Source organism: Staurois parvus, unplaced genomic scaffold (genome assembly GCF_062004578.1).
Source record: "Staurois parvus isolate SC_StPar_1 unplaced genomic scaffold, SC_StPar_1.0 ptg002756l, whole genome shotgun sequence".
NCBI classification, from domain to species: Eukaryota; Metazoa; Chordata; class Amphibia; order Anura; family Ranidae; genus Staurois; species Staurois parvus.
The window spans coordinates 53,466-190,293 of record NW_028320552.1 but is presented as its reverse complement, the minus strand read 5'-3'; the positions used below and the strand labels follow the sequence as shown (position 1 = coordinate 190,293).

Here is a 136,828-nt window from a genome sequence, read left to right as displayed (position 1 = left end):
CCTACAATGGGATACTATACCTCCCACTAAAACAAATGATGGGGAACTATTCCTACAAGTGACATCAAGATAGGGCACTAGTCCTGCCACTGATACCAATGATGGGGCACTTTTTATCCAATTGACACCAACGATAGGGCACTAGTCCTGCCACTGACACCAATGATGGGACACTATTCCTCCCACTGACACCAATGATGGGACACTATTTCTCCCACTGACACCAATGATGGGGCACTATTCCTCCCACTGACACCAATGATAGGACACTATTCCTCCCACTGATACCAATGATGGGGCACTATTCCTCCCACTGATATCAAGATAGGGCACTAATCCTGCCACTGATACCAATGATGGGGCACTATTCCTCCCACTGACACCAATGATGGGGTACTATTCCTCCCAGTGACACCAATGATGGGGTACTATTCCTCGCACTAATACCAATGATAGGACACTATTCCGCCCACTAATACCAATGATGGGGTACTATTCCTCCCATTGACACCAATGATAGGGCACTATTCCTTCAACTAATACCAATAATGGGGAACTATTTTTCCCACTAATACAAATGAGGAGACGCTGTTTACTTCCACTGGCCCTTTGTTTGGAAAGTTTGGAGACCCCTTTTCATGTACGTGATAAAAGTCTGTATTGACGAGGTCAGCCTCTCTTGTATCTCCAACCCAGGCCCCACTGAAGGTGGAACAGATGGTGCTGAGGGATTGGAGAAACACGAGTTCCTGTGGGTATTGATTGTAGAACTTGCGGCTGGAGGTGTAACCTCGGTAAATCAAGCAAGGCATCCAGTCAGGAACAGAGGAGATGCTGGAACGGCCAGCAGAGGTTAAGGAAGCACTCCATTGGAACTGCAAGATCTGGGTATGTGGCTTGCCAGAACTTCTAATAAGCGTGAGGCCGGAACACACCGTGACAACCGGAGCTGATATAATGGATAGCCAGGACAAGCACTCAGCAGGATTGTAGAGACAAACTGGAGCCGGAAGCATAGTCAGAGTAATAGCCAGGGTCAGCAACGAGCAGGCAATGAGGTACCAGAACATCAGACAGGGACGAGGTCAGGAGGAAGCCAGAATCAGAAACCGACGAGCAGAAGCATAAACAGAATCCAAGAGCAAGTCATTGACAAGCCGGGTCAGTACCGGATACACACAGGATACAGCAGGACACAGGGAATTAGCTGAAGACCAGTCAGCACTGGTAGAGAGTAAGACCCTCCTTTAAATAGTCCATCTGGCGCCAGAAACTGTGTGCACACTCCCGCGTGTGTGAACCCCATGTGCGTGCATTCTTGCGTGCATGCGCAAGCCTATGCTCATTTTTATTAGCAATGTGCCCTTGCTCATTTCTATGCGCGATGTTGCACACATGCGCATGTCTGTACGCCAGTCGCCATACAAGAATTCCCTTACACCCCTGCTTTATAGTAAAGGAAGACAGTACAGTTACAATCAAATTTAATACATAGGGGTTAGGGGGACCCCGCTTATGACAGCTTACAATCTAATAGCCAGAGGAGAGGGGTAATAATGCCGGCTATATACTAGAAGATTTTCGAATGAATATTGTATGAACATTTGTACAAAAACTCCTATCAGTACCTTCGACATCTTGATGAATGGTGTTAGAAAGTACTTAAAAAAAGTTTGCTTTTAACATTTGATTTGGGAGTAAATGGACTTTGCCACATTCACTCTTACAAATTTGTCTGAGGATAATTTTCCATCCTGCTCCTTCAAATTTTCCTGTCACTATGGTGGAAATGGAATGTCAGTTTGACCCCAGTAACCATTAAAAAGTTGAACAATGTTCTTGAAATGAAAATTTTACAAAATTGTACTAGTATTTGGCAGCATAACTGTGTGGGAAAGAAAAGTTCAGCTGTTCGGTAGAGGTGGGGTAGGCTTCTCCAAAGAGATGAGTTTTCAGGGATTGCCTAAAAGTAGACAGAGTAGGAGATAGCTGGACAGATTGGGATAAGGAGTTCCAGAGCATGGAAGAGGCTCTGAAGAAGTCCTGGAGGTTGAGCATGGGAGAAGGTGATGAGGGAGCTAGAGAGCAGGAGGTCTTGGGTGGAGCATAGAAAATGGTTTGGGTGATGTTTTGTGATGAGGTTGGTGATTAAGTTGGGGCAGAGTTGTGGATGGCTTTGTAGGTTGTTTTTAGTATTTTGAATTTTATTTGTTGGGTGAGCGAAGCCAGTGCAGTGAGGGGTGTTGGACACTGAGCTGTTGGAAAGGAGGTTGAGTCTGGCAACAGCTTTCATGAGAGCTGGGAGAGGTGTTGAGGGAGCTGGAGAGCAGGTGGTCCTGAGGGGAGCAAAGAGAAGGGTATGGGTGATATTTTGAGATAAGATTGTTGATGTAGCTTGGGGCAGAGTTGTGGATGGTTTTGTAGATTGTTTTCAGTATATACAATTTTACTTGTTGAGTAAGCGGAAGCCAATGGAGGGATTAGGATATGAGTTCCAGAGGATGCAAGAGGCTCCGAAGAAGTCCTGAAGGTTGAGAATTGGAGGAAATGGCGAGGAAGTTAGAGAGCAGGAGTTCTTGGGAGGAGTGTGGAGGATAGTTTGGGTGACATCCTGCGATGAGGTTGATGATGTAGCTTGAAGCAAAATTTTGGATGCCTTTGAATGTTGTTGTTTGTATTTTGAGTTTTATTAGTTTAGTCACCTCCTGCCCACCATATAAGGAAATGGCGGATGGGCCATGATTCTCTCGTTCTGGGAGGGCGTCACATGACGTCCTCCCATTCTAACCGCGCGTGCGCGACCCCAGGGGCATGCAACGAGGCGATCGGCAGTGCTCTGTGTCAATGGGACACAGCGGATCACCGATCAGCGGAAAGAGCGATGACGTCGGCTCTGTCATGTGATCAGCTGTGTCCAATCACAGCTGATTGCATGTAAATAAGAAATGCCAGTTATTGGCATTTCTCTCCTCACGAGTCGTCACGCTGACAGAGGAGAGGCAAGCCGGTAATTGGCATTACTCAGAGGGGACATGTACACTGATCATCAGGGCACTGATGATCAATGCCCTGTTGATCAGTGTAGCCCCATCAGTGACACCTATCAGTGTCCATTAATGCCACAGCAATACCACATATCAGTGCCTACCAGTGCACATCAATGCCACATATCAGTGCCCATATGAGCTGCCTTTCAGTGCCACCTATCAGTGCCAGTCAGTGCTGCCTATCAGTGCTGCCAGTCAGTGCCACCTATCAGTACGCATCAGTGCTGCCTATCAGTGCCACCTAACAGTGCCAGTCAGTGCTGCCTATCAGTGCCACCTATCAGTGCCATATATGAGTGCTGCCTTTCAGTGCCCATCAGTGATGCATTTCAATGCCCATCAGTGCCACCTACCAGTGCCCATCAGTGCCACCTACCAGTGCCCATCAGTTCCACCTACCAGTTCCTCCTCATCAGTGCCCATCAGTGCTGCTTATGAGTGCCCATCAGTGCAGCCTATCAGTGCCCATGACTGCAGCCTCATTAGCGCATATCAGTGAAGGAGAAAAATCACTTATTTACAAAATTTTATAAGAGAAACTAAGAAAAAATTTTTTTTGGTTTGTTTAGCAAAAAAAAAAAAACCCCAGTGGTGATTAAATACCACCACAAGAAAGCTCTATCTGTCTCAAAAAAATGATAAAAATTTCATGTGAGTATAATATTGCATGACCGCGCAATTGTCATTCAAAGTGTGACAGCGCTGAAAGCTGAAAATTGGCTTGGCCAGGAAAGGGGTATAAGTGCCCGGTAGGCAAGTGGTTAATGAGTGGAAACCAGTGCAGGGAAGGATGGTGGACAATTAGCGGTCTGAAAGCAGCATTCATGATAGATTGGAGAGGTGTTGAGGGAGCTGGAGAACAGGTGATCTTGAGGGGAGCAAAGAGAATGATTTGGATGATATTTTGAGATTAGGTTGGTGATGTAGCTTAGGGCGGAGTTGTGGAAGCCCTTGTAGGTTGTTTTTAGTATATTCAATTTTATTTGTTGGGTGAGTGGAAGCCAGTGGAGCACATGAGTTCCAGATGAGTTCCAGAAAATAACAAAAAGGCTCTAAAGATGTTCTGAAGGTTGAGCATGGGAGGAGGTGATGAGGAAGCTAGACAGCAGGAGGTCTTGGGAAGAGTGGGGAAGATGGTTTTGGTGATATCCTGAGATATGAGGTTGATAATGCAGTTTGAGGCAGGATTTTGGATGCCTTTGTATGTTGTGTGTATTTTGAGTTTTATTAGTTTAATGAGTGGAAGCCACTGCAGAGAGGGACGGGGGACACTGAGCTGTTGGAAAGGAGGATGAGTCTGGCAGCAGCATTCATGATAGATTGGAGAGGTGTTGAGAGGGCTGGAGAGCAGGAGGTCTTGGGAAATGGGTCTTGAGAATGTTTTAGGTGATATTTTGGGAAGAGGTTGGTGATGTAGCTTTGGGAATTGTTGTGGGTGGCTTTGTAGGTTGTTTTTAGTATTCTATTTGTTGGGTGAGTGGAAGCCAGTGGAGCACATGAGTTCCAGAGAATAACAAAAAGGCTGTGTTGGGCAAGTGGAAACCAGTGGAGGAATTAATACATAAAGAATGGTTTGGGTGAAATTTTGTGATGAGGTTGGTGATGTAGTTCTGGGCAGAGTTGTAGGTGGCTTTGTAGGTTGTTGTTTTTATATTCAATTTTATTGGTTGGGTGAGTGGAAGCCAGTGGAGCACATGAGTTCCAGAGAATAACAAAAAGGCTCTGAAGATGTCCTGCAGGTTGAGCGTGGGAGGAGGTGCTGAGGAAGCTAGACAGCAGGAGGTCTTGGGAGGAGTGGGGAAGATGGTTTTGGTGATATCCTGAGATATGAGGTTGATAATGCAGCTTGAGGCAGGATTTTGGATGCCTTTGTATGTTGTGTGTATTTTGAGTTTTATTAGTTTAATGAGTGGAAGCCAATGCAGAGAGAGGTGGTGGACACTGAGCAGTTGGAAAGGAGTATGAGTCTGGCAGCAGCATTCATGATAGAGGTGTTGAGGGGGCTGGAGAGCAGGGGGTCTTGGGAAATGGGTCTTGAGAATGTTTTAAGTGATATTTTGGGAAGAGGTAGGTGATGTAGCTTGGGGAAGAGTTGTGGGTGGCTTTGTAGGTTGTTTTTTGTATATTCAATTTTATTTGTTTGGTGAGGGGAAGCCAGTGGAGCACATGAGTTCCAGAGAAGAACAAAAAGGCTGTGTTGGGTGAGGGGAAGCCAGTGGAGGGATAGCACATGGGGAAAATTATTTATCTCTAATATGAAATAGGCACTTGCACCAATTTCCTGGATTGAACTATTTCCGTTAGAGAAGGCCAAAATTGAAAGATTTTGCTTTACCCAAATTTTTCTAAAATTGATTACATTTCAGCAAAATTACTATTTCAGTTAATTGCTTTGATGTCAATGGGTAAGGCTAAAATAAACATGGTTTTTGATTTTCTTTGAGGGTTTTTTTTGTCCCTTAATAGGGCAGTTTGATATTTAAATGAAAGTTTAGCTTTTTACTGGTGCTCATCTGTCCGTTTTCCCAGGTGAGTGCGCTTGTTGAGGTGTCCACAGTCACTGCGCTGTGACAATTTCCCACATTTCTGGGATGGGACTCTACATGACACACCTGAGACGTCATAATTCCACATTGACAGCTGAGAGAATTTATGACTTGTTTGTTATTTCTCAGCTCTTAATTGGCTTCATAATAGGCTAATCTGCAGAGCTGCATTGTGAAAAGGCGAAGAATAAAGTGACGCCGTGTTCTGTGACACCATAGAGCCTGACACTTCTCATTCAAAGGTCAAACATAAATAGAAAAGGGAAAAATGGGATTTACAATGGATATGGAGAGCTGAAGTACAATTCTTGTGTCACACCGGAAGAGTCGTGTATTTTAGGGCTCAGCATGTGTTGTCATGCGCAACGCAATGCTTGCTTTTTTTCTTACACAATTTTTTGTTTTTGTTTACAAACTTTTTTATTGAAAGATAGACAACAAAAACAGCACAACTTTGTGAGGTATAAAATACATCAAGAAAAAGGCACATAACCAACAGAGATTCAATATAAATTGACCTATGAGAGATCATTAATCAAATAATAAGCGTCGATGTCAGGGGCGGACTGACAACTCTTGGGGCCCCTGTGTCCTTGCCCAAACTCAAAAAAGCCTATGAAAAGCTACTAGGGGCATCTCATGGGGCCCCCTACTGACCCCAGGCCCTCGGGCAGTGCCCGAGTTTCCAAATTCTCAGTCTGCCCCTGGTCGATGTGTTTTCCAACCATCCCATTTTCTGTTAAATAAGCGCATCCTGTCCATTATTGTATATTGAATACGTTTCAGGAGCATAACCATATCGACTCTCCGCAAAACAGAGGCCAAAGGGGCAACCGGTGATTTCCAATGAAGGGCAATGGCCCATAGGGTGGAGAAACAAATCTTATGGATTATCCTTGTTACGTTGACTGGGATCCCCAACATGGGAGCACCCAGTAAACAAATTTGTATAGACATAGTTACCGGAGTATCCGCCAAGGCAGAGGCCACCTGAGAAACTCTACGCCAGATCAAGGAGAGACCAGGACAAGCCCAGAATATATGCACTGGGCAGAGTTGTGGGTGGCTTTATAGGTTGTTTTTTGTATATTCAAATGTATTTGTTGGGTTAGTGGAAGCCAGTGGAGCAAATGAGTCCCAGAGAATAACAAAAAGGCTGTGTTGGTCGAGGGGAAGCCAATGGAAGGATAGCACATGTGGAAAATAATTTATCTCTAATCCCAAATAGGCACTTGAACCGATTTCCTGGATTGAACTATTTCCATTAGAGAAGGCCAAAATTGAAAGATTTTGCTTTACCTAAATTTTTCTGAAATTGATGAAATTTCAGCAAACTTACTATTTCAGTTAATTGCTTTGATGTCATAGGCAGTGAGCAGTATTATAAAATGCAATCATAGAAAAATAAAGTTCAAGTACGTGAGTGAGGTAGGCAGTAAGATATGCAAAACAACCACATAACCAACAGAGATTCAATATAAATTGACCTATGATCAGGGGCGGACTGACCATTTGGAAACTCGGGCACTGCCCATGGGCCCGGGGTCAGTAGGGGGCCCCATGAGATGCCCCTGGTACCTTTTTCATAGGCTTTTTTGAGTTTGTGCAAGGACACAGGGGCCCCATGATCCCCTATTGCCCGGGGGCCCCATGAGTTGTCAGTCCGCCCCTGCTCATGATAGATCATTAATAATAAGCGTCAATGTGTTTTCCAACCATCCCATTTTCTGTTAAATAAGTGCATCCTGTCCCATTATTGTATATTGAATACGTTCCATGAGCATAACCATATCGACTCTCCGCAAAACAGAGGCCAAAGGGGCAACCGGTGATTTCCAATGAAGGGCAATGGCCCATAGGGTGAAGATACAAATCGTATGGATTAGCCTCGTTATGTTGACTGGGATTGCTGAAATGGGAGCACCCAGTAAACAAATTTGTATAGACATATTTACCAGAGTATCCGCCAAGGCAGAAACTCTACGCCAGATCAAGGAGAGACCAGGCAAGCCCAGAATATATGCACAAGGGCACCAGCAAGGCCACAGAACCTAAAACAGAGGAGCGACGTTCCTAGAAACATGATATGTAGTCTAGAAGGGTTGTAATCAGGAGCATATCTACCGCAAGGCAAACAAGGCGTTTGCCTAGGGCGGCAATTTTTAGGGGAGCGGCACCGCCTCCCGGAAGAAGGGACCTTGTGAGCAGCGGCGGACAGAGCCATGCAGGGCCGCCATCAGAGGGGTACCTTCGGTACTCTTGTAGTGGCCCGGACAGGAGGAGGATCGATGTGGGGGAGGGCAGTTGCAGAGTGATGGTCCTGTACCTCTCCCTCCAGCAGCTGACGAGCCGGGGACAGCCTGGGGCAGGAAGAGAAGAGCCCGGAGGAGGTGAGCTGGCTTTGTTCTGTGGGATCTCCCTGCCTCCCTCCCTACACTGACAGATCTATGGGGCTGCACACACCTCCCCCCCCCCTCCTTCCTGCTGCCTGGAGATCAGCCCTTGGTGTGTGTGTGTGTGTGTGCAGCCCCATACGATCTGAGAAACAAAGAGAGGGAAGAGAGAGAGGGAGGAGAGAGAGAGAGAAGGAAGAGAGAGAGGGAGGAGAGAGAGAGAGAGAGAGAGAGAGAAGGAGAGAGAGAAGAGAGAGAGAGAAGGTGAGAGAAAGAGAGAGAGAGAGAGAAGGGAGAGGGGGGGCAGAGAGGGAAGAGAGAGGGAGAGGGGGGAGAGGGAGGGAGAGAGAGAGGGGGGGAATAGAGAGAGAGGGGGGAGGGAAGAGAGAGAGAAGAGAGAGAGAGAAGGAAGAGAGAGAGAGGAGAGAGAGAGAAGGAGAGAGAGAGGGGGAGGGGGGAGAATATAGAGAGAGGGAGGAGAGAGAGAGGGAGAGAGGAGAGAGGGAGGGAGAGAGGGGGAGAGAGGGGAGAGAGAGAGAGGGGGAGAGAGGGGGATAGAGGGGGTGGGGGATAGAGAGAGGGGGGAGAGGGGGGGGGGAGAGAGAGAGAGAGAGAGAGTAGAGAGAGGGGGGAGAGGGAAGAGAGAGAGAAGAGAGAGAGAAGGGGGTGTGAGATAGAGAATAGAGGGAGAGGGGGGGAGAGGGGGGATAGAGAGAGAGAATAGAGAGGGAAGAGAGACAGAATAGAGAGGGGGGGAGAGAGGGGGAGAGGAAGAGAGAGGGGGGGAGAGAGAGGGGGGGGAGAGGGAGAGTTGAGAGGGAAGAGAGAGAGGGGGAGGGAGGGAGAGAGAGAAGAGGAGAGAGGGGGAGAGAGAGGGGGAGGAGAGAGAGGGGAAAAGAGAGAGAGAGAGAGAGAGAGGGGAGGGGGAAGGAGGAGAGAGGGGAAGAGAGAGAGAGATAGAATAGAGAGAGAGGGGAGAGAGAGAGATGGGGAAGAGAGAGAGAGATAAAACAGAGAAGGAAGAGAGAGGGGGAAGAGAGAGGGAGGAGAGAGAGAGGGGGAAGAGAGGGGGGGAGAGAAAAAAGAGAAGGAGAGAGAGAGGGAAGGAGAGAGGAGGAGAGGGGGGGGAGAGAGAGAGAGGGGGAAGGGAGAGGGAGAGAAGAGATCATTTACAGATTTCAGACGTAGTAAGCAATGACTTCAGGAAGTGACATCTTGATTATTACTGTTCATGTGATCACTGATTGGCCAATCACTGCTACTACACGGATCTCCACTACCTTCCTAGCGTCTGCCCTGCTAAATTGTGAACACAGGAGGTGGTTCGCTTGGAGCAGACACCCTTCAGAGCACACAGCATTTTCTCAATTGATTCAAAGTGTTCTCTGAATGATTGAGGGGGAGATTGTGATGTCACTTCCTTGCCTCTCCACTTCATCTAATCATAGAAAGCTTTGCAGTCATTCAGAAAATGCAAAGTGTTCCCTGAATGTCGCCAGTGCTGGGTAGGTGACCTCCCGAGACTTTCTGGGCAGGGCAGTTAATGGGCACAGGACCTGGAAGCTGGTGGAGATCTATGTAGTAGCCGTGTAGTAGTGGTGACTACTTCAGTGATTTCCAGCTTCTAAAGCCCTGGTGCCCAACCTACAGCTCGAGGGTCAACCCTATACCCCAATATACTAAGCCATTACCGCATCTGAACCACATCTACCGCATCTGTGCCGAGACTATACCGTACCTTTACTGCATGCAGGTTAGCTGGGACTGTTAATTGCACCAACTCTCCTAAAGGGCTCCAACGATAGCCGGCAGAAAAACATCTCAAAGGATTGCCTGCCCTGGAGGAATCATTCTGCAAGCTCCCTTTGTTCCCCTGCCTCTCCTTTACCATTCTCCTTTTCTTTTGGAAAGTGAATACCCGGCCCATCTAGGACTAGCATTGCACTCTGGCAGAATAATTTTACATTTTATTACTTTTGACTGCTACCCTTGAGATGCTCCTGTTTATGCTGATCTGGATACCAAGGGCCACTCTATGCCTAGTCCTTACTATTAATCACTTTTTATGCTATATTGTGTTATTACCATTGTTGATCCATTTTATGTTGGTCTAGTTACCAACCATATTGGGTGACAATATATGAAATTTGCTTCAGAAAACGTCGAGGGGGTGTTTTTGGGGGGAGAGGGAATATTTAGGGCTTATTTTCTATTTAACCACTTCACCTCCGAACAGGGGCTGACTGACCATTTGGAAACTTGGGCACTGCCCGAGGGCCCGGGGTCAGTAGGGGGCCCCATGAGATGCCCCTGGTACCTTTTTCATAGGCATTTTTTAGTTTGGGCAAGGACACAGAGGCCCCATGATCCCCTATTGCCCGTGGGCCCCATGAGTTGTCAGTCCACCCCTGCCTCCGGAAGATTTTAAACCCTTCATGGCCTAGGCATTTTTTTGCTATTCAGCACTGTGCTACTTTAACTGGCAATTGCTCGGTCGTGCAACACTGTACCTAAAATAAATTTTTATCTTTTTTTTAGACAGAGCTTGCTTTTGGTGGTATTTCGTCACCTCTGTGGTTTTTTTTGTGCTATATAAACGAACAAATGCCAAAAATTAAAAAAAAAACACGTTTTTCTTAGTTTCTGTTGCCAAATAAATATTCTTTCTGCATAAATTTAGGCCAAAAAGTATTCTGTTACATTTATTTGGTAAAAATAACGCAAATCCGTGATTGTTATTTAGTCTGTGTAAAAGTTATAGAGTCCACAAACTATGAGATATCTATCTGTCCATTCAGTGGTATCCGACCCTTGGCGATTGCATGGACCGTCACTCGTAAGCAACTTTTCCCATGAATTCTCTTAGCAATTATTTTTACAGGGTAGGTTGCCAAGTCTTTCCCCAACCCCCACCATGCAGGAGATCCCACATGGCCAGGGATGAAACTAGGACAATTTAGACAGGAGCCAATTAACCTACCACCATGTCTTTGGAGTGTGGGAGGAAACCGGAGTACGAGGGGAAACCCACGCGAACACAGGGAGAACATGCAAACTCCATGCGGGAAACGCCATGGTTGGGAATTGAACCCATGACCCATTTACTGCAAGGCAGAAGTGCTAACCACTAAGCCCCTGTGCCGCCCCTATGAGATGTACAGTATATATTTGAAAATCAATCAATCCTGATGTACTGACGGCCAATCTCATTTCTTGAGACTCTAAAAATGCCAGGAATGTACAAATACCTCAAAAAGTATTCCTCTTTGGAAAGTTGACAATCAAAGGTATTCAGTAAGAGGCATGATGAATTTTTTGAAGTTGTAATTTTTTTTTTGTCACAATTTATGTAAAATAAAGAAATGCATTTTTTTTTCTAATTTTTTTTTTTTTTTTTTTTTTACATACTGTCACCAGTGCAGTACAATGTCGTCATATGACTGGTGTGGTGGTGAAAAGGATGACAGTATGTTAAAAAAAAAATATATATATATGTTTTTTTTTTTTGGTTTTTTTTTAACATACCATTATCAGAGTAGTTCCCTGTCGCCATAGTAACACAATGTTTTGTTTTGTTTTACACTGTAATTGCTTGCTACAGTGATGATCACTGGAACACCAATAGTTTGAACTGTCATGAGTAGCTTTCATTAATGACTCATTCTTTGCTATTGTGATGCTGTGATTGGCCCACAGCTATCACATGGTACAGGGTGATGTGATTAGCCCATGGTACCGTTTGACCAGCATCACAATAGTAAGCAATCTGTCATTCATGCTTACATGTCATGAAGGTCATGAATTTGTCATAGGGATCACATGGTACCCCGGCTGCTCACAGGATTGTACCCGGGGGGCACGCCAGTGCACATGAGCACTATTCTATATGGGCCTGTTGCGGGGCCTGGGGATGCTGCCGCTGCCAGCAGTATATTTACTGTTGGTGGGTGATAAGGGGTTAAAATTCTTTGTATTTGTTTTTTTTTTTCATTTTTTTATTTGTGTACTGACATTTTATTTTATTTTTTTTAAACTTAATTTTTTTGTTTTTATATTTCTTGATCATTATTTGTGTACTGACATTTTATGTTTTTTTTTTAATCTTTTTTTTTAATCTTAATTTTTTTTTTTCATTTTTGATCATTATTTGTGTACTGACATTTTATGTTTTTTTTTTTCAAGCTTAATTTTTTTTTTTCATTTTTGATCATTATTTGTGTACTGACATTTTATGGGTTTTTTTTTAAAACTTACTTTTTTTTTTCATTTTTGATCATTATTTGTGTACTGACATTTTATGTTTTTTTTTTTAAACTTAATATTTTTTTCATTTTTGATCATTATTTGTGTACTGACATTTTATGGTTTTTTTTTAAACTTCATTTTTTTTTCATTTTTGATCATTAATTGTGTACTGACATTTTATGTTATTTTTTTTTTAAACTTAATGTTTTTTTTATTTTTGATCATTATTTGTGTACGACATTTTATGTTTTTTTTTTTTAAACTTATTTTTTTTTTCATTTTTGATCATTATTTGTGTACTGACATTTTATGTTATTTTTTTTTTAAACTTTTTTTTTTTTTTCATTTTTGATCATTATTTGTGTACTGACATCTTATGTTTTTTTTTTTCAAGCTTAATTTTTTTTTTTTTTCATTTTTGATCATTATTTGTGTACTGACATTTTATGTTATTTTTTTTTTAAACTTACTTTTTTTTTTTTTTTGATCATTATTTGTGTACTGACATTTTATGTTATTTTTTTTTAAACTTACTTTTTTTTTTTTGATCATTATTTGTGTACTGACATTTTATGTTTTGTTTTTTTAAACCTAATTTTTTTTTTCATTTTTGATCATTATTTGTGTACTGACATTTTATGTAATTTTTTTTTTTAAACTTCATTTTTTTTTTCATTTTTGATCATTATTTGTGTACTGCCATTTTATGTTATTTTTTTTTAAACTTCATTTTTTTTTCATTTTTGATCATTATTTGTGTACTGACATTTTATGTTTTTTTTAAACTTCATTTTTTTTTTCATTTTTGATCATTATTTGTGTACTGACATTTTATGTTATTTTTTTTTTAATTACTTTTTTTTTTTTTTTGATCATTATTTGTGTACTGACATTTTATGTTTTTTTTTTAAACTTCATTTTTTTAAAATTTTTGATCATTAATTGTGTACTGACATTTTATGTTTTTTTTTTTAAACTTCATTTTTTTTTCATTTTTGATCATTATTTGTGTACTGACATTTTATGTTAATTTTTTAAACTTACTTTTTTTTTTCATTTTTGATCATTATTTGTGTACTGACATTTTATGTTATTTTTTTTTAAACTTAATTTTTTTTTCATTTTTGATCATTATTTGTGTACTGAAATTTTGTTATTTTTTTTTAAAACTTAATTTTTTTTTTCATTTTTGATCATTATTTGTGTACTGACTTTTTATGTTTTTTTTTTTTCAAGCTTAATTTTTTTTTTCATTTTTGATCATTATTTGTGTGCTGACATTTTATGTTTTTTTTTTCAAGCTTAATTTTTTTTTTCATTTTTGATCATTATTTGTATACTGACATTTTATGTTATTTTTTTTAAACTTACTTTTTTTTTTTATTTTTGATCATTATTTGTGTACTGACATTTTATGTTTTTTTTAAACTTAATTTTTTTTTTCATTTTTTATCATTATTTGTGTACTGACATTTTATGTTATTTTTTTTTTAATTACTTTTTTTTTTTTTGATCATTATTTGTGTACTGACATTTTATGTTTTTTTTTTAAACTTCATTTTTTTAAAATTTTTGATCATTAATTGTGTACTGACATTTTATGTTTTTTTTTTTAAACTTCATTTTTTTTTCATTTTTGATCATTATTTGTGTACTGACATTTTATGTTAATTTTTTAAACTTACTTTTTTTCATTTTTGATCATTATTTGTGTACTGACATTTTATGTTATTTTTTTTTCAAGCTTAATTTTTTTTTTTTCATTTTTGATCATTATTTGTGTACTGACATTTTATGGGGTTTTTTTTAAAACTTACTTTTTTTTTCATTTTTGATCATTATTTGTGTACTGACATTTTATGTTTTTTTTTTAATCTTTTTTTTTAATCTTAATTTTTTTTTTCATTTTTGATCATTATTTGTGTACTGACATTTTATGTTAATTTTTTAAACTTACTTTTTTTTTTCATTTTTGATCATTATTTGTGTACTGACATTTTATGTTATTTTTTTTTCAAGCTTAATTTTTTTTTTCATTTTTGATCATTATTTGTGTACTGACATTTTATGGGTTTTTTTTTAAAACTTACTTTTTTTTTCATTTTTGATCATTATTTGTGTACTGACATTTTATGTTTTTTTTTTTAAACTTAATATTTTTTTCATTTTTGATCATTATTTGTGTACTGACATTTTATGGTTTTTTTTTAAACTTCATTTTTTTTCATTTTTGATCATTAATTGTGTACTGACATTTTATGTTATTTTTTTTTTAAACTTAATGTTTTTTTTATTTTTGATCATTATTTGTGTACGACATTTTATGTTTTTTTTTTTTAAACTTATTTTTTTTTTTCATTTTTGATCATTATTTGTGTACTGACATTTTATGTTATTTTTTTTTAAACTTTTTTTTTTTTTCATTTTTGATCATTATTTGTGTACTGACATCTTATGTTTTTTTTTTTCAAGCTTAATTTTTTTTTTTTCATTTTTGATCATTATTTGTGTACTGACATTTTATGTTATTTTTTTTTAAACTTACTTTTTTTTTTTTTTTGATCATTATTTGTGTACTGACATTTTATGTTATTTTTTTTTTAAACTTACTTTTTTTTTTTTGATCATTATTTGTGTACTGACATTTTATGTTTTGTTTTTTTAAACCTAATTTTTTTTTTCATTTTTGATCATTATTTGTGTACTGACATTTTATGTAATTTTTTTTTTTAAACTTCATTTTTTTTTTCATTTTTGATCATTATTTGTGTACTGCCATTTTATGTTATTTTTTTTTAAACTTCATTTTTTTTTCATTTTTGATCATTATTTGTGTACTGACATTTTATGTAATTTTTTTTTTTTAAACTTCATTTTTTTTTTCATTTTTGATCATTATTTGTGTACTGCCATTTTATGTTATTTTTTTTTAAACTTCATTTTTTTTTCATTTTTGATCATTATTTGTGTACTGACATTTTATGTTTTTTTTAAACTTAATTTTTTTTTCATTTTTGATCATTATTTGTGTACTGACATTTTATGTTATTTTTTTTTTAATTACTTTTTTTTTTTTTGATCATTATTTGTGTACTGACATTTTATGTTTTTTTTTAAACTTCATTTTTTTAAAATTTTTGATCATTAATTGTGTACTGACATTTTATGTTTTTTTTTTAAACTTCATTTTTTTTTCATTTTTGATCATTATTTGTGTACTGACATTTTATGTTAATTTTTTAAACTTACTTTTTTTTTTCATTTTTGATCATTATTTGTGTACTGACATTTTATGTTATTTTTTTTTAAACTTAATTTTTTTTTCATTTTTGATCATTATTTGTGTACTGAAATTTTGTTATTTTTTTTTAAAACTTAATTTTTTTTTTCATTTTTGATCATTATTTGTGTACTGACTTTTTATGTTTTTTTTTTTTCAAGCTTAATTTTTTTTTTTCATTTTTGATCATTATTTGTGTGCTGACATTTTATGTTTTTTTTTTCAAGCTTAATTTTTTTTTTCATTTTTGATCATTATTTGTATACTGACATTTTATGTTATTTTTTTAAACTTACTTTTTTTTTTTATTTTTGATCATTATTTGTGTACTGACATTTTATGTTTTTTTTAAACTTAATTTTTTTTTTCATTTTTTATCATTATTTGTGTACTGACATTTTATGTTATTTTTTTTTTAATTACTTTTTTTTTTTTTGATCATTATTTGTGTACTGACATTTTATGTTTTTTTTTAAACTTCATTTTTTTTAAAATTTTTGATCATTAATTGTGTACTGACATTTTATGTTTTTTTTTTTAAACTTCATTTTTTTTTCATTTTTGATCATTATTTGTGTACTGACATTTTATGTTAATTTTTTAAACTTACTTTTTTTTTTCATTTTTGATCATTATTTGTGTACTGACATTTTATGTTATTTTTTTTTAAACTTCATTTTTTTTTAATTTTTGATCATTATTTGTGTACTGACATTTTATGTTATTTTTTAAAACGTTTTTAGTACTTTTGGTTATTCTCCTGTAAAAAAAAACCCATAAAATAATGAGGTAAATGAGAGGCACAAGACTAGGACAGATGAACGGAACTTCTCTAAAGCCGGCCATACTTGAACAGAAATTCGGTCAGTTCAGCAGGGACCGGACGAATTCCAATCCGTGTGTAGCCACTGTGGTTGAATAGAAGTTGGTCTTCAAATCCACTTCTGTACAAACACCTTGTCGGATTTTTTTGCCATTCGATCAGCTCTGCAGTCTGACCAGCGTATTGTGGCGGTGGGGGAGGACTACCTGCTGTCAGCATACAATGACACAGCGGGGAGGATTCCCCCATCCCAATCGAAAGAGTGGATGAGGAAATCGGGCCCTTTTTTTTTTTTTTTGTTCGACCTGGACTCATCTATGGGCTGCCTAATATAGGCCATAGACGGGTCGAAAACCGGCCATTTAAAAAAAAAAAAAAAATCGGTCGTTCAATAGGCCGACGTTACCACCAACGGTAAAAAAAATCAGCCAATTTTCGGCCCGTCTACGGCCGGCATTTAATTACTTCTGTCCCTTGCAGAGAGCTCCGCTATTATATTTGACATAAAAAAGTATTGCGGTTGCAACAATGTATCCATTTGTATCCATTTCGGATACAGATGTTTTTATTCGGATACAAATGGATACATTGTTGCAACGGAAAGACTTTCCTGTAAAATATAATAGCGGTCTGGAATTCTTCTTTTTTCTTCTTCTCCTTCTTCTCCTCCCATCATTGCCGGGAAAATTGGCCGATCGACAAAATCAGCCGATTCTTTTCCAACTTCACCGATAAAAAAATGTGTCAAAACCCCAAAAAACGGCCAACCAATTAACCCACTAACGGTGTGAAAATCGGCCGATTTTATTTTTTGGTTGATTTTCGACCCGTCCATGGCCTGCATTACCCTCAGGAGCCATCAAAAGCCACCAAAGTCACCTTCTCTGGTGACACAAATGCATGTTACCTGCTATAAATATTATGTTTGCTTTGTTTACATTTCCTCACCCTCATCAACATGCTAATAAACATTTTTTTAAATAAAGCCTTTCTGTTTCCATTACATACCTTATTTTATGGCCGGTGATGTCATCACTGGGTCTCTTTGCTTCTCTACGCAATGCAGGCAGATCAAAGCTTGTGGGAGGGGCCGACGGGGTACATAGCTTCCTGAACACATTCCAGCACCCCTCCTCAGTTTTACTCTCAAGAGTCCTGATCAGGGGCGGACTGACCATTTAGCCACTCGGGCACTGCCCGAGGGCCTGGGGTCAGTAGGGGGCCTCATGAGCTGCTCCTGGTACCTTTCATAGGCTTTTTTGGGTGTGGTTTGAGTGTGGGTGAGGACACGGGCCCCATGATTTCTATTGCCTGGGGGCCCCATGAGTTCTCAGTCTGTCCCTGGTCCTGATGCAAGCAGTGGGCTGGCTCTTGGGAGGAGTTATGCAAATATCAAAATGCCTTGATGAGTGGCTGTCCGTCTGGAGGAGTGGACCTTCCTAGACAGGCTGGATTTGCATCGACGCCCCCTTTAGGAAACAGCCTTCATGGTTGAAAGAACTGATATCCAATGACTGAATGGGGAGGGGTCAGGGACAGTCTGGCTGCGGAGGAAAGGGCTAAATGATGATGGAGGTCCTCCAGCCAGGAAAGGAGGTGGAGCTTTATCTGACTTGCTGCAGATTCTAAGGAGCTCCCAGTGTGTAGTGACATCAGAGGAAGCCGTTTCAGTCCAGGAGAGGAGCCGGTACACCTGTGCAAGACTGAAGGGGAGGAGCCGGTACACCTGTGCAAGACTGAAGGGGAGGAGCCGGTACACCTGTGCAAGACTGAAGGGGAGGGGTCGGTACACCTGTGCAAGATTGAAGGGGAGGGGCCGGTACACCTGTGCAAGACTGAAGGGGAGGGGCCGGTACACCTGTGCAAGACTGAAGGGGAGGGGCCGGTACACCTGTGCAAGACTGGAGGGGAGGAGCCGGTACACCTGTGCAAGACTGAAGAGGAGGGGTCGGTACACCTGTGCAAGACTGGAGGGGAGGGGCCGGTACACCTGTGCAAGAATGGAGGGGAGGAGCCGGTACACCTATACAAGACTGAAGGGGAGGAGCCAGTACATCTGTGCAAGACTTAAGGGGAGGAGTCGGTACACCTGTGCAAGACTGGAGGGGAGGAGCCGGTACACCTGTGCAAGACTGAGGGGGAGGAGCCGGTACACCTGTGGAAGACTGAAGGGGAGGAGCCGGTACACCTGTGCAAGACTGAAGGGGAGGAGCCAGAACACTTGTGCAAAACTGAAGGGGAGGAGCCGGAACACTTGTGCAAGACTGAAGGGGATGATGGAGGTCACTCTTTTAAAAGAGTGTGTTTTTGTTTTTATTTGTCTTTTCTCCATGTTTGTTTTGTTACAGATCCCCGCCTGATATTTCTGGAATAACCTGTATTTTATTGGGGAAATATCACACCTAATGATTAATCTGCCGCCCCCTCCCCAAATTCCTCTCTAGAGGCCCCGAGCTGTTTCCTATTGTCTGTACTGATTGTATGTGTCACAGAGAATTTCCTCTCTGCATCATCAACAGTCATAGCGCGTTATTTAGTTAGTCTGCCTGAAAAAAAGACAAAAGTCCATCCAGTTCAACCATAGAAAAAAAAGTTCTAATCCTACACCCACAGCTGATCCAGAGGAAGGCAGAAAGCACAGCAAAGCACGATCCAATTTGCTCCTGCAGGGAAACAATTCCTTCCTGATCCCCCGAGAGGCAATCAGATATTCCCTGGATCAACTTTCCCTATAAATGTTATATCCAGTTATATTCTGTGTATCTAAGAAAGAATCCAGGACTTTCCTACAGCAATCCACTGATTGGCCACACCCACCTCTGGAGGGAGTCTATTCCACATTCTCACAGCTCTCACTGTGAAGAAACCTTTCCGTGTTTGGAGATTACATTTCTTTTCCTCCAGACGTAAAGAGCGCCCCCTTGTCCTCTGTGATGACCTCAGGAGGAATAACTACACCGAGTTCACTATATGAACCACTGATGTATTTATACATGGAGATCATATCCCCCCCCTTATGTATTATACATGGAGATCATATCCCCCCTTATGTATTATACATGGAGATCATATCCCCCCTTATGTATTATACATGGAGATCATATCCCCCCCTTATGTATTATACATGGAGATCATATCCCCCCTTATGTATTATACATGGAGATCATATCCCCCCTTATGTATTATACATGGAGATCATATCCCCCTTATGTATTATACATGGAGATCATATCCCCCCTTATGTATTATACATGGAGATCATATCCCCCCCTTATGTATTATACATGGTGATCATATCCCCCCCTTATGTATTATACATGGAGATCATATCCCCCTTATGTATTATACATGGAGATCATATCCCCCTTATGTATTATACATGGAGATCATATCCCCCCTTATGCATTTATACATGGAGATCATATCCCCCCTTATGTATTATACATGGAGATCATATCCCCCTTATGTATTATACATGGAGATCATATCCCCCCTTCTGTATTATACATGGAGATCATATCCCCCTTATGTATTATACATGGAGATCATATCCCCCCATTATGTATTATACATGGAGATCATATCCCCCCTTATGTATTATACATGAAGATCATATCCCCCTTATGTATTATACATGGAGATCATATCCCCCTTATGTATTATACATGGAGATCATATCCCCCCTTATGTATTATACATGAAGATCATATCCCCCTTATGTATTATACATGGAGATCATATCCCCCTTATGTATTATACATGGAGATCATATCCCCCCTTATGTATTATACATGGAGATCATATCCCCCTTATGTATTATACATGGAGATCATATCCCCCCTTATGTATTATACATGGAGATCGTATCCCCCCCTTATGTATTATACATGGAGATCATATCCCCCCTTATGTATTATACATGGAGATCATATCCCCCCTTATGTATTATACATGGAGATCATATCCCCCCTTATGTATTATACATGGAGATCATATCCCCCCTTATGTATTATACATGGAGATCATATCCCCCCTTATGTATTATACATGGAGATCATATCCCCCCCTTATGTATTATACATGGTGATCATATCCCCCCTTATGTATTATACATGGAGATCATATCCCCCCTTATGTATTATACATGGAGATCATACCCCCCCCTTATGTATTATACATGGTGATCATATCCCCCCCTTATGTATTATACATGGAGATCATACCCCCCCTTATGTATTATACATGGTGATCATATCCCCCCTTATGTATTATACATGGAGATCATATCCCCCCTTATGTATTATACATGGAGATCATATCCCCCCCTTATGTATTATACATGGAGATCATATCCCCCCTTATGTATTATACATGGAGATCATATCCCCCCCTTATGTATTATACATGGAGATCATATCCCCCCTTATGTATTATACATGGAGATCATATCCCCCTTATGTATTATACATGGAGATCATATCCCGCCTTATGTATTATACATGGAGATCGTATCCCCCCTTATGTATTATACATGGAGATCATATCCCCCTTATGTATTATACATGGAGATCATATCCCCCCTTATGTATTATACATGGAGATCGTATCCCCCTTATGTATTATACATGGAGATCATATCCCCCCTTATGTATTATACATGGAGATCGTATCCCCCCTTATGTATTATACATGGAGATCATATCCCCCTTATGTATTATACATGGAGATCATATCCCCCTTATGTATTATACATGGAGATCATATCCCCCTTATGTATTATACATGGAGATCGTATCCCCCCTTATGTATTATACATGGAGATCGTATCCCCCCTTATGTATTATACATGGAGATCGTATCCCCCCTTATGTATTATACATGGAGATCGTATCCCCCTTATGTATTATACATGGAGATCGTATCCCCCCTTATGTATTATACATGGAGATCATATCCCCCTTATGTATTATACATGGAGATCATATCCCCCCTTATGTATTATACATGGAGATCATATCCCCCTTATGTATTATACATGGTGATCATATCCCCCCTTATGTATTATACATGGAGATCATATCCCCCCTAATGTATTATACATGGAGATCATATCCCCCTTATGTATTATACATGGAGATCATATCCCCCCTTATGTATTATACATGGAGATCATATCCCCCTTATGTATTATACATGGAGATCATATCCCCCTTATGTATTATACATGGAGATCATATCCCCCCCTTATGTATTATACATGGAGATCATATCCCCCCTTATGTATTATACATGGTGATCATATCCCCCCTTATGTATTATACATGGCATGGCTGCCATTATTAAGCTTGTGATCTACCAGAACCCCCAGATCCTTCTGCATCATTGACCCCCCCAGATCCTTCTCCACCATTGACCCCCCCAGATCCTTCTCCACCATTGACCGACCCAGATCCTTCACCACCATGACCCCCCCCCCCCCACCCTCGATCCTTCACCATGGACCCCCCCAGATCCTTCTGCACCATTGACCCCCCCCAGAGCCTTCTCCACCATTGACCCCCCCAGATCCTTCTCCCCCATTGACCCCCTTAGTTGTACCCCCCTAGTATGTATGATGCATGCATATTCTTAGCCCCCAAGTGCAGAACTTTACATTTATCAACAAGGAGCCGTCCCTCTTGGACCCTGATGCCCAACATGCAGCCCAGGCAGGGGCGGACTGACAACTCATGGGGCCCCCGGGCAATAGGGGATCATGGGGCCCCTGTGTCCTTGCCCAAACTCAAAAAAGCTTATGAAAAAGGTACCAGGGGCATCTCATGGGGCCCCCTACTGACCCTGGGCCCTCGGGCAGTGCCCGAGTTTCCAAATGGTCAGTCCGCCCCTGAGCCCAGGGGTGGCATGCAACCCTTTTTGACTTTTCTTGTGGCTCCACTGGCCCCTGTAGACACTAATCCTATTGCCATTTTATAGTAGTGTTTCTAGCGGTATCGTGTAACATGTCTCCTGAAACATGTTACCAGTCTGCAACAACCTCTGTAGTTCACAGTCTCTGAAAGTCTCCTGTAGTCTGTCTGCAGTCTCTGACCATCTCCTGTAGTATGTCTGCAGTCTCTGACCATCTCCTGTAGTATGTCTGCAGTCTCTGACCATCTCCTGTACTGTGTCTGCAGTCCCTGACCATCTCTTGTATCACATCTGCAGTCTCTGACCATCTCCTGTACTATGTCCGCAGACTCTGACCATCTCTTGTATCACATCTGCAGTCTCTGACCGTCTCCTGTACTATGTCCGCAGTCTCTGACAATCTCCTGTATCATGACTGCAGTCTCTGACCATCTCCTGTAGTATGTCTGCAGTCTCTGACCATCCCCTGTACTATGTCAGCAGTCTCTGACCACCTCCAGTATCACATATGCAGTCTCTGACCATTCTGGCCTAGACCTACTGGTGGGGGGCAGAGACAAAACAGTAGGCAAAAAAAAAAATACCAGCACAAAATGGCAAAGTGTAAGTAAAGGCTTTACAATTGGAAAAATGGCAACGCCAAAAGCACAAGTCCCTGTGCCGCTCCTCTCCTGCTAGAACAATGACCCTCCTGCTGAGGTTGTACCTTCCACCATATTGTGCCCCACTCAGTGCCAGAGGCCTCCACATAACATTCCCGGCTGTCATCCTCTATATCCCCAAGGAATGAATGTCCACACATAATTGGGGTTGCTGCACTCTGCTGGTGGTAAAACCGTCACACCCCATCGACATACTACCCGCGGTTACTTGGCAGTATATGGTCAATCACATTTAGTGGACGGTCCGCAGTAGTCACATGTGGAAGCATCATGCAGCATTTAAGGAAAGCCATCTCCCTCTGACAGTCTCTCTCTCCATCTGTGGTCATTGGTACTCACTGAAATGGGATCTCTGCAGTCACCTCCTACATAGGCACACCTAGGGTTGCCACCTCATCCCTTTAAAACCGAACACATATTAATTACACAGGTTCTGGGGCAAATTTAATGCAGATAAGGTGAGTTTAATGACCACCTTAATCAGCCGCAGAACCCGTGTAATTAATACGTGTTTGGTTTTACAGGGATGAGGTGGCAACCCTAGGTACACCTTTGATGGGACCCTCCAAGGGGATAGCCTCACTCAGGGAACTCTTGGCCTGGACTGAAAGGCCTTATGCAACCCGCCCTAGCCCCACCTCCATAAGGGTCAGGAAGTGCCCAGCCGGTTCTCCTGGCCGGGTCTAGCCCTCCCTGACCTCCAGCACTGTCCAGGGCCTCCGCTTGCCGGCTACATCTGCATAGGTGTGGGCTGTCTGGCTCCCCGGCCCCAACTGCAACTAGGGTCCTCATCATCTGGCTCATAACTGGGCACTGGCTCACCCATGACACCCCTGCAGGAGGGCTCCACCCAAAAGGGGCCCAACACCTAGCAGACTAGCTAGCTGCACCTGCCTACACGGGGATTCCATACCTGACCATCATCCTTGAAAAAAATTGGTGTTGGGGGGGGGTTCCACCATAATTCATATTGGTATGAATTTTAAGAGGGACCGAACACAAAAAATATTTAAAAAAAAATGGCATGATGGTCCGCAAATTCTATACCACAGCCACTGGGTCTGAAATATACATATATATATATATATATACATACACACACACACTATATTGCCCAAAGTATTGGCCCCGCCCTCCCAATCATGTGATTCAGGAGTTCCAATCCCCTCAATGGACACAGGTGTATACAATCAGGCCCCTAGGCATGCAGACGGCTTCTACAAACATTGGTGAAAGAATGGGTCGCTCTCAGGAGCTCAGTGACTCCAAGCGTGGTCCCATGATAGGTGGCCACCTGGGCAATAAGTCCATCCGTGACATTTCCTGGCTACTAAATATTCCACGCTCAACTGTTAGTGGGATTATAACAAAGTGGAAGCAACTGGGAACAACAGCCACTCAGCCACCAAGTGGTAGGCCACGTCACATGACAGGGCGGGGTCAGCGCATGCTGAAGCGCACAGTGCGCAGAAGTCGCCAACTGTCTGCAGAGTCAATAGCTAAAGACCTCCAAACTTGGTGTGGCCTTCAGTTGAGCCCAACAACAGTGCGTAGAGAGCTTCATGGAATGGGTTTCCATGGCTGAGCAGCTGCATCCAAGCCTTCCATCACCAAGTGCAATGCAAAGCGTCGGATGCCATGGTGTAAAGCACGCCGCCACTGGACTCTAGAGCAGTGGGGGCGTGTTCTCTGGAGTGACCAATCACGCTTCTCTGTCTGGCAATCTGATGGATGTGTCTGGGTTTGGCGGGTGCCAGGAGAACGGTACTTACCTGACTGCATTGTCCCAAGTGTAAAGTTTGGTGGAGGGGGGGATTATGGTGTGGGGTTGTTTTTCAGGGGTTGGGCTTGGCCCCCTAGTTCCAGTGAAGGGAACTCTTATGGCGACATTTTGGACAATTGCATGCTCCCAACTTTGTGGGAAGAGTTTGGGGATGGCCCCTTCCTGTTCCAACATGACTGCGCACCAGTGCACAAAGCAAGGTCCATAAAGACATGGAGGAGCCAGTTTGGGGTGGAGGAACTTGACTGTCCTGCACAGAGTCCTGACCTCAACCCCATAGAACACCTTTGGGATGAATTAGAGCGGAGACTGCGAGCCAGGCCTCCTCCCCCGACATCAGGGCCTGACCTGACAAATGTGCTTCTGGAAGAATGGTCCAACCTTCCCATAGACACCCTCCTAAACCTTGTGGACGGCCTTCCCAGAAGAGTTGAGGCTGTTATAGCTGCAAAGGGCGGGGCCAACTCAATATTGAACCCTACGGACTAAGACTGGGGGGCCATTACAGGTCATGTGCGTGGAAAGGGCGGGGCCAACTCAATATTGAACCCTACGGACTAAGACTGGGGGGCCATTACAGGTCATGTGCGTGGAAAGGGCGGGGCCAACTCAATACTGAACCCTACGGACTAAGACTGGGGGGCCATTACAGGTCATGTGCGTGGAAAGGGCGGGGCCAACTCAATATTGAACCCTACGGACTAAGACTGGGGGACCATTACAGGTCATGTGTGTGGAAAGACCAGCCGACCAATACTGAGGGCAATATAGTGTAGATGTACATACTGTATAAATATATATGCCCTCTGTAGAGAAGCTGGACCTATGCTGACCCCTCGGAGGGGGGAGATGGGAGCAGAGAAGGTCCTGGGAAACAATCTGTATTTCCTGATGCTTCTGGAGATAATCCGGATTTCGGAGTCCTCCTCTCTGATTGGTGAGCTGCTCATCCTCCAGACCCTGAGGGGACACATCTGCCACTTCTATCCGGATAGGACGAGAGAAGAACAAAGTGTAGTCACTGCGAGTCCAACATCACCGACATCCAACTGGACGGATCCCAACAGGGGGAGAGCAACTAAAAGTAAGTATAACACATGTATCTGTGTATTAGGAGAGGTCAGTGTCCTGATATCTGTGTATTGGGAGAGGTCAGTGTCCTGATATCTGTGCATTAGGAGAGGTCAGTGTCCTGATATCTGTGTATTGGGAGAGCTCAGTGTGTCCTAATATCTGTGTATTAGGAGAGGTCAGTGTCCTGATATCTGTGTATTGGGAGAGGTCAGTGCCCTGATATCTGTGTATTAGGAGAGGTCAGTGTGCCCTGATATCTGTGTATTAGGAGAGGTCAGTGTCCTGATATCTGTGTATTGGGAGAGCTCAGTGTGTCCTGATATCTGTGTATTAGGAGAGGTCAGTGTCCTGATATCTGTGTATTAGGAGAGGCCAGTGTGTCCTGATATCTGTGTATTAGGACAGGTCAGTGTCCTGATATCTGTGTATTAGGAGAGGCCAGTGTGTCCTGATATCTGTGTATTAGGAGAGGTCAGTGTCCTGATATCTGTGTATTAGGAGAGGTCAGTGTCCTGATATCTGTGCATTAGGAGAGGTCAGTGTCCTGATATCTGTGTATTAGGAGAGGTCAGTGTCCTAATATCTGTGTATTAGGAGAGGTCAGTGTCCTGATATCTGTGTATTGGGAGAGGTCAGTGCCCTGATATCTGTGTATTAGGAGAGGTCAGTGTGCCCTGATATCTGTGTATTAGGAGAGGTCAGTGTCCTGATATCTGTGTATTGGGAGAGCTCAGTGTGTCCTGATATCTGTGTATTAGGAGAGGTCAGTGTCCTGATATCTGTGTATTAGGAGAGGCCAGTGTGTCCTGATATCTGTGTATTAGGACAGGTCAGTGCCCTGATATCTGTGTATCAGGAGAGGTCAGTGCCCTGATATCTGTGTATTAGGAGAGGTCAATGTGTCCTGATATCTGTGTATTAGGAGAGGTCAGTGTCCTGATATCTGTGTATTAGGAGAGGTCGGTGTCCTGATATCTGTGTATTAGGAGAGGTCAGTGTCCTGATATCTGTGTATCCTGATATCTGTGTATTAGGAGAGGTCAGTGTCCTGATATCTGTGTATTAGGAGAGGTCAGTGTCCTGATATCTGTGTATTAGGAGAGGTCAGTGTCCTGATATCTGTGTATTAGGAGAGGTCAGTGTCCTGATATCTGTGTATTAGGAGAGGTCAGTGTCCTGATATCTGTGTATCCTGATATCTGTGTATTAGGAGAGGTCAGTGTCCTGATATCTGTGTATTAGGAGAGGTCAGTGTCCTGATATCTGTGTATTAGGAGAGGTCGGTGTCCTGATATCTGTGTATTAGGACTGTACAGTACATTGTATTGGGTGGGAGGTATCTGAGCCCCCCCAGCTCTCCCCTCACATTTTTCTCTCCTATAATTACATCCTGCTGTGTTCTGCTCTCCCGGGATGGTCGGGGGGGTGTTGAGTCTCAGAGGACAGGAAGTTGTACAGTACGGGGTCTGTGGCCCCCCTGGAATCGGGCCCTCCGCTGCCCCGTGATGTGACCTCACCTTTCTAGGTTGGTGAGATATCATTGGGTACATCGATTTCTATCACTTTCTTCTCCCATCTTTCCTTCTTCATGCCCCCTGTGCTATCCCTGCCCCCCACCTCATCGATTTCATAATGTAGAGCAGAGATGAGTTCCCCTTTTGTGGCCGACAATCATCGTTGCTCTCCCGTGATTGGCTGTAATGGGTCCAGGCCGCCGGGGAATCGTACAATTCTTGTGCTTCCTATTCACTTCCAGGAGCTGCATAGCCGGCGGTTGTGTGCTCGTCTTGCGGGTAATAGTGGGCCACATGGAAGAAAAATATATTTGAACTATATTTTAAAAATATTCTTCCCAAATATATTGGCATGTATTTGAAATACCACAATTTTGGCCGTATTCAATATATTTCAATATATATATATTTAAATTTATAAAATATATAAAAAAATATATATATTATATTAAAATATTTTTCATATATTTTGTATTAAAATACTGCATTTTAACATACAGTGTGTGTGTGTATATATATACTCTGCATGTTGAAATGCGTTTTTATTACAAAATATATAAAAAATATTTTTAAAAATACATTTCAAATATACTGTATGTCTTTAAAAATACAAATCTACATTTTGGAATTAATTTGCAAATATATATAAAAATATATTTTAAAATGACTTTTTTATGTGCTAAAAAAAGCTGAAGAATATATTTAAAATAATATATATTTTTAAAAATATATTATATTTACATATATTATATTTACATATACATATATTTTATTTTACATATATTTGTATTTACATATATTTAAAATAATATATATTTTTAAAAATACATTATATTTACATATATTATATTTACATATACATATATTTTATTTTACATATATTTGTATTTACATATATTTAAAATAATATATATTTTTTAAATATATTATATTTACATATTTTATATTTACATATACATATATTTTATTTTACATATATTTATATTTACATATATTTAAAATAATATATATTTTTTAAAATATATTATATTTACTTATATTATATTTTCATATACATATATTTTATTTTACATATATTTATATTTACATATATTTAAAATAATATATATATTTTAAAATATATTATATTTACATATACATATATTTTATTTTACATATATTTGTATTTACATATATTTAAAATAATATATATATATTTTTTAAATATTTTATATTTACATATTTTATATTTACATATACATATATTTTATTTTACATATATTTGTATTTACATATATTTAAAATAATATATATTTTTAAAAATATATTATATTTACATATATTATATTTACATATACATATATTTTATTTTACATATATTTGTATTCACATATATTTAAAATAATATATATTTTTAAAAATATATTTACATATATTATATTTACATATACATATATTTTATTTTACATATATTTATATTTAAATACATTTTTACATATATCTGTAAATGCATTCCAAAAATGTAGATTTGTATTTTTTAAAAACATACAGTATATTTGAAATGTATTTTTAAAAATATTTTTCATATATTTTTTAATAGAAACGCATTTCAACATGCATATTATATATATATATATATATATATATATATATATATATATATATATATATATATATATAAAAATATATTTAGAAATATATTGAATACGGTCAAAATTGTAGTATTTAAAATATATGGCAATATATTTGGGGAGAATATTTTAAAAATATATTTCAAATATATTTTTCCTCCATATGGGGGGGGGGGCCTCTGTGGGGGGACGCAAAGCTGGAGGAAGAGGAATAGGGACGGGGTTCGCATTTGCCGCTGCCTAGGATTGGTGCAAACCTTGGGCGTTTATCGGGCAAATTAAATAGGTTCATCCCCCCAATAAGGTCCAGAACAGAAAAAGGAGACACCCCACCCCCGGTCATTCTGATCACAAAGGGAAGTCGGCGAAATGTCATTTAGCAGCCAGGAATCTACATGAAATTTTTCCTTTCTACATGCCACTTCACAGGTAGGTTCAAAGTTGTTTTTTTTTTTAATCTTAATGCATTTCCTGCATTAGGGTAAAAAAACCTCCCCCCCAGGTCCCCCCCTATACTTACCTGAGCCCGATCTTGATCCAGCGCTGTGCCTGAGAACAGCGTCCCGCTCCTCTCCCTCTCCTCAAAGCAGCAGGAGCCCTTGGCAATCACAGCCTATGAAGAGAGAGCGGAGGGCAAGACGTGGCTCAGGAGCGAGCCTGCCTAAGTGACCTCATAACAAGTGGATTGCTATGGGGTCACTCGGGGTGGGGGAGGAGCCAGGAGCACTGGCAAGGGACCCCAGAAAAGGAGGATCAGGGTTGCTTTGTGAAAAAAATCATTGCACAGAGCCGGAAAGTAAAACGTATTTATTATTTTTTAAAAATTTCTTTAAGGCACCCCAATCAAGCTATTTAAAGGGATTGTGCATTTTTAATGTTTTGCTTTATTTATTTCAGGTACTTATATAGCGCCGTCAATTTATGCAGCACTTTACATATATATTGTACATTCACATCAGTCCCCGCCCCCGAGGAGCATACAATTTAAGGTCCCTAACTCACATTCATACATACACATACTAGGGACAATTTAGACAGGAGCCAATTCACTCCCAGCATGTCTTTGGAGTGTGGGGGGAAACCAGAGTGCCTGGAGGAAACCCACACAGGCACAGGGAGAACATGCAAGCTCCAGGCAGGTGGCGCCATGGCTGGAATTTGAACCTACAACTCTGGTACTAACAGGTGGAAGTGCTAACCAGTTAACTACGGTGCTGCCTGGCTTCAAACCTTAATATTAGAGCTGTTTCCTGCTGAATTATATTTTTAAAACATTTTTTGCATTGATTTATGTCCCTGCTGGTAGTTTCAAGCTCAATATAATCAAACAACTGATGGGCAGATCACATAGCTAAAGTCTACATCAGACAGTAGCCAGCTCCTTCCCTGGAACATACACATGTAAAGGGTGCCCAGGAATGTGTTCTTTCACTTTTGCAATTAGCAGGAAGTTTATATATAACCCCACCCCCTTTCTTTTCCTGCTGGCTATTATGAAGAACTAGAAATACTAAACTACTGCAGGGATGATCTGAGGATATACACATCTAAACAAGCAACTGATGGGCAGATCACATAGCTAAAGTCTACATCATACAGTAGCCAGCTCCTTCCCTGGAACATACACGTCTAAAGGGTGCCCAGGAATGTGTTCTTTCACTTTTGCAATTAGCAGGAAATTTATATATAACCCCACCCCCTTTCTTTTCCTGCTGGCTATGGAGAATCAGAAATACTAAACAACTGCAGGGATGATCTGAGGATATACACGCTTTTTCAAAGTAAAAAATATTTCAACAATAGCATTTGCTCTTCTGTTAATGATGAGGATTGTCCATTTCTCCACAGGGATCACATGAGGAATCTGTCCTGATCTCCCGCTCCATCAGTATTGAGGGATTTCTCTGATAACAACATGGGGAATCTCCGGAGACTTCCACAAGTTCTGTTGATTTTCTCCTTGGTGACTGTGGCCCAGAATGACCCCGCCCTAGAGGATGACAATAACATCCAATCACAATCCATAACAGGAAAGGTAATCCCCAGAGGATCCGAGAGATCCACAGAGCAGGAGGGGGATGTATCATTTGGGCGATCGACTGACAATGGAATTCAGCACTTGGCCCGGGATCCTGGAAATGAACTGCGCACCGTCCCTCTGACATCGGGGGCAGAAACTGGACATCACGACCAGGGGCCACTGGAAAGGGGTCAGGGAACTAGGGGCCCACTATATCCAACATCCAATCAGAAGGTGAGTCTCCAGGTGAACCAATAGTAGACTGACAGGATGCAGGTAGATGTTCAGATGGCCATACATCGATCATACATACAGATAATGGGAATTACAATTATAATGAATAATGATGGTTTATATAGATGTGACAATGAGATGACATCCCAGTGCTGACCACACTATACTTATTGCAGGTCGTCAGCATTCCCAGCATTCATCATCAGGAAGGTGAGTACTATCTCGTCCTATCCGGATAGAAGTGGCAGATGTGTCCCCTCAGGGTCTGGAGGATGAACAACTCACTAATCAGAGAGGAGGACTCCGAAATCCGGATTGTTATCTCCAGAAGCATCAGGAAATACAGATTGTATCCCAGGACCTTCTCTGCTTCCATCTCCCCGCTCCAAGGGGTCACCTCCGATGGCCACCTCCGAGGGGTCAACTCCGATGGTCACCTCTGAGGGGTCAACTCCGATGGTCACCTCCGAGGGGTCACCTCCGATGGTCACCTCCGGGGGGTCACCTCCGATGGTCACCTCCGAGGGGTCAACTCTGATGGTCACCTCCGAGGGGTCATCTCCGATGGTCACCTCCGAGGGGTCAACTCCGATGGTCACCTCCGAGGGGTCACCTCCGATGGTCACCTCCGAGGGGTCAACTCCGATGGTCAGCATAGGTCCAGCTTCTCTACAGTGGGTATACAGTGAGGAACAGAAGTATTTGAACCCCCTGCGATTTTGCAAGCTCTCCCACTTCTCCATCATGGAGGGTCTGACATTCACATTGCAGGGGATTCCCACTCTGAGAGACAGAATTCAGGAAATCACATTGTATGATTTGTAAAGAATGTATTTGTCTTGCACTGCTGAACAGAAGTATTTGAACCCCTGAGAAACGGCAAGCATTCTGGCTCTCAAAGACCTTTTACTGTGCCTTTAAAAAGTCCACCTCTACTCCACTCATTCATCTAACTTAGTAGCACCTGTCTGAGCTCTTTAAAGACACCTGTCCACCCCACAGTCAGTCAGACGCCAACTACTACCATGGGCAAGACCAAAGAGCTGTCAAAAGACACCAGAGACAAAATTGTGGACCTCCACAAGGCTGGAAAGGGCTACGGGGCAATTGCCAAGCAGCTTGGTGAAAATAGATCAACTGTTGGAGCAATTGTTAGAAAATGGAAGAGGCTAAAGACGACTGTCAGTCTCCCTCGGACTGGGGCTCCATGCAAGATGTCACCTCGTGGGGCATCACTGATGATACGAAAGGTGAGGAATCAGCCCAGAACTACAAGGGAGGAGCTGGTCAATGACATGAAGAGAGCTGGGACCACAGTTTCAAAGGTCACTGTCGGTAGAACACTACGCCGTCATGGTTTAAAATCATGCATTGCACGGAAGGTTCCCCTGCTCAAGTCATCACATGTCCAGGCCCGTCTGAAGGTTCCCAATGACCATCTGGATGGTCCAGAGGAGGTATGGGAGAAAGTCATGTTGTCAGATGAGACCAAAGTAGAACTTTTTGGTCTAAACTTCACTCGTCGTGTTTGGAGGAAAAAGAAGGATGAGTTGTATCCCAAGAACACCATCCCTACTGTGAAGCATGGGGGTGGTAACATCATGCTTTGGGGGTGCTTTTCTGTGAAGGGGACAGGACGACTGCACTGTATTAAGGAGAGGATGAATGGGGCCATTTATTGTGAGATTTTGAGCAACAACCTCCTTCCCTCAGTCAGAGCATTGAAGATGGGTCGTGGCTGGGTCTTCCAACATGACAACGACCCGAAGCACACAGCCAGGAGAACCAAGGAGTGGCTCCGTAAGAAGCATATCAAGGTTCTGGAGTGGCCTAGCCAGTCTCCAGACCTTAATCCAATAGAACATCTTTGGAGGGAGCTGAAACTCCGTGTTGCTCAGCGACAGCCCCGAAACCTGACAGATCTAGAGGAGATCGGTGTGGAGGAGTCGGCCAAAATCCCTGTTGCAGTGCAAACCTGGCCAAGGACTACAGGAAACGTCTGACCTCTGGAATTGCAGACAAAGGCTTCTGTACCAAATATTAAAACGGATCTTCTCAGGGGTTCAAATACTTCTGTTCAGCCGTGCGAGACAAATACATTCTTTACAAATCATACAATGTGATCTCCTGAATTCTGTCCTCAGAGTGGGAATCCCCTGCAATGTGAATGTCAGACCCTCCATGATGGAGAAGTGGGAGAACTTGCAGAATCGCAGGGGGTTCAAATAGTTCTGTTCAGCAGTGCAAGACAAATACATTCCCAGGGGTGGACTCACTTTTGTTGCCGGCGGTTTAGACATTAATGGCGGTGTGTTGAGTTATTTTGAGGGGACAGCAAATTTCCATGTTATACAAACTGTACACTGACTACGTCACATTGTAGCAAAGTGTCATTTCTTCAGTGTTGTCACATAAAAGAGAGAATCAAATATTTACACAAATGTGAGGGGGGGGGGGCTCACTTCTGGGAGATTCTGTATATATGTACATTGTATACAGTCCGGGGGAGAGGGGGACTCACTTCTGGGAGATTCTGTACTTTACACAGGCAGATATGTAAAAAGCTGAAAATAAAATAACGGCCATGTTGTGGATTGATAGAGAAATGTTTTTGTTTTCAGCTTTCTATGTTTCTATGTTTCATTTGGAGTGTTTGTTGTATTTGTACGTCTAATGAGTCCAGATGTTGTCTTTGGTGAGGAATGAAGGGAACTATTATGTGGCATTCCTACAGATGTTGATGAATGTGCAGCCGTGGAGCCACCTTGTGGATTATATGCTAACTGCACCAACACAATTGGTTCCTACATTTGCCGCTGTCTTCGGGGATTTCTAAAAGCGCCTCCAGGGTGTGAAGGTGAGGAGAATTTAACTATAAAATTCTATTGACTTTGAATTCTGATGCGACACTTACATATCCTGCATCTATACCTGAGATAATGTGGAGCTATGGACAAAATTAAAAAAGGACAATAAAGTGTTACTAAACCCCCAACAGTACAATCAGTCTGTAGATGCAGTAAAGCATGCTTGTTATACTCACTGTGGAACCTAAGGGGTTAATCCTCTGCATTGTGTAAAAAAGGCTGTTTGATCCTGTCTTCTCTGATTCTCCCCTTCTTCCAGAGTTCCCCTCTTATCTTCTGATAAGCCATATCGTGTGGAGTCGCTCTGCACATGCTCAATTTGGTGTGTATTGCTAGAAAGGTTTTTTTTTCTTGGGAGAATGCTTGTGATCAGCTCAGGGCCAATCAGTACTGTCCAGACAGAGGTCAGGGGTTCTGCATCCTCCAAGAGCAGAATGAAAACTCCTCCTACAGGCTTTAACCAGTTCTCTGTTGGACACTGATTGAAGTCACAAGACTGCTATATACTGCTGATGAGAAAAGGGATTTAGCAGTTTATATTTACTAACATAATTGCATTTCCATGTTCTGTGTACTGTGGGAGACCAGATATAGTGAATGCGGGGTCCGGGGAGAGCGGTATAGTGAATGCCGGGTCCGGGGAGAGCGGATATAGTGAATGCGGGGTCCGGGGGGAGCGGATATAGTGAATGCGGGGTCCGGGGAGAGTGGATATAGTGAATGCGGGGTCCGGGGAGAGTGGATATAGTGAATGCGGGGTCCGGGGAGAGCGGATATAGTGAATGCCTGGTCCGGGGAGAGCGGATATAGTGATTGCGGGGGCCGGGGAGAGCGGATATAGTGAATGCGGGGTCCGGGGAGGCCGGATATAGTGAATGCGGGGTCCGGGGAGAGGGGATATAGTGAATGCGGGGTCCGGGGAGAGCGGATATAGTGAATGCGGGGTCCGGGGAGACCGGATATAGTGAATGCGGGGTCCGGGGAGAGCGGATATAGTGAATGCCTGGTCCGGGGAGAGCGGATATAGTGAATGCGGGGTCCGGGGAGAGCGGATATAGTGAATGCGGGGTCCGGGGAGAGCGGATATAGTGAATGCGGGGTCCGGGGAGAGCGGATATAGTGAATGCGGGGTCCGGGGACAGCGGATATAGTGAATGCGGGGTCCGGGGAGAGCGGATATAGTGAATGCGGGGTCCGGGGAGACCGGATATAGTGAATGCGGGGTCCGGGGAGAGCGGATATAGTGAATGCGGGGTCCGGGGAGAGCGGATATAGTGAATGCGGGGTCCGGGGAGAGCGGATATAGTGAATGCGGGGTCCGAGGTTTAGTAACACTTTAATGATTCGGTCTTCCAGTAGAATAAACACAGCCTTTTCCCTCATGTAAAATAGGTTAACCACTTTACCTCCGGAACATTTTACCCTCTTCATAGCCAGGGAATTTTTTTCTACTCAGCACTCCGCTACTTTAACTGGCAATTGCGCAGTTATGCACCGCTGTACCCAAATGAAATTGATATAATTTTTTCACACAAATAGAGCATTCTTTTGGTAATATTTGCTCACCACAGGGTTTTTTTATTTTTATTATATCAATTTTCTACTTTCTGTTATAAAACATATTCAATTAAAAAAAAAAAAAATCAGAGTTCTTCACAAAATTAGGCCAAAATATAATATAAATAAAATAATAAATAAAAAAAATCCCAGTAAGTGTATATTGATTGATTTGTGTGAAAGTTATAGTGTCTACAAACTATAGGATATATACTGGAATTTACTGTAAAATAAAAATATTTTTCATATATTTTGTAGTAAAAACGCAGTTCAGCATGCAGTGTGTGTGTATATATATATATATATATTGAAATATATTGAATATGGCCAAAATTGTAGCATTTCAAATCTATGGCAATATATTTGGGCAGAATATTTTTAAAATATATTTCAAACATATTTTTCTTCCATATGGGTAATGTGGCCACATAATGGGTTTGATTTACTAAAGGCAAACAGACTGTGCACTTTGCAAAGTGCAGTTGCTCCAGAGCTTAGTAAATGAGCAGAAGCTCTGCTACCTTCCATCATCCAATCATGTGCAAGCAAAAAAAACGCATTTCAACACGCAGTATAGATTTTATTACAAAATAGATGAAAAATATTATTCAAAATGCATTTCAAATATACTGCATGTCTTTAAAAATACAAATCTACATTTTTGGAATTCATTTACAAATATATGTAAAAATAACTTTTTCATATGTTGAAAAAAATCTGTAGAATATATTTAAAAAAAATGTATTTTTAAAAATATTTTTCATCTATTTTGTAATAAAAACACATTTCAACATTCGGTATATATTTTATTACAAAATAGATGAAAGTTATTATTAAAAATACATTTCAAATATACTGTATGTCTTTAAAAATACAAATCTACAATTTTGGAATGCATTTACAAATATATGTAAAAAAAAAATCTGAAGAATATATTAAAAAAAAATATATTTTTAAAAATAATTTTCATATATTTTGTAATAAAAATTAATTTCAACATGCTATATATATATATATATGTATGTATATATATATATATATATATATGTATGTATATATCTATGTATGTGTGTGTATATATATATATATATATATATTTATTGAAATATATTGAATACGGCCAAAATTGTAGCATTTCAAATATATGGCAATATATTTGGGCAGAATATTTTTAAAATATTTTTCAGACATTTTTTCCTCCATATGGGTAATGGGGCAACATAATGGGGTTGATTTACTAAAGGCAAACAGACTGTGCACTTTGCAAAGTGCAGTTGCTCCAGAGCTTAGGAAATGAGCAGAAGCTCCGCTGCCTTCCATCATCCAATCATGTGCAAGCAAAAAAAAATTAAGTTTTTTTGCATTTCCTTGCATGTGATTGGGTATTCTTTGCAAAGTGAAGCTTCACCTCATTTACTAAGGTCTGGAGCAACGGCACTTTGCAAAGTGCCCAGTCTATTTGCCTGTAGTAAATCGACTCCAATGACAGCAACCTGGGGGATAATATGCCTTTGCTCTGAGTTGGGATGTAATACAAGTAGAAGGACCTCACTGTCCATTTCTTCCATCAGATGTGGATGAGTGTCAGCTGGCAGAGGTGACGGGGCTGCAGGCCTGTCCCCCCCACTCCACCTGCCACAACACCCTCGGCTCCTTCGCCTGCGCCTGCCATGATGGCTTCGTCTTCTCTCTGGGTGGTAAAAGATGTGTCGGTAAGTGCCGGGAGGAATTGTCAGTTGTACGGCAGAAGCCTCTGGGTTTTGGACTCGTAGATCCCACACAATAGTCACTGCTGAAGTAGACCTGTCAATAACAAGTCTGCATGAATACATCCTTCACATTTCCCAATTTCGGCACGCACACTGCACACCACAGTCTGATAAAAATTGGTAACTATTTATTGATAATAGTTTATACAAAAGACATATTTAGACATCTAATACAAACTTCAACCATTTCATAGGTGGAACGATGGAACAGGGGTGGACTGACAACTCATGGGGCCCCCGGGCAATAGGGGATCATGGGGTCCTTGTCCAAACTCAAAAAAACCTATGAAAAAGGTACCAGGGGCATCTCATGGGGCCCCGTACTGACCCTGGGCCCTCGGGCAGTGCCCAGTTTCCAAATGGTCAGTCCGCCCCTGCGATGGAATGTACCCCAGACGATTAGTTGAGGAGCTCGGTGTATACAATCTTGTCCATAAGCCAATGTTGGCTCAACCAGTATAGTTTCCCTTAGAAACAAAAAAACAATATTCCCGTAAAAATTAATATTTTTTGTTAGGTGAAACAACATATTGATTATTAATATTAGGTTGTTTTCTATTCATCCAGCAGGTGGCGCTCTGGTCTCGGTTCCCATCGTTAGCATGATTACTTTTCAGCTGTGCTATACAGAATTCAATTGGGGAAAGTCTTGGCATGTTGGTTGCTAATACTCTAGGTCACCATCTCACCAGAGGCGTCCCTAGGGTTGGTGTCACCCGGTGCGATAACACTTGGTGACACCCCCTCCCACGATCCCCTCCTAATGGATCGGATCTGCGGATGAGCATAATGGATCAGACTCCGATCCATTATGCTCCCCAATCCATAGATCCCATCCATCCTGCGGGGATCATTGGCATGTAACCTATACGGGGTGACACCGGACCCGCTCCACGAAAAGGTAAGTTGTAAACAAAGCTGATGATCCCCGCAGGATGGATTGGATCTGCGGATTGGGGAGCATAATGGATCGGAGTTCGATCCATTATGGTCAATCCGCAGATCCAAACCATCTTGCGGGGATCGTCGGCATGCAACCTATACAGGGTGACACCGGACCCACTCCACGAAAAGGTAAGTTGTAAAGGAAGCCGATGATCCCCGCAGGATGGACCGGATCCATTCTGCGGGGATCGTCAGCTTGCTTTACAACTTACCTTTTCGTGGAGCGGGTCTGGTGTCACCCAGTGCGGCGCTCAACCCCAGCCCCTGCCTCGGGACGCCACTGCATCTCACCATTCGTTATGATTGGCCACTAATTACTGTATTTGGTTTGTGAGATATCCGTTCTTTAGAATCAGACTGACTCGTTGTTATGTGTTGTGATATGGTCAGATGTTGACGAGTGCACATATGAGGAGAAATGCCGCCGGGAGTTGGGCAACCTGTGTGTGAACACCGAGGGCAGTTACCGCTGCAGCTGCCAGGCCGGATTTCGTGAACTGGGACTCTCTTGTGTCGGTGAGTGACTCCCCCCAGAACAGTGTTGGAAAATGTGCTATATACACTATAGGGCCAAAAGTATTGGGCCCGCCCTCCAAATCATGTGATTCAGGTGTTCCAATCTCCTCCATGGCCACAGGTGTAAGTGCTAGAGCAGAAACAAGGACCTCAACAACTTTATCAGGGATTAGCCCTGGATCCAACAACAAGGACCTTGAGATTCCTATCCGAAAGTGCTACAGCATAGACAAGGGTCTCAGGATCTATATCAGTAAATGCTAAAGTTAGGATCATATAATATACACTATATTGCCAGAAGTATTGGCCCCGCCCTCCAAATCATGTGATTCAGGTGTTCCAATCCCCTCCATGGACACAGGTGTATACAATCAAGCCCCTCGGCATGCAGACTGCTTCTACAAACATTGGTGAAAGAATGGATCGCTCTCAGGAGCTCAGTGACTCCAAGCGTGGTCCCGTGATAGGTGGCCACCTGGGCAATAAGTCCATCCGTGACATTTCCTGGCTACTAAATATTCCACGCTCAACTGTTAGTGGGATTATAACAAAGTGGAAGCAACTGGGAAAACAGCAACTCAACCACCAAGTGGTAGGCCACGTCACATGACAGGGCGGGGTCAGCGCATGCTGAAGCGCACAGTGCACAGAAGTCGCCAACTGTCTGCAGAGTCAATAGCTAAAGACCTCCAAACTTCATGTGGCCTTCAGATGAGCCCAACAAGAGTGCGTAGAGAGCTTCATGGAATGGGTTTCCATGGCCGAGCAGCTGCAACCAAGCCTTCCATCACCAAGTGCAATGCAAAGCGTCAGATGCCGTGGTGTAAAGCATGCCGCCACTGGACTCTAGAGCAGGGGAGACGTGTTCTCTGGAGTGGCCAATCATGCTTCTCTGTCTGGCAATCCGATGGACGTGTCTGGGTTTGGCAGTTGCTAGGAGACCGTTACTTGCCTGACTGCATTGTGCCAAGTGTAAAGTTTGGTGGAGGGGGATTATGGTGTGGGGTTGTTTTTCAGGGGTTGGGCTTGGCCCCCTAGTTCCAGTGAAGGGAACTCTTAAGGTGACATTTTGGACAATTTCATGCTCCCAACTTTGTGGGAAGAGTTTGGGGATGGCCCCTTCCTGTTCCAACATGACTGCCCACCAGTGCACAAAGCAAAGTCCATAAAGACATGGAGGAGCCAGTTTGGGGTGGAGGAACTTGACTGTCCTGCACAGAGTCCTGACCTCAACCCCATAGAACACCTTTGGGATGAATTAGAGTGGAGACTGCGAGCCAGGCCTCCTCCCCCGACATCAGTGCCTGACCTGACAAATGTGCTTCTGGAAGAATGGTCCAACCTTCCCATAGACACCCTCCTAAACCTTGTGGACGGCCTTCCCAGAAGAGTTGAAGCTGGTATAGCTGCAAAGGGCGGGGCCAACTCAATATTGAACCCTACAGACTAAGACTGGGGGCCCATTAAAGGTCATGTGTGTGGAAAGGGCGGGGCCAACTCAATATTGAACCCTACGGACTAAGACTGGGGGGCCATTAAAGGTCATGTGTGTGGAAAGGCCGACGGCCCAATACTTTTGGTAATATATTGTATTTGTCCAAGGGCCCTCTTGGTAATAGTTGACATCCTTCCATAGAAGCTGAACCTGTTATCTCCTTCTGTGTAAGGTGTGATGATGGTGAGCAGGTCCAGGACAAGGGGATTGGAAGAAGGGGCCCCGTTCCTTGGGTGCAGTGTTGATATGCGAATACGGGTACACTGGAAACTGTTGCTGTTCCAATCTCAGGAGTGACAGGGGGGCAGTTTTCCACCTTCTGCCTGGGCACTGGATGACCTTGTCCAGGCATCGATGGTGAAGCCTCCAACTATGTGTAGAGAATGGAGGAGTGGTACTGAGCACAACCCCCCCCCCCCCCCCATCCTCGAGTACAATTCAATGAATTATAATTGCATTATCTGGTGCAGTAAAAATTGTGGAAGAAAATGATACATTCTTATCAGCGGGTTCATACATGACACTGTCCACCTGCTGATTACTTGCAGATGTAGACGAGTGTGCTGACAATCCATCCATCTGTTCTGGGATTGAGGTCTGTGAGAACACGCTCGGGAGTCATCGCTGCGGTTGTCCTGCCGGCTTTCGTGGTAACGGGACTTTCTGTGAAGGTGAGGGTGTCATAGACATGATGGGGGGGAGGGGGGGGCTGTGTGGTCTTGTGGATAATATTCTATTATCATTCTAATATATATATAACAGATGAGAACGAGTGCTCTGCCGGGAGACACACCTGTGACACCAACGCTCGGTGTGGAAATGTCATCGGATCCTACTTCTGCCAATGTTATCAGGGCTTCAATGGAGATGGTCACACCTGCTATGGTGAGAATCAAAGACCTACTTGTCTCAACTGTCCTCACTCATCATCTTCATCCCGCACCTCACCTGTCCTCACTCATCTACATCCCACACCTCACCTGTCCTCACTCATCATCTACATCCCATCCCACACCTCACCTGTCCTCACTCATCCTCTACACCCCACACCTCACCTGTCCTCACTCATCCTCTACACCCCACACCTCGCCTGTCCTCACTCATCCTCTACATCCCACATCTCACCTGTCCTCACTCATCATCTACATCCCACACCTCACCTGTCCTCACTCATCATCTACATCCCACACCTCACCTGTCCTCACTCATCTACATCCCACACCTCACCTGTCCTCACTCATCATCTACATCCCATCCCACACCTCACCTGTCCTCACTCATCCTCTACACCCCACACCTCACCTGTCCTCACTCATCCTCTACATCCCACACCTCACCTGTCCTCACTCATCCTCTACATCCCACACCTCACCTGTCCTCACTCATTCTCTACATCCCACACCTCACCTGTCCTCACTCATCCTCTACACCCCACACCTCGCCTGTCCTCACTCATCCTCTACATCCCACACCTCACCTGTCCTCACTCATCATCTACATCCCACACCTCACCTGTCCTCACTCATCTACATCCCACATCTCACCTGTCCTCACTCATCATCTACATCCCACACCTCACCTGTCCTCACTCATCTACATCCCACACCTCACCTGTCCTCGCTCATCCTCTACAGCCCACACCTCACCTGTCCTCATTTATAATCATCTACATCCCACACCTCACCTGTCCTCACTCATCATCCTCTACATCCTACACCTCATCTGTCGTCACTCATGATCCTCTCTCCATATCTCACCTGTCCTCACTCATGATCCTCTCTCCATACCTCACCTGTCCTCACTCATCATCCTCTACACCCTACACCTCACCTGTCCTCACTCATCATCCTCCATCCATACCTCACCTGTCCTCACTCATCCTCTACTCCCTACACCTCACCTGTCCTCACTCATCCTCTACATCCAACACATTACCTGTCCTCACTCATCCTCTACATCCCACACCTCACCTGTCCTCACTCATCCTCTACATCCCACACCTCGCCTGTCCTCACTCATCCTCTACATCCCACACCTCACCTGTCCTCACTCATCATCCTCCATCCATACCTCACCTGTCCTCACTCATCATCCTCCATCCATACCTCACCTGTCCTCACTCATCATCCTCCATCCATACCTCACCTGTCCTCACTCATCATCAGTCCACTTTCCATCCCACAACTATCCTTCTTTCTTGCTCAGCTTCTACTCTCCATCTTTGCCAGCTGCTCATTCCTTCCATTTCTAATATTTCAGATATTGATGAGTGTTCTGTAAGTAACGGTGACTGTGAGCATCTGTGTGTGAACCAGGCTGGCAGCTTCCAGTGCCAGTGTCCCCCGGGGTACCAGCTGGAGGAAAATGGCAGGAACTGTACAGGTATGAGAAGATCTTGGTGGAAACTAATAAATGGCACTATGTGGGGTTTTTTATCGAAACTGTGTAGAGGAATACCTGTATACAGTGAGGAACAGAAGTATTTGAACCCCCTGCGATTTTGCAAGTTCTCCCACTTCTGCATCATGGAGGGTCTGACATTCACATTGCAGGGGATTCCCACTCTGAGGACAGAATTCAGGAGATCCCATTGTATGATTTGTAAAGAATGTATTTGTCTTGCACTGCTGAACAGAAGTATTTGAACCCCTGAGAAGATCCATGTTAATATTTGGTACAGAAGCCTTTGTTTGCAATTACAGAGGTCAGATGTTTCCTGTAGTCCTTGGCCAGGTTTGCACTGCAACAGGGATTTTGGCCGACTCCTCCACACCGATCTCCTCTAGATCTGTCAGGTTTCGGGGCTGTCGCTGAGCAACACGGAGTTTCAGCTCCCTCCAAAGATGTTCTATTGGATTTAGGTCTGGAGACTGGCTAGGCCACTCCAGAACCTTGATATGCTTCTTACGGAGCCACTCCTTGGTTCTCCTGGCTGTGTGCTTCGGGTCGTTGTCATGTTGGAAGACCCAGCCACGACCCATGTTCAATGCTCTGACTAAGGGAAGGAGGTTGTTGCTCAAAATCTCACAATAAATGGCCCCATTCATCCTCTCCCTAATACAGTGCAGTTGTTCTGTCCCCTTCCCAGAAAAGCACCCCCAAAGCATGATGTTACCACCCCCATGCTTCACAGTAGGGATGGTGTTCTTGGGATGCAACTCATCCTTCTTTTTCCTCCAAACACGACGAGTGAAGTTCTACTTTGGTCTCATCTGACCACATGACTTTCTCCCATGCCTCCTCTGGATCATCCAGATGGTCATTGGCAAACTTCAGACGGGCCTGGACATGTGATGACTGGAGCAGGGGAACCTTCTGTGCAATGCATGATTGGAAACCATGACGGCGTAGTGTTCTACCGACAGTGACCTTTGAAACTGTGGCCCCAGCTCTCTTCATGTCATTGACCAGCTCCTCCCTTGTAGTTCTGGGCTGATTCCTCACCTTTCTTATCATCAGTGATACCCCACGAGGTGACATCTTGCATGGAGCCCCAGTCCGAGGGAGACTGACAGTCGTCTTTAGCCTCTTCCATTTTCTAACAATTGCTCCAACAGTTGATCTATTTCCACCACGCCGCTTGGCAATTGCCCCGTAGCCCTTTCCAGCCTTGTGGAGGTCCACAATTTTGTCTCTGGTGTCTTTTGACAGCTATTTGGTCTTGCCCATGGTAGTAGTTGGCGTCTGACTGACTGTGGGGTGGACAGGTGTCTTTAAAGAGCTCAGACAGGTGCTACTAAGTTAGATGAATGAGTGGAGTAGAGGTGGACTTTATAAAGGCGCAGTAACAGGTCTTTGAGAGCCAGAATTCTTGCTGTTTCTCAGGTGTTCAAATACTTCTGTTCAGCAATGCGAGACAAATATATTCTTTACAAATCATACAATGGGATTTCCTGAAATTTTTTTTTAATTCTGCCTCCTGCACCTACAATGTGAATTTCAGACCCCTCCATGATTTCTAAGTGGGAGAACTTGCAATATCGCAGGGTGTTCAAATACTTCTGTTCCTCACTGTAAACTTCTCTATCTCCTTTAATTTACAGACCAATGCAATACAATTATGGCCATCTAGTGGCCATAATGTGCTTTATTCCTTACATACACAAATCAGGAAAATACCGCACTCTGGCCACTAGATGGCGCTGAAGATTATTGGAAATAAACCTATTAGGCACAATATGGCGATTATTTGGGATGGCTGTGAGACATTTCTACATTGAACATTTTTGTAAATAGACCCCTATGATACCGCGCATTTAAAAAAAAAATGTTTTTTTTGTCTGGCTACTCTGTGATCGCTTCTTGTTTTTTTTCTCTCAGACATTGATGAATGTCGGAGTAAAAATGGCGGCTGTCAGCAGGTCTGCAGGAACACAGATGGCTCCTATGAATGTGCGTGTCGGATAGGCTTTCAGCTCCACGTCGACCGCCGTCTGTGTGTAGGTAGGGAATTGGGCCCTCTATTCACCAGAATACCTGAACTGCAAGTTATTGATCTCGTGGCCGATCAGTGTTTGATATTGACTGTGTGACTTTGTTCCTCACAGATATCGATGAGTGTAAGATCGATAATGGGGGCTGTTCACACACCTGCAACAACACAGAAGGAGCGTTCCAGTGTCTCTGCCCTCTTCACCAGGCCCTGGGCAAAGACCTCAAGTCCTGCATCAGTGAGTACTGCAACCTGGGAAGGAGACAGAAATCTCAGAACCCTTGTCCATAGGGCTAGAACAGGGCCAAGAAACTCTGAGAGAAAAAGAAGTATTTGAAAGCCGTGTGCAAAAAAATGACTTGCCTAGTAAGTGTTGGAGCAGAAACAAGGTCTTCATAGTCTGCGTCAAACAAATAGAAAGGACCTTGACATCTATATCAGTAAGTCCTAGGGCACAGACAAGGACCTCAGAATCTACAGTGCATTCCTAAAGTATTCAGACCCCCTTTACTTAATGAAAATCACCCCCCACAGCACCGCCATGCTTCACTGTTGGGATGGTATTGGGCAGATGATGAGTGGTCCCTGGTTTCCTCCAGATATAACATTTAGAAGTGAGTTGAATCTTGGTTTCATAAGACCAGAGAATCTTGCTCCTCACAGTCTGAGAGTCCTTCAGGTGCCTTTTTGCAAACTCCAAGTGGGGTCTCATATGATTTACACAGAGGAGAGGCTTCCGTGTAGCCACTCTGCCATGAAGCCCAGATTGGTGGAGGGCTGCAGTGATGGTTGTCTTTCTGGAACTTTGTCCCATCTCCACACGGGATCTCTGGAGCTTAGTCAGTGACCCTTGGGTTCTTGGTCACCTCTCTTACTAAGGCCCTTCTCCCCCTGTTGTTCAGTTTGGCCAGGCGACCAGCTCTTGGAAGAATTGTTGTGCTTAGCGTCTTCCATAGGAGATTTATGGAGGCCACTGTCATCTTGGGAACCTTTAGTGCAGCAGAATCTCTTTTGAAGCCTTCCCCAGATCTGTGCCTTGCATTGATCCTGTCTCTGAGCTCTGCAGGCAGTTCCTTTGACCCCATTGCATTTGCTCTGATACAGTATGCATTGTCAACTATGAGGCCTTTTATAGAGAGGTGTGTGCCTTTCCAAATCATGTCCAATCGATTGAATTTACCACATGTGGGCTCCAATCAAGGTGTAGAGACATCTCAGCAACGATCCAGAGAAATGGGAGGCACCTGAGCTAAATTCCAAGTGTTGTTGCAAAAGGGTCTGAATACTTATGCCAATGTGATATTTCAGTTTTTCCTTTTTCATACATTTGATAACATTTCTAAAATTCTGTTTTCACTTTGTCAAGATGGGGTAACGAATGTAGATTAATGAGGAAAATAAATGAATTTAAACAACTAGTATCAGGCTGCAACATAACATTAAAAAAGTTAAGGGGGTCTGAATACTTTATGAATGTACTACATATTGGATATTCCTATAGCCAACCATAAGGACCTTGCAATGGACCTTGGGAAATGGACCTGTAAGTGCTAGAGCAGAGACAAGGACCTCAACAACTTTATCAGTGATTAGCCCTGGATCCAACAACAAGGACCTTGAGCTGGACCTTGAGATTCGTATCTGAAAGTGCTACAGCACAGACAAGGGTCTCAGGATCTATATCAGTAAATGCTAAAGTTAGGATCATATAATATACACTATATTGCCAAAAGTATTGTCCCCGCCCTCTAATCATGTGATTCAGGTGTTCCAATCCCCTCCATGGATACAGGTGTATACAATCAAGCCCCTCGGCATGCAGACTGCTTCTACAAACATTGGTGAAAGAATAAGTCGCTCTCAGGAGCTCAGTGACTCCAAGCGTGGTCCCGTGATAGGTGGTCACCTGGGCAATAAGTCCATCCGTGACATTTCCTGGCTACTAAATATTCCACGCTCAACTGTTAGTGGGATTATAACAAAGTGGAAGCAACTGGGAACAACAGCCACTTAGCCACCAAGTGGTAGGCCACGTCACATGACAGAGCGGGGTCAGCGCATGCTGAAGCGCACAGTGCGCAGAAGTCGCCAACTGTCTGCAGAGTCAATAGCTAAAGACCTCCAAACTTGGTGTGGCCTTCAGATGATCCCAACAACAGTGCGTAGAGAGCTTCATGGAATGGGTTTCCATGGCTGAGCAGCTGCATCCAAGCCTTCCATCACTAAGTGCAATGCAAAGCATCGGATGCAGTGGTGTAAAGCACACCGCCACTGGACTCTAGAGCAGAGAAGGCGTGTTCTCTGGAGTGACCAATCATGCTTCTCTGTCTGGCAATCTGCTGGACATTTCTGAGTTTGGCAGTTGCTAGGAGAACGTTACTTGCCTGACTGCATTGTGCCAAGTATAACGTTTGGTGGAGGGGGGATTATGGTGTGGGGTTGTTCTTCAGGGGTTGGGTTTGGCCCCCTAGTTTGAGTGAAGGGAACTCTTAAGGCGACATTTTGGACAATTTCATGCTCCCAACTATGTGGGAAGAGTTTGGCGATGGCCCCTTCCTGTTCCAACATGACTGCCCACCAGTGCACAAAGCAAGGTTCATAAAGACATGGAGGAGCCAGTTTGGGGTGGAGGAACTTGACTGTCCTGCACAGAGTCCTGACCTCAACCCCATAGAACACCTTTGGGATGAATTAGAGCGGAGTCTGCGAGCCAGGCCTCCTCCCCCGACATCAGTGCCTGACCTGACAAATGTGCTTCTGGAAGAATGGTCCAACCTTCCCATAGACACCCTCCTAAACCTTGTGGACGGCCTTCCCAGAAGAGTTGAAGCTTTTGTAGCTGCAAAGGGCGGGGCCAACTCAATATTGAACCCTACGGACTAAGACTGGGAGGCCATTAAAGGTCATGTGTGTGGAAAGGGCGGGGCCAACTCAATATTGAACCCTACGGACTAAGACTGGGAGGCCATTAAAGGTCATGTGTGTGGAAAGGGCGGGGCCAACTCAATATTGAACCCTACGGACTAAGACTGGGGGGCCATCAAAGGTCATGTGTGTGGAAATGTGCCGACCAATACTGAGGGCAATATAGTGTATGTCAGAATAAACACAAGTTCCTGAGAACCCTCCTTAGGAAATACTACAGCAGACGGGGATCGGGGGGTTAGTTTTGGTGCCTGGGAAGAGACCTCAGGACTTGTGTCAGTAAATATTGGACTCTAGAACTAAAGCACGAGGGTACAAAATATTCTTCTTGGAACGTTAAATTACGGCATTGACATTTTTTTGGTTTATAAAATTACGTACGCTGGAGAAAGACTCACATCCATTGAGATCAACCAAAAATACATTTCAAACCTACATCCTCCAACCCCGTACTCCATGTTGATCTAGAAGTTATTTAAAAGGTATTTAAAAATGAATATATATGTATGATGGGAAATGGAAAAGGTAAAACTAGCTGCCTTTGTTTTATATCCTCCATCCATAATCGTACAAATAACTGTTCTTTCCTCTGTGCTGTCTGGCAGACATCACGTCATGTGACCTGAAAAATGGCGGATGTGAACACGCATGCGCTGAGCGGCAGGAGGACGGCATAGAGTGCAGCTGCTGGGCAGGCTGGGAACTAAGCAGTAACAGGAGGACCTGTGATGGTAAGAGATGACTTCCTTCACACCAGGCATTACAAGTACCAGAAAAAATGTATATAAAGAACCGTCGGCTTACTATTACTTTTTTAGTTTTAGTTGGTGTCTGACCCACTTTTTTTATTTGTTGTATTGAACTGCATCAGGTTATTGTTCTATATTATATGGTGGCAGTTTTGGGTCACTACAAGTTGATTTCTATGTGATTTTGATTTCTCCCTCTCCTGTTTAGCACTAGTTAGTTCAGTTCTTGCTAGACCCTGTAATGGAACCGGACCCCGACTGCACTAGGGTATTTCCGTTAGACTCCCGCTTCCCTGTCCGAACACAGATCCACGGATACCACCGCTGGCCATACAGGAGATAGACTGCTTTATTTTAACACAGATCCACGGACACCACCACTGACCAAACAGGAAATACTGTTTTATTTTAACACAGATACAGGATATATACACAGGAAGAGGCAATACATTTAGTAACAAGAGACATCAGCAGACACCTCCCACCAAGCTAATACACACAAACACATACATCCCATAATAGTTTGCTCCCAAGCAAGACACACAATAGAACAATGGGACCACGTGACAGTAAAGAATGAACAACCCCCCACACCCCACCTATACATGTCTACACAATATCAGGACAGACCACCCTGTACCCCTAACAGGCACAGGGTGACTTACACATAATAGGGATATGGGGAGCTGAGACAGGGGTCTCCCCACCTCTTCAAAAGGGGCTGTGTTCCATGGGCCCCCCACCCAAAGTCACTCCCGTCACAGACCCTCCTTGTTATTTCTATGTTCCCTCAGTCAGTGTTAGTTTTTCTCAGAGAGACAGGGCTTAGGAAAGTCATTGTCTTCTTACACTTCAAAGGACTGGAAAAACATCCTCTGTACTGTTATTATTTGAATTAAAATTATGCAGGATTCAACTTCTGTGTCCTATTGAATGAAGAGTTATGCTGCCTGTGGATGGTGCCAAGTCAGCAGGTGACCATACTGTCCGGATAGACCAGGTCTAAGGAGGTATTTCAATGTATAAAGCGGCATTCGAAACAGAAAAGATGGAATAGGGAAGGGGTTAGAAATCCTGTTGTGTTTTTATTGCTGGCTGTTTCTCCAATTGGAACATTTTCCCTGGCACAGGGACCAGAAATTAGGGTAAAGGGGGTCAGCGGTGCAGAAAAAGTCCTGGTGGGTGTTTTAGCCCTTCCCCACTCTGCTGTTTTTGTCACTGGGTCCTCCTTGGGGATACTTATTCTTGTCAACGCCCATATGGAAGAAAAATATTTTGAAATACTACAATTTTGGCCGCATTCAATATATTTCTATATATATATATATATATATATACTGCATGTTGAAATGCGTTTTTATTACAAAATATATGAAAATATACTGTATGTCTTTAAAAATACAAATTTACATTTTTGGAATGCATTTACAAATATATGTAAAATGCTGTATATGTTAAAACGGCTTTTTTATATGTTAAAAAAAATCTGAAGAATATATTTAAAAAACATATATTTTTTTAAATATTTTTCAAATAATTTGTAATATATAAAATAATGCATTTCAACATGCAGTGTGACTGTATTTATATATATATATATATATATATATATATATATATATATATATACATATATATATATATATATATATATATATATATAAATATAAATATGGCCCAAGTTGTAGCATTTCAAATATATGTCAATAAATGTGGGAAGAATAATTTTAAAATATGTTTCAAATATATTTTTTTTCCATGTGGGTGGCACTTCCAGTTTTCTGGATGTAAACAGCACCATTTTTAAAGTGGGACAGTATCTGATCACTCCGATCTTGGTGTGATCAGAGGCTTTTAGGGCAGAAGAAAGATGTGGGGTCTAACAGACCCCAGTTCTCTCCATAAAAAGTACCTGTCACTGTTTACATTACTTTTGACAGCAATAAGAGTGATCACTTTTTTTTTAAATATATATATATATATATTTAAAAAAAAATAGGCCCTCCCAGGAACAATAGATCCCCCAGCAAGAATAGACCCCCCTGGAACAAAATACCACTCCAGCAACAATAGATCTTCAAGCAGGCCGCATCAATAGATCATCTCCTCAAACATTGACCCCACCCCAAGCAACATAAGACTCCCCAGCAACAATAGATCCCCCAGCACCCCTTGCCATTACATACATTCAGTGCTGGAGGTGCCGGAACTGCATTCCCCCGGCGTCCCCTCCGCATTCCCCCGGCATCCCCTCCGCGTTCCCCCGGCGTTCTCACTGAAAAAAAGCCCTGATAATAAAAGTAATGACTAATAAGCTGCCATAATTTGTTTTTATTTTTGAGGGGTACATTCACTTTTTATGTGTCTCTCTCTCCCTCCCCAGATGTGGATGAGTGTGCGGACTTCACTCGCGGTGGGTGTGAACAGGCGTGTGATAACTTCGCTGGCTCCTTCAACTGCAGCTGTCATAAAGGCTTCGCCGTCCGCTCCGATGACCCCACCAAGTGCCGGCGTGAGGGAGAAATTACACTTTGTGTCTTCTGTTAGATGTAGAAGGAAAACTCCCCGATTATTACACTTCTCTCTACAAAGTGAGATAGATCTGCCGGATTTCACAAAGCTTCCACACTTCAATAGGGATCTATAGTTTAACCATATTGTCAAATCTCATTGGTCTCGGCCGAAAAGAACGGTCACTGTTTTGTGACATTGACTGTCCTCCATCTGGTGTGTTACCTTTGTGAATCATCCCCAATACTCCAACACTCTGCACCCCCCACATCCCCAATACTCCAACACTCTGCACCCCCCACATCCCCAATACTCCAACACTCTGCACCCCCACATCCCCAATACTCCAACACTCTGCACCCCCCACATCCCCAATACTCCAACACTCTGCACCCCCACATCCCCAATACTCCAACACTCTGCACCCCCACATCCCCAATACTCCAACACTCTGCACCCCCCACATCCCCAATACTCCAACACTCTGCACCCCCACATCCCCAATACTCCAACACTCTGCACCCCCACATCCCTAATACTCCAACACTCTGCACCCCCACATCCCTAATACTCCAACACTCTGCACCCCCCACATCCCCAATACTCCAACACTCTGCACCCCCCACATCCCCAATACTCCAACACTATGCACCCCCACATCCCCAATACTCCAACACTCTGCACCCCCCACATCCCCAATACTCCAACACTCTGCACCCCCACATCCCCAATACTCCAACACTCTGCACCCACCACATCCCCAATACTCCAACACTCTGCACCCCCACATCCCCAATACTCCAACACTCTACACCCCCAAATCCCCAATACTCCAACACTCTGCACCCCTCACATCCCCAATACTCCAACACTCTACACCCCCAAATCCCCAATACTCCAACACTCTACACCCCCCACATCCCCAATACTCCAACACTCTGCACCCCCACATCCCCAATACTCCAACACTCTGCACCCCCCAAATCCCCAATACTCCAACACTCTGCACCCCCACATCCCCAATACTCCAACACTCTGCACCCCCACATCCCCAATACTCCAACACTCTGCACCCCCCACATCCCCAATACTCCAACACTCTGCACCCCCACATCCCCAATACTCCAACACTCTGCACCCCCCAAATCCCCAATACTCCAACACTCTGCACCCCCACATCCCCAATACTCCAACACTCTGCACCCCCACATCCCCAATACTCCAACACTCTGCACCCCCCACATCCCCAATACTCCAACACTCTGCACCCCCACATCCCCAATACTCCAACACTCTACCTTCTTCTAGATGCTAATACACACCCATACCCCAGCAACTGATCACTGCAGCAGAACACGGCAATACAAGTTCACAATTGTAGACCTTGCACCAAAGTATAAGTGTGCATGCAGGGCAACAGATACAGCTATGTGTGTCTAATATACAATATTCATATCACAGAATATCAGAAATAGATCATTATATTGTCAAGGTACGTTATATATTTCTGTCGTCACGAAATCACAAGTAAATCGATCACATTCTAATATCTGTAATATTTGTGGCTTTCTTCTAGCTGTGTGCAATCCCCCCTGCCAGAACTACGGAGTCTGTGTGGCTCCAGATACTTGTGACTGCCCTGCAGGGTACCCGGGGCCCGGCTGTTCTGGTAAGAGGTGATGTTTAGTTGTATTAATGTGTATATGAAAATAACATATTCCATAGTACAGAGAACACTGAGCCAGTCACATCAGTCTCTGCACCAGGGGAGCTGACACTCTAATGTCCCCTCCCCCGCAGTCACATCAGTCTCTGCACCAGAGGAGCTGATGCTCTAATGTCCCCTCCCCCACAGTCACATCAGTCTCTGCACCAGAGCAGCTGACGCTCTAATGTCCCCTCCCCCACAGTCACATCAAAGGAGCTGACGCTCTAATGTCCCCTCCCCCACAGTCACATCAGTCTCTGCACCAAAGGAGCTGATGCTCTAATGTCCCCTCCCCCACAGTCACATCAGTCTCTGCACCAGAGGAGCTGACGCTCTAATGTCCCCTCCCCCACAGTCACATCAGTCTCTGTACCAGAGGAGCTGACGCTCTAATGTCCCCTCCCCCACAGTCACATCAGTCTCTGTACCAGGGGAGCTTACACTCTAATGTCCCCTCCCCCACAGTCACATCAGTCTCTGTACCAGGGGAGCTTACACTCTAATGTCCCCTCCCCCACAGTCACATCAGTCTCTGTACCAGAGGAGCTTACGCTCTAATGCCCCCTCCCCCACAGTCACATCAGTCTCTGTACCAGAGGAGCTTACACTCTAATGTCCCTTCCCCCCACAGTCACATCAGTCTCTGTACCAGAGGAGCTTACACTCTAATGTCTCCTCCCCCACAGTCACATCAGTCTCTGTACCAGAGGAGCTTACACTCTAATTTCCCCTCCCCCACAGTCACATCAGTCTCTGTACCAGAGGAGCTGACACTCTAATGTCCCCTCCCCCACAGTCCCATCAGTCTCTGTACCAGAGGAGCTGACACTCTAATGTCCCCTCCCCCACAGTCACATCAGTCTCTGTACCAGAGGAGCTTACACTCTAATGTCCCCCCCCCCCACAGTCACATCAGTCTCTGCACCATAGGAGCTTACACTCTAATGCCCCCTCCCCCACAGTTGCACACTATTATTATTATACATGTATATAGCTCTGACATATACTGCAGCGCTGTACAGAGATCACTGAGCCAGTCCCATCAGTCTCTGTACCAGAGGAGCTTACACTCTAATGTCCCCTCCCCCCACAGTCACATCAGTCTCTGTACCAGAGGGGCTTACACTCTAATGTCCCCTCCCCCCACAGTCACATCAGTCTCTGCACCAGAGGAGCTGACGCTCTAATGTCCCCTCCCCCACAGTCACATCAGTCTCTGCACCAGAGGAGCTGACGCTCTAATGTCCCCTCCCCCACAGTCACATCAGTCTCTGTACCAGAGGAGCTGACGCTCTAATGTCCCCTCCCCCCACAGTCACATCAGTCTCTGTACCAGGGGAGCTTACGCTCTAATGTCCCCTCCTCCGCAGTCACATCAGTCTCTGTACCAGAGGAGCTTACACTCTAATGTCCCCTCCCCCACAGTCACATCAGTCTCTGTACCAGAGGAGCATACACTCTAATGTCTCCTCCCCCACAGTCACATCAGTCTCTGTACCAGAGGAGCTTACACTCTAATTTCCCCTCCCCCACAGTCACATCAGTCTCTGTACCAGAGGAGCTGACACTCTAATTTCCCCTCCCCCACAGTCCCATCAGTCTCTGTACCAGAGGAGCTTACACTCTAATGTCTCCTCCCCCACAGTCACATCAGTCTCTGTACCAGAGGAGCTTACACTCTAATTTCCCCTCCCCCACAGTCACATCAGTCTCTGTACCAGAGGAGCTGACACTCTAATTTCCCCTCCCCCACAGTCCCATCAGTCTCTGTACCAGAGGAGCTTACACTCTAATGTCCCCTCCCCCACAGTTGCACACTATTATTATTATACATGTATATAGCTCTGACATATACTGCAGCGCTGTACAGAGATCACTGAGCCAGTCCCATCAGTCTCTGTACCAGAGGAGCTTACACTCTAATGTCCCCTCCCCCCACAGTCACATCAGTCTCTGTACCAGAGGAGCTTACACTCTAATGCCCCCTCCCCCACAGTCACATCAGTCTCTGTACCAGAGGAGCTTACACTCTAATGTCCCCTCCCCCACAGTCATACATGACCATACAGAATTGTGTGTACAGGTCCAGTATATCGAGGTTGAAGATCGTCCATCTCCATCTGCTAACACTGGTATCTCTGCAGCTGTCCTCTCTGCTGCGGTGCTGACCTCATGTTTCTCTTGCCAGCCATGTGCTCCCCACCCTGCGCCCATGGAGGAACCTGTATGAGACACAACATGTGCGCCTGTCCCACAGGATGGACGGGTCCTGGGTGCCAGACAGGTAGGCTATCTCCATCATGTGAGGTTGTCAGTGGTCCTCAGCAGAGACAGTCAGGGTTCAGCTCGGTCACCAGCATTGCCAATATTTACCATTACAGTAGAGTGTATAACAGCATTGCATTGCCAGCGCTCCACAATCCCGTCCATAGTGCCATGGAGAGTCGGGTGCAAGCCTCGAGGACTCAGCTGGGTCCTGACTGCATGCTTAAGACAAAGCAAGCAGGCCTACCGCTACATGGTTGCCCCCAGGTCATCATACAACAGTGGCAGAACCACCAGGGTCACAAAGGTCGCACTTGTGACCGGGCCCTGGTGTTCCGCCACTATGGAGGGGGTCCCAAGCAGCGTTGCCAGGTAAAGAGGGCATTTTTCTGCTGTCCATAAACAGCAGAAAAGTGCTGGTTTAAACTACTCTTGTGCCCTTCTTCTTCTCCTCTGCACCTCCCCCTTGTGCACCTGACCAGCCAATCCCCGCTGAGTCAAGCTCAGCCAATTAATAATCAGCTAATCATCTGGCTCCAGAACTGAGCATCACCCTTACAGTGGACTCTGAGGTAAGGAGGTACACGGAAAACTCTGATGTGACCAAAGAACCTCTTACACCAGAGCTCCCTTTTACACCAAACTCTGCAACATGCCCCCTCACATCAGGGTCCGCAGAGTTCCCCTTGTCATCAGGGTCCGCAGAGTTCCCCTTGTCATCAGGGTCTGCAGAGTTCCCCTTGTCATCAGGGTCCGCAGAGTTCCCCTTGTCATCAGGTTCTTCAGAGTTCCCCTTGCACTCTAAAGCAAACTCTGCGGACGCTGATGCATGGTAAAGGGGAACTCTGATGTAAGGGGGGATCTTGTGACCAAAGAACCTCTTACACCAGAGTTCCCTTTTACACTAAAGTCTGCGACATGCCCCCTCACATCAGGGTCCGAAGAGTTCCCCTTTCCATCAGGGTCCGTAGAGTTCCCCTTTCCATCAGGGTCCGCAGAGTTCCCTTTTCCATCAGGGTCCGCAGAGTTCCCCTTTCCATCAGGGTCCACAAAGTTCCCCTTTCCATCAGGGTCCACAAAGTTCCCCTTTCCATCAGGGTCCACAGAGTTCCCCTTTCCATCAGGGTCCGCAGAGTTCCCCTTTCCATCAGGGTCCGCAGAGTTCCCCTTTCCATCAGGGTTCGCAGAGTTCCCCTTTCCATCAGGGTCTTCAGAGTTCCCCTTGCACTCTAAAGTAAACTCTGTGGACTCTGATGCACGGTAAAGGGGAACTCTGATGTAAAGGGGTCTTCGGGAACGCTGAGCACTCTGATGTAAGGGGGCCCACTGCAGAACATGTGAAAGGGTCCCACTGTGGGACAATAATAAAGGGCACCGCGGCAGGAGTGAAGTGGCCTGGGCTTGGGTCAGGGGGGCCCTTCATGTTTTTTTGCACCGTGGCCCTGAAGGTTCTAGTTATGCCTCTGTAACACAGTACTATAGTTCCTGGCTAGATGGCACTGGGCAAATGAGACAAAGAAGGATACCAGTAGTCTCAAGACTGGTCAGACAATGGACAGCTGCTGGTAGCAGAATTTGGGACAGTCTGAGGGTCAGCACAGGCAGCAGGTAGGTATAGTCCTAAAACAGCTTCAGGGTCAGGGTAGGTAGCAAGCCTAATCCAATTGACAGTTCCTAGGTGAGGGGAGGTAGTGGGCAAGCCCAGTCCAGTAAACAATCCAAGGTCACTTCAGTAAACAATCCAAGGTCACATTCAGGCGGCAATTCAAGCAGTAATCTGTGAGTTCAGCACCAAGGGGATCCAAAACAAGTACAGCAGATCTGGATCAGGTGAGGAACCAGGGAGCCAAGGAGCAGACACTATCACTACCATGCAGGGGCGGACTGACAACTCATGGGGCCCCCGGGCAATAGGGGATCATGGGGTCCCTGTATCCTCGCCCACACTCAAACCACACCCAAAGAAGCCTATGAAAGGTACCAAGGGCATCTCATGGGGCCTCCTACTGACCCTGGCCCTTGGGCAGTGCCCGAGTTCCCGAATGGTCAGTCCGCCCCTGCTACCATGTCATGTACAGGCAGGTCGGTCCACACTAGCCATTGCCTGGGATTCAGGACGCTTCTGGGGGCAAAAGAGGACACGCTGGTGCTGGCCAATCTGGGTCCAGCTGAGAGGAGAGACCAGCCACCAGCTGTGTAGGTGTGGCTGCTGCAGAGGGAGATGGAGGGCGAGCTCTTACCATGGGTTCATGTTACCCGTTCATACAGTACAGAGCAGCTATTCTCAACCAGGGTGCTCTGGAACCCCGAGGTTCCTCCAGAGGTTGCTAGGAGTTCCTGGAGCTGTAGCTGATTTGTCCTCCCATTTGATGGTGCCTGCGTAGTTCCAGGGTCAATGTCACTTGACAGCACCAGCTGCATGAACCCAAAGAGTGGCCTTCTGACCACCACTGCAAGGGGGGGGGGGCATTCTTCCCACTTACCACCAATAATAAGAGGCATTTTTTTTACTACTCATCAATGAATTGCTTTTGACAAGAGTTCCAACGCATCCTGAAAATTGTTTCAAGGCTTCCTCTGAGTTAGAAAGGTTGAGAAAGGCTGATAAAGAATGAAACAGGAAAGTACCACATTGTGGCCACTAGATGGAGCAGATGATCACAGGAAATAAACAGATACATTACTGGGATTATTCGCACAGTATAAATATGCCCCTTTTTGTTTTCTTTCAATGTATGACACTCTTGTAATGTGACGGGTTTGGTGACACCAAAACCCGCATCGGCGCTGCAGATTTTTGCTTAATACTCTAATTTTCTCCTCTTAGCGGTGTGCGAATTGCCATGTGGTAATGGTGGACGCTGTGTGGCCCCGGACACCTGCCAGTGCCCCTCAGGATACAGCGGAGAGCAGTGTCTGACACGTATGTTACCTTCCAGGTTGGGTGTTTCACTCCTGAGGTCCTTGGGGCAGGATATAAGTTGAGGTCCTTGGGGCAGGATATAAGTTGAGGTCCTTGAGGCAGGATATAAGTTGAGGTCCTTGAGGCAGGATATAAGTTGAGGTCCTTGGGGCAGGATATAAGTTGAGATCCTTGGGGCAGGATATAAGTTAAGGTCCTTGGGGCAGGATATAAGTTGAGGTCCCTGGGGCAGGATATAAGTTAAGGTCCTTGGGGCAATATATAAGTTGAGGTCCCCGGGGCAGGATATAAGTTAAGGTCCTTGGGGCAAGATATAAGTTGAGATCATTGGGGCAGGATATAGGTTGAGATCCTTGGGGCAGGATATAAGTTAAGGTCCTTGGGGCAGGATATAAGTTAAGGTCCTTGGGGCAGGATATAAGTTGAGGTCCCTGGGGCAGGATATAAGTTGAGATCCTTGGGGCAGGATATAGGTTGAGATCCTTGGGGCAGGATATAAGTTGAGGTCCTTGGGCAGGATATAAGTTGAGGTCCTTGGGCAGGATATAAGTTGAGGTCCTCGGGGCAGGATATAAGTTGAGGTCCTCGGGGCAGGATATAAGTTGAGGTCCTCGGGGCAGGATATAAGTTGAGGCCCTTGGGGCAGGATATAAGTTGAGGTCCTCGGGGCAGGATATAAGTTGAGGTTCTTCCGGCAAGAGATAAGTTGAGGTCCTTGGGGCAGGATATAAGTTGAGGTCCTTGGGGCAGGATATAAGTTGAGGTCCTTGGGGCAGGATATAAGTTGAGGTCCTTGGGGCAGGATCGATATAAGTTGAGGTCCTTGGGGCAGGATATAAGTTGAGGTCCTTGGGGCAGGATATAAGTTGAGGTCCTTGGGGCAGGATATAAGTTGAGGTCCTTGGGGCAGGATATAAGTTGAGCTCCTCGGCGCAGGATATAAATTGAGATCCTTGGGGCAAGATTTAAGTTAAAGTCCTTGGGGCAGGATATAAGTTGAGGTCCCTGGGCCCTCCTTGGCTGCAGCACTCATCCTCCACATCCTGTAGACATTTCATCCTCTAAAAAGATGAAATTTACAAAAAAGATTCCTGGTTTCTATTTTCCCTGAGAATAAAATATGAAACCTTTTCCACAAGCTGGACCTGTTTTCATCCCAAAATTTCTTCTGTTTAGCAGATACAAACATTCCACCTAGAGGTCCATGTATGGACTTTCTGCAGCCCTAGGTCAAAGTTATGGGTCCTCCAATCACAGAGTTGATTTTTCTGCATTAAGAGAGACACCGCTACACCACGGCTCACATTTTATAAATCGTCAACAAAATGCACGCTGTGGTGCAGAGGGTCCTAGTGGTGTAGAGTAGATGGTGATACAGTAAAGGAAATGTGTGTGAACTGCTGAGGTGTGTGATTTATATGACATCCAATCGGATTCAGATGCAGTATTCAGAATATAAGTGTATGGGTATCTGTTTGTTCTTGTTCCCAGCGCTCTGTTCCCCGCCCTGCCAGAACGGAGGGAAATGCATCGACGTCAACAAGTGTGTGTGTCCCAGTGGGTGGCTCGGGGCACGCTGCCAGATAGGTGAGAGATGTTCATTGCGTTGGGTGTGTGAAGAGCAGAGGTGAGCAATGGTCCCTGAAGGAACTGCTGAATTTTATGAGCCCTCCTACTGGAGATCTGCCCTGTAGATGCCCTCAGGCACTTACCTACCCACCAACAGATAGACTTCCACTCCACTAATCTTTTTTTTTTTTGCAGATTTTATTGGTTTTGTTGTCCAAGGGAGAGAATGTTAGGGGGTACAGAATACCCCCAAAAAAGCAGCAAAAATTCCCACCACTCAGTAGCATCTTGTAGTATCTATAACCTCTGCCACAAGATAATGTAGATTTGGTAGGCCAGACAGACTGTTGCCTTTAGGTTTCTGCAGCCTCTCTCATTGGACAGTTGTTACCCGACATGCTGAGACCAGCAATTTAGAATTTTGGTCCCTTACCCCGGAACTGGCAAGACTGCTGGGAATCCTAGGTGTACATGCCCTTGTAGAACCCTTAACCCTATCATGTGTGACCTGTGTGTGGAAGGGCAACAAGAGTGGTGGTGGTGTTGGTGGTTATCCTTTGTAAGGATGTTTCCAGCAGCCGGGGCTCCCTCTGCTTACAGTTAAGGGGCCTTCAAGACTACTTCAGCTTCCTTCCCCAGGCAGCAGGCCTGGGAGGCAATGGACCTCTGGACTCCCACCCTATGTAAGCAGCAGGCCTGAGAGACAATGGATCCATAGACTCTCACCCTCCTCAAGCAGCATGCCTGAGAGGCAAGGGACCTCTGGAATCCCACCCTCCTCAAGCAGCAAGCCTGGGAGGCAAGGGACCAATGGACACCCACCTTCCTCAAGCAGCAGGCATGAGAGGCAAGGGACCTCTGGACTCCCACCCCCCTCAAGCAGCAGGCCTGAGAGGCAAGGGACCCCTGGACTCCCACCTTCCTCAAGCAGCAGGCATGAGAGGCAAGGGACCTCTGGAATCCCACCCTCCTCAAGCAGCAAGCCTGAGAGGCAATGGACCCCTGGACTCCAACTTTCCTCAAGCAGCAGGCCTGAGAGGTAAGGGACCTTTGGAATCCCACCCTCCTCAAGCAGCAGGCCTTAGAGGCAAGGGACTCCTGGACTCCCACCTTCCTCAAGCAGCAGGCCTGAGAGGCAAGGGAACACTGAATTCCACTCTACTCAAGCAACATGCCTGAGAAGCAAGGGAACCCTGGATTTCCACCCTCCTCAAGCAGCAGGTCAGAGAGGCAAGGGACTCCTGGACTCCCACCCTCTACAAGCCGCAGGCCTGAGAGGTAAAGGACATCTGGACTCCCACCTTCCTCAAGCAGCAGGCCTGAGAAGCAAGGGAACACTGAATACCCACTCTACTCAAGTAGCAGGTCTGAGAGGCAAGGGAACCTTGGACTCCCACCCTCCTCAAGCAGCAGGCCTGAGAGGCAAAGGACCTCTGGACTCCCAACCTCCTCAAGCAGCAGACCTGAGAAGCAAGGGAACCCTGGATTCCCACCCTACTCAAGCAGCAGGCCTGAGTGGCAAAGGACCTCTGGATTCCCACCCTCCCTAAGCTGCAGGCCTGAGAGGCAAGTGAACCCTGGACTCCCACCCTCCTCAAGTAGCAGGCCTGAGAAGCAAGGGAACCCTGATTTCCCACTCTACTCAAGCAGCAGGCCTGAGAGGCAAGGGACCTCTGGACTCCCACTTTCCTCAAGCAGCAGACCTGAGAAGCAAGGGAACCCTGAATTCCCACCCTACTCAAGCAGCAGGCCTGAGAGGCAAAGGACCTCTGGACTCCCAACCTCCTCAAGCAGCAGACCTGAGAAGCAAGGGACTCCTGGACTCCCACCCTCCTCAAGCAGCAGGCTTGAGAGCCAAGGGACCTCTGTACTCCCACCCTCCTCAAGCAGCAGGCCTGAGAAGCAAGGGAACCTTGGACTCCCACCCTCCTCAAGCAGCAGGCCTGAGAAGCAAGGGAACCCTGATTTCCCACCTTACTCAAGCCGCAGGCCTGAGAGGTAAGGGACATCTGGACTCCCACCCTCCCTAAGCTACAGGCCTGAGAGGCAACTGAACCCTGGACTCCCACCCTCCTCAAGCAGCAGGCCTGAGAAGCAAGGGAACCCTGATTTCCCACCCTACTCAAGCAGCAGGCCTGAGAGGCAAGGGACCTCTGGACTCCCACTTTCCTCAAGCAGCAGACCTGAGAAGCAAGGGAACCCTGAATTCCCACCCTACTCAAGCAGCAGGCCTGAGAGGCAAGGGACCTCTGGAATCCCTCCCTCCTCAAGCAGCAGACCTGAGAAGCAAGGGACTCCTGGACTCCCACCCTCCTCAAGCAGCAGGCTTGAGAGGCAAGGGACCTCTGGACTCCCACCCTCCTCAAGCAGCAGGCCTGAGAAGCAAGGGAACCCTGATTTCCCACCCTCCTCAAGCCGCAGGCCTGAGAGGTAAGGGACATCTGGACTCCCACCCTCCTCAAGCAGCAGGCCTGAGAAGCAAGACAACCCTGGATTCCCACCTTCCTCACGCAGCAGGCCTGAGAGGCAAGGTATCTCTGGACTCCCACCCTCCTCAAGCAGCAGGCATGAGACGCAAGGGAACCCTGGACTCCCACCCTCCTCAAGCGACTGTCAATCAGTGGTTATGGATGGTGAAAGATCTGGTGATCTGAAGACTTAATCCACCTACTAAAAGCAGCAATGATGTAACAAAATCAAACATAAGTACAACTGCCTTCACATATAGCCAATCCTCCTATAAATACTACATGAATTGAATGTAATTGTTGAAACGTGCCCTACTAATTATGTGTCTGTACCTTCAAGGGTCATTGGGACATTGCCCGTTGCTTATTGATGTTGATGGCTCTTTTCATTTTGTGACGCCATTAAAAAAAAACAAAATAAACCCATGAGTACAACCATTCTTGTTTTTCCAGAGCCTGTACGCTGTGAGAAGCCATGTCAGAACGGGGGCCGGTGTGTGGGGTACAACATCTGCCGTTGTCCTGCTGGATTTCAGGGGCCTCAGTGCGAAACGGGTGAGAGTCGTTCTCAATGATCCTAATCCAGCTTCATCAAGTTATGACATCACACAGGGGTATATGTACTAAAGCTGGAGAGTGCAAAATCAGGCTCACTTCTGCAGAGAAACCAATCAGCTTCCAGGTTTTATTGATCAAGCTGAGATCAGAAGCTGATTGGTTCCTTCTATGCAGAAGGAAGCCTGATTTTCCAGCTTTAGTAAATAAAAAACCCATAGTGCCTTCTGGGGTTGAATATTGGGGCAAGTAGACTGTTCACTTTGAAAGTACAGATTTCATAGGCGAAGCTTCACTTTGCAAAGGATACCCAATCACATGCAAGGAAAGAAAAAAAAAACTGCATTTTTGCTTGCACATGATTGGATGATGGAAGTCAGCAGAGCTTTCCTTCATTTACTAAACTTTGGAGCAGAATCCCTTGCAGAGAGCAATTATTTGCCTTTAGTAAATCAACCCCAATGAATCATGTTATTCTTCATTTGCAATTACAACACTTGATCTGTCTAGATTCTGAATCTACAGACAAAAAAGCATAAAAAATACTTTGTATCTCTCTATCTCCTGTCCAATCAATGTTTATAAACAATGTTACTTTGTATCTCTCTCTCTCCCCCATCTGATCGATGTTTATAAACAATGTTACTTTGTATCTCTCTCCCCATCTGATCGGTTTATAAACAATGTTACTTTGTATCTCTCTCTCCTCCATCTGATCGATGTTTATAAACAATGTTACTTTGTATCTCTCTATCTCCCGTCTGAACAATGTTTATAAACAATGTTACTTTGTATCTCTCGTCTGATCAATGTTTATAAACAATGTTACATTGTATCTCTCTCCCCCCCATCTGATCAATGTTTATAAACAATTTTACTTTGTATCTCTCTATCTCCTGTCTGATCGATGTTTATAAACAATGTTACTTTGTATCTCTCTCTTTCCCCCGTCTGATCAATGTTTATAAACAATGTTACTTTGTATCTCTGTATCTCCCGTCTGATCAATGTTTATAAACAATGTTACTTTGTATCTCTGTATCTCCCATCTGATCAATGTTTATAAACAAGCTGCTTCTCCATTTACTGTATTTCCATGGCAGGGAAAGGCTACAGGAAACACCCCCCACCCAACCAAGACACAGAACAATGGGAGGTAGCACATGGCAGAGAACAATGGACAACTACATGGCAGAGAACAATCCCCACACCAATACACAATACCATCACCTTCACATTCACACCCTGTACCCCTTAACAGGCACAGGGTGGGTTAAACATAATGAGGAGAACATGAGCTGACACAAGGGTCCCCCCACCCTTAAAAGTCACTCCCGTCACATATCTCCCATTTCGGCAGGAGATTAACGCAGTAGATCCCAGACGGATGTACTCTGAAGTTAGTCTGTACCTCCAGTCCCTCAATATCAGAACCCACACAGTACCCCATGCAAATTGTCCCACACCAAGTGTTACTCACCCAGCCAACCTCTGCCTCTCCCGTAGAACATACCCGCCGCTGGGGAGAAGTACGGACTGGTCCTTCTCCCTGAAATCCTTTCAGCCGCTGGAGAGAAGACAGGGTGGCTGGGCAGACTCCATCATGCTGTGGGGGATCTGGGCCGACTGCCCAGCATCCCTGGGGTATCCAGGTGGTGGCTGTAGTCTCATCCATGGACATCAGCTCAAGCTGCTGTTGTGAGGTGCCGATTGCATCCTCTTCCTGTAGCTCTTGTGGTGCTGGTTGTTGTGGGCAGAGGTCAACAACGCCATGCCCTGGTGCCAGCTCTTCTGCGGGAGATGTCCCGGCTGGTTCCTCCTCAGCAGAAAAGTCAATCAAATCCCAAATCTCCAGAACTGGTGTCTGGGGATAGGGGTTCACCATCTCCTGTCTGTGGAACTCAGAAGATGTTACTAGTGCTGGGCCGAGTTCAGTAATGTTTGGCCCTGTTGCCAGCTTTTTTACTGGTTCCTCCTCAGCAGAGAGGTCTATCAAATCCCCAGTCTCTGGAATTTCCACTGCCGATTCTTGGGCATGCTGCCGAACATGTTTTCGCAGTTGCCAGCATGCCTTGCCAGATACAGTTCTTTCTTCAGCAGGTATTCCAGATCTGGTTCAAGCTCTGAGACCCCTGTGAGACCGAACATAGCCTCTCTGCCTTCCCGCAACTCCTCCAGGGTAGGTTCTCCTTCATCGCCAAACACACAATGATCTGTAAGGCTCTCCCACAGCAATCCAGGCCCACCAAAGTCATGTCCCTCAGGAGAGCACTCTGTTGACACCCCTAAATATTCCTGCTGCGTACCATTGCAAAGCCCGATATCTGTTGTCCGGTTGTATCTCCTGCTGGACCAGCCTGTCCAACTCAGCCACCCATTGCTCCTGGGGTCACTCCCCCAGGAATGGCATCCGTAACTTCCAATGGTCCCTGGCCCTTTCCCCTGGGGTTGGATAACATTTGCCTTTCTCCATACCAGCAGCCTGGAGGGCTCCTCTCCAAAGGACCTCCTAAATCCGCTGCCTGAGCTCCAGGTACTCATCCGTAGACACAGTCCTGGGGTATGTTGCAAGAACAGTCTGCAGCAGCCCTTGGAACTCTGATGCCAGGTCCATAGCTCCACTGGGGTGACTGACGTCTCCTTTCCTGATCTTGGATCCCGATGGTGGTTTGGATGTGTTCACAGCTTGGAAGCACAATCCCACCGCTGCCACCAATGTAACGGAACCGGACCCAGACCACACTTGGGTATTTCCGTTATACTGCAGCTTCCCTGTCCGAACACAAATCCCCGGACACCACCCGCTGATCATGCAGGAAAAAAACAGCACCAGACTCTTCTTAAGACAGGAAGTCAACACCTTTATTTTTCCTCAAACACAAGATATATACACAGGGCAGGAAAACACAACCAGGGACAGGAAACACATAATCAGCCTGCCCCATCAGTGGGAAGGGCTACAGGAAACACCCACCACCCAACCAAGACACAGAACAATGGGAGGTAGCACATGGCAGAGAACAATGGACAACCACATGGCAGAGAACAATTCCCACACCAATACACAATACCATCACCTTCACATTCACACCCTGTACCCCTTAACAGGCACAAGGTGGGTTAAACATAATAAGGAGAACATGAGCTGACACAGAGGTCCCCCCACCCCCAAAAGTCACTCCCGTCACAAGGGTGTACTACTTACTCCCTGTGTACTGCTAATGAAGCATTTTTTGGGTGTGTGTAGCAGGCTGGGTAATGGGCAGTGATACCATGTGACTTTAGAAACACATCCAGTCTTTTCTTAACAGACTATAGGACTAGCTCCTTTGGAAATCTATTTTCACAGCTTTTAGGGCCGGTTCACACTCCATGCGTTTCAGCTGCTTTTTTTCTGCATCCAACATGCACAGAAAGTAGGTGATATGGTTGTCCATGTCATCGTTCACATCAGTGCTTGCCATTCCGGTGCGTTCCAGATGCAGAAAAAAAAAGTAGAACAGGCTGCATTCTTTCTGCACAGAACTGCATTGGAACGCGGTAAAACGCATCAATGCTTGCAGTTCCAGTGCGTTCCGGTTGCAGAATAAAAATTAGAACATGCTGCATTCTTTCACAGAACTGCAGTGGAACGTGGTAAAATGCACCAAAACCGCACTGGAACGCACATGTCCCTATTTAAATTGAAGAAAGAGAGAGAGAGGGGAAAAATTAACTTGAATGCACAAAAAGCGCACGCACAGGAATGCGTCAAAAATGCACCGGAACACATCAAAAACGCGTTAAAAATGCGCATGTGGAAACTCACCCGGAATGCCTCTGGACTGCGTTTCCATAGCGTGAACCAGCACCTTACCGTAAAAAAGCCTTTCTGTGTTAGGATTTTTCCTCCAGATAAAAAAAGAATCAGACAACAGACAGAAAAAAATACAAAAATATGTATGCATTCTATGTATTAAAAAATGGCTTCATGACTATCAGAAGCATTCGCCTAGTTATTATGATTTCACGCTGTATTTTCCCTAATACCTTTATTTCCTATGATCTTTAGCTCCACCTCGTGGCTATGGTGCGATATTTCCTTGCAGCACCTCCATTGGGAAATTACTGCATTATGTCCACTGGATAGAGCTGAGGATCATAAGAAATAATCCTGTTAGGCAAGATATGGTGAGAATTTCTGACTGACGGGCAAATGCTTGTGACGTACGCTCAGCAGATTTTTTTTTTCATTTATGCACCCCTAAATGAAACCAGCAAAACTACACTAAAAGAACCCCCCAAATAACACGCCCTCTAAAGAAAGAAAAAGAAGTAGATTGATTTTTTTTTTCTTAAAGCAGAACTCTGGGCAGAAACTGTCCTTGTTGCTGATCTCCTACCTCTCATTCATCTTCTGGCTCGCTGAGCTGCTCTGTAATAGGCTATTCATTATTAAATCTGGCTCTATTCCAGCTGTCGCTGAGCCCTGTGTACCACCCTGCCAACAGGGGGCAACCTGTAAACCCTTCAACAAGTGTGAGTGCGTGCCTGGGACTGCCGGACATCGCTGTGAGAAGCTGTAAGTAGCTGCGGGGTGAGGGTCAGTAGGTGTGAGAATGCCGGTATCAGATAGTTCGGGGTAAAATGCATTCAAATCAAAATTAGAAGATTTAGTGCACGGTCATACTGGTGCGATTTCAGGTACTATTTGTGAATTCCACATATTGTCTCATATATTCAGATTAATTTTGTATATTCGGATTCAGTTAGTATATTTGTTATCTTCCAACTGATTCGAATTTTGGAAGACGGAAATATTTTTTCTGTTTTATTCTATTCTATTTTTTATTCTATTTTACTTAATTCTATTATTTTCTTTTTCTATTCGATTCTATTCAGTTTATTCTATTTTATTTTATTTTTCTATTCTATTCTAAGCTATTCTATTTTTTTTTCTATTCTATTATATTTTTATTCTGTTCTATTCAATTTCTTTCAATTCTCATTGCTAAATGGTGTCCGTATTTAGCAATGAGATAGGCCTGTAGCTGGCGCATTGGGTTCCATCCTTGCCCTCTTTCTGGATAATTGTAATATGGGCTTACAAGGATTCCTCTCGCATCTCCGTCCCCTCTCCCAATGCGCTCATATATAATATATAACCTCAGTTTAGGTATTATTGATCTGTACATTTTTTATAATATCTCACAGTGTACCCATCCGGCCCCGAACTCCTCCCTGCTGTTGTACCCTTCAGTGCCACTTGGATTTCCTCTTGCGTTATCAGTTTCTCCAATCAGTTTAACTGTTCTTCTCCTAGTCTCCATAATCTCGCGTCTTTTAGGTACATCTGTCTTTTTTTAATTCTTCTCTTATGGACCGTTGTGGGATAATATTATATAATTTACTATAATATTTTTTAAATACATTCGCTATATCAGTGGTTGAGTGAACCATTTCTCCATTATCACCATTAATTTTCTCTATATAATTCCTTGATTTCTTATTTCTCAATGCTCTCATTAAATATTTCCCTGGTTTATTCCCCCACCAGTATCTCTCTCTTGCCATCATATTAAATGTCCTTCTCGTTTCTTCCTCCGTTAAATTACACCGTTCCTCTCGTTTATAAATTATACTCTGCTGAATCCCTTTTGTTATTTTCTTTTTATGCAACTGTTCTAATTCGTATAAATCCCTCAGAAGCATATTGATTCTTTCTTTACGTTCCATTTTTTTTTTTTTAGCCACAATCACTATCAAGAGTCCCCTGATATATGCCTTATGGGATTCCCACACTGTAGCCGTCGAAACTCCTTCAGTCTCATTTCATTTCTTTTTTTTATTCTTCCATCTCATGATCCTGAAGGAGTGTCTCATTTAGTTTCCACATATTGAACGTATTTTGCTCTTTTCTCCATAATAACTTCAGTATGACAGGTACATGGTCTGATATTCTATATTTACTTTAACCAACGACTCCAAGAGTCTATGGTCCATCAATATATGATCTAATCTCGAATACGTCACATGCCCTGGAGAGTAGAAACGTATAATCCCTTTCTTTAGGATGTTTAATTCTCCAAATGAACACCAGGTGACATTGATATAACATCCTTCGTATGGATTTCAGAGATTTACTTCCTTCTCTCTGTGCATGCAACGTTGTATCCATCTGGGAGTCCATGCAAAAAGTTAAACCTCCTGCCACAATTAGTTTACCTTTTTTAAAATCCAGAAGTCTTCCCAATATCTTTTTCAAATAGACCACTGGATTTCTAATGGGGCAATAAATATTTGCCAATGTGCACTCTATTTTCTATAATTTCCCCTTAAAAACAGGAAGCGCCCCTCAGGGTCCTCCACCTTAATCCTCCTTTGGCACATCTAGTTGGTGAATCTGTGTAAAACCAGGCTGGATAATACCTGGAATGTAACATTTCTTTCCTGAAGTGAGTGAGTTCCCTGTAAAAATGCTACTGCAATGGAACGTTGTTGTAATTCTTTGAGGATCTTATGCCTTTTCCCTGGAATGTTCAACCCATTGACGTTATAGGTCACAAAATTAACTTCCACCATTTCCCATAAATATTTTCTCTCTAGCACTAAGGTTCTTCCTAGCAAAAGTATTATCATCCTTCCCGAGGAGCACGGAGCTAACCCCTACATACCCGCCCATTCCCCTCCGCACCCCATTCCCACCCATCCCCTTACCCTCCCTAACCCCCCTTAGGCTCTTGACTTGCCTACGAATTGTTTATGGTCCAAATCCAACCATCGATTCCATGCAAGGGTGGGGCTCTGATCACATACGCCTCGTCAATCCGAATTTCCAAGTATTTGTTTAATCCCCGCGTCCCGCTTTTCTATTGAGGTAATAAATATTTGCCAATCTACACTCTATTTCTTGTAATTTCCCCCTTAAAAACAGGAAGTGCCCCTCAGGGTCCTCCACCTTCTCTTCCAACTTAAACCTCTTTTGGCGCGTCTAGTTGGTGAATCTGCGTAAAACCAGGTTGGATAATACCTGGGATATAACTTTACATTTGTTGAGTTTCCTGTAAAAACGCTACTACATTGTTGTAATTCTTTGAGGATCTTATGCCTTTTCCCCGGAATGTTCAACACCTTGACGTTATAGGTCAGAAAATTAACTTCCACCGTTTTCCATAAATATTTTCTCTCTACCACTAAGGTTCCTCCTAGTGAGAGTATTATCATCCTTCCCGAGGAACACGGAGCTAACCCCTACATACCCACCCATTCCCCTACCCCACTCCCACCCATCCCCTTACCCTTCCTAACACCCCTTAGGCTCTTGACTTGCCTACGAATCGTTTGTGATCCGAATCCCACCATCGATTCTCTCTGATCACATACGCCTCATCAATCCACGTTTCCAAGTATTTTTCTTACTCCCCGCGTCCCGCTTTTCTAAGGGAGTGGGAGGAGAGAGAGGGGGGGAAAAAATAAATAAAAATTGCAAAAAAATAAAAGAAAAAGAAAGGCGGGTGGGGGATATGGGAGCTGGAGAAAGAGGGGGGAAAAAAATTCTCCCCCCTACAAAAAAGAAAAGTGGGTGGGGGATACGGACGTGGGAGAAGGAGGAAAAAAAATGTCCCCCTCTTTCCTCCCTCCATTTTTTTCTTTGTTCCATAAATGTTTATTGATAGGCGACAGCATAATACAAGGAAAATACACACGAAGCAACAATCAGGTAATGGACATATCATAAACAAAATACAGGAACAAACAAGGTAGAATGCGGCACTTTTGGTAACATAAACATGTCAGGTCACGACAATGATAGGCCTGTAATACTCAGGTGTCACTATAATGCGATATGGAGGATGACAGCAGTATATCCCCATCAAATACGTGTCGGCGTGCTAATCTGTACAGGGGAGAGTGTAACATTCAAAGCCTACCCCAAAGGCAATACGCCATCGAAGAAAAACTTGTGGTGTAAATGTGGATGTCGTGAATACCACTGACGAACATATAGGAGATAAACTATCCGCATACCAAGTACTCCATAAACAAAAACAAAAAAACTACTAAACCTGATATATGTATAGAAGCCTGTCAAAGAGAGAAGAAAAAAGAAGAGAAAAGCGAAAATGAAAAGGGAAAGGAAAAAGATGGGAGTAAGGAAAAAAAAAAAGGGGGGGGGGGAGAGTGAGAGGAATGAGGAAAACAGTGTCCATTTTATCTCTACTATCTTTTCCCCCTAAAGGCTGACTGCCAACTCTCTTTTTCAATTCCCCAAGTCCTTTTTGCACCCTCTTCCCAGCCTCGGATATCTATTTTCAATAATTCAAGTCTCTCACAAAAGTCTCTCAGATCTTCCGGAGATCTCAATCTTGCAGTACGACCATTTTTCCAACCGATCAAACATGCTGGGAACCCCCAGCTGTATCGAACATTCTGCTTTCTCATCTCTTCCAATAATGGTTTCAATGTTCTCCTTCTTGTCAATGTTTCCACTGATATATCTGCAAAACTCTGTATGTTTACTTCTCTATATTTAATCTTCTTCCCAAACTCTTTGTCTCTATAATAATGGAATCGTACAATCACATCCCTTGGGTTTTCTTTTCGTCTTTCTTGGAATCTTCCGATTCTATGCACTCTATCGATCTCGAGAGGTTCTGTTATTGATCTGTCCACTATTATATTAAGCATTTTCACCATTATTTTCCTCAGATCTTCCCCTTGTGAAATCTCGGGCAGGCCTCGTATTCTCAAGTTACACCTTCTATCTTTGTTCTCCTGATCTTCCAATTTATATAACAAGGTTCCTTTGTTCTTTTCTCATTTCTTCCATCTGTTTTTTCTAATTTTGTTACAACTTGGGCATGTATACCCTTGACAGTATTTGCCCCAGATCGTTACGTATTTTCGCCATCTCCTGTTTTATGGAACTTTCCAGACCCTTAAACATTTCTGCTATATCTGCTTTAGAAGGCATCTGTGAGGTCTTCTCTTGTTCTTCGGAGTTCTCGATAACCACCACATTTTGTTTGTCATCCGCTTCTATATTTTGATATATATGAGATACTCCCAGCGACAGTCTGGCGCAATCACCAATAGTGTTTTCCATCTCCCATCTTCCATTTGCTCCCTGTTGTCTCTCTGGGGTTTGTTTCTCTTGTGAGGGTATATATTTTTTAATTGAACTTGTTTGGGATGATTTTGGCCCTCTCCCTTTTACCGCTTTATTTTTCATGATGTTAGTATTTATTTCTGTTTTTTTCGGAATTGGGGGTTACTTTGTATGAAAATTGGGGTTGTATCCCTCTAGAGTTTTTATACTTTGAATTTTTTCCTTTCTTTCTCTCCCTTCTATAACAAATTCTCCTCTAAGGAACTCCAGGATCTCTCTTGTATCTCTTTTCCAAAGCTTTTTCATTCTGGACCCCCTGGGTGATTCCACCCTATTGTTCCTTACAGAATGCACAACAGTTTCAAATTTTGACTCGCCGTCCCCTGTCGACCTCGCTCACCTTCTCTGCTTCATCTTCCTTCACTTTGATCCAGGCGGCATCAAACCGTCTCTCCCAGGGGCGGCTGGCTCAGTCCTGCAAAAAAGCCCACCATAAAGTGGTGGTTGATAGGGGGGGTCACCTTCCGTATGGTTCCAAGGGTCTTGGGCCAAAAATATTTTTATTTTGTAAAATCGCAGCCGAGATCTTCTCCTTTCTCTCTACCCGGACGGTTTTCTACCTCCCAGAGCTCCTCCGCGGTTACCGCGTGACTGCCCGGCGTCCTCCGATCTCCAGCGGGTCCGCCTCCTCTCCGCTCGACCGGCTCAATGCTCTCCCTCCTCCACTCTAGCACTGCTTGTTCAAGCACCGGACCACAGCCCACAGGACACCGCTCTTCCACTGAGCTCCATCAACGTGACCGTGTCCGAGCTCAGGTGAGTCTCAGCCTCCTTGAGGATTTCAGTTAGCGGGACACAAGGAGCACCTACTCCCCATAAGCCCTCACATCGCGCTCCCTCACGGCGTCATGATCAGACTCCCCCCCTCTAAAGGTGGGTTTTTGTCTATTCTATTCTATAAAGCAGTCTAAGCAGGAATCACCATCTTATTTTAACTTTTATGCCTTACTGTATTTATTACTACATGTTTCCGTTACAAAAGTCATTTTCAAATTCAAAATGGGATAATTTGATGTTTTATTATGTTATTTCGAATTTGTTGAAATTCTCTACTAGTGTGATTCAGAAATTTGGATACATCCAAATCTTCAAATAACAGAAATTTTGTCCAAATTCCATTTGTAACAGAACAAATTGCATGTCTTATGTTAACTCAACCCAAGATCAGAAATGTCATTAGATGTGTTGGTTTTTTTCCTTTTTTTTCACCTGGTGATCCTATCAGTAACTGTCCTACGGTGACAACGTTCTTCACAGTACAGAATGTATGGAGGAGAAGGGTTGTCACCCTTGGACGTGAAGTGTGTCAAGCGCAACTCAAAAATAGAGCTGAGGTTTTCTGTGGTTCACATAGGTCAACTTGGAGGGAGGTTTGAGATAAGACCAGGGGCGGACTGACAACTCATGGGGCACCCGGGCAATAGGGGATCATGGGGCCCCTGTGTCCTTGCCCAAACTCAAAAAGGCCTATGAAAAAGGTACCAGGGGCATCTCATGGGGCCCCCTACTGACCCCAGGCCCTCGGGCAGTGCCCGAGTTTCCAAATGGTCAGTCCGCCCCTGGATAAGACTGCCACCACCAGATTTCTGGAAGGATCTATAGGTAGTAGAGTTGTGCCTAAAGCCAAAACATGAAGCTCCACCTCTCAGACTGAACCATTAGACTTTAAGATGAAGTTAGTAGGTGCCACTGAATCACTGACCACTCTTACATTAAGGCATTTAGAGCCAGCAGCACCCTTCCTGAAATTGCAAAGTACTCACCATAGACAATTCCCGAGTTTCTGATATTTTCAGCGCAGTTCCTATGGCTACTGGTTCACTCCTGAGATTAGAATGGTGGAGAAGATCAGATAAAAATGTGGATTTGTGTGGATTTGACAAACCTGAAAATTCTTCCAACTTCGCTTAGGGAGGTATTATGAAATTTTTGTACCACTATTGTGATCTTCAGCTAATAATGAACTTTAGCTCACCCATAGTTACGAATGTCCTACGTCAACCTTTCTCAACCTTTTTTACCCCAAAGGAACTCCTAAAATAGTTTTAGGTCTCGGGGAACCCTTAATAAAACCAATGCATCAGGGGTCAATGGGAAAAATGCCTCTTACATTGGTGGTTAGTTGGGAAAATGAAACCCATACATTGGTGGTCACAATATCAGCCTTAATAGATTTGCCAAGTGGCACTGGCCTTTGAACTATGCAGGCACCACCAAATGGGAGGTCAACCAGCCATATCTAAAAGAATGCCAAGAAACCTCTGGAGGCACCATAGTATTCCACAGAACCCTGGTTGAGAATGGATGTCCAAAGTCCACTTACTGGACCATAAGGTCCCATTCACATTCTTTTCAGGAACTAATTTTTTTTTCTCTGGATGTTCAGAATGATGGGCACCAGTCGCTTTGGTTGAGCTTTTTTTTTAGTTTTATTACATTAGTGCAATGTGAACAGAAATGATTGTAGGAGCACAGGATACCTATAATTTTCTACTTAGGACACATTCTTTGGTCTTCTTCATGTCTTTCTTACTTTCTGGATTCTTCTCTCACAGGGCTATACCTTGTGGATGTAATTAGGAACAAATTTCAAAGTTATTCATCCTTCAAAGCTTCATCTACATTCATTTTGTATGAATGCCAGGAAAATCGAATGTTACTAGGCGATTTTCATCCCAGGACTGATGTTCTTCATCCAGAATCAGGAAAACATTGCCTTATGGCCCCTAGCTGGAGCTGATGGTCATAATAAACAAGTATTTCATCATCAGCTCCATCTAGTGGCCATAATGCAGTATTTTCCTGATTCACACTCAGGGGGGGACTGACCATTTGGAAACTCGGGCACTGCCCTAGGGCCCGGGGGCCAGTAAGGGGCCCCATGAGATGCCCCTGGTACCTTTTTCATAGGCTTTTTTGAGTTTGGGCAAGGACACAGGGGCCCCATGACCCCTATTGCCCGGGGGCCCCATGAGTTGTCAGTCCGCCCCTGTTCACGCTATTCTTATAGATTAATAGCCTAATAACATTTGATTTTGCCAGCATTCACACAGAATGAGTGTAAATGCAGTTCTGCAGGACAAATAACTTTGCAAATCTTTTATAAATATACCCCACAAACTTCAAATTGGCTCCTGGACAACTGAGGTTCTGGTGTCTGGTATTTTGGTTTTCAAAGCAGGACAGCTTGAAAAAGGTCCCTGTGTTACTTTCCTAATCAGTCAGTCACTCACCACCTTCAATGTGAAGGACAAATGCAGTCAGCTTCCTTTAAGACTAAATAGAACTTCATGGCTGCCAGTATCTCCAAGGGTTCCTCCCAAGAGGGGAGACCCCTGCATTATTACGAATCCCTGGACCCAAAGTCCTAGGGACAAGACAGGTGTTACACAAAAAATATACTAAAAATGTAGAAAAAGACTACATCCCTACAATGTATTGTTGCCCTTACTCTCATGCAGGACATGTCCCATCGTTACCACCAAGCTGAGCACGTCAAGAGCCGTCCGCCAGGGGGTGCGAGAGAGTTTTGTGGAACGCTGCGGTCCCCTGGGGATCCAGTTGTGTACCAAATATCGGTGAGTACCACTCGGGTTTTAAGAAAGACCCATAACATACAGTGTTTTGTACTGGACAGTCATTTCATGGAAAAGCACGGCTTCAAAGCAGAGTTCCCAGAAAGGTTTGTACCGTGTCATAGCCTCCAGCAAACGGTCAGAAGCACAGTTCCCCGAATTGTTTGTACAGTGCCCTAACCTCCAGCCAACAATCAGATCACACCTTTCTTCAAAAGTGACAAATAAGTGCTGGTCCATTTAATGCATTTCTACTACACTTGTAGGCAGAGCTGGCTGGAGTACGTGGGGCCCACCAGAGAGAAGGAGAGTGGGGCCCATCAGACAGAAGGAGAGTGGGGCCCACCAGAGAGAAGGAGAGTGGGGCCCACCAGAGAGAAGGAGAGTGGGGCCCACCATAGAGAAGGAGAGTGGGGCCCATCAGAGAGAAGGAGAGTGGGGCCCATCAGAGAGAAGGAGAGTGGGGCCCATCAGAGAGAAGGAGAGTGGGGCCCACCAGAGAGAAGGAGAGTGGGGCCCACCTTAGAATGTGGGTGTGCAGCAATTTACATGGATGTGGATCACTCAGCAGCAGAAATATTCTTGATTTGAGGACACGGTTTGATGGTGACAACCCTACACATTTAATGCATTTCTACTACACTTGTAGGCAGAGCTGGCTGGAGTACATGGGGCCCACCAGAGAGAAGGAGAGTGGGGCCCATCAGAGAGAAGGAGAGTGGGGCCCACCAGAGAGAAGGAGAGTGGGGCCCACCAGAGAGAAGGAGAGTGGGGCCCACCAGAGAGAAGGAGAGTGGGGCCCATCAGAGAGAAGGAGAGTGGGGCCCATCAGAGAGAAGGAGAGTGGGGCCCATCAGAGAGAAGGAGAGTGGGGCCCACCAGAGAGAAGGAGAGTGGGGCCCACCTTAGAATGTGACAATTTTCCATAATGGCCTGTTTAGTGAATAAACCCCAACAGAGTTCAAGAGGGCAGAGTTCAGGAGTGCGCTGCGTACAGAGTACATAGTTCAGGAGTGTGCTGCGTACAGAGGGCCGAGTTCAGGAGTGCGCTGCGTAAAGAGGTCCGAGTTCAGGAGTGCGCTGCGTAAAGAGGGCCGAGTTCAGGAGTGCGCTGCGTACAGAGGGCCGAGTTCAGGAGTGCGCTGCGTAAAGAGGTCCGAGTTCAGGAGTGCGCTGCGTACAGAGGGCCGAGTTCAGGAGTGCGCTGCGTACAGAGGGCCGAGTTCAGGAGTGCGCTGCGTACAGAGGGCCGAGTTCAGGAGTGCGCTGCGTAAAGAGGTCCGAGTTCAGGAGTGCGCTGCGTAAAGAGGGCCGAGTTCAGGAGTGCGCTGCGTACAGAGGGCCGAGTTCAGGAGTGCGCTGCGTAAAGAGGTCCGAGTTCAGGAGTGCGCTGCGTACAGAGGGCCGAGTTCAGGAGTGCGCTGCGTACAGAGGGCCGAGTTCAGGAGTGCGCTGCGTACAGAGGGCAGAGTTCAGGAGTGCGCTGCGTACAGAGGGCCGAGTTCAGGAGTGCGCTGCGTACAGAGGGCAGAGTTCAGGAGTGCGCTGCGTACAGAGGGCCGAGTTCAGGAGTGCGCTGCGTACAGAAGGCCGAGTTCAGGAGTGCGCTGCGTACAAAGGGCCGAGTTCAGGAGTGCGCTGCGTACAGAGGGCAGAGTTCAGGAGTGCGCTGCGTACAGAGGGCAGAGTTCAGGAGTGCGCTGCGTACAGAGGGCAGAGTTCAGGAGTGCGCTGCGTACAGAGGGCCGAGTTCAGGAGTGCTCTGCGTAAAGAGGTCCGAGTTCAGGAGTGCGCTGCGTACAGAGGGCCGAGTTCAGGAGTGCGCTGCGTACAGAGGGCCGAGTTCAGGAGTGCGCTGCGTACAGAGGGCAGAGTTCAGGAGTGCGCTGCGTACAGAGGGCAGAGTTCAGGAGTGCGCTGCGTACAGAGGGCAGAGTTCAGGAGTGCGCTGCGTACAGAGGGCAGAGTTCAGGAGTGCGCTGCGTACAGAGGGCCGAGTTCAGGAGTGCTCTGCGTAAAGAGGTCCGAGTTCAGGAGTGCGCTGCGTACAGAGGGCCGAGTTCAGGAGTGCGCTGCGTACAGAGGGCCGAGTTCAGGAGTGCGCTGCGTACAGAGGGCAGAGTTCAGGAGTGCGCTGCGTACAGAGGGCCGAGTTCAGGAGTGCGCTGCGTACAGACGGCTGAGCTCAGGAGTGCGCTGCGTACAGATGGCTGAGCTTAGGAGTGCGCTGCGTACAGACGGCTGAGCTTAGGAGTGCGCTGCGTACAGACGGCTGAGCTCAGGAGTGTGCTGCATACAGAGGGCCGAGTTCAGGAGTATGCCACTGGCGCATGGGGTGATTAGGGTGCGCCCAGGCACATCCAGCACACCCCGTGCACATGCCTATGTGACAGGGGATAGGAGGGGATAGGAGTGCATAAAACATGGGGAGCAGGGGTCTGGAGTGTGTGAAGCACAGAGTGCAGGGGTTGGAAGAGCGTGATGCCATCAGGAGAACGCGACACGCATTCCGGCATTGTGGAAGTTGGTCCAGCCTCTCCCCCACAATACAACAATGGATAAGAAGGGCGAAGGATATCAGGGAGATGGAGAGTCTCACAAGCTCTGTTAAGAATACACACACAAGTTCACAAACACACGGTATTATTGGATTTCCATGCACTGATGACTTCAAACTATTACTGGCTGTTTAAACAGGGTACAGGTTGAGCTCTGTTGGAAGCAAGTCCGTAAGACCAAGGGCCCCTCATTGAGTTTACGACACTGAGACCAGCCGGGCCCATCCTTCCCCAGTCCTGACCGTATGCCCCGGGGCCGGTGACATCCCTTCCCCACTCACCCTTTCTTTTCGCATCTCTTTCTGTCCTTATCACCCCCAAACGCTATGTAAATAGCTGTCCCAACTATTGCCCGGGCCCCGTAGGGCCTCCTTAGATATCTTCAAGCAGATTTTGTACATACATTGTTGGCCCTTATCGGTACAAATACTTGTAGCGTGAATGTCAATATTTCATGTTTGTGGGCAGCACAGTGGCTAAATGGTTAGCACTTCCACCTGGCAGTACTCGGGTCATTGGTTCAAATCCAACCACGGCACCACCTGACTGGAGTTTGCATGTTCTCCCTGTGCCTGCGTGGGTTTCCTCCAGGTACTCTGGTTTCATCCCACCCTCCAAAGACATGCTGGTAGGTGAATTGGCCCTAGTATGTGTATGTAGGAATGTGAGTTAGGGACATTAGATTGTACGCTCCTCGGGGGCGGGGACTGATGTGAATGTACAATATATATGTAGAGTGCTGTGTACATTGACGGCGATATATAAGTACCTGAAATAAATAAAATAATGTTTTCTACTATATTGGATTAGTCCAGGCTAGAGTCCCGTCTGGCCCCTCTTGCCTCTTTTACAGGGAAGGTGATGTGTGGTTCCAGTATGGTGTCCCTTTCAGTTGCTCTTGTTATAGACATTGTTTGGGGCCCGTGTTTCTATTCTTTGACCCGTTCTGCATGTTTTGCATACTTTCTTTGCTTGCCTGCTGTAGCCTAACCCCTCGCCCTCCAGAGGATTAACACCCTAATGTCAGTGCAAAAGTCCATTTATATTTAACTACTTGGCGCCGGCTGCACGCAAATGTGCGACCTCCCGGTCTGTGGGCCCAGACGCCAAGCGGCCGCACATTTGCGTTCTATTAAAAGAAAACACATGTGCTGAGAGCGCCACGCCCTACACGCTCCCAGCACACATGTCCGGTACTCACGGAAAGGTCCCGATCTCCTCTTTTGATTGGGACCTTTCCCGATCATGTGACCGCCGTGGCGGCGTGTCACGGCGAACACATGACCCTAAACCCCGCCCCGCCTCCCAGCTTCTGAAACCCTTAAAGGGCCGGGAGGCGCCGGCGCCAAGGGGGGTTAAGGGGAAAAAAGCTGTCCAAACCTGCCCTATGTGAAAAAGTAATTGCCCCCCCCCTAAACCTAAGAACTGGTTGCGCCACCCTTGGCGGCAGCAACTGTAATCCAGCGTTTGCGATAACTGGCGATGAGTCTTTCCCATCCCTGTGGAGGAATTTCGTTCCGTTCTTCTTTGCAGAATTGTTTCAATTTAGCCGCATTGGAGGGTTTTCCATCCTGAGGATTCCCCCTCCCCCCCCCTTCCTGACCGGGCCATTTTTTGCAATACAGTGCTGCGTTTCTTTAGCTGACAATTGCGCAGTCATGCAACATTGCAACCGAATGACATTTGCGTCCTTTTTTCCCTCACAAAGGGAGCTTTCTTTTGGTGGTATTTGATTGAGTTTTTTTTATTTTTTGCACTATAAACAAAAAAAGACCGACCATTTTGATAAAGAAAAACAATATTTTGGACTTTTTGCTATTAACCCCTCACCTACCGGGCACTCCCCCCCCCCCCCCCTTCCTGCCCAGGCCTATTTTCAGCTTTCAGCGCTGTTGCACTTTGAACGACAACTGCACGGTCATGCAACATTGCACCCATATGAAATTTTTATAATTTTTTTCACACAAATAGAGCTTTCTTTTGGTGGTATTTAATTGCCGCTGGGGGTTTTATTTTTTGCGCTATAAACAAAAAAAGAGCAAAAAAAAAAGTTTTTCTATTAGAAAATTTAGCAAACAGGTAATTTTTCTCCTTCACTGATGTGCGTTGATGAGGCTGCACTGATGGGCACTGATGAGGTGGCACGATTAGGCGGCACTGATGGGCACGGATAGGCAGCACTGATGGGCACGGATAGGCAGCACTGATGGGCACTGATGGGCATGGATAGGTGGCACTGATGGGCACTGATGGGCATGGATAGGCAGCACTGATGGGCACGGATAGGCGGTACTGATGGGCACGGATAGGCGGCACTGATGGGCATGGATAGGCGACACTGATGGGCATGGATAGGTGGCACTGATGGGCACTGATAGGCGGCACTGATGAGGTGGCACGGATAGGTGGCACTGATAGGCATGGATAGGTGACACTGATGGGTGGCACTGATGGGCAGAAATGATGGGCGGCACTGATGAGGCAGCACGGAAAAGCAGCACTGATGGGCACTGATAGGTAGCACTGATGGGCACTGATAGGCAGCACTGATGAGGTGGCACGGATAGGCAGCACTGATAGGTGGCACTGATGCTGCTGCACTGATATGCACCAAGGATGGGCACTGATAGGCGGTGGAAGGTTCTCCAGCTTGAACAGCCTGTCTAAGGTCATGCCACAACATCTCATTCGGATTTAAGTCCGGACTGTGACTAGGCCACTCCAAAACCTTCATTTTTTTTGGATCCATTCAGGACTTGCTGGTGTGTTTCGGATTGGTTTCTTAATTGGTTGGGCCCCCCTAGAAAATATGTATTTTTTTTTTACTCTAAAATTAAAGAAAGCTCAAAAAGTCTGGCAGAGCTGCTCTTGGGTTTTGGTGTTGCTAGCTTCTGAATCTTGGTGTCTCCTGGCAGGATCAACCAGGTCCGGGTGTATGTCCAGGCATACGTAGTCGGCTACAAAATCCAATGTCCTATGAAGACCTGAGGATGAAGATGATGCATAGAACGCCGGCTCCGGGATACAGCGACATCTCTGCGGAGAGTGGACAAGACGCCGAAGACCTCTCTGGATTCACCATACCGACCGTGATCTGTATCAAGAAACAGCGATGAATGGTCGCCAATACTGAGCGCAAAAATTGTGTATTTTGTATTCTTCAATATGGTGCTTCGTGCTGCGGTTATAATATGGCGACTTCATCCAGAAGACGGGACGAGAGCCGTGATGACTTTATATTGTACAGAATAAAAACATTTCATCAACGGTTTCATAGTTTTATTTTCCTCTTGAATTCGACAAAGATTTGCACACAGACTGGATAATCCAGGATATTCCAGGCCGGGGAGGGGGGGGGGGGGAGGGGTATAAGATATTCGTGGTCGGTAGGAGCAAGATTGCATTTTCTAATAAAGTTCAGGGTTTTGGTGAAATCTTACCATTGTGGTGAAATGTAATGGAGTCAGCGGGGAAGTGATGGGCTTTATATCTCAACTCCGGGCATAAGACCTTTTTATTTAAATACAGAGGGTTAGACAATAATATGGAAACACTACATGATTTGTGTGTCACCCATCCCCGCCCGCAGCATCGCATCTCACCTATACCCACCCGCAGCATTGTGTGTCACCCATCCCCCACCCACAGCATCGCATCTCACCTATACCCACCCGCTGCATTGCGTGTCACCCATCCCCACCCGCTGCATTGCGTGTCACCCATCCCCACCCGCTGCATTGCGTGTCACCCATCCCCACCCGCTGCATTGCGTGTCACCCATCCCCACCCGCTGCATTGCATGTCACCCATCCCCACCCGCAGCATTGCATCTCTCCCATCCCCACCCGCTGCATTGCATGCCACCCATCCCCAACTGCTGCACTGCATGTCACCCATCCCCACCCGCTGCATTGCATCTCACCCATCCCCACCCGCAGCATCGCATCTCACCCATCCCCACCCGCAGCATCGCATCTCACCCATCCCCACCTGCAGAATTGCGTATCACCCATCCCCACCCGCTGCATTGCACATCACCCATCCCCACCCGCTGCATTGCGTATCACTCATCCCCACCCGCTGCATTGCGTATCACTCATCCCCACCTGCTGCATTGCGTGTCACCCATCCCCACCCGCAGCATTGCATCTCACCCATCCCCACCTGCAGCATCGCATCTCACCCATCCCCACCTGCAGCATTGCGTATCACCCATCCCCACCCGCTGCAATGCACGTCACCCATCCCCACCCGCTGCATTGCGTATCACTCATCCCCACCCGCTGCATTGCGTATCACTCATCCCCACCTGCTGCATTGCGTGTCACCCATCCTCACCCGCAGCATCGCATCTCACCCATCCCCACCCACAGCATTGCATGTCACCCATCCCCACCTGTAGCATCACATCTCACCCATCCCCACCTGCAGCATCACGTGTCTCCTATCCCCACCCTCATCATGCATGTCGCCCATCCCCACCCGCAGCATCGCATCTTACCCATCTCCACCTGCAGCATTGCGTGTCACCCATCCCCGCCCGCAGCATTGCATGTTGCCCATCCCCATCCACAGCATCGCATCTCACCCGTCCCCACCTGCAGCATCGCATCTCACCCATCCCCACCTGCAGCATCGCATCTCACCCATCCTCACCCGCAGCATCACATCTCACCCATCCCCACCCGCAACATCGCATCTCACCCATCCTCACCTGCAGCATCGCATCTCACCCATCCCCGCCTGCAGCATCGCATCTCACCCATCCCCACCCGCAGCATCGCATCTCACCCATCCGCACCTGCAGCATCGCATCTCACCCATCCCCGCCTGCAGCATCGCATCTCACCCATCCCCACCTGCAGCATTGCGTGTCATCCATGCCCACTTGCAGCATCGCATCTCACCATCCCCCACCCGCAGCATTGTGTGTCACCCATCTCCACCCGCTGCATTGCGTGTCACCCATCCCCAACCGCAGCATTGCGTGTCACCCACCCGCTGCATTGCATGTCGCCCATCCCCACCAGCAGCATTGCGTGTCACCCATCTCCACCCACTGCATTGCGTGTCACCCATCCCCACCCGCACCATTGCGTGTCACCCACCCGCTGCATTGCATGTCGCCCATCCCCACCCGCAGCATTGTGTGTCACCCATCTCCACCCGCTGCATTGCGTGTCACCCACCCCCACCATCTCATCTCACCCATCCCCACCTGCAGCATTGCGTGTCACCCATCCCCACCCGCAGCATCACATCTCACCCATCCCCACCCGCAGCATCGCATCTCAGCCATCCTCACCTGCAGCATTGCATCTCACCCATCCCCGCCTGCAGCATCGCATCTCACCCATCCTCACCCGCAGCATCGCATCTCACCCATCCCCACCTGCAGCATCGCATCTCACCCATCCCCGCCTGCAGCATCGCATCTCACCCATCCCCACCTGCAGCATTGCGTGTCATCCATGCCCACTTGCAGCATCGCATCTCACCATCCCCCACCCGCAGCATTGTGTGTTACCCATCTCCACCCGTTGCATTGCGTGTCACCCACCCCCACCCGCTGCATTGCGTGTCACCCATCCGCAGCATTGTGTGTCACCCATCTCCACCCGCTGCATTGCGTGTCACCCATCCCCAACCGCAGCATTGCGTGTCACCCACCCCCACCCGCTGCATTGCATGTTGCCCATCCCCACCGGCAGCATTGCGTGTCAGCCATCTCCACCCACTGCATTGCGTGTCACCCATCCCCACCCGCACCATTGCGTGTCACCCACCCGCTGCATTGCATGTCGCCCATCCCCACCCGCAGCATTGTGTGTCACCCATCTCCACCCGCTGCATTGCGTGTCACCCACCCCCACCCGCAGCATTTCATCTCACCCATCCCCACCTGCAGCATTGCGTGTCACCCATCCCCACCCGCAGCATGATGTGTCACCCATCCCCACCTGCAGCATTGCGTGTCGCCCATCCCCAAGTGCTGCACTGCATGTTACTCATCCCCAACTGCTGCACTGCATCTCACCCATCCCTACCCGCAGCATCTCATCTCACCCATCCCCACCTGCAGCATTGCGTGTCACCCACCCATACCCGCAGCATCTCATCTCACCCATCCCCACCTGCAGCATTGCGTGTCACCCATCCCCACCTGCAGCATGGTGTAGTAAGTGATGAAGGAATCAGCAGCAGAAGAAGAAAGGTGGCAGGCTGGCAGCGAGCAATGCAACAGGCAGAGGCAAAGGCAGCAGTGCCTGTCCACCCATGTCGCTCTGACACTGAGCCAGCAGCCAGCACAGAGGGATCACCTGCAGGAAAGTATATGCATGACCGGGGGGGGGGGCGGCGGGGGGCGCGTTCTGGTGCGTTTTTGATGCGTTTTACAGTACAGTTCTGTGCAGGAAAAATGCAGCATATTCGCACTAGAACTGCAGCACTGATGTTAACTATGACATGGACAGCCATATCACCGACTTTCTGTGCATTTTGGAAGCAGAAAAAAAAGCAACTGAAACGCATGGAGTGTGAACTTGTCCTCACACCCCGGTCACATCGGTGTGACTTGGAATGCGATTTGTATGCCCTGCGACTTGCAAATCGTATGCCAAGTCGCACCCTATTGTCTGCTATTAGATCGGTCACATCAGGGTGATTCCGATTTGGTCGGAGCCGCACTGATTTCTGAAGTAGTACATGGGCTACTTTTGTTACGGTTTGCATAGACATCTGTGTCAGATGTCGGCATCTCACCCGACTTTGAAATCGTGCGACTTCACTGTAAGTCGCACGATTTCAAAATCAGCTTTGGTGTGACCGGGGGCTTAAGGTTGGCCATAGATGGTTACTTTTTTACAGAGGCGGCTCTCTAATTAGGCCAATGAGGCGGTTGCCTAAGGCCTCTCACTCCTGGGGGCCTCGCGGCCGCCTAATTTTCCTAACCAGGGGCGGACTGACCGGGATCCTTGGGGGACCTGATTCCCCTGCATTCCGCAGAGCCCAGCTGGAGTCACCTCCCAGGGGCTCGCTACTCCCAATGTCCAGCCTCTGTCCTCTCCATGGAGGACACATTCGATCATTAGAAGGAGGAATCGGGGAGGGGGTGCTGTTCACCTGTGTGTTTATACATGTCCACTGCCTGTGCGTGTGCTACGCCAAGACCAGGACCACACTGGCTGCATGGGACTGCTCACCCACTGTATACACAGCATGTCACAGTACTTGGGGTCCCTGACCTGGAGACCAGTCCCTCTACCTCACCCACTACTGTGTATGGCAGCCTCCATGTCCCTGAGTAAGTCCCTTTTCACACTGATGGTCCGATAAGGACTCGATTGGACCAGCCATCCTCTGACACCCGCCAGTATCCGATTTGATTCTGAGCCCTAAGAGCAGACGGATGGGGATCGGTCCAGCGGATGAGACGACAGGTGGATATGGTCAGGCAATCCGATTCCATCTGACCACCCCATAGCGCCCTGAATAGCAGAGCGGACATGGGCCTGTGATCACCCGCTGACCAAGAGAAGTCCGCCTCGTCTGAAGGGACCAAATAGGGATAGTCCCTGTTGTAGAAACGAAACCCCTCTGACCTTTTATTGTGTTCTGTCCCTCTACTGAGTGTATATAATTCTCATAAGTCCCTGTTATATAGGGATGGTCCCTGTTATATATACAGAGAGAGATGGTCCTTGTCAGTGGTGTATTTTGGTTTTGTGCTGCCATAGGCAAGGCTAAAATTGGGTGCCCCTCCCCTATCTAAATTTGTTCCACTCCTTCTTGTTTAAGATCCACCCCTTCATGTTCCACCATATCCTGTGGTCTGATGACAACAACATCAACTGATTTGGTTCACATGGTGTCAGGCGTGTGTGGCAGCAACCAGGTGAGGAGTACAAAGACAAGTGTGTCTTCCCTACAGTCAAGCATGGTGGTGGGAGTGTCATGGTCTGGGGCCCCATGGTGGTGGGAGTGTCATGGTCTGGGGCCCCATGGTGGTGGGAGTGTCATGGTCTGGGGCTGCATGAGTGCTGCCGGCACTGGGGGGCTACAGTTCATTGAGGGAACCATGAATGCCAACATGTACTGTGACATACTGAAGCAGAGCATGATCCCCTCCCTTCAGAGACTGGGCCGCAGGGCAGTATTCCAACATAACGACCCCAAACACACCTCCAAGACCACCACTGCCTTGCTAAAGAAGCTGAGGGTAAAGGTGATGGACTGGCCAAGCATGTCTCCAGACCTAAACCCTATTGAGCCTCTGTGGGGCATCCTTAAGACGGAAGGTGGAGGAGCACAAGGTCTCTAACATCCACCAGCTCCGTGATGTCGTCATGGAGGAGTGGAAGACGGAAGGTGGAGGAGCGCAAGGTCTCTAACATCCACCAGCTCCGTGATGTCGTCATGGAGGAGTGGAAGACGGAAGGTGGAGGAGCGCAAGGTCTCTAACATCCACCAGCTCCGTGATGACGTCATGGAGGAGGGGAAGAGAACTCCAGTGGCAACCTGTGAAGCTCTGGTGACCTCCATGCCCAAGAGGGTGAAGGCAGTGCTGGAAAATAATGGCGGCCACACAAAATATTGACACTTTGGGCCCAATTTGGACCTTGTCACTTAGGGGTGGACTCACTTTTGTTGCCAGCGGTTTAGACATTAATGGCGGTGTGTTGAGTTATTTTGAGGGGACAGCAAATTTCCATGTTATACAAGCTGTACACTGACTACGTCACATTGTAGCAAAGTGTCATTTCTTCAGTGTTGTCACATGAAAAGAGAGAATCAAATATTTACACAAATGTGAGGGGGGACTCACTTCTGGGAGATACTGTGTGTATGGGCAGCACAGTGGCTAAATGGTTAGCACTTCCGCCTGGCAGTACTCGGGTCGTTGGTTCGAATGCCAACCACTGCACTACCTGCCTGGAGTTTGCATGTTCTACCTGTGTCTGCGTGGGTTTCCTCCGGATACTCCGGTTTCCTTCAACACTCCAAAGACATGCTGGTAGGTGAATTGGATCCTGTCTAAATGGTCCCTAGTATGTGTATGTATGAATGTGAGTTAGGGACCTTAGATTGTACGCTCCTCGGGGGCGGGGACTCATGTAAATGTACAATATATGTGTAAAGTGCTATGTAAAGTGATGGCGCTATAGAAGTACCTCAAATAAATAAATATATATACATTGTATACAGTCCGGGGGAAGGGGGGACTCACTTCTGGGAGATACTGTATAGTCAATGTATACCATATACAGGCGTTCCTCGGTTAACGTAATTTTTGGTTTATGAATAAAAATCCATTGAAAATAATACCTCGGTTTACAAATCTTTTCCGCAATACGAAGCACGTTTCCCCATGATGCATTGCACCTGAGAGGTTTATAGCGCCGGCCCCGTGCATACTGGAGTCTGTGGGTAGCACGTGGCGTTGTGTGTGGAGGTGTTGGAGCGGTTTTTGCATGGAGTTATTGCTTGATTAATCATGTCCCTGTACAGTATTTATGCCTTTAAAATGCACTTTATAAAGAGTTTTGAACAGATAAAATAATTTTTTTTTTTTTGACCTCCGGAACGGATTAATTGGTTTTCAGTGCATTCCTATGGGAAACCGCGTTTTGGTTTACAGATTTTTCACAATACGAAAAGTCCCGGAGAACGCATTAAATTCGTAAACTAAGGTACACCTGTAATATTCCCCACCAGAGTCCCAGGTAATCCTTCTCCCTGCTGGGCTGAGGGGGGCCCCATCTCTTCACTTCTTGGGACTGGAGCTGGGAAGTCCATAGATTGCGGCCGGCAGGGACTTTTTCTCCTTTTTCAGGTGGATGTATACACTGTCCTGTGATGTGAGATATAGGAAGCCCCCCAACTGCTGGACTGGAAGAGTGATTGGGCTTGCCTTGCACACTGCCTGACTCCTCCTGCAAGGAAGTTGTTAGAAGCTTTCCATAACCTAATATCTAATATCTGCTTATTAACAGTTCTAACATCTGTATGGATGTGTTGGATCCAGGGGCGGACTGACCATTTGGAAACTCGGGCACTGCCCGAGGGCCCGGGGTCAGTAGGGGGCCCCATGAGATGCCCCTGGTACCTTTTTCATAGACTTTTTTGAGTTTGGGCAAGGACACAGGGGCCCCATGATCCCCTATTGCCCGAGGGCCCCATGAGTTGTCAGTCTGCCCCTGGTTGGATCTTACTAGAATAATTGAGTTGTTATATTTCTATGTGTTCTAGATTGGGAAAAGTAAGATAAATAGACTTTTAGGGGTTTATTTACTAAAGCTGGAGAGTCCAAAATCAGACTCCCTTCTGCATAGAAACCAATCAGCTTCCAGGTTTCATTGCTAAAGCTTCATTGAACAAGCTGAGGTTAGAAGCTGATTGGTTTCTATGCAGAAGGGAGTCTGATTTTGGACTCTCCAGCTTTAGTAAATAAACCCCTTATAGTCTATGTGAATATACATATATGTGTATATATATATATATATATCTTGGGTTTTTTTCTCTACATTCATAATGAGTTATTATATTTTTATTTGTTCTTTTGTTAGTCTATAGTCTATGTGAATATATATATAACTTGGGTTTTCTCTCCACGTTCAAGCAACATGTGGTAGTAATTAATCATGAATTGGTTAGTTAGCTTTCCTCCCCCATCTCCCCCCATCTCTGTGGGTAGGAACTAAAGTTTCACTAATGAGAGAATTGTAAGAATCTTTTTCATACATGTTAAGCTTACAAAATGTATACTGTAATATTTCTTGATTAAGATATTTATATATGATATAACTTTACATTAAGATTACTTTTGGGAGATTATATATATATCAGGGGCGGACTGACCATTTGGAATCTCGGGCACTGCCCGAGGGCCCAGGGTCAGTAGGGGGCCCCATGAGATGCCCCTGGTACCTTTTTCATAGGCTTTTTTGAGTTTGGGCAAGGACACAGGGGCCCCATGATCCCCTATTGCCCGGGGGCCCCATGAGTTGTCAGTCCGCCCCTGATATATATATATATATATATATATATATATATATATATATACAGTGGGGATCGAAAGTTTGGGCACCCCAGCTAAAAATTTGTATTAATGTGCATAAAGAAGCCAAGGAAAGATGGAAAAATATTCAAAAGGCATCAAATTACAGATTAGACATTCTTATAATATGTCAACAAAAGTTAGATTTTATTTCCATCATTTACACTTTCAAAATAACAGAAAACAAAAAAATGGCGTCTGCAAAAGCTTGGGCACCATGCAGAATTTATAGCATGCTCTGCCCCCTTTGCCAAGCTGAGACCTGCCAGTGTCATGGATTGTTCTCAATCATCGTCTGGGAAGACCAGGTGATGTCAATCTCAAAGGTTTTAAATGCCCAGACTCATCTGACCTTGCCCCAACAATCAGCACCATGGGTTCTTCTAAGCAGTTGTCTAGAAAACTGAAACTGAAAATAGTTGACGCTCACAAAGCTGGAGAAGGCTATAAGAAGATAGCAAAGCGTTTTCAGATGTCAATATCCTCTGTTCGGAATGTAATTAAGAAATGGCAGTCATCAGGAACAGTGGAAGTTAAAGCAACATCTGGAAGACCAAGAAAAATATCAGACAGAACAGCTCACAGGATTGTGAGAAAAACAATTCAAAACCCATGTTTGACTGCACGATCCCTCCAGAAAGATCCGGCAGACACTGGAGTTGTGGTCACTATTCCACTATAAAGAGATACTTGTACAAATATGGTCTTCATGGAAGAGTCATCAGAAGAAAACCTCTTCTACGTCCTCACCACAAAAATCATCGTTTGAACTTTGCAAATGAACATATAGACAAGCCTGATGCATTTTGGAAACAAGTTCTGTGGACCGATGAGGTTAAAATTGAACTTTTTGGCCAGAATGAGCAAAGGTACGTTTGGAGAAGAAGGGGCACAGATTTTAATGAAAAGAACCTCTGTCCAACTGTGAAGCATGGGGTTGGATCAATCATGCTTTGGGGTTGTGTTGCAGCCAGTGGCACAGGGAACATCTCACGAGTAGAAGGAAAAATGGATTCAATAAAATTTCAGCAAATTTTGGATGGTAACTTGATGCCATCTGTGAAAAAGCTGAAGTTAAAGAGAGGATGTCTTCTACAAATGGATAATGATCCTAAACACACCTCAAAATCCACGGGGGATTACATCAAGAGGCGTAAACTGAAGGTTTTGCCATGGCCTTCACAATCTCCTGACCTCAACATCATTGAAAATCTATGGATAGACCTTAAAAGAGCCGTGCGTGACAGACAGCCCAGAAATCTCACAGAACTGGAAGACTTTTGTAAGGAAGAATGGGCAAAGATACCTCAAACAAGAATTGAAAGACTCTTGGCTGGCTACAAAAAGCGTTTACAAGCTGTGATACTTGCCAAAGGGGGCAGTACAAGATATTAACTCTGCAGGGGGCCCAAACTTCTGCAGACGCCATTTTTTTGTTTTCTGTTATTTTGAAAGTGTAAATGATGGAAATAAAATCTAACTTTTGTTGACATATTATAAGAATGTCTAGATTTTTCCATCTTTCCTTGGCTTCTTTATGCACATTAATACAAATTTTTAGCTGGGGTGCCCAAACTTTCCATCCCCACTGTATATATACATATATATATACAGTGTAGCTCGGGGTAAAGTTTCAGCACCACAAGCGGTAACCCCCCCTCCCCGAGCTACACTCGGGAATACACTGCAGCGTTGCTCCGGGATCTCTTCTTCACTTCCCTTGTCCCTCCTGCAGTGTCCCCGGCAATGTCCTCCGGCCGATGCCGGCATCTGTCTTCCGGGTTCCGTTCCCTGTGACGTCGGGACGTACGGGGGGCGGAACTGGCGGGAAATTTAAAAATGTGAAAAAGTGACATTCACTAAATCCACTAAAATCACATAGTATAACATTCTGTATCAAACCATTTCACATACATTTTGTCCCGAGTGCTTTGTCCGGCGCCCTGCCTGCATTTTTACTGTTCTTTCTGCCTGGAAACTGAGAAACGTCCATGGCGTCCAAAAAGCATCCCTTTAGGTCAGACGCGGTTTTAGACCGGCTAGAGAACAGCGATAGTAAATCAGAACCACTTGCAGAATTGAGTGATAATGATTGGTGGGGGAAATTCCTCAACAGACACTGAAAACGATTCTGCGACTTTGCTCAGCGATGTGTGAACTTGGCGCTCTATTTCACATTTCAGTGTTTTTGGTTTGATTATATTATTGAATTAAATGTATTATTATATTATTATTATTTTTTATGATTATTAAATTATAATTTATGATTTCGTGTTTCAAATTTTATCACACCCGGGATGTTTACTAGACTCTTGTTCGGACAGATTTCAGTGAGTTATTCCTAAAAATTACAGGCCGACAATAAAAAAACGACATATTTCCATGCAAAAAAATGTACCGCTTTGAGCACAGAAATACTGACATCATCAGACCGCTAAGGAGGTTACGGTAGAAAAATCTAGGTTTTCCTTTAAGAAATTGAGCAAACAAGTTAGAAATGTAATGAACAGGGGCGGACTGACCATTTGGAAACTCGGGCACTGCCCGAGGGCCCGGGGTCAGTAGGGGGCCCCATAAGATGCCCCTGGTACCTTTTTCATAGGCTTTTTTGAGTTTGGGCAAGGACACAGGGGCCCCATGATCCCCTATTGCCTGGGGGCCCCATGAGTTGTCAGTCCGCCCCTGCTAATGAAGTTAGTTAATGTTTTTAACGCCATGATTTTTGAGGTTCCTAGGAATGCTGCTTGTGTAATGAAGTCGGAGCAAGATAACAGTGTATGTGCTAATTGCCAGACTTTGACAGAGCAAATAGTTCACCTGCAAAGTTCAATTCAAACAAAAGATATTCAGCTATCTGAACTACCGAATGATATAAAAATAATTTGTGGAAATACGAAGGTAGAGAGACGAAAATCTTTTGTACCAGACATCCAGTTTATAGAAGATGATCTGCATGATCATGAAGCAATGCTAAAGAGAAAATTAATGGATAAAGCGGCAGAACTTAATCTTAAGATCCTTGATCAGCTCATGAAAATTTTGAAGGATATGCCAGCCTATGATATGAAAGCGGATGCATTTCATAATTCAGAGGTTTTGAAATTTTGTGCAATAACTTTTGCCTGAATGAGGAACAAAGAAATTTTCTCTTCAGATTTTGGGTACCCAACTTTATGACACGTTGATTAACCAAGACGCCATATATTAATGAGGATGATGTGGAAGTTCATAGCAATGCATCAGACCGATTGCGTCAGTTGTTGTTATGCACTACTGGAGAGGAAACACCTAGTATGGAAATCTTAGACTCCTTAAGAACTACTATTAGTGATGATCCTTTTGATTTTAGAATTCAATTTTCTAAAGCATACAGGATAATATTTAACCGCTTCCATACCGGGCACTTTTACCCCCTTCCCTCCCAGGCCAATTTTCAGGTTTCAGCGCTCTCATACTTTGAATGACAATTGCGCGGTCATACAACATTGTACCCAAACTAAAATTTTATCACACAACTAGAGCTTTCTTTCGGTGGTATTTAATCACCGCTGGGGTTTTTATTTTTTGCTAAATTAACAAAAAAAGACCAGAAATTTTTAAAAAAACACTTTTTTCTTTGTTTCTGTTCTGTTCTTTGTTTATTTATTTTGCAAATAAATAATTGTTCTTAATAAATTTAGGCCGAGATGTATTCTGCTACATGTCTTTGGTGAAAATAACCCAAATTAAAATGTATTATTTAGTCTGTAGGAAAGTTATAGAGTTCACAAACTATGGTATAGATCTGAATATTGATCAATCCTGAAGTACTGACAGCCAATCTAATTTCTTGAGGTCCAAGAATGTCAGAACAGTACAGATATCCCCCAAATGTCAGGACGGTACAGATATCCCCCAAATGTCAGGACGGTACAGATATCCCCCAAATGTCAGGACGGTACAGATATCCCCCAAATGTCAGAACGGTACAGATATCCCCCAAATGTCAGAACGGGACAGATATCCCCCAAATGTCAGGACGGTACAGATATCCCCCAAATGTCAGGACGGTACAGATATCCCCCAAATGTCAGGACGGTACAGATATCCCCCAAATGTCAGGACGGTACAGATATCCCCCAAATGTCAGGACGGTACAGATATCCCCCAAATGTCAGGACGGTACAGATATCCCCCAAATGTCAGGACGGTACAGATATCCCCCAAATGTCAGGACGGTACAGATATCCTCCAAATGTCAGGACGGTACAGATATCCCCCAAATGTCAGGACAGTACAGATATCCCCAAAATGTCAGGACAGTACAGATATCCCCCAAATGTCAGAACAGGACAGATATCCCCCAAATGTCAGAACAGTACAGATATCCCCCAAATGTCAGGACAGTACAGATATCCCCTAAATGTCAGAACAGGACAGATATCCCCCAAATGTCAGGACGGTACAGATACCCCCCAAATGTCAGAACAGGACAGATATCCCCCAAATGTCAGAACAGGACAGATATCCCCCAAATGTCAGGACAGTACAGATATCCCCCAAATGTCAGGACAGTACAGATATCCCCCAAATGTCAGGACAGGACAGATATCCTCCAAATGTCAGGACAGGACAGATATCCCCCAAATGTCAGGACGGTACAGATATCCCCCAAATGTCAGGACAGGACAGATATCCCCCAAATGTCAGAACAGTACAGATATCCCCCAAATGTCAGAACAGTACAGATATCCCCCAAATGTCAGGACAGTACAGATATCCCCCAAATGTCAGGACAGTACAGATATCCCCCCAAATGTCAGGACAGTACAGATATCCACCAAATGTCAGGACGGTACAGATATCCCCCTAATGTCAGAACAGGACAGATATCCCCCCAAATGTCAGAACAGGACGGATATCCCCCAAATGTCAGAACAGTACGGATATCCCCCAAATGTCAGAACAGTACAGATATCCCCCAAATGTCAGAACAGTACAGATATCCCCCAAATGCCAGGACAGTACAGATATCCCCCAAATGTCAGGACAGTACAGATATCCCCCAAATGTCAGGACGGTACAGATATCCCCCAAATGTCAGGACAGGACAGATATCTCCCAAATGTCAGGACAGTACAGATATCCCCCCAAATGTCAGGACAGGACAGATATCCCCCAAATGTCAGCACAGTACAGATCTCCCCCAAATGTCAGGAAAGTACAGATCTCCCCCAAATGTCAGGACAGTACAGATCTCCCCCAAATGTCAGGACAGTACAGATATCCCCCCAAATGTCAGAACAGTGCAGATATCCCCCAAATGTCAGGACAGGACAGATATCCCCCAAATTACCCCTTTTTGCAAAGTAGACAGTCCGACGTATTTCTTTTTTTTTTTTTTCTTCCAAAAATATTTTATTAAAGAATAAGGCATAGCAAAGCAAATACAACTACGGATCGCAGTCCGAGAACAGACACAATAAATGGCTTCCCGTATCGCAGACGGGTCAGACATGTAGATTACAATGCAATCCTAGCGTAACAATGCAGCAAGACAGGCGTATATTACATATCTGCAGATATGAAGAGTTTACTAGACGAGGTAATGTACATAGTAAAGGGAACTGACCCATGTCATAATGAGCTTCTATGATGGGGGGGTACGAAGTGTCGGGTAAGGGTAGCTTTGAAAAGGTTGTGTGTTCTGTATTGTGTATCCGGATTAGAGAATGTGTGTTACCTGGAGATATCTGCGTCTGTAAAGAAGTAACTGCTATATTCTGTTGAGGCAATGTGGATGATGTGAGTATTTACTAAAGGAAGAATGAAGCTTAGAGAAAGGAATGTGAAGTGGTGTAATTGGAGGGGGGGGGGGGGTGGAGGGAAAAACAAAACAAAACAAAAAAAACAATAATAATAAATTTGGGGGAAGGAGAAGAAGCAATGGAAGGACAGACAAGTGCGGTTAAATGGATCATATTCTTATGTAGGAGCCGAGCCGGTAAAGTCATCATTTAGTTTAGCAGATGATATGCATATGGACACTCAATAGGACAAGATATATTTCAAAAACTCCAACGCCCGTTATGCAACAAGTTTTCAACCCATCTAATTGTAAATCTAAAATCTCCTTAACCTCCCTGGCGGTATGATTATTTCAGATTTTTGGTGCTGAAAGCGGTACCATTATTTTGCATGGAAATATGTATTTTTTTTTTTGTAGGCTGTAATATTTAGGAATAACTCACTGAAATCTGTCCGGACAAGAGTCTAGTAAACATCCCGGGGATGATAAAACTTGAAACACAAAATCATAAATTATAATATAATAAATAATCATAAAAAATAATAATATAATAATAATAATAAATTTAATTCAATAATATAATCAAACCGAAAACACTGAAATGTGAAATATAGCGCCAAGTTCGCACATCGCTGAGCTCAGTCGCAGAATCGTTTTCAGTGTCTGATGAGGAATTTCCCCCACCAATCATTATCACTCAATTCTGCAAGTGGTTCTGATTTACTATCGCTGTTCTCTAGCCGGTCTAAAACCGCGTCTGACCTAAAGGGACGCTTTTTGGACGCCATGGACTTTTCTAAGTTTCCAGGCAGAAAGAACAATCAAAATGCAGACAGGGGACAGGACAAAGCACTCGGGACAACATGTATGTGAAATGGGTTGAAACAGCTATGTAAAATCGTTTTGAAAAAAATGACATTTTTTTTTAATTTTCAAATTTCCTGCCGCCGGCGGCGCCCGTACGTCCCGACGTCACAGGGACCGGAACACGGAAGCCGGATGCCGGCATCGGCCGGAGGAGATGGCCGGGGACGCTGCAGGGGACACATCGTGGGAGCGAAGGACAAGGTAAGCCCTGAAGGGACTCCCTGAGCAGCGCCGCATGGTAAGCCCGAGTGTAGCTCGGGGGGGGTTACCGCTTTTGGTACTGACATTTTACCCCGAGCTACACTCGGGAATACCGCTAAGGAGGTTAATGAACTGGGCATTCTCTGAAACATCATTATGTATAACCATTCAGTCTGGGGGTCTAGATTGGTCATGTAGTGCTGTGTGGTAGGTATTGGTGGTTTTGAAGTGACTCCAAAATCCCCATGTTTTCCTGAATCTCTCGGGGCGTTCCTGCGACACAGAAATCAGTTCCACCATTTCCTCAATTTTGTTGATCCTGGTAAACCATTCTCGAATAGTAGGGACATGTGTGGAGCGCCAATGTACTGGGATACACTGTTTTGCTGCGTTCACCATATACAGGGCCAACGATTTACGGTACGTCTTAAAAGGGAGTGAGGAGTGGTGGGGCAGGAATTGTGCGGGAGAGAGAGGTCTAGAGCGTACGTAGTCACTTGCGTAATTATGGTTTGAACTATCCTCCAGAAGGGTTGTAGCAAAGAGCAGTCCCACCATACATGTAAGAGTGTCCCTATCTCCTGGTGACATCTCCAACACAAATCCGAGACATTAGGATCGAATTTGTGAAGCAGGGAAGGTACTCTGTACCATCTGGAGTACAGTTTAAATTTGTTTTCCTGTGTGGAGACGCAGATGGAACCTTTGTGTATATGTTCATAAATGTGCGACGTATTTCATAACAGGCATGGCGAGTTTTTTGAAGTTCTAATTTTTTTGTTATTTTTCGGAAATTAAGAAATAAAAAAAATAATTTTCACAATTTTTTTTTTTTTTTTTTTTTTTTTACATACAGTCACCAGTGCAGTACAGAATCATCATATAAAACCAAAAGTATATATCCCCAAAAAAAAAAAAAGAAAAAAACTATATGATTATGCAGCTGTGCACCAGTGAAAAACACCAATCATAAACAACGCAAAAACAGCACAAAATCTAAAATTAAACTAACACAAATAAATAAACACTAAATTCATAATAAGTGTCCGTGAAAAAAAAAAAATTATATATATATATATATATATCCTTATTCCCATCAAAACCAATAAAAAAAAATCAAAAATATTCCAAATGTGCTTCCACCTTTCCACCACGTGAGAAATAATGTTGACCGCACTCACCAGATGGAGGTGAGTAGTAAGCCTTATAGGATATAAGGGATCCTATAACCCCTCCAAAGGAACTCAAATCTCCTTCTTCACCCTGCTATGGTATAGCAATCATCTCCACTCTATTCCTCAATAGTGTGCAGAGAAAAAAAAACTACATAGTTGTCAGGGCTCCGGGTATGACCAGAGGTGTGTGGACTGACACAGGGAAACGCAGGCTTCAGATATGGTATAAACAATATGATTTATTAAGACTAACAATACAAAACGCAGTGCAAAACTAAACATAAACACAGTGCAAACAAACCAAACCACCTACAGATAACAATACATGCAATGCAAGAGTCATCAGGCAGGCCGGGTCAGTAGCAAATGGGCAAACGGAGTACCAGGAACAGGCGGGAGAGTGGTCGGGGTCACAAGCTGGGTTCAGTAACTCACGGGCAGCGCGGTGCAGAGGGTCAGGCAGAGAATGGTCGGGGTCACAAGCCAGGGATCAAACAGGAGAAGTCAGCAGAGGTCAGGATCAGGCAGGGTCGGCAACAAGTCAGGCAGGAACAGGAACACAGGATACAAGATACAGGGGCCCATGGAAAAACACACACCAAGGCCCTGACTGTGAGTCTGGCCATTCCTTAAATACAACCCCTGCAATCAGCTTCAGGTGTTTGGCTGACTGCAGGGGTGAGTCTCTGATTGCTGAGAGCACCCGCTGGCCAGCCCTGGTACTGCAGCCCACAAGGCAGGTGAGTCCCACCATTACTGGCAAGTCCATTCCTGACAATAGTGTAATCCTGCCACTCCATATAGAATATAAAGATAGAATAAGGCCACTCACATGTTTAAATAAAATTAAAAGCCTTGTTTAATAGCCTCAATGGCTTCAAGATAATCAATTTCCAGAATGTAGATATAGGGATCTCACGCTTCTATAGTCACTGCAGAGGATGAACAGCCTTCCACCTCCAAGATGACCGCTTGAACCGCATAAGCCGACGTGTGTTCCAAACACCGGAAGTGACGTTAACCAGAAAGACGGCGGACCGGAAGTGCGTCAACGCGTTTCGCCCCACCCACAGGGCGTTCTCAAGAATCATCATATAACTGGCATGGCGGTGATCAGGGACACTGACTGCTGAAAGTACGAAAAAAAAATTTATAATTTTTTTTTTATTTTTTTATTATCATTTTTTTAATTTTTTCTTTTTTTAAGATTTTTTTTCATATTTCACTATGACTAAAGTAGTACAATGTTACCATAGTAACATTGTACTACTTTGGGGAAGTGATCAGTATTTTTTTTTTTTTTACACAATTTGCTTATAGCAAAGAATTACTTTGCTATAAGCAATCATTTACCTGAATGAACTCGATTCATTCAGGGTTTTTTCTTTGGGCTTAGCTGTGATTTGGCCACGGCTAATCACATGACACAGCTTGGCTGTGATTGGCCCAGCTTGTGCATGTGATCGCTGTGACCATTCACAGCTAGACACACTAGTATACAATGGATGGCATGAATGAAGCCATCCATTGTATACAACTGTCATGTGACCTGCTGTGATTGGTCACAGCAGGTCATATGGTACTGGAAACGGGGCCGGTACACAGATCTGTCATTGGCCGTGTCCGAGCTAATAATAATATATATGTGTAACACATCCCATTCCCTCTGAATGATGGGATGTCAGTGAAGTTTGACTAGAGGTCCCAAGGATTACATTTCAGACTCTCTCCTGGGGGAGGGGAGAAGATTGAAGGGTTTGCTCTTCATTTGTTGCCAAATATCGTTGTAGGACTATAAGAGACAGAAAGGAAAACCCGCTCACTTTTAGGAGAAGGTGGGGGCTGAATTGCTCCTTAACCCCCCTGGCGGTATTCCCGAGTGTAGCTCGGGGTAAGGTTTCAGTACCACAAGCGGTAACCCCGAGCTACACTCGGGAATACCATGCGGCGCTGCTCCACGATCCCTGTATCACTTACCTTGTCCTGCGCTCCCGCGATGTCCCTCCTGCAGTGTCCCCGACAATGTAATCCGGCGGATGACAGCATCTGTCATCTGGGTTCCGTCCCCTGTGAGCGTCGGGACGTACGGGGGACAGAACGGCGGGAAATTCAAAAATGACAAAAAGTGACATTCACTAAAATCACTAAAATCACATAGTATTCCATTACTGTATCAAACCATTTCACATACATTTTGTCCCGAGTGCTTTGTCCGGCGCCCTGCCTGCATTTTTACTGTTCTTTCTGCCTGGAAACTGAGAAACGTCCATGGCGTCCAAAAAGCGTCACTTTAGGTTAAAAGCGGTTTTAGACCGGCTAGAGAACAGCGATAGTAAATCAGAACCACTTGCAGAATTGAGTGATAATGATTCGTGGGGGAAATTCGTCATCAAACAGTGAAAACGATTCTGCGACTTTGCTCAGCGATGTGCGAACTTGGCGCTCTATTTCACATTTCAGTGTTTTTGGTTTGATTATATTATTAAATTAAATTTATTATTATTATATTATTATTTTTATGATTATTTATTAAATTATAATTTATGATTTCGTGTTTCAAATTTTATCCTCCCCGGGATGTTTACTAGACTCTTGTCCGGACAGATTTCAGTGAGTTATTCCTAAAAATTACAGCCCTACAATAAAAAAAAAACATATTTCCATGCAAAAAAATGGTACCGCTTTCAGCACCAAAAATCTGAAATAATCATACCGCCAGGGAGGTTAAAGAGCAGAACAAAGACTTTTTGGGGGCACACAGGGGCGGACTGACCATTCAAGCACTTGGGCACTGCCCGAGGGCCGGGGCTCAGTAGGGGGCCCCATGAGATGTCCCGGGTCCCTTTCATTGGCTTTTTCATAGGCTTTTTTGGGTGTGGGCGAGGACACAGGGGCCCCATGAGTTGTCAGTCCACCCCTGGGGGCACACACACTTCTTAGAAGCTGGGCTAAGAAGCCTACAGATTCACAACACACACACACAAAATTTTACATACAATTTTTATCTCAAGAACCTAACTATATTTTTTGGACATTATCTAAACATTCTGTATTCCAATATTTTATTTCTAATTTTATGCAATATTATTATTAAATCAATGTTTGAGTTTCTGAAAGAGCTGGAAGGACTTCCTATTTTGGACGTCTCATCAATTCAAGTTAACAAAATATCGAGACAATCCGGTATTTTACAGCATCCACCTAGGTCTGTGTCAATCATGGCGTCCAGCAAAGTTGCCCACATCAATTACAGCGTCCATCAAAGTTGTGTGCATTACTTACGGTGTCCACCGAAGTCCGCGTCAATCACGACGTCCAGCGTAGCTTTCCACATCTTTCACGGTGTCCAGTGGGACCATCTGCGTCACGTACAGCATCCATCGAAGTCATCTGTGCCACTTATGGCGTCCACCAAATTCTGCGTCAATCACAATGTTCAGCATAGCTTTCCACGGCTTTCACGGTGTCCAGTGAGACCATCTGCGTCACGTACAGCATCCATCGAAGTCATCTGCGCCACTTATGGCGTCCACCGAAGTCTGCGTCAATCACAGCATCCAGTGTACTCTTACGCATCTTTCACGGCATCCAGCGAAGTCGCCCGTATCAGTCATAGCATTCAGCGAAGTCATCTGCGTCACTTACGGCGTCCGCCGAAGTCTGCGTCAATCACGACGTCCAGCGTAGCTTTCCACATCTTTCACGGTGTCCAGTGAGACCATCTGCATCACGTACAGCATCCATCGAAGTCATCTGTGCCACTTATGGCGTCCACCAAAGTCTGCGTCAATCACAATGTTCGAAGTCATCTGTGCCACTTATGGCATCCACCAAAGTCTGCGTCAATCACGACGTCCAGCGTAGCTTTCCACATCTTTCACGGTGTCCAGTGAGACCATCTGCGTCACGTACAGCATCCATCGAAGTCATCTGCGCCACTTATGGCGTCCACCGAAGTCTGCGTCAATCACAGCATCCAGTGTACTCTTACGCATCTTTCACGGCATCCAGCGAAGTCGCCCGTATCAGTCATAGCATTCAGCGAAGTCATCTGCGTCACTTACGGCGTCCGCCGAAGTCTGCGTCAATCACGACGTCCAGCGTAGCTTTCCACATCTTTCACGGTGTCCAGTGAGACCATCTGCATCACGTACAGCATCCATCGAAGTCATCTGTGCCACTTATGGCGTCCACCAAAGTCTGCGTCAATCACAATGTTCGAAGTCATCTGTGCCACTTATGGCATCCACCAAAGTCTGCGTCAATCACGACGTCCAGCGTAGCTTTCCACATCTTTCACGGTGTCCAGTGGGACCATCTGCGTCACGTACAGCATCCATCGAAGTCATCTGTGCCACTTATGGCGTCCACCAAAGTCTGCGTCAATCACAATGTTCGAAGTCATCTGTGCCACTTATGGCATCCACCAAAGTCTGCGTCAATCACGACGTCCAGCGTAGCTTTCCACATCTTTCACGGTGTCCAGTGGGACCATCTGCGTCACGTACAGCATCCATCGAAGTCATCTGTGCCACTTATGGCGTCCACCAAAGTCTGCGTCAATCACAGCATCCAGTGTACTCTTACGCATCTTTCACGGCATCCAGCGAGGTCGCCCGCATCAGTCATAGCATTCAGCGAAGTCATCTGCGTCACTTACGGCGTCCACTGAAGTTTGTGTCAAGGACAGCGCCCAGTGAGGTCGCCCGTGTCAATCACAGCATCCAGTGTAGTCATCCGCATGGCCTCCCCAAATATATATCCTCTCCCTGAATGCATTAGTGGCCATAGAACCTCCTACTGGATTGTCTAGAAGAACAATAAATATTCATAACTCAATCAATCTGTGAATTCTCATACTATGACCTGTGACACAGACAGTACTAGCGATATTGAGAAATGCCCAACCCAACCGGGATTAGGGGAAAGGCAGATAAGGAAACTGTATAGTCAGTCTGAGCCAACTACGGCAAAACCAACAACTAGATTTGCATGCGAGTTGTGACCTCATCCATTTAACATTTCCCTCACTCCTCCTTCTGTGGGAGACGGATCTCCTTTCCTGTGAAGTTATCTAAAAGAACTTTTTTTGCAGCACCAGTTTCCCTGCTGGAAACCTCGGGGGGAAGTCATGGACCTGAAAAGGATTAGGAATGTGTGGACCCTCGCTATATTCATCATGGCCGGGGTAGGTGTGTCTGTGCGGACCCTCGCTATATTCATCATGGCCGGGGTAGGTGTGTCTGTGCGGACCCTCGCTATGTTCATGACGGGGGGTAGGTGGGTCTGTGTGGACCCTCGCTATATTCATCATGTCCGGGGTAGGTGGGTCTGTGTGGACCCTCACTATGTTCATGACGGGGGGGGTAGGTGGGTCTGTGTGGACCCTCGCTATATTCATCATGGCCGGGGTAAGTGTGTCTGTGTGGACCCTCGCTATGTTCATCATGACTGGGGTAGGTGGGTCTGTGCGGACCCTCGCTATAGTCATCATGACCGGGGTAGTTGTCTCTGTGTGGACCCTCGCTATATTCATCATGACTGGGGTAGGTGTGTCTATGCGGACCCTCACTATATTCATCATGACCAGGGTAGGTGTGTCTGTGCGGACCCTTACTATATTCATCATGACTGGGGTAGGTGTGTCTGTGTGGACCCTCGCTATATTCATCATGACTGGGGTAGGTGTGTCTATGCGGACCCTCACTATATTCATCATGACCGGGGTAGGTGTGTCTATGCGGACCTTCACTATATTCATCATGACCGGGGTAGGTGTGTCTGTGCGGACCCTTACTATATTCTTCATGACAGGGGTAGGTGTGTCTGTGCGGACCCTTACTATATTCTTCATGACAGGGGTAGGTGTGTCTGTGTAGACCCTCGCTATATTCATCATGACCGGGGTAGGTGTGTCTGTGTGGACCCTCGCTATATTCATCATGACCAGGGTAAGTGTGTCTGTGCGGACCCTCGCTATATTCATCATGACCGGGGTAGGTGTGTCTGTGCGGACCCTCGCTATATTCATCATGACCGGGGTAGGTGTGTCTGTGTAGACCCTCGCTATATTCATCATGACCGGGGTAGGTGTGTCTGTGTAGACCCTCGCTATATTCATCATGACCAGGGTAAGTGTGTCTGTACGGACCCTCGCTATATTCATCATGACCGGGGTAGGTGGGTCTATGCGGACCCTCACTATATTCATCATGACCGGGGTAGGTGTGTGTGCGGACCCTCGCTATATTCATCATGACCGGGGTAGGTGTGTCTGTGCGGACCCTCGCTATATTCATCATGACCGGGGTAGGTGTGTCTGTGCGGACCCTCGCTATATTCATCATGACCGGGGTAGGTGGGTCTGTGTGCATTTGTATGGAGGGAATCACTGCATGCATCTCCTGTGTCTTCATTGTTTCTATTAGGGATTTATCAAAAATATAAACCAGGAAAGATGTTGCTGAACAATGAATGCGATCCGACCGAGAATGACTTCCAGCAATAATTCCATGGAATAGTGCGACTAATACTACACATCAAACTACATCCATCCTGTACTCTGCACTCCTCTCCTGGGCACTGCTCTCCTGGGCACTTCTCTCCTGGGCACTCCTCTCCTGGGCACTCCTCTCCTGGGCACTCCTCTCCTGGGCACTCCTCTCCTGGGCACTCCTCTCCTGCACATACCGTCATACCCTCTAGAATGCTCTCCTGCAAATGCTGTCACCCTCTGCACTCTTCTCCTGCAAATGCGGTCACCCTCTGCACTCCTCTCCTGCAAATGCGGTCACCCTCTGTACTCCTCTCCTGCACGTGCCGTAATACGCTCTGCACTCCTCTCCTGCACATGCTATCACCCTCTGCACTCTTCTCCTTCATATGCTGTCATATCCTCTGCACTCCTCTCCTGCACATGCTATCACCCTCTGCACTCTTCTCCTTCATATGCTGTCATATCCTCTGCACTCCTCTCCTGCACATGCGGTCACCCTCTGCACTCCTCTCCTGCACATGCGGTCACCCTCTGCACTCCTCTCCTGCACATGTGGTCACCCTCTGCACTCCTCTCCTGCACATGTGGTCACCCTCTGCACTCTTCTCCCGCACTACCCACTAAAACAATTCTTCAGCTTTATCTGTAACACCCCAATTGTGTCCATCCTGGATTGGCCCACATTTACTGTTATATAAACATCGTTATGATAATTAGAGAAATTTTGGGTGTCAGACTCCATTTTTAAAAGTTGAACGCTGGCCAATAACGATTTTATATTATATTCTACAGTGAAGGAAATGTGTATTTGCCCCCCAGCTGATGCTGAATGTTCGCCCCTCACACAGAAATGATCGGTCTAACAATGGAATGTTCGGTGTAACACTGAGAGACAGAATACAACAACAAATTCAGCAGAAATGCGTCTAACAAATGATGACTGATCTGCATGTTCATGAGGGAAAGAAGGATTTGATCCCCTTCACAAAACATGACTTAGTACTTGGTGGCAAATCCCTTGTTGTCAATCACAGAGGTCAGACGTTTCCTGGAGTTGGCCCCCAGGTTCACACACATCTCAGGAGGGATTTTGGCCCACTCCTCTTGGCAGATCCTCTCCAAATCATGAAGGTTTGGCAGCTGACGTTTGGCAACTCCAACTTTCAGCTCCCTCCACAGAGATATTGTCAGCCGGATGAAGGTCTGGAGACTGGCTAGGCCACTCCAGGAGCTTAACGTGCTTCTTCTCCAGCCGCTGCTTTGTTGCCTTGGCCGCGTGTTTTGGCTCCTTGTCATGCTGGAACAGCCACCCGCCATTCATTTTCAATGCCCTGGCTGAGGGGAGAAGGTTCTTGCCCAAGATTTGCCGCTCCATTGCCCCGTCCATGGTCCCCTTGATGCGGTGCAGTTGTCCTGTCCCCTTAGCAGAAAAACACCCCCAAAGCAGAATGTTTCCACCACCATGTTTGACAGTTGGGATGGTGTTCTTGGGGTCATAGGCAGCATTCCTCGTCCTCCGCCTCCAAACACGGCGAGTTGAGTTGATGCCAAAGAGCTCCATGTTGGTCGTCTCATCTGACCACGACACTTTCAACCAGTCCTGCTCTGCCTCATTCAGATGTTCAGTGGCAAACTTCAGACGGGCCTGGACATGTGCTTTCCTGAGCAGAGGGACCTTGCGGGCACTGCGGGATTTCAATCCTCGTCGGCGTAGTGTGTTACCCATTGTTCTCTTGGTGACTGCGGTCCCAGCTGGCCGGAGATCATTGACAAGATCCTCACTCGTAGTTCTGGGATGATGCCTCACTGTTCTCATGATCATTGACACTCCACGAGGGGAGATCTTGCACGGTGCACCAGTCCTAGGGAGACTGACAGTTGCTTTGTGTTTCTTCCATTTGTGAATGATTGCACCGACTGTTGTCACCTTCTCACCAAGCTGCTTGGCCATAGTTTGGTAGCCCAGTCCAGCCTTGTGTAGGTCTTCGATCCTGTTCCTGACATCCCTGGACAGCTCTTGGTCTTTGCCGTGGTGGAGGGTTTGGAATCTGATTGTTTGATTGCTCCTGTGGACAGGTGTCTTTTATAAAGGTAACACAATTAGATTAGCAGCACTCCCTTTAAGAGACTGCTTCTAATCTCAGCTTGTTACCTGTGTGAGAGACACCTGGGAGCCAGAAATCCTGCTGAATGATAGGGGATCAAATCCTTCTTTCCCTCATGAACATGCAGATCAGTCATCATTTGTTAGACGCATTTCTGCTGAATTTGTCGTTGTATTCTGTCTCTCAGTGTTACAATACACCGAACATTCGATTTTTAGACCGATCATTTCTGTGTGAGTGACGAACATTCAGCATCAGCCGGGGAGCAATACACATTTCCTTCACTGTATTTATGTTATATACAACTCTGGCTTTCCCTCCCTCCTATACAGTCCTCCTATGAGAGCTATCGTTCCGGCTGGAGGACTCTCAGACTTCAGCTTCTCCATTCAATAAACATCTTCATTTCTTTTTAATGAATGCAAGGCAATCTGTGATTGGAAGAGGGTCAGTTGAATATCATGATCTCTCCTCCCCCAATCACAGAGTGCCTTGCACCTAGGTCAGTCTGCATGCAAATTTTGCCTGCCTAGAAAATTACTCCAAACTGACATCCAACCATCAAGGTATTTGGATGTTTGCAACAGCCCACTACTTGTTTTTTATACATTTTTGGCGCATACCGGTGCATTTTATATGCATTTGTGACGAGTTCCGGTGCATTTTTTATGCATTTTTGGCGCATTCCGGTGCGTTTTTTATGCATTCCAGTTTATTTTTTCCCCTCTCTTTTTCTTATTTTATTTATTTTTTAATTTATTTCAGGTACTCATATAGCGAGGTCAGTGTACGCAACACTTTACATATATATTGTACATTCACATCAGTCCCTGACCCTCAAGGGGAGTACAATCTAAGGTCCCTAACCCTCAAGGGGCGTACAATCTAAGGTCCCTAACCCTCAAGGGGCGTACAATCTAAGGTCCCTAACCCTCAAGGGACGTACAATCTAAGGTCCCTAACCCTCAAGGGTCGTACAATCTAAGGTCCCTAACCCTCAAGGGACGTACAATCTAAGGTCCCTAACCCTCAAGGGACGTACAATCTAAGGTCCCTAACCCTCAAGGGGCGTACAATCTAAGGTCCCTAACCCTCAAGGGACGTACAATCTAAGGTCCCTAACCCTCAAGGGGATTACAATCTAAGGTCCCTAACCCTCAAGGGGATTACAATCTAAGGTCCCTAACCCTCAAGGGGATTACAATCTAAGGTCCCCAACCCTCAAGGGGCGTACAATCTAAGGTCCCTAACCCTCAAGGGACGTACAATCTAAGGTCCCTAACCCTCAAGGGATGTACAATCTAAGGTCCCTAACCCTCAAGGGGCGTACAATCTAAGGTCCCTAACCCTCAAGGGGATTACAATCTAAGGTCCCTAACCCTCAAGGGACGTACAATCTAAGGTCCCTAACCCTCAAGGGGCGTACAATCTAAGGTCCCTAACCCTCAAGGGGCGTACAATCTAAGGTCCCTAACCCTCAAGGGGATTACAATCTAAGGTCCCTAACCCTCAAGGGGCGTACAATCTAACCCCAGGTTCACACCTATGCGTTTTCCGCAGCATTTTGCAGAAACGCGGTACGGTCCATTTAACATGATTTTCTATGGGACACGTTCAATCTCCGCGTTTTCACCCCGGTGCGTTTTTTGGAAAGGGCCAGGGACTTTTTTTTTGAACGCAAAAAGTTTTATTGGTGGTTCAATAGACTGCAATGGGACCGCTGTAGTGCGTTTTTGCTGTGTTTTTGATGCGTTTTAAATCTGCATAGCAACAAGAAAAGTAAAAAATAAAACAAGAAAAACACATCAAAAGCAACCTGCAAAGGTGTGAACCTAACCTAGCCTAAAGTCCCTAACTCACATTCATACATACAAATACTAGGGACAATTTAGACAGGATCCAATTCACCTACCAGCATGTCTTTGGAGTGTGGGAGGAAACCGGACTACCCGGAGGAAACAGGGAGAACATGCAAACTCCAGGCAGGTGGTGCCGTGGTTGGGATTCAAACCAACGACCCGAGTACTGCCAGGCGAAAGTGCTAACCATTTAGGCATTTCTTCAATTTAAAATAGGACATTTTTTGGTGCATTTTACCTCGTTCCAGTACAGTTCTGTGCAGGAAAAATGCCGCCTGTTCTACTTTTTTGTTCTGCAACCAGAAAGCACTGGAACTGCAAGCACTGATGTGAACTATGACATTGACAACCAGATCACCTACTTTCCCTGCGTTTTGGATGCAGAAAAAAAGCAACTGAAACGCATGAAGTGTGAACCGGCCCTAATAGCTAAGGGCTATATATCGCCATTAACCACTTCCCGTCCGGCCCATGTGTATAAATGGATGGACGGTGGCAGTGCAGGGGCGGGTTGCCGTTCATAAACCGCCATTTTGGATTGTGTGCGCTCCCTGGGAGCGTGCGGCACCGCGATCCAATGCCCGCTGCGTCTTCTGGACACAGCGGAACACCGATTGCTGTATGGGACCTCTGTGCGAGGTCCCGATTTATGTGATCACTGATTGGCCAATCAGTGATCACATGCAGAGCAGTAAGCAAGATGTCACTTCTGACATCATTGCTTACTAAGTATGAGTATAAATATGTTAATCATCACAGAGATCACATGGTACAGAGCTATTCACAACAGCCTTGTACCATGTGACAAGCTGTGACCAATCACAGCTCCCACAGTATTTCTCAATGGCTGCAAGAATGCAGACAGAGAGAGGAGAAATGATTGCTTTTACAGCCTTTATGGGTGTAAAAGCAATCAGTGTAAAAAAAAAAAAATCTTCATCGCCCCCCACAAGTAGTACAGTGTCACCATGGTAACACTGTACTGCTAGGGTGACAGTATGTAAAATAAAACATAAATAATATTATAAAAAAAATAAAATAAAAATGTAAAAAAACATTTTTGAAAAATGATAATTTTTGGTTATAAACTAATTCGGGTTATTTTTTTTCTTTTACTAAAAAGATAACTGAATAAATGTTGGCCAAGATTTATAAAGAAAGATTATTTATTTGCAAAATTTTATAAGAAAAACACTTTTTTTCAAAATTTTTGGAATTTGTCATTTATATAGCAAACAAATAAAAATCCCAGCGGTGAATAAATACCACCAAAATAAAGCTTTATCTGTCTCGAAAAAATTCATATGGGTACAGTGTTGCATGACAGCGCAATTGTCATTCAAAGTGTGATAGCGCTGAAAGCTGAAAATTGGCCTGGACAGGAAGGGGGGGAAAGTGTCCGGACTGGAAGGGGGGGGAAAGTGTCCGGACTGGAAGGGGGGGGAAAGTGTCCGGACTGGAAGGGGGGGAAAGTGTCCGGACTAGAAGGGGGGGAAAGTGTCCGGACTGGAAGGGGGGGAAAGTGTCTGGACTGGAAGGGGGGGAAAGTGTCCGGACTGGAAGGGGGGGAAAGTGTCCGGACTGGAAGGGGGGGAAGTGTCCGGATTAGAAGGGGGGGAAAGTGTCCGGACTGGAAGGGGGGTGAAAGTGTCTGGACTGGAAGGGGGGTGAAAGTGTCCGGACTGGAAGGGGGGTGAAAGTGTCCGGACTGGAAGGGGGTGAAAGTGTCCAGACTGGAAGGGGGTGAAAGTGTCCAGACTGGAAGGGGGTGAAAGTGTCCGGACTGGAAGGGGGGTGAAAGTGTCCGGACTGGAAGGGGGGGAAAGTGTCCGGACTGGAAGGGGGTGAGAGTGTCCAGACTGGAAGGGGGTGAGAGTGTCCAGACTGGAAGGGGGTGAAAGTGTCCGGACTGGAAGGGGGTGAAAGCGTTCGGACTGGAAGGGGGGGGAAAGAGTCCGGACTGGAAGGGGGGGAAAGCGTCCGGACTGGAAGGGGGGGAAAGCGTCCGGACTGGAAGGGGGGGAAAGCGTCCGGACTGGAAGGGGGTGAAAGCGTCCCGACTGGAAGGGGGGGAAAGCGTCCGGACTGGAAGGGGGGGAAAGCGTCCGGACTGGAAGGGGGGGAAAGCGTCCGGACTGGAAGGGGGGGAAAGCGTCCGGACTGGAAGGGGGGGAAAGCGTCCTGACAGGAAGGGGGGGAAAGCGTCCTGACAGGAAGGGGGGGAAAGCATCCTGACAGGAAGGGGGTGAAAGCGTCCGGACTGGAAGGGGTGAAAGCGTCCGGACTGGAAGGGGGTGAAAGCGTCCGGACTGGAAGGGGGGGAAAGCGTCCGGACTGGAAGGGGGGGAAAGCGTCCGGACTGGAAGGGGGGGAAAGCGTCCGGACTGGAAGGGGGGGAAAGCGTCCGGACTGGAAGGGGTTAAGTAGCTTTCCCTGCTTACGAAATATCTGTGATTTCAGATGGCCATAGTCCAGGGGTGGGCAACTGTGGCCCTCCAGCTTTTTGTGAACTACAAGTCCCATCATGCCTCTGCCTTTGGGAGTCATGCTTGTAACTGTCAGTTTTGCAATGCCTCATGGGACTTGTAGTTCTACAACAGCTGGAGGGCCACAGTTGTCCATCCCTGCCATAGACGGATCAAGGTGTGGCAGGTTCAGCATGGACTGGCCAAATTTTGTTGAACTAACAAGTATGAAAACGTTTCCTGATCCGCTTCTGCAGCCAATGCCGTCTGTGGCCCCGGTTATGAACATGTATGTTCGCTCATCTAATGTTGTGTCTTTTCAGGCTGTTTATAGGTTAAGCACCCTCCAACCAAACCACAGATGGAATCTGCCCCCCCCCCAAGAGTTATCATTCCATAGGAGCAACCCCGTCCCCAAACACATCTCAGAATCCAGAGGCAGACGAGATCCAGAAGTTCCTGAAAGTCCTCGAATGGCCGGAACCTCCCAATTCCACCAGTTTGCGGTCATCTACCAGTCCCAAGACCACAGAGTGCTCTTTACTGGATCCACGTCCTACATACCACGTGGGGGATCGTGTGCAGGTTTTCATCAAAGCTCGAGACCACGACCGCCAACCCAAGACCTATGGGGGGGATTATTTCCAGGCCAAGCTGCATTCTCCACAGCTGAAAGCTGGAGTGACCGGTTCCATCGCCGACCACAGAAATGGCAGTTACACCGCCACCTTTCTTCTTCTGTGGCCCGGAGCCTGTCAGATCTCTATCTCGCTCATCCATTCCAGCGAGGCCATCGCCATTTTGAGTCAGAAGAGGGATTCTCGTCCTGATAAAGTGAGAGATGACTTTACGTTGAAAGCCTAAGTTTAGAAAAATAAAAATCAGCACAAGGGACAATCCTTACTGTCAGTCTGATATGTCCCTTGTGCTGATGGCTCCTGCATTAGTTGACATCTCCGTCCTCTGACTCCCCCAATGGCATAATCCTCCAGTGTGGACGGGGTTATTGGAGCCAATGGACCTGTGACAGGCAACTCAGCAAGAGTGCCGACTATGGCTGCCCTGTCCCCCCCCTCCATTCACAAAAGCTGTAGTGGAGCTTCTAGGAATGGAGATGGTGAACCTCCCTTTCATCCACCAGTCCTTCATTTATATATCACATTTCATTCCTAGAAGCTGTATTAATGGCTTCTATGACTGGGGGGGGGGGGGGCATAGTCGGCACTCTTGATGACCACCTATCACAAATCTGTTGGCTCTATTAACCCCCACCGCACCGGAAGATTAGGGGGCCTGGGAAGGAAAACTGCTATATACTGCTGATGAGAAAAGGGATTTACCAGTTTATATTTACTAAAATAATTGCATTTCCATGTTCTGTGTACTGTGTGAGACCGCATTTGGTGAATGTGGGGTCCGGGGAGACCGGATTTGGTGAATGTGGGGTCCGGGGAGAGCAGATATAGTGAATGCGGGGTCCGGGGAGAGCGGATATAGTGAATGCGGGGTCCGGGGAGAGCGGATATAGTGAATGCGGGGTCCGGGGAGAGCGGATATAGTGAATGCGGGGTCCGAGGAGACCAGATATAGTGAATGCAGGGTCCGGGGAGAGCGGATATAGTGAATGTGGGGTCCGGGGAGAGCGGATATAGTGAATGCAGGGTCCGGGGAGAGCAGATATAGTGAATGCGGGGTCCGGGGAGAGCGGATATAGTGAATGCAGGGTCCGGGGAGTGCAGATATAGTGAATGCGGGGTCCAGGGGAGGGCGGATATAGTGAATTCGGGGTCCGGGGAGAGCGGATATAGTGAATGCAGGGTCCGGGGAGAGCGGATATAGTGAATGCGGGGTCCAGGGGAGGGCGGATATAGTGAATTCGGGGTCCGGGGAGAGCGGATATAGTGAATGCGGGGTCCGGGGAGAGCGGATATAGTGAATGCGGGGTCCGGGGAGAGCGGATATAGTGAATGCGGGGTCCGTGGAGAGCAGATATAGTGAATGCGGGGTCCGGGGAGAGCGGATATAGTGAATGCGGGGTCCGGGGAGAGCGGATATAGTGAATGCGGGGTCCGGGGAGAGCGGATATAGTGAATGTGGGGTCCGGGGAGAGCGGATATAGTGAATGCGGGGTCCGGGGAGAGCGGATATAGTGAATGCGGGGTCCGGGGAGAGCGGATATAGTGAATGCGGGGTCCGGGGAGAGCGGATATAATGAACGCGGGGTCTGGGGAGAGCGGATATAGTGAATGCGGGGTCCGGGGTTTAGTAACACTTTAAATCTGAAGGATAGTAAACTTGCCCTTTGTTTAGAAAGTTCGGAGGCCCCCTGCATTAGAACATGCCCCCCATAGCAGGGCCCAGCTACCCATGCCCCCCTTTGTTTTTACCAAACATGCTAATACCAGTAACGCTCCTTTCACATGGGGGGAAGGTAAGAACAGGCGGTTGATCCATTGTACACCCCCCCCACACAAGTGGACATGATGCCGTTGGACTGAGCACACATTGGGGGTTGACTTACTAAAGGCAGATAGGCTGCACTTGGAAGAACTGAGGGGAACATGCATGGAAAATCAAAAAAATAATTTTTGCTTGCACGTGATTGGATAAAAGAAATCAGCAGAGCTTCCCCTCGGATCCAAAGCAACTGCACTTGAAGAACACCTGCAGAGTGCACAGCCTATTTGCCTTTAGTAAATCAGCCCCATTATCGCGTCTGCAATGCCGAGAGAGTAAATACATGGAATTCATTTTTAATACACAGAGCGTTAGTAAAATCTGGTGTGTGTGTGTGTGTGTGGGGGGGGGGGGGATGGGTGTGTGGGGGGGAAATGGGGGGTGGTAACCCTAGGTCCACACCTATGCAGGTTGCGTTTGAGGCGTTTCTGCATTGCGTTTTGCATTTTTGATACATTTTGCCTTTTTTTTTTTCTTTAATTTTTCTTGTTGCTAGGCAGATTTTAAACGCAAAACGCATCAAAAACTCAATACAAACTTTTCATCAGCTTCTCTATTGAAGTCCGTAGAACCAAAAACGCAATTTTTTGCATTCAAAAAAGTCCCCGACCCTTTCCAAAAAAACGCACCGGGCAAAAACGCGGAGATTTGAACCCGTCCCATAGGAAATCATGTTAAATGGACCGTACTGCGTTTCTGCAAAACGCTGCCGAAAACGCATAGGTGTGAACCCGGGGAACTGCAAGCGCTGCGTGCGACCAAACTGCATGTGTCGATTTTGACTTATTAATAATATAACATCAAATATTAGAAATCATATTACAGCCGCGTATATACTGTGCCAGCGTGATGAAGATTTGGAATCTGCCCAGAATGTTTGGTGTCACTAAATTCCCGTTTTTTTCAATGCTCAGGTGTTTTACTTCGGATATTTCCACCATAAAGGGAGAGATGCCACGGTGGAGTGTAATGTGCAGCCCCCTGGACAAGACGTGTGTACTTACCGGGATTCACGTACAGGGGAGGAGTGGTACTGTGTGCGTCCGCAAGGTTTTCCCTGCAGCGCGTACCTTGAGCATTCCGGCGGTGGTGATCACAAAGTACTGACCTCTGCTGAGCAAGAGATTCTACACAGGTAGGTAGCTGGTTAGAGAGGTTGTGGCACCTTAGATCAGGGGTTTCCAAACTGCAGCCCGTGGGCCATATGTGGGCCTTTGCTAGCCTTTATCTGGCCCTTCCACTGACACCAATGATGGGGAATTAATTTTCCCAATAACTCCAACTATCAGGCACTATTCCTCCCACTGACACCAATGATGGGGCACTATTCCTCCCACTGACACCAATGATGGGGCACTATTCCTCCCACTGACACCAATGATGGGGTACTATTCCTCCCACTGATACCAATGATGGGGCACTATTCCTCCCACTGACACCAATGATGGGGCACTATTCCTCCCACTGACACCAATGATGGGACACTATTCCTTTCACTGACACCAATGATAGGGCACTATTCCTCCCACTGACACCAATAATGGGGCACTATTCCTCCCACTGACACCAATGATGGGGCACTATTCCTCCCACTGACACCAATGGTGGGGCACTATTCCTCCCACTGATACCAATGATAGGGCACTATTCCTCCCACTGATACCAATGATGGGGTTCTATTCCTCCCACTGACACCAATGATGGGGCACTATTCCTCCCACTGACACCAATGATGGGGCACTATTCCTTCCACTGATACCAATGATGAGACACTATTCCTCCCACTGACACCAATGATGGGGCACTATTCCTCCCACTGATACCAATGATGGGGCACTATTCCTCCCACTGACACCAATGATGGGGCACTATTCCTCCCACTGATACCAATGATGGGGCACTATTCCTCCCACTGACACCAATGATGGGGCACTATTCCTCCCACTGACACCAATGATGGGGCACTATTCCTCCCACTGACACCAATGATGGGGCACTATTCCTCCCACTGACACCAATGATGGGGCACTATTCCTCCCACTGACACCAATGATGGGGCACTATTCCTCCCACTGACACCAATGATGGGGCACTATTCCTCCTGGGTAGGATTTTGAATCAAGGGATGGTGCTTGGAGGTGGGTAGGGGTTGGAATCAAGGGATGGTGCTTGGAGGTGGGTAGGGGGTGGAACCAAGGGTGGTGCTTAGAGGTGGGTAGGGGTTGGAATAAAGGGGTGGTGCTTGGAGGTGGGTAGGGGTTGGAATAAAGGGTTGGTGCTTGGAGGTGGGTAGGGGGTGGAACCAAGGGGTGGTGCTTGGAGGTGGGTAGGGGGTGGAACCAAGGGGTGGTGCTAGGAGGTAGGTAGGGGGTGGAACCAAGGGATGGTGCTTGGAGGTGGGTAGGGGGTGGAATCAAGGGGTGGTGCTAGGAGGTGGGTAGGAGGTGGAATCAAGGGGTGGTGTTAGGAGGTGGGTAGGGGGTGGAGACAGGGGTGATGCAGAAAAGGGGAGTTCCTATTCTCTGAGCCCTGGTACACACGGATATAAAGTAAATGATTAGGCTGTAGTAAACTCTTTACGCCGAACGTACACAAAGATGCGGCCTCTCGGGGGCTGGGCCATGACGCAGAGCGATTCGATATTTGCATACCGTTTATAAACAAACATGCGCTGAGAGCGCGCTCCCAGCACATATGCCGGCTTCCCACGGAAAGGTCCCGGTCTTTCCTTGCGATTGTGACCTTTCTGATCATGTGACTGCCATGAAGGCCAATCACGGCGGTCACATGACCCTATAGAATAAAATAGAATATAACCGTCTTCCTACATTCAAATTTCAAACAGAATAAATTCAAATAGATTAGAATAGAAATAGGAGAATAGAATAAAACTAATAAAATAGAATGTATCCATCTTTTGAATAGAATAAAACTAATAAAATAGAATGTATCCATCTTTTGAATAGAATAAATTCGAATAGAATAGAAACTAAGAATAGAATAGAAAAAACAATAGAATTAAATAGAAAGACTTTAACTATCTTTCAAATTTCAAATAGATTAAATTAAAATTTGAATGCCAATTTGGTCGAATCGAATTAGAATCAAATCGAATTCGAAAATGAAATGAATTCCGAAAACAAATTAGACAAAATTATGTATTTAACGAATCAAAATGAAACTAAACAAATGTTTTTGTTCTGCACATTAACTGTAAGGAAATCTTTCAGCATACAATTCCCAGAAGTCTCTGCACTCCTCTATTGGGATTCCCCATCACATAAAAGTAATCCTGGCAGCTATACAGCCGCTGGATCACTTGTACAGGCGGTGGAATGAGGTTCCTCCTCCTCCCGCCTCTGCCTTTACCGGGCTTCTCCCGTCCAATCAGGAAACTCGGTAAGGATGTGACCAGCAGCATTGGCTCCCGGGCACAGAGTGAGAGGAAGTGATGTCATTCCTCCCACAGTGTGATGTCAGAAACTGGAAGAGACGAGGATGTTGTCACTTCCGGTTTCGGTCTCATGTATACAAGCTTGTGAAGGCATCTGATCACACCGATCTCGGGTTACATTCGGTTAAAGGTCGATCAATCTCCGTTGAGTTGGGTTAAAGATCAAATATTTGGCAAGCTGGTTCTAAGGTTTAGGTTTTTTAATCCGCCTCCTATTTTCTTTTCTGACAGCTCTGTGTCCAATCAGGTGATTTCATCATCCCTCCCAGGTCTTGTAGTCCAGCCCCAGGAGAACACCACAGGTAAGACCAGGACTCCCTACCCAACAAAGAGCAGACTTCTGAGAGTGGAGCAACACCAGAGCGACCAATCAGAATTCTTATTTCTTTTGAATTAATTAATTGAAATGTTTGCAGTAGGGAACAGATCCCCTTGTGCTCCAATTTCTATAAATACACTATATTGCCAAAAGTATTGGCCCCGCCCTCCCAATCATGTGATTCAGGTGTTCCAATCCCCTCCCAATCATGTGATTTAGGTGTTCCAATCCCCTCCCAATCATGTGATTCAGGTGTTCCAATCCCCCCCATGACCACAGGTGTATACAATCAAGCCCCTAGGCATGCAGACTGCTTCTACAAACATTGGTGAAAGAATGGATCGCTCTCAGGAGCTCAGTGACTCCAAGCGTGGTCCCGTGATAGGTGGTCACCTGTGCAATAAGTCCATCCGTGACATTTCCTGGCTACTAAATATTCCACGCTCAACTGTTAGTGGGATTATAACAAAGTGGAAGCCACTGGGAACAACAGCCACTCAGCCACCAAGTGGTAGGCCACGTCACATGACAGGGCGGGGTCAGCGCATGCTGAAGCGCACAGTGCGCAGAAGTCACCAATTGTCTGCAGAGTCAATAGTTAAAGACCTCCAAACTTGGTGTGGCCTTCAGATGAGCCCAACAACAGTGCGTAGAGAGCTTCATGGAATGGGTTTCCATGGCCGAGCAGCTGCATCCAAGCCTTACACCACCAAGTGCAATGCTAAGTGTCGGATGCAGTGGTGTAAAGCACGCCGCCACTGGACTCTAGAGCAGGGAAGGTGTGTTCTCTGGAGTGACCAATCACTCTTTTCTGTCTGGCAATCTGATGGACATGTCTGGGTTTGGCGGTTGCCAGGGGAACGGTACTTGCCTGACTGCATTGTGCCAAGTTTGGTGGAGGGGGGATCATGGTGTGGGGCTGTTTTTCAGGGGTTGGGCTTGGCCCCCTAGTTCCAGTGAAGGGAACTCTTAAGGCGACATTTTGGACAATTTCATATTCCCAACTTTGAGGGAAGAGTTTGGGGACGGCCCCTTCCTGTTCCAACATAACTGCCCACCAGTGCACAAAGCAAGGTCCATAAAGACATGGAGGAGCCAGTTTGGGGTAGAGGAACTTGACTGTCCTGCACAGAGTCCTGACATCAACCCCATAGAACATCTTTGGGATGAATTAGAGCGGAGACTGCGAGCCAGGCCTCCTCCCCCGACATCAGTGCCTGACCTGACAAATGTGCTTCTGGAAGAATGGTCCAACCTTCCCATAGACACCCTCCTAAACCTTGTGGACGGCCTTCCCAGAAGAGTTGAAGCTGTTATAGCTGCAAAGGGCGGGGCCAACTCAATATTGAACCCTACAAACTAAGACTGGGAGGCCATGGAAGGTCATGTGCATGGAAAGGGCGGGGCCAACTCAATATTCAACCCTACGGACTAAGACTGGGGGGCCATTAAAGGTCATGTGCGTGGAAAGGCCGGCGGACCAATACTTGGGGCAATATAGTGTACATCAGTGGACATACAATTAAAGGGGTAAAAAAAATGTAAACATAATGTTTTAGGAATAGATGGAGTCAGATGGACAGACGAGGGGCCATCACCAAAGCCTAAGGCTGGCCAAAGATGGTTAGTTTTTAGTCTGGGAAGACAGTAGTCAAGACACCATGCGGAGAAAACCAACTGCTTCCCATCATTGATGCTGAAGAGGGGGGAGGGGGGTCAGCATCTCTGACCTCTCCCTTATAGGCACAGGGTGCCAGTTCCTCTCCTGCTGTCTGCCGGTTGGGTAGGTGACACACGGTGTGGTGGCAGAAACTCCCGAATTGCCAGATACCAATGTATTGCGGAACCTGAAAAACCATATAAACAAGCCTGGCGGAAAGGCTCACCGGACCGGGACACTTACAACAGTTCAGAATGGAGTCAGCGGTGTGTAGGCCTGAGCTGCCATCAGCGCCTGTCAGTGAGAGCAGAGTGAGTCCTGGCTGGTCCAACCCAAAGAGGAGCTTCCTGACAAGGTAGATGTAGGCCCTACTCTTCCTACTCCTCCAGGACGTCTCCCTACCAATAGTGCTGTCCCTGACAGATGGGGATCCTGTCCCTACACTAGCCACTCCCAAAATGTGTGCTAAAACCCTGGGGGAGAGGCTCAAATAGACTCTGCATGACCCAAGATGGCTGCCTGGGTCACCTGGATCCTGTGTATCCATCCAGATCACTGCTTCAGGGGACAGAGGAAACCATAGAGCAGTGGTCTCCAACCTGATGTGGCCCTATGCTAGCGTATATGTGGTCCTTGGAGCACTTTTCCTCCCAATGTTATCAGGCAGCATTCTTCCCACTGACACCAACAATATGGCATAATTCCTCCCACTAATACCAATGATGGGGCACTATTCTGCCCACTGACACCAATGATGGGGCACTATTCTGCCCACTGACACCAATGATGGGGCACTATTCCTCAAACTGACACCAATGATGGGGCACTATTCCTGAAACTGACACCAATGACAGGGCACTATTCCTCCCACTGACACCAATGATAAAACACTATTCCTCCCACTGACACCAATGATGGGGCACTATTCCTCCCACTGACACCAATGAAGGGGCACTATTCCTCCCACTGACACCAATGATGGGGCACTATTCCTCCCACTGACACCAATGATGGGGCACTATTCCTCCCACTGATACCAATGATGGGGCACTATTCCTCCAACTGACACCAATGAAGGGGCACTATTCCTCCCACTGACACCAATGATGGGGCACTATTCCTCCCACTGACACCAATGATGGGGCACTATTCCTCCCACTGATACCAATGATGGGGCACTATTCCTCCAACTGACACCAATGATGGGGCACTATTCCTCCCACTGACACCAATGAAGGGGCACTATTCCTCCCACTGACACCAATGATGGGGCACTATTCCTCCCACTGATACCAATGATGGAGCACTATTCCTCCCCCTGATACCAATGATGGGGCACTATTCCTCCCCCTGATACCAATGATGGGGCACTATTCCTCCCACTGATACCAATGATGGGGCACTATTCTGCCCACTGACACCAATGATGGGGCACTATTCTGCCCACTGACACCAATGATGGGGCACTATTCCTCCCCCTGATACCAATGATGGGGCACTATTCCTCCCACTGATACCAATGATGGGGCACTATTCTGCCCACTGACACCAATGATGGGGCACTATTCCTCCTCCTGATACCAATGATGGGGCACTATTCCTCCCACTGACACCAATGATAGGGCACTATTCTGCCCACTGACACCAATGATGGGGCACTATTCCTCCCACTGACACCAATGATGGGACGCTATTCCTCCCACTGACACCAATGATGGGACGCTATTCCTCCCACTGACACCAATGATGGGACGCTATTCCTCCCACTGACACCAATGATGGGACGCTATTCCTCCCACTTATACCAATGATGGGGCACTATTCCACCCACTGACACCAATGGTGGGGCACTATTCCTCCCACTAATACCAATGATGGGGCACTATTCCTCCCACTGACACCAATGATGAGGCACTATTCCTCCCACTGACACCAATGATGGGGCACTATTCTTCCCACTGACACCAATGATGGGGCACTATTCCTCCCAGTGACACCAATGATGGGGCGCTATTCCTCCCACTGACACCAATGATGGGGCACTATTTCACCCACTGACACCAATGATGGGGCACTATTCCTCCCACTGATACCAATGATGGGGCACTATTCCCCCCACTGATACCAATGATGGGGCACTATTCCTCCTACTAATACCAATGATGGGGCACTATTCCTCCCACTGACACCAATGATGGGGCACTATTCCTCCCACTGACACCAATGATGGGGCACTATTCCTCCCACTGACACCAATGATGGGGTGCTATTCCTCCCACTGACACCAATGATGGGACACTATTCTTCCCACTAATACCAATGGTGGGGCACTATTCCTGCCACTGACACCAATGATGGGGCAATATGCCTCCCACTGACACCAATGATGGGGCACTATTCCTCCCACTGATACCAATGATGGGGCACTATTCCTCCCACTGACACCAATGATGGGGCACTATTCCTCCCACTGACACCAATGATGGGGCACTATTCCTCCCACTGACACCAATGATGGGACACTATGCCTCCCACTGACACCAATGATGGGGCACTATTCCTCCCACTGACACCAATGATGGGGCACTATTCCTCCCACTGACACCAAAAGTGGGGTACTATTCCTCCCACTGATACCAATGATGGGACATTACTACAACTAGGGTGGCCACCCTAACTATGCCTCCTACTGACTGCAAACCCTAAGGCCATAATTCACGTTGATGCTGGGCCCGGGACATTTTCTACCCCCATTGGCCACAATCTGGCCCCCATAAAGTCTGAAGGACAGTAAACTGGCCCTGTGTTTGAAAAGTATGGAGACCCCGCCATAGAGAAACCCAGTTTCTCCCGACTTCCTCCTCCAGTGGCATTGCTGCGATGGATGATCGCCACCTGCTGTGGAGATTGTAGACTGCACCTGCCTACATGTCTGTAGCAGCACCGACAAACTGCAGAGCAGGAACAGAGAGTGCCACTGCTACCAGCAGGTGGGTTGGTGGAAACGTTCTCCTTTCTCTTTTTTAATGCTTGAAAACAGACGTGTCCTTGCACCATATGATGCCGTTGCATTGGGACTGGTCATAGGTAACCCATGCGGAGCCCCTTTCCATCTCCCACCTGAATTGCACTGTGCAATGACACCCTCCCCTCCCCCAGCATCCACAAAAAAACCCCAAAACATTTTGTATGCATTGCCTCTTTAGTCACAATAATAATTATTCTTACTATTGATATAATTTGTTGTTTCAGACGTCAAAGGTATCTGCAGACCCGGCTTATCAAATCCAGAGCCGTCAGGGTTCTATTACCAGGACAAGTGGAATTCCCGCGTCTGCAGGAACCAGGAGTTCCCCACGCCTGCCAACGTCACGTCCTGTCTGAAGGGGAAAGTGGTGTACATGTTTGGGGACTCCACGCTGCGGCAGTGGTGGGAATACCTGGTGGAGTTTGTTCCTTGTGAGTCTTACGTTCTCCATAATCTCCTTCTGGAATTCCAAAATTCACTTTGCGACGGCCCTGGCCAAAAGTTCTGAGAATGACACCAATATTAATTTTCGCAAAGTCTGCCGCTTCTGTGTTTTTAGGTCTTTTTGTCAGATGTTCCTCTGGTATACTGAGGTATAATCACAAGCATTGTGTAAGCGTCAAAGGCTTTTATTGACCATGACATGAAGATTATGCAAAGAGTCAATATTCAAAGGGTTGATGCTGCCTATTAATGGTGGACTATGTCCTGGTTGGAGAGTTTATTCTCCAGTCTTGGATCCGGCAATGCTGGTTTAATGTGGTCATCCCATTATACAAGACTCTGGTTAACTGACTCATAATTAATGTTCATTGAAGACGGAAGGTAGTTGTAGTATGTCGAAGTGTTGACTCTTCTTCTTCATGACCTCTGTGATTCTCCCCGGCGTGCTGTCAATCAACTTCTAGGCCACATCCAGACTGATGGCCGCCCATTCTTGCATAATCAATGCTTGGAGTTTGTCAGGATTTGTGTGTTTTTTTGTTCGCCCGCCTCTTGATGATTGAAAACAAGTTCTCAATGGGATTAAGGTGTCAGGGTCCTGTCCATGGCAGAAGTTCTGGAAGACCGGGCATTTCCGCCAGTACCCTACATGGCTGCGGAAATACACGGTGGTGAAGATCCATGTGCATTGGCGCACAGACGCGATCCGTCCCATGCATGCGCACTGGCGCATAGTTGCGCACGCATCAGGCCCAGTTTTGGCGCCAAACGGCCTTTGTAAGGAGGCTCTTCACTTCCTCAAGTTGCTGGATGATCTCTAGCTCCTCGTGCCCTGGTCCTGGTTCCTGTGATTGTGACCTGTGATTTCCTGATACCAACTCAGCTTGCTCTTGGACCTGTCTACTCTGCTTTACCCCTGATCTGACCTCGGCTTGGCTTACGGATACTCTCTCTCTCGCTCCTCTGTGTATGACCTCGGCTATCCCATCTGACTACGTCTGCTCTGATTCCCACCTGGCACCTGACCTTGGCTTGAACCAGCTATCCAGTAATCCTCTATTCCCGGAAGGGCTTGCATCCCTCGCACAGGCGCCACCTGTATGCAGACCTCATCTCCCTGCTTCAGCTGTACTCCTGGGTGGACCATCAACAAGCACTCCTACAGGCGACCTGTGCTACTTTGGGCCTGACTCCCGCTGTCCCACTCTCAGGGGAGTCTGGAACTTAGCCGCAAGGGAAGCCCTCTCTCCATTGGCCTCCATCACCAGGTATGTGATATAAGGTCTGGGGAGTTTCCTGGCCATGGACCCAACATTTCGATGTTTTGTTCCCATAGCCACATAATTATCACTTTTACCTTATGGCAAGGTGCTTCATCATGCTGGAAAAGGCGTTGTTCCTCACCAAACTGTTCTTGGATGGTTGGGAGAAGTTGCCCTCTGAGGATGATTTTGGACCTTTCTTTATTCATGGTTGTGTTCTCAGGCAGAATTGTGATTCAGCCCACTCCCTTGGCTGAGAAGCAACCCCACACATGAATGGTCTCAGGAAGCTTTACTGTTGGCATGACACAGGACTGATGGTAGCGCTCACCTTGTCTTCTCCGGACAAGGTTTTTTCCGGATGCCCCAAGCAATCGGAAAGAGGATTCACCAGAGAAAATGACTTTATTCCAGTCCTCAGCAGTCCAATCCCTGGACCTTATACAGAATATCAGTCTGTCCCTGATGTTGTTTCTGGAGAGAAGTGGCTTCTTTGCTGCCCTTCTTGACACCAGGCCGTCCTCCAAAAGTCTTTGCCTCACTGTGCATGCAGATGCACTCACACCTGCCAGCTGCCATTCCTGAGCAAGCTCTGCACTGGTGGTGCCCCGATCCCGGATCCCGCAGCTGAATCAACTTTAGGAGACGGTCCTGGCGCTTGCTGGACTTTCTTGGGCACCCTGAAGCCTTCTTCGCGACAACTGTACCTCTCTCCTTGAAGTTTTTGATGATCTGATAAATGGTTGATTTGGATGCAACCTTAGTAGCGGAAATATCCTTACCTGTGAATCGCTTTTTGTGCAAAGCAATGATGACTGCATGTGTTTCCTTGCAGGTAACCATGGTTAACAGAGGAAGAGCAATGATTTCAAGAACCGCCCTCCTTGTAAAGCTTCCAGTCTGTTACTCTAACTCAATCAGCATGACAGAGTGATCTCCAGGCTTGTTCTCATCCACACTGACACATGTGTTAATGAGAGAATCACTGTAAGGGAATTTCTGTACAGCGACTGGCGCATAGAAATGAGCAAGGGCTTGCGCATACACGCAAGAATGTGCACACACAGGTGCACGCACTCGGGGGTGTGCCCACTGTTTCTGGTGCCAGATGTACTATTTAAAGGAGGCTCTTACTCTCTGTCAGTGCTGACTGGTCTTCAGTTCATTCCCTGTGTCCTGCTGTATCCTGTGTGTATCTGTTACTGACCCGGCTTGCCATTGACCTGCTCTTGGATTCTGTTTATGCTCCTGCTCATCGGTTTCTGATCCTGGCTTCCTCCTGACCTCATCCCTGTCTGATGTTCTGGTACCTCATTGTCTGCTCGTTGCTGACCCTGGCTATTACTCTGACCAGTTTGGCTCTACAGTCCTGCCGAGTGCTTGTCCTGGCTATCCATTATATCTGCTCCAGTTGTCACGGTGTGTTCCAGCCTCACGCTTATCAGAAGTTCCAGCAAGCTGCATACCCAGATCTTGCAGTTCCAGTGGAGTGCTTCCTTAACCTATGCTGGCCGTTCCGGCATCTCTGTTGCTGACTGGATGCCCTGCTTGATTTACCGAGGTTACACCTCCAGCCGCAAGTTCTGCAGTCAACATCTGCAGTAACTCGTGTTTCTCCTGTCCCTCGGCACCATCTGTTCCACCTTCAGTGAGGCCTGGGCTGGAGATACAAGAGAGGCTGACCTCGTCAATTCAGACTTCTATCAGGTACGTGTCAGCTGATCCTTTTGTGGATGAAATGCAGTGGAAATGTTTTTTTTGGGGGGATTAAGTTAATTTTCATGGAAAAGAGGGACTTTGCAATTAATTGCAATTCATCTGATCACTCTTCATCACATTCTGGAGAATATGCAAATTGCCATCATAAACACAGAGGCAGCAGACTTTGCGAAAATTTTTAATTGTGTCCTTCTCAAAACGTTTGGCCAGGGCTGTATTCGTTTCTGGTCGTTGGTGAAGGGCATTCAGCCTTTCCCCCATGTGGTGAATCTCGGGCCATACTTCTCTCTCTTCAAAAGTATCTCCAAATGACATATTCCCCACAATGCACTGCATCTATTATACTCTTATCACATAGGAGGATGGTCGTGTGGGCAAGTATCAATGGTGGGGGGAACGCTGGAGCTTGTATGTTTCCAGCTTTGAGGTAAAAGGTATGAGCCAACATCTCCACCACCAAAAAAAAGAAAAGGGAAAAAAGAAGATTTTAAAAACGATCTCACCTAATGAAAACAGGTAGGAAATATGTGTCTGCCCCACCCTAAACATGACTTGGTCTCCCAATGTGGCCAAAAACAGCTGGATAGGAAGATTATTGTCCCAACCTTCCCGGTAACCCCAACACCAACCCTCCTTGTAACACCAACACTAAAAATGAATATCTCTGTACCCCCAATTCAAACTTACTTTTCCTGTAACCCCAACACTACCCCCATGTAACCCCAAAACTAATCCCCATGTAACCCTAACACTAACCCCCCACGTACCCCCAAAACTACCCCCCACGTACCCCAAAAACTAACCCCCCCATGTACCCCCAACACTAACCCCCCCATGTACCCCCAACACTAACCCCTTATGTACCCCAAAACTAACCCCCCATGTACCACCAACACTAACCTCCATGTAACCCCAACACTAACCCCCCATGTACCCCCAACACTAACCCCACATGTACTCCTAACACTAACCCCCCATGTAACCCCAACACTAACCTCCATGTAACCCCAACACTAACCCCCCATGTACCCCCAACACTAACCCCACATGTACCCCTAACACTAACCCCCCATGTAACCCCAACACTAACCCCCCATGTAACCCCAACACTAACCCCACATGTACCGCTAAGTTGAGTGAGGACCCAGTGTAACACTACCCCCTTAGGGGCCGCTGGATTTGAATTGGGTCCCCCTATGTTCTGCACGGCCAGGCTAAACCTTGCACACTGGAGTAGCAAACAGTCCTCAAGCTCGGTTTTGAGGTTTTTCTTTATTAAGGGGTTGAACTTGGATGGGGTCTAGAGGTATATGGGATGCCCGGGGAACTGTACAGCTTGAGGACAACGCATTAGCAACTATGCACAAAAAATGTGGATTAGCAACAGTCTCGTTCGGAAGAGCACTAAAGGCTTTCTGGTGTACCTCCTCTGGACCCTGGATGATTCCTCCTCATCCGGCTGCCTGAGGGTATCCCTGGGCAAGGGGGCCCAAGAACTGTCAATTTAGAACAGTCCCAGAGGATTTGGGTCTTGCCTTCTCCCCTTATCCGGCCCAGGGGGTGTAGGAGTACTCACACTGTCCTTCCTGTCAGTGTGGTGGGTTGGTGGCTGCTTTCAGGCCTTTTGCTGGGCTAGCTCCTTCCCTGCTCCACAGGTTGTCCTCCTCAGGAGACATTGAGGCAGAGAAGATCCTCTTCTCCAGTGACCTGCCTGTATGTAGGCTCCCCTCAATGGGGCCCCCTCCCAGGCTCCATACTCCAGCCTTCCTCAATCCATCTTCCGCCCGACACTGCCCACCCCCCAGTCTCTGACACATTTGAGGGTTGCCCTGGTCAGCATGCTCAGCCTCCTGCCAGGGGACTGGCCATGGTCCCTCAGATCTGGGCCTCCTCCACCCCTGCTCATATCTCATATAATGGAAAAAAAATAGAGGAACCGTTCCCTCCATTTTCATCCTGCAGCCCCTGAATTCCCACTTCTGCTCTCCCTCCCGCAGGCATTCAAGGAAGAAAATGGAGAGATCAGTTCTTCTATAAACCGTCCCTGCTGCCCCTCTTATCCATGTGTACAAGGGAGCTGCATGGGCCCACTGGAGCCTGGGTCACAGCTGCAACCCCTGTAGTTACACCCCTGATCTGATATAATGGAAAAAAAAATAGAGGAACCGGTCCCTCCATTTTCATCCTGCAGCCCCTGAATTCCCACTTCTGCTCTCCCTCCCGCAGGCATTCAAGGAGGAAAATGGAGAGATCATTTGTTCTATAAACTGTCCCTGCTACCCCTCTTACCCATGTGTACAGGGGAGCCACGTGGGCTTCCTGGAGCTTGGGTCATGGCTGCGACCCCTGCACTCCCTGTAGTTCCACCCCTGATCTATAGAATTCTAATCTTGGTATGCTATAATGATTTTTTTCCCTATTGGTATCGGTTACAGCTCTTCAGAGGGTGGACCTCCACGTGAGCTACGCCCCCGGCCCCCTGCTGGCCACGGATACAGAACACGGCTACCTTGTGCAGTGGCAGGCACACCAGAGACCCCTTAGCATGAAGCGCACCCGAGTGCAGGAACTGAAGTATATCGCCAACGAGCTGGACGGCATGGGAGGAGGAGACGACGGATTGGTGGTTGTTATAAACTGCCTGGCTCATTTTATCTTCTTCCCGGCCAACGTCTATTTGAGGAGGATGATGGTTATCCGCGATGCCGTGGCCCGGCTACTGGAGCGGAGTCCAGAGACCACGGTCATAATTAAGTCCGGGAACACGGGGTTCCTGTCCTTCCACGGCAGTGATTGGTTATCCTGGCAGCTGGACACTCTGATGAGGGCCGTGTTTTCAGGACTCCCAGTTACCATACTGGACGCCTGGCAGATGACCTCCTGCCACTACCTGCCACATGGCATCCATCCAGGCAAGGTCATCATACAGAACATGGTGGACTTGATGCTGTCCTTTATCTGTCCCAAATAACAGGCCCAAACCGTTCACCGCTTCCCGGTACAGCGCCTTTAACCCCTTGGCGCCTGTGCCTCCTGGCCCTTTAAGGGTTTCAGAAGCTGGGAGGCGGGGCGGGGTTTTAAAGTCATGTGACTGCTGTGATTCGCCGTCACGGCGGTCACATGATCGGGAAAGGTCCCGATCGAAAGAGGAGATCGGGACCTTTCCGTGAGTACCGGACACTTGTGCTGAGAGCGCGCAGGACGCGCATTGGCGGCAGTGAGAGGGTTAAAGCGCTGCTAATGGACAATTTTAAGTATCGGTTTGTCGCCTTTTCACTGCGCAATCAGTTTATTCTGTTGAACCTCGTCTTTTATATTTTACCAGAAAGTTGGGTAATATATTGTTAAAATTAACTTTATTTTTATTATTAACAAACATGTAAATAAAAAAAACACAAAAAAATAACGGGTATCAAAAATTAAAAATAAAAATAAATTTTTTTTTAGTTTATTATTTTCTGAAATTTCGCACTTTAGAAACTTGTGTGCTAATATTGTATGACATGAAAAATTGGAACTACCACTATTTTATTCTCTAGGGTGTCGCCTTCCAGAAAATAGGTCATGTTTTGGGGGGTTTTACGTAATCTTCAGGCCTAAAATAATTTTTTTAAACATGTTAACAAAAAACACAAAAATGTCTCTGGCAGCAAAAGGGTTAAATTGTCGCCTATGTACCATTTGGGATATCAGTTTGTTTCTGTTTCTCAAGTTTAAGGCTTGATGAGTTTGGTATCTATTTATTTGACACATCTTCATCTTTATATTTTACCAAAAAGAAAAGTAGTTAAAAAAATGTTAAGATATAAAATAGGGTATTTTTACTGAAATTTTGCATTTTACAAACAGTTGTGCTAATATTATGTGGCATAAAAGGGTTAAATTGTCGCCTATGTACCATTTGGGCTATCAGTTTGTTTCTGTTTCTCAGCTTTAAGGCGTGACGTGTTTGGCATCTTTTTATTCGGCACGTCCTCGTCTTTATTTTATTTTTTTGGAAAATAATGGGTATCAAAAATTTAAATAAAAATACTTTTTTTTAGTTTATTATTTTTTTAAATTTTTATAAAAAACATAAATTTTCAAATAAAACATGCACAAATGGCTCTGGCAGTGAAAAGGTTAACACAATGCTTTTGTACCCTTTTAGGTATTGGTTTATCACTGTTTCTCAATTTTAAGGCTTGACATGTTGAGTATCAAGTTTTTCGAAACATCCTCATCATTATATTTTACAAAAAAAACTAAATTAGTTAAAAAAAAAATGAAAAAAAAAAACAGTGTCTTTTTTACTGAAATTTTACAACCGTTGTGCTAATATTATGTGACATTAAAAATGAAAACTACCACTATTTTATTCTCTAGGGTGTCGCCTTCCAGAAAATAGGTCATGTTTTGGGGGGTTTTACGTAATCCTCAGGCCTAAAATAATTTTTTTTAAACATGTAAACAAAAAACACAAAAACGGCTCTGGCAGCTAAAAGGTTAAACTGTCGCCTATGTAGCAACTGGGGTATCAGTTTGTTTTTGTTTCTCAATTTTAAGGCTTGATTAGTTTGGTATCTATTTATTTGACACATCCTCATCTTTATATTTTACCAAAAAAAAAAAAATTTAAAAAAATAAAAAAATAAAATAGTGTATTTCTACTGAAAGTTTACATTTTACAAACCGTTGTGCTAATATTATGTAGCATAAAAGATTGTAACTACCACTATTTTATTTTCTAGGGTGTCGCCTTCCAGAAAATAGGTCATGTTTTGGGGGTTTTACCTAATCTTCAGGCCTAAAATAATTTTTTTAAACATGTTAACAAAAAACACAAAAACGGCTCTGGCAGCAAAAGGGTTAAATTGTCGCCTATGTACCATTTGGGCTATCAGTTTGTTTCTGTTTCTCAGCTTTAAGGCGTGACGTGTTTGGCATCTTTTTATTCGGCACGTCCTCGTCTTTATTTTATTTTTTTGGAAAATAATGGGTATCAAAAATTTTAAATAAAAATATTTTTTTTTTAGTTTATTATTTTTTTAAATTTTCATAAAAAACATAAATTTTCAAATAAAACATGCACAAATGGCTCTGGCAGTGAAAAGGTTAACACAATGCTTTTGTACCCTTTTAGGTATTGGTTTATCACTGTTTCTCAATTTTAAGGCTTGACATGTTGAGTATCAAGTTTTTCGAAACATCCTCGTCATTATATTTTACAAAAAAAAACTAAATTAGTTAAAAAAAAAATGAAAAAAAAAAAGTGTCTTTTTTACTGAAATTTTTCAACCGTTGTGCTAATATTATGTGACATTAAAAATTAAAACTACCACTATATTATTCTCTAGGGCAGCAATGGGCAAACTACGGCCCGCGGGCCGCATACGGCCCGGCGGACCTTTTAATCCGGCCCGCGGAGCTAGGCTCCCGCTAGGCTCCTCTCACATTCCGCCCTGAAGACCGGTGTAGCATGAAAACCTGTCTCCTATGAGGATCTGCCCCCCTCGACGTATCTGCGCATGTGCCGGAGATCGCCGATCGGCTGCTAATGCCTGAAACTGGCACATGCGCAGATACGTCGAGGGGGACAGATTCTCATAGGAGACAGATTTTCATGCTACACCGGAGCGGCGCGGGAACACGGCGAGAGGAACGCGCGGAGCAAAGGTAAGTGAATTGACACAGGGGGGACTTGGGAACTTACTATGGGGGATGAATTAATATGGGGAATGAATTACTATAGGGGGGATGAATTACTATATGGGGGATGAATTACTATATGGGGGATTAATTACTATATGGGGGATGAATTACTATATGGGGGATGAATTACTATATGGGGGATTAATTACTATGGGGGATGAATTACTATATGGGGGATGAATTACTATAGGGGGGATGAATTACTATAGGGGGGAAGAATTACTATGGGGGATGAATTACTATAGGGGGGATGAATTACTATGGGGGATGAATTACTATATGGGGGATGAATAACTATATGGGGGATGAATTACTATATGGGGGATGAATTACTATGGGGGATGAATTACTATGTGGGGGATGAATTACTATGGGGGATGAATTACTATGTGGGGGATGAATTACTATGGGGGATGAATTACTATGTGGGGGATGAATTACTATATGGGGGATGAATTACTATGAGGGATGAATTACTATATGGGGGATGAATTACTATGGGGGATGAATTACTATATGGGGGATGAATTACTATGGGGGATGAATTACTATGGGGGATGAATTACTTTATGGGGGATTAATTACTATGGGGGATGAATTACTATATGGGGGATGAATTACTATGGGGGATGAATTACTATATGGGGGATGAATTACTATGGGGGATGAATTACTATATGGGGGGTGAATTACTATGGGGGGATTAATTACTATGGGGGATGAATTACTATGGGGGATGAATTACTATATGGGGGATGAATTACTATATGGGGGATGAATTACTATGGGGGATGAATTACTATGGGGGATGAATTACTTTATGGGGGATTAATTACTATGGGGGATGAATTACTATATGGGGGATGAATTACTATGGGGGATGAATTACTATATGGGGGATGAATTACTATGGGGGATGAATTACTATATGGGGGGTGAATTACTATGGGGGGATTAATTACTATGGGGGATGAATTACTATGGGGGATGAATTACTATATGGGGGATGAATTACTATATGGGGGATGAATTACTATGGGGGATGAATTACTATATGGGGGATGAATTACTATGGGGGATGAATTACTATATGGGGGATGAATTACTATATGGGGGATTAATTACTATGCTTACTATGGGGGAATATTACTATACTTACTATGGATGACACATACACATCATTCATCTACTCTTGGTCCGGGCCCCGGGTCCAATATATGAACCCATTGCGGCCCTCAAGTCAAAAAGTTTGCCCACCCCTGCTCTAGGGTGTCGCCTTCCAGAAAATAGGTCATGTTTTGGGGGGTTTTACGTAATCCTCAGGCCTAAAATAATTTTTTTTAAACATTTAAACAAAAAACACAAAAACGTCTCTGGCAGCTAAAAGGTTAAATTGTCGCCTATGTACCATTTGGGTTATCAGTTTGTTTTTGTTTCTCAATTTTAAGGCTTGATTAGTTTGGTATCTATTTATTTGACACATCCTCATCTTTATATTTTACCAAAAAAAAAATTTTAAAAAAAATAAAAAATAAATAAATAAAATAGTGTATTTCTACTGAAATTTTACATTTTACAAACCGTTGTGCTAATATTATGTAGCATAAAAGATTGTAACTACCACTATTTTATTCTCTAGGGTGTCGCCTTCCAGAAAATAGGTCATGTTTTGGGGGGTTTTACGTAATCTTCAGGCCTAAAATAATTTTTTTAAACATGTTAACAAAAAACACAAAAATGTCTCTGGCAGCAAAAGGGTTAAATTGTCGCCTATGTACCATTTGGGTTATCAGTTTGTTTCTGTTTCTCAGCTTTAAGGCGTGACGTGTTTGGCATCTATTTATATGGCACGTCCTCGTCTTTATTTTTTATTTTTTTTAAATAATGGGTATCAAAAATTAAAAATAAATATTATTTTTTTATGGTTTATTATTTTCTGCAATTTTGCATTTTAGGAACTTGTGTGCTAATATTTAGAGATGAGCGAATCTAAGTATCCGAAGTGGAATTCGAGTCGAATATCGGAAAAATTTCGATTCGTGCCGAATCCGAAAAATAGCCTAATTCGGACGCGCGAATCGAAATTTTTCAGAAAATGGCGGCTGACATGTGCGGCGACGGAGCGGGGATGTCTGGGAAGGCGCGCAGACAAGGCGCGCTGACCCATAATGCATTCCTCAACTACATGTGATCGCATCAGCCTATCAGCAGCCAGCCAGCCAGCACTGTGTAATGGTCGAGCTATAAATAGCGGCCATTTTGGAATTCTTCATTTGCCTGCAGTTATTGAACAGAGGCAGACCGCTCTGTACTAGGGACAGGGACAGAGTTAGGGCCACAGAAACGATAATTGGGGACAGAGAAAAGTTACTTAGGGACAGAGAACCATTACTCAGGGACACAGACTTGTTAATGAGGGCCACAGAATCGTTATTTAGGGACAAAGAAACGCTAGTTAGGGCCACAGAATTCATAATCAGGGACAGACAGAATTGTTACTCATTGCCAGAGAATTGTTACTTAGGGCCACAGAAACGTTATTAGGGCCACAGAATTGTTACTCAGGGACAGACAGAATTGTTACTGAGTGCCAGAGAATTGTTACTCAGGGACAGACAGAATTGTTACTGAGTGCCAGAGAATTGTTACTCAGGGACAGACAGAATTGTTACTGAGTGCCAGAGAATTGTTACTTAGGGCCACAGAAACTTTAATTAGGGCCACAGAATTTTTACTCAGGGACAGACAGAATTGTTACTCAGTGCCAGAGAATTGTTACTCAGGGACAGACAGAATTGTTACTGAGTGCCAGAGAATTGTTACTTAGGGCCACAGAAACTTTACTTAGGGCCACAGAATTTTTACTCAGGGACAGACAGAATTGTTACTGAGTGCCAGAGAATTGTTACTCAGGGACAGACAGAATTGTTACTGAGTGCCAGAGAATTGTTACTTAGGGCCACAGAAACTTTACTTAGGGCCACAGAATTGTTACTCGCACAGACACAGAATTGTTACTCGCACAGACACAGAATTGTTACTGAAGGCCACAGAACTGTTACTTAGGGCCACAGAATTGTTACTCGCACAGACACAGAATTGTTACTCGCACAGACACAGAACTGTTACTGAGGGCCACAGAACTGTTACTTAGGGCCACAGAATTGTTACTCGCACAGACACAGAATTGTTACTCAGGGCCACAGAACTGTTACTTAGGGACAAAGAAACGCTAGTTAGGGCCACAGAATTCATACTCAGGGACAGACAGAATTGTTACGGAGTGCCAGAGAATTGTTACTCTGGGCCACAGAAACTTTACTTAGGGCCACAGAATTTTTACTCAGGGACAGACAGAATTGTTACTGAGTGCCAGAGAATTGTTACTCAGGGACAGACAGAATTGTTACGGAGTGCCAGAGAATTGTTACTCAGGGCCACAGAAACTTTACTTAGGGCCACAGAATTTTTACTCAGGGACAGACAGAATTGTTACTGAGTGCCAGAGAATTGTTACTCAGGGACAGACAGAATTGTTACGGAGTGCCAGAGAATTGTTACTTAGGGCCACAGAAACTTTACTTAGGGCCACAGAATTGTTACTCGCACAGACACAGAATTGTTACTCGCACAGACACAGAACTGTTACTGAGGGCCACAGAAACTTTACTTAGGGACAAAGAAACGCTAGTTAGGGCCACGGAATTCATACTCAGGGACAGACAGAATTGTTACTGAGTGCCAGAGAATTGTTACTCAGGGACAGACAGAATTGTTACGGAGTGTCAGAGAATTGTTACTCAGGGACAGACAGAATTGTTACTGAGTGCCAGAGAATTGTTACTTAGGGCCACAGAAACTTTAATTAGGGCCACAGAATTTTTACTCAGGGACAGACAGAATTGTTACTGAGTGCCAGAGAATTGTTACTCAGGGACAGACAGAATTGTTACTGAGTGCCAGAGAATTGTTACTTAGGGCCACAGAAACTTTACTTAGGGCCACAGAATTTTTACTCAGGGACAGACAGAATTGTTACTGAGTGCCAGAGAATTGTTACTCAGGGACAGACAGAATTGTTACTGAGTGCCAGAGAATTGTTACTTAGGGCCACAGAAACTTTACTTAGGGCCACAGAATTGTTACTCGCACAGACACAGAATTGTTACTCGCACAGACACAGAATTGTTACTGAAGGCCACAGAACTGTTACTTAGGGCCACAGAATTGTTACTCGCACAGACACAGAATTGTTACTCGCACAGACACAGAACTGTTACTGAGGGCCACAGAACTGTTACTGAGGGCCACAGAATTGTTACTCGCACAGACACAGAATTGTTACTCAGGGCCACAGAACTGTTACTTAGGGACAAAGAAACGCTAGTTAGGGCCACAGAATTCATACTCAGGGACAGACAGAATTGTTACGGAGTGCCAGAGAATTGTTACTCTGGGCCACAGAAACTTTACTTAGGGCCACAGAATTTTTACTCAGGGACAGACAGAATTGTTACTGAGTGCCAGAGAATTGTTACTCAGGGACAGACAGAATTGTTACGGAGTGCCAGAGAATTGTTACTCAGGGCCACAGAAACTTTACTTAGGGCCACAGAATTTTTACTCAGGGACAGACAGAATTGTTACTGAGTGCCAGAGAATTGTTACTCAGGGACAGACAGAATTGTTACGGAGTGCCAGAGAATTGTTACTTAGGGCCACAGAAACTTTACTTAGGGCCACAGAATTGTTACTCGCACAGACACAGAATTGTTACTCGCACAGACACAGAACTGTTACTGAGGGCCACAGAAACTTTACTTAGGGACAAAGAAACGCTAGTTAGGGCCACGGAATTCATACTCAGGGACAGACAGAATTGTTACGGAGTGCCAGAGAATTGTTACTCAGGGCCACAGAAACTTTACTTAGGGCCACAGAATTTTTACTCAGGGATAGACAGAATTGTTACTGAGTGCCAGAGAATTGTTACTCAGGGACAGACAGAATTGTTACGGAGTGCCAGAGAATTGTTACTCAGGGACAGACAGAATTGTTACTGAGTGCCAGAGAATTGTTACTTAGGGCCACAGAAACTTTACTTAGGGCCACAGAATTTTTACTCAGGGACAGACAGAATTGTTACTGAGTGCCAGAGAATTGTTACTCAGGGACAGACAGAATTGTTACGGAGTGCCAGAGAATTGTTACTTAGGGCCACAGAAACTTTACTTAGGGCCACAGAATTGTTACTCGCACAGACACAGAATTGTTACTCGCACAGACACAGAACTGTTACTGAGGGCCACAGAAACTTTACTTAGGGACAAAGAAACGCTAGTTAGGGCCACGGAATTCATACTCAGGGACAGACAGAATTGTTACGGAGTGACAGAGAATTGTTACTCAGGGCCACAGAAACTTTACTTAGGGCCACAGAATTTTTACTCAGGGACAGACAGAATTGTTACTGAGTGCCAGAGAATTGTTACTCAGGGACAGACAGAATTGTTACGGAGTGCCAGAGAATTGTTACTCAGGGCCACAGAAACTTTACTTAGGGCCAGAGAATTTTTACTCAGGGACAGACAGAATTGTTACTGAGTGCCAGAGAATTGTTACTCAGGGACAGACAGAATTGTTACTGAGTGCCAGATAATTGTTACTCAGGGCCCCAGAAACTTTACTTAGGGCCACAGAATTTTTACTCAGGGACAGACAGAATTGTTACTGAGTGCCAGAGAATTGTTACTCAGGGACAGACAGAATTGTTACTGAGTGCCAGAGAATTGTTACTTAGGGCCACAGAAACTTTACTTAGGGCCACAGAATTGTTACTCGCACAGACACAGAATTGTTACTCGCACAGACACAGAATTGTTACTGAGGGCCACAGAACTGTTACTTGGGGCCACAGAAACGTTAATCAGGGACACAGAATTGTTACTGAGGGCCACAGAACTGTTACTTAGGGCCACAGAATTGTTACTCGCACAGACACAGAATTGTTACTCAGGGACACAGAATTGTTACTCAGGGACACATAATCGTTTAATTAAAGAGTATGTCAGACAACATGCAGAGGAGTGGCAGAGGAGGCAATGTTTTAGGAGCGAGCAGACGTGGCAGCAGAGGAAGGGGTCGAGGCAGCACTATTCGCAGCCAGAGGCCAGTGCTCCCGGTGTCATCCAGCGGTCGTGTCTCCACCGACAACCCTGCCGTCATCGATTGGTTGGCTCGGTCGTCTTCCTCTTCCCAGGTCACCTCTGACACCTACAGCCAACGGTCGGTGGGTACGTCAGACACAACCGTTAGTTGGCATGGCCCGGGACCAAGCCCACTGAAATCACGTGTCCTCTACCTGCCCCTGTCCTTTGGTGTTCCCTCACCAAGCGAAGTATCGCATGCTGTGGGCTCAGCCCCACTGTACAGTGAGGAAGAGCTAACAGAGGGCGGTCAGGAACGGGGGGAGACATCCGCCTTTTCAGCAGCTAGGCGAAGAAGTAGTGGCGAGGAGAGTGGCCCGGTAGCCGGTCTAGAGACAGGTCTGTCTCCTGACCCAGACGCAGCCGAGGGGGCTAGTAGTGAGGCGGAGACCCTACTTGATGATGAGGAGGTTGATCGCACTTGGCAGCCTCGTCGTCATCAGGCAATTTCTTCCGCATCATCAGGAGAAGAGGGTGGCAGCTTGGCAGTGAGCGAAACAGTCGGTGGGTTGCCCAGGAGACAGCAGCAGGGTCGCAGCAGTGTCAGTGGAAGCAGTGTCAGTGGAGCCAAACGGCCACGGAGTAGAGCACCAGCTCCACTGCAGCCTACCACCACGGCCAGTAGTGGTGCCGGTGTGCACGGAGGAAGCAGCAGTCAGCCAGTGAGGAGTATCGGGGGCAAAGTTTCCTACTCGGCGGTGTGGCAATTTTTCGTCAAGCCGCCCGAGGAAGTAAACGTAGCCGTATGTCGACTATGTGGCCAGAAAGTCAAGCGTGGCCAGGGGGCCCATGTTGGGACTATTTGGGCCATGTTGGGACAATGGGAGACCTCCCATTGCTGCTGTCTCCATCGCCACACTCTGCCATGTGCCACTTTCAGGTCTCCTCACACACTGCTGGTGT

General features: G+C 45.7%; 1 protein-coding gene and 1 pseudogene across 3 annotated transcripts; both read left to right on the top strand.

Annotated features, from left to right (window-relative positions):
• The first annotated feature begins 25,653 nt into the window (after positions 1-25,653).
• LOC149429181 (uncharacterized) lies at positions 25,654-80,939 on the top strand. Of its 2 annotated transcripts, none has more exons than XM_089666636.1 (21): positions 25,654-25,770; positions 30,733-31,138; positions 31,315-31,348; positions 33,873-33,995; positions 37,134-37,274; positions 38,667-38,792; positions 40,836-40,958; positions 41,050-41,172; positions 42,547-42,669; positions 44,608-44,730; positions 44,835-44,957; positions 48,250-48,375; positions 50,777-50,905; positions 52,481-52,573; positions 54,801-54,896; positions 57,705-57,800; positions 59,292-59,387; positions 62,291-62,392; positions 66,848-66,953; positions 75,002-75,118; positions 80,589-80,939. In XM_089666636.1, exons 2-21 carry the CDS (start codon positions 30,800-30,802, stop codon positions 80,659-80,661), a joined length of 2,412 nt encoding a protein of 803 aa, XP_089522762.1. In that variant the 5' UTR covers positions 25,654-25,770; positions 30,733-30,799; the 3' UTR covers positions 80,662-80,939. The 2 variants fall into 2 exon arrangements, with proteins under 2 accessions (XP_089522762.1, XP_089522761.1); XM_089666635.1 differs by lacking the exon at positions 25,654-25,770 and adding an exon at positions 27,158-27,285.
• Positions 80,940-101,891: 20,952 nt separating this feature from the next.
• On the top strand, positions 101,892-127,478 carry LOC149429180 (NXPE family member 3-like; annotated as a pseudogene). Its single transcript, XR_016310504.1, has 6 exons — positions 101,892-101,948; positions 110,009-110,519; positions 113,057-113,277; positions 115,828-115,898; positions 120,828-121,034; positions 126,464-127,478. The product of XR_016310504.1 is annotated as an NXPE family member 3-like (transcript).
• Positions 127,479-136,828: the final 9,350 nt, after the last annotated feature.

What these genes read in the sequence shown, in the direction of transcription:
- LOC149429181 (XM_089666636.1), top strand. Translation starts at nt 30,800, where the DNA reads ATGGGGAATCTCCGGAGACTTCCACAAGTTCTGTTGATTTTCTCCTTG. An exon ending in CGACCGCCGTCTGTGTGTAG is followed by an intron (nt 44,731 to 44,834) that starts GTAGGGAATTGG and finishes TGTTCCTCACAG; the next exon opens with ATATCGATGAGTGTAAGATC. An exon ending in CGGGGCACGCTGCCAGATAG is followed by an intron (nt 59,388 to 62,290) that starts GTGAGAGATGTT and finishes TTGTTTTTCCAG; the next exon opens with AGCCTGTACGCTGTGAGAAG.